The following is a 142,007-nucleotide window of genomic DNA, read 5'->3' as shown; positions in this document are numbered from 1 at the left end:
CATCTGCAGCCTAGAAAGGAAGGCAGACAGCTTGAAACCTTCCAAATAATCACATCAGGACGTTCAAAGCAGTGCTCTCAAGGAAAATGGCAAGGCATGGGCCAAGCAGGAGTAGGACCTACCTGGGCTGCCCATCAGTTAGACTCGATGTCTGGCTCAATGGTGAGGACAGAGGGACACCAGAGAGCCTCCAAGAGAAGTAAGAGTTCTGACCTTGGACACCAGGTATGTGGTGAAGCCATTAACGAAGAGGGGGAAGGCAGGGGCCATGGCACTGTGGTGCAGATTCTGTGAATGTCACTTGGCTCTGCTGAGCTTGTCCCAAGTTCTCCCTAAGATAAACTGACAAGATGCTGGGGAAGGTTTCCATCTCCAGTTGTGCTTAATTGGAGAAAGACTCTCACAGACTTTCCTGCCTGGGCTGGCTTCGAACCACGATCCTCAGATCTCAGCCCACTGAGTAGCTAGCATCCTAGACATGAGCTACCAGCATCCAGCCAGAAAAAATGTTTCGAGTAGAGGAATGTATTGCAGTATCAATCACTGCCCTCCAGGAAACTCATTTGCTGGATTTCACAGGATCCTGGTACGGGCAAAAGAGGGGTGGCAGGTGGCATGAATGTGGGCAGGGTGACGCTTGGCTGCTTGGGACACTATCCAGGTGGATCAGGTAGCTCCCGGTTGAGCCAGGACAACAGAAGAAAAGGGGTACCTCAGATTCAAGCAAAGGCCTGGAAGTAGATCCTCACAGATCTACAGAAATACACGGGAGCCCTGGCCTGGGTTATTTGCGCGTCATTCACACATCTGCTCCTCGTGACGTGAAGGTAAGGTCAAGGGCTGCCCAGGAGAATTAGCATGGCCTGTGAGGTGGAGCCCCGCCTCTCCTCTTGGCCCTCAACAGTTGAGCTCCAGCCCTAACGTGCACACCGCATCCACACGGCAAAGCCAGGGTCAGAGGCTAATTAGGCAGCCCACAGCAATAAGTAGAGCTATCACTCCTTGAACCTGACCCTTTCAGGTCTTACCTGGACCCCAGGCTCATTCCCAGAGTTCCTTGGGGCCACACACCTGCTCTTCCCGAGGGGTGCACCGGCATGCCTCCTCCCTGCGGCTGGTACATTTCTCCACAGGAGAGGTCCAGGGCCCAGGGTAGACGCAGGCTCCAGGCAGAGCCCAGCTGGTTTCCAGGCAGTTCCAGCAAGACATCCTTTTTCTGCAGGTTTGGAGGAAATTGAGGATTATGAATTGGCTCAGAGGCCGACAAGGCTTATCCAGGCTGGGGACAAGGAAGATGGGCAAAAGCCAAAAAAAACATCACAAAGAACAAGAAGCAAGCCTGTCCTGCTGTGGGGGTTTCTGTCCCAGAGTTTGTCTCAGGGGAAAAGGCTGTGGCCCTGTCACCTTGCTTGTTTAAGACCAGATGGGTTCCAAGTATATTTTAGATATGAGGCCCTTGTCCGTTGTATGGCTAGTGAAGATCTCCTCCTACTCCGTGGGCTTTCTACTGATCTTGCTAGCTATGTCCTTTGCCATGCAGAAGCTCTGCAGCTTCATGCAATCCCATTTGTCCAACCTTTCTTTGATTTGTTGTGATTCTGGGTCTCTATTGAGAAAATTTCAGCCTGTGCCTAGGAGACCTAGAGTTTCTCCTATTCCTTCCTGTAATGTTTTCAGGGTGTCTGCTTTGATTTCGGGATCTTTGATCCATCTGGAGTTGATTCTGGTGCAGGGTGATATATAAGGATCTAACTTTAGTTTTCTACAGGTATTTAACCAATTTTGCCAGCACCATTTTCTGGAAGAGGCTGTCTTTCTTCCCTTCTATTTTTTTTTAGCTCCCGTGGCTATAGGTCTGTGGGTTCATTTCTGGGCTTTCAATTCTATTCCATTGGGACACAAGTGGTTTTTTCTTTCTTGCTATTGTTTCTAATGTATTTATAATGCACCATGTAATTTTTTTTGTTTCTTTGAATGTCCCTCCCCCACAGTATAACCCCTGTTTTCACTGTATTTGATGTCGGTGCCCTGCATCTTGTATATACACTTCTCTAGTTTGGGGAAGGGAGGGGAAAAAACAAATGCTTCAATAAGGATACAGGTTGACCCATTGTAGCAATGAGATGTACAAGACACTATGTTGAAAAATGAACTTGACAATTTAGGCGGGGAGAGAGGAGGGAGGGGGAGGGGAGTGTAGTTGTGGAGGTGGGAGGGAAGGAAAGGGTAGGGGGAAAACAAAGGAGGAGGTAACAATGCTTGATTGGAAATGTACTCATGACCTTGCTCATATAACTGTAACCCCTCTGTACAGTATTTTTACAATAAAAAAAAAGTATAAAAAAAAAGACCAGATGGGCCAGGTCCTCCAGACTAGCGACATCAGGAAGAAAGTGTGAATAAATGCATCTGAGGCAAGCCTGGGGGTTTCACTGCGGCAATGTATAGAGAACTCTGCAGGCTTATTCCTATCCGTGCCCAGCCAGGACCATTCAAACACCCCTCCGCATTTCTTAGCATATTTTCATCAAGTCTCACCCCTTGTCTGATTCACCCCCAACACATACACACACACACAAGTCCCCATCCAAGTGGGAGGCAGCAGACGAGAGCGAGCTCAATGCTTCAAATTAAAGAATAAAAATAAACCCAGCTCCCCAGTCAGGGCTTGCAGCAAGAACCTCTCTGTTTTCCAGTTAGGAGCGCAGGGCCACGTGCTGGAATACAGATACACGCTTTTGCCCTGCCCACTCCACGAAGATCCCCAGACCCCTGCAAAGTTAGATTTAGAGGCTGGGGGCAGCGGCCTGGCATCAGGAAGCCAAACACCAGAGCTTGGAAGTGCCAGGCAGATGTCTGAGTGCCCTTCATTTTGGGTGAATAGAAATCTGATGTTAACTAGGCCTGCATTTCCCCTACCAGTGCAGGAGGGAGGAAGTCTATCTAAGACATGTTCTGGGAGAAGAGGCACCCCCCTGCTCCAGAGAAGAGGTACACCCCTGGGCCTGAGGCTCACCCCTCTTTCCACAAGAACACAGGGGGGGTAGTTCCCCTTAGGGCTGGCCGAAGGAAGGAGCTGAGCAGTCACCTCACATCTTAGGGTGACTTCCCAAAATGGCCCCCTTCTCCCAGGACAGGGAGTGGGAGTCAGGGTGCTTTGTCTCTCTCCCGTGGAGGCTACACAGCCTCTAAGATGGAAGGAATCAGCCCATTCCCCCCCCCCAGAAAAAGGAGAAGAGCCTGAGGATGCACCCAGATTTTACAAACAAAGTCACAGAATGCCAGGTTAAATTTGAATTTCAGATAAGCAATGGATAATGGGTTAGGGGAAGTATGTCTCAAATGCTGTGTGGGATACATACTCCTACCGACCTTGTTTGGGTGCTGACCTGGGTTTCAGGTGTCCTGTGGCTGAGCTGAGAGGCCTCTCCTGGACCTGCCGTGAGAGGTGGGCATCGGAGGAGGCAGCTGTCCAGGGAGAACTGACCTCAGCAGCCAGGCCTGGCTTCCGCTCTTCAGGCCTCCACAGGGACTCCAAGAGGTCTATTTAGGGGCTGGGGGCATGGTACAAGTGGAAGAGTGTTTACCTACCAAGCACAAGGCCCTGAGTTCAACCCCCAGTCTTGCTAAAAGTCTGTTTAGGATGTCCCCGGGCTCCTAGAAGACCCTGGGCTGTGGCCTGGCTTTCCACATACCTGATGTGAAACGTCCACGTGATACAACCTCCAGAGCCCTTGTGTCCAGCATCGTGAACAGAGCTGTCCCTCCCCAGGCCTGGACACTCTCCCTCCTACCCTGCCCCCAGCCTGAGCTCCACTCTCGCCAGCTCTCCTCTGCCTGGCCTGAAGTCGAGTCCCCCTCCTCAGCCCAGACCCACAGCCTCTCTGTGAACGGATACTTGCCATCCTGCGGTTTTGATTCCAGGCTGGACTGTGTGCTTACAAAGCCAGAGTGAGGCAGGAACTAACGCCCGCCTTGCCATCCCGCCTACCCCTCCACCGGGTCTCTCCTGAGCCCCTGGCCTTTCCAGAGACCTCGGAGGACTGGGAGGGGATCCCTGCTCCAGACTGCCCAGCTGCAGATCTTGCTACCCAAGCTGCCCTATGGTCCCTCTTGGGCTAATTGAGGCTGGCACACGTGCCCTTGGCCGCTAATGGGCTTCCTCTGAACAGGCTCTCAGCCGGCAGATGGAAGCGCGTGATTGCTTCCTTTCCTGGCCATTAAGCCAGCGGCCAGCTACTGGCTTCAACAGCAAGACATATGGACTGGCAGGGGTCGTGGGCTATGAGTCTACCGCCTCATTCCCGATCAGATGGCAAAGGCCTGGGCTTCTCCTTAAGCTGGCGGGGGCCGTGGGTGGCTGGGAGGCCAAGGGACGAGACCCCAGGGACAATAAGCTGTCAGGATGCCTAGCTGAAGGCTCAGACCCACGCTTGTCTCGGAGCCACCTCTGTTCAGCAAACAGGATGCAAAGTGGCCTCATGGGCCTCTGGGAACGATACCACTGCTCCTGGCTGCCATCAGAAGATGGGAACACAGCCTGCTCTGGGGGACTCTAAAGGGGTCTTCATGGAGAATGAGAAATCCAGAGCACTCACCACCACCCCTCACCCCGCAGAATACTGACCCCTCTTCGCACCCCAGTCACATGACCATCACCTGCACTAGGGCCCCACCGAGCTCTCTGTAGGAACTGAGAACCCGAGTGCAGGTGTCATCGATTATGCGGAGTTGTCACTTCTTCTGGCCCACCTGAGTGTGGGGTGTAAATTCCACCCCGTACCGTGCAGATTAAACCTTTGGAAGGAAGGAAAGGAAACGCCACGTGTGGGAGGACGAGTATTGGCGGAGTGGACCTTATTTTGGAAGATCAGGGAGGGGGATCCTTGGTCTCCGTGAAAAGTCCCCCAGGCTACTTCCTCCTGGGTGTCCAACCCGCGGTCCTCTGGCCCCACTTCGCCTTTGCTGGGATCTGAATGGCACCCCCAAATGAAGTCCCCAACCACAGCCACCACCTCCAGTCACACATCTCCTCATCCTGACCTTAGGACTCTTCTGACCTTCAGGCATTCCCCTTCTGGGATACAAGGAAACTTCTAGAGCCTGCACTGTGCCCTGACACAGGGCACCAGCATGGGATCAGGGCCATGGACTCAAACCTCGCCCCCCACACACACCCCAAGCCCACACCTTCTCCTCCCTCCATGTCCAGAGAGCAGGGCACAAACCCCAGCACTTGCAGCTCCCCGTGCGGGTGACAGGGAGCGGCAAGGGCATGGCCCCCCTTCCCCACTCCCAGGGAGACAGAAGACCTTCTGAGGCCACCACGGCCTGTGCCCTCCATGCCCCGACTCCCCCTTTGCCCTGGTAAGGCACGGCTCTGCTTCACAAATGTGGAAACCTGCTTTGTCTCGACAAATGAGGCTGTCAGGCCCACAGTGCCTCGAAAGTCCTCAAGAAGCCAAGCACTGACCTCTTTGCTCCGCAGTCATATACTTGCTTTTATGCTTTCTCGACTATAAAAGCAAGGTGAAGGTGAATGCTTGCAAACCCAGTTGTTGTATTGTTTTAATAACCTTTGAGCACTCTGCAAGGTGAGTCCCATGCCTCACGCGCGGCCGGGGGACGGGGTGGTCGGTGGGACCCCAGTGTCGGTGGACTTGTCTCCCAGGGTCCTCTGAGTTCTGGTGGGCTGTGCTTCCTGGATCCAGCAACTCAGCTTCGAGCCAGATTGATGCTCCAGTAGCTTCAGCAGAAGACAGTGCCCCCCCACCCCAAAGTGCCACAAGAGAGACACGGGTATCCCCGGCGGGTCACCCGAGGAGGAGGGCTCATCCACTAGAGCAGAGGTGCTCAGCCTTGCCTTTTACCCCTGACTCCAGCACTGCTTTCTCTCCTTCCAATCTATTACTCCACTAGTTGGTTCACTTTGCTCTCAGCAATAGACTTATTGATGATTTTTCAAGCTATATATTTTCCATCCTGCCTCGGCCATCCTCCCCCTCATGTCTGGGAGATTCTAATAAACCCCCAGTGGGAGGAGGTGTCAGACAGTTAAAGCCAACAGGCTTTATGGGCGGCACAGTGGCTGGGACTGAACATGTGTGAGAAGACCCGAGGCTGCAGGTGTGCAGGGCAGAGCAGGTCTGTGGGCTCAAAGCGGCCCAGGGCTGGTCCCACCGGCCGCGGGTGACCAGCCTGGAATGCTGTCTGGAAAACTTGTTCTTGGAGCTAAAACCTGCCTTGGAGCTGAGCAGAGGACAGTGTGAACTCTGCCAGGTGAACTCTGCCCCAGGGGACTGAGTCAAGCTCCTGGGGACAACAGTCCTCCCACCCCACCCCACCCCCAACCTTGCCTACCTAAGGCTGCTGGTACATTCTGTTTTTGTGTCACTGGAAGAGCAGAGGGAGAGGGACTGAATTAAAATGTAATTAGTATATTATGACTATATACAACAGAAAATCCAACTCAAATTCCTTTTTTTTTCCATATTAAGGATTGAACTCGGGGCCTTGTGTTTGCTAGGCAAAGTGCTCTACTACTTGAGCCATACCACACGATTCTTAAATAAAAGGATATTGATTGAAGTAATTGGAATGTCCAGAGGAAATATCATCTCTAGGATGAGTTTGATCCTGAGGTTTGTGATGTTGCATGAGATTCAGCTCCCTTTCTTTGTGATTCTCTCCACTTGGCCCTTCTAATGTCCCTCCTTTACTCCCAGCAGCTGTGACTAACAGTTCTAGTTCTTTTTTCATTACCAGGAAAGTTTAAAAGTCTTTTCTTGTTCCCAACTTTTAATAAATAACCCTCTCTGACTGGAGCAACATCTCTCTGATTGGACCAATTTAAACCACAGGGTAGCATCTGAACCAATCATCACGGCCAGAAGAATCCTATGCATTGATCAGCCTGGTCCTAGAAGAATCCTATGCACTGATCGGCTTGGTCCTAGGTTACATAAATTTTCCAGCCAATCACTGGGACAGGGTGAGAGGCAGACAATACTGTGATTGGCTTAGACCAGTTAGCCATCAACACGCGTTGTTATACTCATACAACATGGCTGCTACACAATGAGCAATGGGAACACGGATCCTGGGGAAGCAGACAATTCACCCACTGCAAAGATCTATTTTGCTCCTTCATAAAAGGCTGAGCAAGAAGAGATTTGAATTAGAACCTTCAAGGTAACTTAAGGGTAACTCATAGCTCTAAGTTACCCATACCTCAAGGTTGCACAGAGTTGAAGATGGGCTGATTTATATACACTCAGCTTTCCATTCTTCTCTCCATTCCCTCCTCCGCCCATGTGCCCTTAGCCCTCCCTATCTGCCTTCCTTTCTCTTCCCTATTCTCTCCCATCCCTCTGCATCCACAGTGCTCTCTCTGTTCTGTCTCCTCCTCCCTCTTGGCCTCCCATTCCCCCTCCCTGCCCACATCTCCACTACCCTTTCCCAATGCCTCTGAGTTCAATTTCATCTCATCCAAATTGCTTTATTGGTTCTACAGAAGAAAAAAAAAACCAACAAGGCTAGCTAGAGCCATTATGGGTACATACGGGGTGCATTAGACTCAAAAAATATTTAAGGAAAATACTCTGGCAAATGGAATCAATAAACTCAAAATCAAACATTCACGCGGGAAGTACATACCTTCAGGTCAGCGCGCCAGGGAACAGCTCACCATTCTGAAGCGGAGGCTGAGGCTGCCTCTCACGGCCCCCTCCACCGCCCTGGGCGGCTTGGGCCCAGCAAGGCCTGCACACCACACTCTCCGCCTCCCTCTCTCTGGAGGATGGCAGACTCTGCCAGCGCTGTCCCCCACCCCACTTCGCCCAGCTGCTGAAGAGCCTAGTGTCTTTCTCACCTGCCCCCTGTGCAGTGATCGGTGGCGCTGATTAAGGAAGGGAGAGAGCATGGGAGACAGAGAAGGGGACCGAGGGAAATTTGCATGGAGGTATTTTTAGACCCAAAGATTAAATCTTTAATAATATACTTTTTTTTTCTCAAAAGAAGATGAGGGTTTGGTGTGTGGTGCTTGCATCACATACCTCCTCTTTGTGCTGGCCCTGAGGCTGAGGGAGAAGAAGGCAAGAGGGAGGAGAAACAGAAGAGAGGGAGGAGAGAAGACCCAGAAGAGAATGAGTCCCATCCAACTGGGGCCAGGCTCCAACTCCTCCCCCCCCCCACCCCCTCACGCTGCTCTGCTGGATTCCAGCTTGAAGACTCTCAGGGGGACAGTGACCCCCAACATGGCAGTTTTATTACCTTCGTGCAGACCGCCTTGTGCCCACAGCCACCTCCACGTGCAGCCTCCACAGGAATGCAGTCCATGCCAGCACACAAAGCCAGCGGGTCCTTCTCTTTGTGCTTGTTGGGTGGGTCCTGGGGCTGAAACTCAGGACCTAAGCTCTGTCCCTTAGGGTTTTTATTTTATTTTTGCTCAACATTGGCATTCTACCACATGAGCCACTTCTGGTTTTGGGGGCGTTAATCGGCCTTTGCACCTTCTGCTCAAGTGTCAGCGCCATGACTCAGCAGTAGTAAGCACTTAACAAATAGACAATCAACTGACAAGTTGATTGTCTGGTCAGTATTCTGGTCAGTATTCCCTATTGCCTGGGAGCTTTACTTTCTGGTCCCCTTAAGGAGGGGTTCCTTCCCACAGAGGGGTCCCCCACCGTGAACCCTAGGCCCCCTGCTTTCCCTCAAACATCTCAGGAACCAATCTTCATGGCCTACCTGTCCCACACCAGCCCCACTGAGAGCTCAGCCTCTCCATAAAACACAGCAGCACCACTCTATACCCTGACAGCTTCCGAGGGAGGAAGGTTGAGTGAGGGTACAAGTCAGGGACAGGGTGCCCGCCCAGCAGACCTGGTTCTACCACCAGCTGGGAGAACACAGGCAAAGTACCACTCACAGAGATGCCACTTCACCCAAATGATGACCACAGGGTGGACCAGCCAAAGGGGTCCATAGAAGCTCTGAGTCTGCACAGAGACTGTGACTAGAACTTTCTGGAAAGGGGCTTTAGCATATTCCTGTTAGGTTTTTTAAAAGAGGTGGCTGAGCAAGAACAGCACCACGCACGTGGTATTCAGGTAAGGGGTAGGTTTATTCAGTAGACCTGCTGGGACCAGGCAAGGTTGGCACTCCACGCAGCTGGCCAAAGAGGGCCTCTGGCCCCGGGTTAGGCCTTATATAGGGTAGGAGCGGGGAAAGGTTTGTCCAGGCAAAGGGAAGTGGGGTCAGGTGGGAGAAAGGTGTGGCCACATCAGACTAAGATGTGACCTCAGCGGATGCAGCTGTGACCTCTTCCGGGTGTCCCAGTTGCCTAGGTAACGCAGGTACTGGGCGAGGTCTGTTTGCCATCCAGGAATGGACCTTACAGCTCCCATATCCATTCTCTTCTCCCTCTCTTCTGTTTCTCCTCCCTTTTGCCTTCTTCTCCCTCAGCCTCTGGCCAGCACAAATAACTAAGCAACCGAAAGAAGACCAACACCCAGGTTTGCACACAGACCAGTGTTCCCAGCGTCCCCAGCGAGAGAACTGTCAGCGTCCAGGCTTTGTCCCTACCTTCGTGCAGACCGCCTTGTGCCCACGGCCACCTCCACGTGCAGCCTCCACAGGAATGCAGTCCATGCCAGCACACAAAGCCAGCCGGTCCTTCTCTTTGTGCTTGTTGGGTGGGTCCTGGGGCTGAAACTCAGGACCTAAGCTCTGTCCCTTAGGGTTTTTATTTTATTTTTGCTCAACATTGGCATTCTACCACATGAGCCACTTCTGGTTTTGGGGGCGTTAATCGGCCTTTGCACCTTCTGCTCAAGTGTCAGCGCCATGACTCAGCAGTAGTAAGCACTTAACAAATAGACAATCAACTGACAAGTAAAGGAATGAATGCATGAGTAAATTCTTGAAGTAAATTGATTATGGAACATTCGCTTTCATCCCTCTGCAGCAGAGCAGGAAGAAAGCAAGGTTGGGGGTACCCAGCCCAGAACTATCCGGAATCCTGGTTTCAGACCTTCTAAACCAGTAGATGATTGACCTCCCCTGTAGGTGGAACAGATAGAACCTTCTAGAATGTAGGCAGATGTCTTTCTTTAAATATTTTTCCTACCATGTTCTCTTTCTTCTTTTTCCTTTCCCTCTGACATTTAAGTTAAATATACTTTTAAGTGGACTTGGAATATGCTTGAGAGCAAGAAGCTTCTAATTTTTCTTCAATTATCAGAGCTTCAGGCCACTCAGGGCCCTCACTGTAGAGGAGGGCTGGCTGAGGCAGGGGGACCCTCCTCCCAGAGCCCAGCCGCTGCAGGAGTGGGCGGGGCGGGCCTTCCTGCCGGCAGATGTGCTTGCACTGACTTGGCCACTTTGCACTCCGCGTAATTACACCTGGCTCGGCATGAATTTAACAGTTCAGCCCGTGACCTAAAGCACAGACAGTGTACGATTCTGAACCCTCAGAGTTCCCAGAGCTGGAAGGGATTGAGAGGGCAGAAAGGCAAGGTGTCTCTCAGAGAGACCCTTCCGGATGCCCGGGGGAGTTGCCACAGAGCCCACCCGGTGCCTGCCCAGGCCCAGTGACGGTCACAAACAGCCCGGCCTTTTCCTCCCAAACGTCCCTGGTCTCAGTGTCTCTAAGCTCCATTTCCTCCCCTGTGAAGTCGGGGCAGCCACCGTCCCCACCTCCTAGACTTCTGTTGTCTTGTTGAGTCCTCTATGGGGCTGGCAAGAAAGCACGCAAGTGCCTCCTAGCTCTCCTCCCTCCGTGCGCCTCTGCTGCCCACAGCCCAGGCCCCGCTCCCCCTACCCCCAGTGCCAAGCAGCAGATTAAACGATTCGACTCCGGAAGAAAGGCTGCTGTGGCGAGATGCAATCATCTCTGACTAAAATCTCTTTTTCAGATATATAATGGTCTAATCAATATTAATAGAGAGGCTTATCTGTTTTCTTCATCTCCCATGTCCTTAAGAGTAGATAAAACGCTTGTAAAATAGGATCCTATTCAGCATATACTGATTGCTTCCAAAACGCATTTTCTGGAGATCTGTCATCAAGTGAGAGTCATTACTGAGCAGCCAGGCCCAGCACCGCCGTTGACAAATTTTGGGAAGATTCTTTGATTATTTTGCCCAACATGTGATTTAAGGGCTGCAGCTTCCCCTTGCTGCCGAATTCGTTCCTGCCCATCCCACAGCGGGGGATCTTGGAACTGGAGGAGTTTTAAACAACATGGAGGCTGAGAACGTGAGAGGCTTAGAGCAAGCTCTGGAGCTGCAATGTGGGCCTTGTCCCCTGGGAAAACCAGGGTTGGGGAAGGGGAGGCTGGCGTCTTTGTCCCAGCAGGGAGGGAAGGTGCGTGGCCTCTGACAGCTTAGGTGGGTGGTAGACGGGAAGGGGACGGAACAATGTCACGAACTCAGTGGCTCAGGAGGCTACCTGAGCCCTGGGCATGACAGAACCCTGGGTTTGGCAGCTCCAGTCTTAGGTTCTGCCAGCTGCTTAGTGGCCTGTTCCAGCTACAACTTCTTAGACCCTGTGTTTGGCGTAAGTCTAACTCAATTTCTCTCCTTCATCACTTTTCAGATGTTCTGGAAAATGGTTCTCTCTGAGAATGCTTAGCTTCTGTGATGGCTCATCCCAAGAAGTGGATCCCACCGTGGGCTCCCAGTGAGGGTAGCAACACACAGAACCAGAGCCGATTTAAAAATTCACGGATGTTGCCAGGTGTTGAGTGGCTCACGCCCTAGCTACTCAGGAGGCTGAGATCTGAAGATCGCAGTTCAAAGCCAGCTTGGGCAGGAAGGTCTGTGAGACTCTTATCTCCAATAAGCCACCTGAAAACCAGAAGTGGAGCTGTGGCTCAAAGTGGTACAGTGCTAGCCTTGAGAAAGCTCAGGGACAGAGCCCAGGCCCAGAGTTCAAGCTCCATGACCATTGCCCTCCTCCCGCCCCCCAAAAAATTCAAGTAGCCTACACCAAACATAACTCTTGACAGTTTCTCACATAGGACCTGAAGTACCTGTAATCCACAGTGACTTTCTCAAGGGTCTAAGATCACGATCTATATGCACCAGCACAGGAAGAGATCTGAGATATACTGCTGACTAAGGCACACCACAAAATGATTGGCTTAGAAGCAACGTCAGAATATGGAATGAGGTCTCTATGTAAGTGTTTAGAACAAGAGGATAGATAATAACCTGGTAGCAATAGCTGCTTCTTGGGCCTGCTTCTGTGCCCCATTATCTGTCATTCCTTTTACTCGTTTAAAGGGGAGAAGTATGCACACATTTTTACGCAAATAAGAATTGTTGGGTCAACTGGATTTCCATATGCAAAACAGCTCATTTCAATTGTTTTTAATCCTTTTTTTTAATTGCCACTATATTAAAATACCACAGACTGGGTAAATGATAGACAATAAGAGTGGATTAAGACTCATGGTTCTGAAGGCTGAGAAGTTAAAAAACATGGCACAAGCATCTGAGGAGGGCCTATGTATCCCATTATAGAAAGAACACACAAGACAGGGCAATCCAACTCATCCTCTTCATCTGAGACCCACTCCTAAGATCCAACCACTTCTAAGATGGAGATTACATTACTCCATTGTGAAGGTGGAGCCCTCTGACCCTTCTGAAGGCTCCACCTCTCGACACCGTGGCCTGCCTTGGGATTCCGTTTCCAACATTGCTTTGGAGAAGACACCCAAACTACTACAACCCTGTGTCTATATCATGAGCAACAGAGGCAATCCAAATGACTCCAAGGCCCACATGGCAAAGGCCTAATGATAAAGCTTTTAGAAGAAATTGGAGGATATTTCCAAGAGCCTGAAGTAGGTAAAACCTTTTTTCAACTAGACACAAAATACATTAACTATAAAGGCAAAATCCACTAAGTTAGATTACATTCTAATTGAAATACTGTCAAAGAGAGGGCGCCTGCTCATGGTGTATGACTGACGGTGGCAAGAGAGAGAAAGAGAGAGAGAGAGAGAGAGAGAGAGAGAGAGAGAGAGAGAGAGAGAGAGAGAGAGAGAGAGAGAGAGAGAGAGAGAGAGGGAAGGAAGGAAGGAAGGAAGGAAGGAAGGAAGGAAGGAAGGAAGGAAGGAAGGAGGAAGGAAGGAAGGAAGGAAGGAAGGAAGGAAGAAGGAAGGAAGGAAGGAGGGAAAATCACCCGTCTGGAAACATTCTCATGAAGATTGGTTCAGGAAGGAGTCACCAAAGGGTGCTAAGCTGGGAGAAAGTTTGATTACAAGCTGAATATTTGCATGGCTTGACCTACAAACCTCAGAATTTGCTGCATCAGAGCAATGTGACCCCACCGTGGACAGTGCGTGGCTGTAGGAGTGAGACCCTGAGAGACATAATGGCACCTACATGTGATTCCAGCCAGCAAAGAAGTATTTCTTCTATTCGTCATCATTCCAGACAAACAAAATGAAGCATGGTCTGTCTACCAGGGGAGGGGAGGAGAGACGGTATTCTTCAAAATGTCAATGTCAGAGTTGACAAAGGAAGGCTACGGAAATGTTCCTGATTAAAGGAGACTAAAGAGACATATCAACAGAGTACACTTCCCGATCCTAGACAAGATCCAGCACTGGAGGGGGAAATGGTATAAGCACGTTATTAGATCAACTGAAAAAATTGGTGCGCAGATAGTACACACAGATAGGAGCATTAAATCAGAGTTAAATTGACCGAAGCTACAATCTGGAGTGTGGTTATGGAAGAGAATATCCTAAAATACAAACACACAGTGACCCACTGGGGAGTGAAGGCTCATCATGTCTGCAACATGTTCTCCCATAGCATAGAAAAGCTGTGTGTGTGTGTGTGTGTGTGTGTGTGTGTGTGTGTGTGTGTGTGTGTGTGTGTGTGTGTGTGTATGGGGGTGGAGGGAACACGCACGTGTACCCATGCACATGTATAGGTATGGTAGCAGGGTTCAAAATGATGCAGCCAATGAGGTAACATGTGAGCAAAAGGTAAAAGTGGGTAAAGGCTACAACAAAACTTTTAATTGTATGTATTATTTTTAAAGTGATATATATATATATATATTTTTAAGTAGATATACAAAGAGGTTTCAACTCAATGTGTCAGTTTATGTGTATAAACTTTTCTGGAAAATGGAAACTATTTCAAAACAACTAAATGAGAGAGAGGCTGAAATAATCAGCCATAAAATAGGAGAGGATATTTGCAATATAGATGTCCAACCCAGAATTCATAATCAGAATATGAAAATAATTCCTACAAACAAATAAGAAAGAGATAAGTGACCCACTAGGAAGCAGAAAATAGGCCCCAGAGTTGAAGTAGCACTTCACAAAAGAAGATATTCAAATGGCTAATCAACAGGAGGTACTCCACTGCATTAGCCATCGGAGAAATGCAAAGGAAAGCTGCAATGTAATATTGCCACATACCCATTACCAAGGCCAAAATAAAAAAGATGGGCAATCTCATGTGTTGGCAAGGACACAGAGCAAATGGAATGCTTGCCATTTTTTTTGGCAGGACTATAAATGAATACAGTCCCTCTAGACACTAGCTTGGCGATATATCAGTTATCTATTGCCATGTAACAAAATTACTCTGAAAGTTAGTGGCTTAACACAAGTACTTACTACCTCATAGTTTCTGTAGGTCAGGAATCCAGCCTAGCCAAGCGTAGCTCACAGCTGTGAGCCAGGACTGCAGTCTCATCCGAAGGCTTGCCTGGGAAAAGGTCAGCTTCTAAGTTCACTCACATGGTTGTTGGATTTGGTCCCTCCTGAGTTTTCTCAAGTCCTCTCGATGGGGCAGCTCACAGCATTTTAGAGGGCTTTCTGCAGAGATCAAGAGACAGGCAATAAGACCTCATCTCAGGAGCGATTCCCATTGCTTCTGCCATCTTCTGTTGGCGAGACCACGAGTCTAGGTCATAGTTAAGGAGAGGGGATTAATCAGGATGCAAAGATTAAGAGTCAGGCTCCCTGGGGACCACTGCAGAGGCTGCTTCACATGAAATATTCCCAAGGCAGACACAGGCAAACCCTCTGACCCAGCAGCCCATATACAGGCAGAGTCCGTACATCTGTGCACCGCAGCACTGCACGTGAAGGTTCAGAGCAGCACTGTTGCTAATGGCCCAACTGGAAGCAATCCAAACACCTATCAACAGAAGAATGGAAAAATAAATTGTGTATAATCATACCAAGGAATACTACACATCAATGAGAATGAAGAAAATACAACCATGCTCATAAATAATGCTCAAAAGGAGGGCTGAGGGAAATTTTGCCAAACACAAACGAGTACATATTGTACAGTTTCATTCATTATATAAAGTCTAAAGGAAAAGAAAAATTTATTTATGCCATTAGAATTCATGATGGTGGTTGCCCTCGGTGGAGGGAGCTGGGAAGCTGAGCAAAGCAGGGGCGGGGAACAAGGGGTAGGCAGGGGGGTGGGGAGGATGGGGGGAGGGGGGAGGAAGGCACTGCTTGAGGGGAGGGACTCCTGTGTCCAGACTGGATGTGACCTGTACGTGTCTTAACTTGGGGCGGATTGAAGTCGCTCATCTCAAGTTCCATGAAAAAGGATCTCTGTAGCCTGGAGTTCGGGGTTAGGAACCCCTCACACCTGCCTGGGAATTCTCCCACTAACGGTCAAGATGGTGTGAGTAGAGCTAAACAGGTCCCTGGCGTCTCTCTTAGGGCCACGTGCTTCCCCTTCCCCCAGGTGCATTCCTTTTATTCTGGGTCACACGTGGACAAATACTACTTGACCACAGCACAGTCCGTGCACATTCAGGGACAACACAGAACCGTAGGAATATTCTAGAATAGCCATGCCTTCAAGTTATCCCCTGCCTCCAAAGATATGCCTTGTGACACCTAAGCCTCCTCCAGAAACTTCTTTTGGGGATCTTTAAAGAGACGATTTAGGAGTCAAATTTCTTCTAGATTTCTCCGTGGCCAAGAAACCTGCCTGTTTTTTTTTAATCCACTAGTGTACCCCCACACCCAACAGGACTGCCTAGTACTCAAGGAAAAGAAACCAGTTGAATAAACAGATGAGTGGAAGGTAGAATAACGTACACGCCCATTCACCGGGGCAGTGGTGGATCGAGGCAGGAGGAGGAAGGGAAGATTGACAAGGAGGAGGGCTCCACCCGTCTGGGAGTTTTTATCCACTTCTTCCCAGGGAGGTCTTCGTGTGCCTGGTGGAGCCCTGCGCTGTCCTCTACTTCCCTGGAGCATGGATTTGGTCTCAGTTCCCAGCACTCACACCGCGTGCAGGCAGAGAGGATTCCCTCTAGCCCTACTAGGAATTGAACTCAAGGCCCCATGCGTACCAGGCAAGCACTCTACCACTTGAGCCGTGCCCAGACCAGAAGTGACTTCTTTGAACAGGTACCTCCCAGGATCCCAGTTCCCACCCCCTCTGTCACATGACACACAAGGAGGATGTCCTGGTAGAACCTCTAGGCTAGGAGTACACTCGGTGGCTGTGACTTCTTCTATCACAGCAGCCATAGAATCTTCTTGAGAATATCTCTATGGAGTGTCTCCCAGAAGACCTTGTGTCCCACATCATCTCACACTGCCTGTCATCTCTTTGGTGCTTTGTTAGGAACAGAATCGAGAGAACCAAAGCTGAGAGCCTGAGCCTTGCGGGGAAAATTCCACTTCCTTGTGGGCCCAGGCCTGTCCTCACCTCTGTTAGCAAAGCCTCCTCCTTTCCTAGTGTATCTCTCCTACCCCACTGGGTCCCCGGCGTTTTGCTGTCATTGAACCTGAGCCCCACACCCTCCCTTTGCTTACTTGCTTGCTTGCTTGTTTCCTTCTTCCTTCCTTCCTTCCTTCCTTCTTTCCTTTCCTTCCTTCCTTCCTTCTTTCATACTTTCTTTTTTTGGTGGGCGGAGTCTTTAGCATGCTTGATTCTCACCTTCATTTGCCTCCTGAGTAACCGGCCCAAACTGAGCTTTTGCCAATGAAGTATCTTCAGTGCTCTTTTTCCAAGCTCACAACCAGCTCATGCACACGAAGATGCTACCTGGCTGGGCCTAATAACACTCAGCCCTGCCATTAACCCACTTTAGAACCACAGGCAGCTAGCTACAAACCTTGGGGGTGGGGGAGGGAGGGAGCAGGCAGGAAGCACTGCCTGGGGCCCGTGATGAAGTCTTGAGAGTGTTGGATGCCTTCAGTGTCTTCGTCCTGCTGACGGCTCACAAGTGGACGCATGCCGGGATTTCTCCCGCTGAACGCATTACACATGTGTGGGTCACCCTGTCAATTATACCTCCACGGCACTGTTTTGCGAGATGAAGAGCTCTAGGAGTCCCAGATGTGGCTTCGCATCAGGATTACTGGAGAGTTTAAGAAGATTTGTCTCCAGAGGAATGGAACCCAAGATGTTGGAGGCAGAAATCTGTCTTCTCAACAAACTCCTCCAGAGCAGCATTTGGAAACAAGTGGTTCTCAAAGTGTGGTCCCTGGTCACCTGGGCCTTCAAAAACATCGCAGGCTCCATCGAATCAAGAACCCTGGGTGAGCTGGCTGATCTGTATTCCAACCAGCTTTCCCAGGGCCTCAGTCCAGCCGTGTACGCAGATGCTTCACCAGATCACCAGGGTGGAGTTCCATGACAAGCGGAGGCTGCTCAATCCATACTGGGGCTGACTTCCCAGAAGAAGGGGTCCTCCAGCTTTGCCTTCCATTTGTACTTCTACTGACCCTGCCTGGCTTTTCCTCTTAACTCACAGGTGCTGGCACAGCTGGGCTCCAGCCCTTCATTTCTTCTTAGCACGAAGACATGTCTGCCATTTATAAGGAATGTTAGAGAATAAACAGAGAAAATACCAGAAGTACAAGTTACCACAGGCCAAAGTTCTGTCCCTGCCATTGCCTGGCAACCTCTATTTCAGTCCACTTCACCATCTCTTCCAGTAGATCAGTACCAGGTAAATGTGCTTCTCCACACACATGGGACTTGAAGCTCTGCCCTCTGACCCGGGCTCTTTTGTGGAAGCATTTCCGGAAAACTTGACACCTAGGCGAGGAGCAAGAAGAGCTCAGAAGAGAGGAGAGCAACTTCTCCTCACACACACTGAATCCTTTAATCCTCACAGTGATCTTGACCTTCTCAAAAGGCTGGGAGCACGTCTAAGGAGAAGAACTAAATGCATGTTGAGTAGGCCCCCTGGGTACTTGTTGGCAGAACAATGCCCTCTCTCCAGGTGTCCACCTCCTAATCCCCTGGAACCTAGGACAAGGTTTCCCTGCCACCAAATGTGATTAAGTTAAGGATCTTGAGGTGGTGAGTTCATTCAGGATTATCGGGGTGGGCTGATGGAATCACAAAGGTCCTCTTTGGTAAAAGAACGAGATTCAGCGTGATGCAATGAGAGAGGTTTCGCTGGCCGCTGGCCCACAGTACACTACGGCAGCCTGCAGAAGCTGAAGGCGGAGAAAGACGGAGGAGGACCCCAGATGATGCCTCTATTTGAGCTCAGGGAGACCCACTTTCTTTCCTTTTTTTTTTTTTGTCAGTTGTGGGGCTTGAACTCAGGGCCTGGGCGCTGTCCCTGAGCATCTTTCTGCTCAAGGCTAGCTTTCTACTCATTTGAACCACAGCACCACTTCTGGGTTTTTCTTGAGTAGTTCATGGGAGATAAGAGTCTCATGGATTTTCCTGCCCAGGCTCCTGAGTAGCTAGGATGACAGGCGTGAGCCACCAGCACCAGGCTGAGACCCAACTTCTACTTGTGTTTGAAATGTCCCCAAAGGCCCTGTGATAAAGACTTGGTTGTTGTTGGAGCCTTCCGAAGATGAAGCCTGTTGAGACGTTAGATCTCCTCTTCCTCTTTGCTTGTTAACTGCCAGGAAGTGAGCAGCTTGCTCCTCCCTCCCAGGCCCTAAGACAATGGGGCCTAGCAGATAATTGAAGCCAAAGTAAGTCGATTGCCTCAGGTATTTTATTACAGTGGTGAGGAAAGCTCATTCACACGATTTCTGGCCTCCAGAACCAGAAGATAAAAATGTGCCTCTTTTTGACCACTGAGTTCATAGCAACTTGTCACATAAGCCAGAGGATATGAATGCAAGTCCCTAACAGGGCAAAGACGCTCACCTCCAGATCCCCTTTGACCACCCTGCAACTCCATCACTCCATGTTGCTTTCCACTTCACAGATGAGGCGACTGGAGGCCAGAGACTTCGTTACCCGAGGCTGGACATCCAGCAGTCCAGTGCTGAGCTTTTGGGTAGCATCATTGTTTTCTTTTCTTTCTTTCTTTTGTATCATTCATGATCTGGAGAAGAGTGAGCTGTATAGTAGATGTACCAGGGAGAGGCTAACTACAAGACCACAATTTTGAGCTGATTCTTTGGAAGAGAGAAAGAGAAGCAGAAGGAAGGGACCTTTGAGTCACCATCAAGCAAGCCCTTGATGGACTGACACCTCCCCTCCCGGGGGAAGGCCTTAAGAAAGCTAGGACCTCACACCCAGGTCACTCTGGGACATCAATCCCCAGGCCTGATAGGAAGCTCACCTCCTTGCACCATAGCTGGGCTCATTGTTGACAGAGGGGGGGCATAACAAGTAGGAGGCAACCTTCTAGACTGAAGGCAGAGCTCCACAGGTGGCCAGGGATGACACATCAGTCCAGGATAGCAGACGTGGCATGTCCCTGAGCACACCTGCACAGGTGTGGACGTGTCCCTGCCTCCTAGAGGAGGAATGAGAGGGTGTGTCTGAGCAAGCGCACAATGTCAGGTGAATGGGCCTCGGTGGCTTGAGCCAGCGATGGGCATCCAGGCAATAAGAGATGCCAGTGTGACCCTCAAGGCCCTGCAGGGCCAGGACTCCCCATCAGGGGTCCCCAGTTATCATTCACTCCTCCATTAACAGAGCTGCTTCTAGGAAGGAAGCTGCAGCATCAGCATCTTCTGACAGCAGCCCCGGCCCAGGCCCCTCCTCCCCTGCCATCTCCTCTTCATCCTCCTCTTCTCCTCCTGTCCCCAGACCCAGAGACCAGAGCCTCAGCCTCAGACATTGCTCCTTCCTCTGATTCTCTGAGGAAATTGGATGATAATGGTGAGCCTGGTTCCTCTTTTTCTTTCTTTCTTTCTCCTTCTCCTCCCCTCGTTCCTCCTGAGCCCATCCCAAGGCTATTAATATCCAACTTGAACTAAACGCCTACTGCATTTCAACTTTCCCATTCTATGAGCCACACGCGGGGCGGTGATGGGACCGGGCTCTTGCTCCATTCCAGCCCCGCGCACTGATGGCGGGGATACGTGGCCATTACCGGGTCACACGAGAAGCCGAGTGTTTCATTTTCTGCCTGTTTTATGTGCCCGTGGGTCTTGCTCCCGTCAGGAACCTCCAAACCTCCACACACATCTTACCCGCTGGCCTAATGGACTACAAATGTGTTTTCTGGTTCAGACGGGTGCCAGATGGCCAGGAGGACCAAGAGGGTCTCAGTCCATTGCCGCTTCTATGGGCTAGATGGTGGCCAGAACCCTTGTCAGGACAAGTCAGAGGCAGAGGCTCCAGTCACCGTGAGTGATAGGCTTCCAGACAAGAGGGTGGGAGCAGGCCCCGAGCAGGAGAATGACATTAGACAGAAGCTTGATGAACTCTCTTCAGGAAGGTCCAGGGCAATGCTGGGGTTCACTCTAGTTCCCAGGGAGGGAACAAAGGCCCCCATTTGTACACTTCAGTATGGTACCATGATGGAGGTCAGGCCCCCATGACCCACCAGGCCCCTCCCCATCCCAGGCTCCAGTCACTCCATTTCAGGGTCAGAATAAGCTGCAGCTTCCAGAAGCTTCCCTTTCCTTCCTCACTAACAGCACTACTAAGCCCCTTGACCCAGGGTATAGTGGCAGGCAAGGGCCTAGGCAGACTTTAAACTCCTCCAATCCAAAAGTCACACAGATTCTCCCCTCCCTCCCCACCCAGCCGCAGCACCCAGTCCCACCAGAACCCCAGACAGTGAACCTGGGGACCACTTTGTCCCCAGAGACAGGCTGACCTCATTCCCAACAAGAAATTAATCCGTGAGTGAGTCTCCTGGGAGACAAAGCACCCCAGATAGCCCGCGGGTGTGGCTGGGGCTGTGGAGAGTGGAAAGATGGTGTCAAGTCCTCCAATGCAATCTGCTGGCCCACCCCTGCAGGATACAGAAGCAAGCCTCTCTATTTCACACACGGAAGAACAGGGCCTGCTCCTTTCCCTCAGCAGCCCCAGGAGGCCAACCTGACTAAGAAGGTGGACCTGCTTTTTGCGAAGAGGAAAGTGAGGCTCGGAGAGGTTAGACGACCCACCCCAGTCCCCAGGTGCTCATGCAGGATGAATCTCCAGACCAGAACAAGCTGAAGGCCTTGACGTGTCCACCATGGCTCCCATGGGGAAACTGAGGCAGGGGAGGCCTCCCGTGTCCAAGACATGGCATTGGCCGGGTGGCTTGAGGTCCTCACACAGTTAGAGACAAGCATGCCGACAAGGACTTGGTCCTGGGAGGAGATCCCACCACCCCAGCCCATGCTGTCCCCAGCACAGCCTGTCCCCCACACTCGACATCTGTGGAGCTCCACAAGGCTCTGCTTCTAGGTCTGGTGAGTGCTGAGGTCGCCAGCCCCATTTCCAAGCAAGGGGAGCTTGCCCAAGCCCAGAGGAGCCTGACTTGGCAGCCAGACAGCAGCTCTGGTGTGTTGCTGGCCCGGTACCCCACCCCACCCCGAATGCCTCTCAGACTCCTCCAAGCAGCAGAGTAGGAGCGGGGGTTCACAACCTGAAGAAGAGGCCCTAAGAGGCTTCCCCATCCAGGAACAGCTCCCCGCTGGCTTCCTCCACCCTTTGAAGCAAATTCTGAGATGAGGCCTGTTAAAGTACAAATGGATACCTGGAACGGAAGCCACGCGTCCATTATTAGCTCTTAGGAGAGAACAGCCATTAGGACTGGCTGGTTACCGGGCTGGATCTGATTGCAAGGAGGGGTACAGAGAGACAGAAATGTCCGGAGGATTGTGGTCAGAACCACTTGGGTGCTGATGAGGACGCGATGCAGGGGACAGTGCCCATGGGAAGGGCTGAGGGGGGCTGGGGGCCAGGCTGAGGAGATGACCGTGGGCAGCCTTGGGTGAGGTGTGAAGTACAAGGCAGAGGTTTTCACAGCTTGGGTTATAAAATTCTGTTTTCCTTACACATTACCCAGAAATTAAATCCACGTCTAAAAGCAGGCAGATGCACTAACTAAGATGGAAGTGGGAAGAAAGCAGTAACGCCTGGTTACCAGTCCTCACTGTCCTCTCCATCCTGGTACCCCTCAGCCAGGCCCTTGGAGCCCCAGAAACCTAGTGTGTAAAACATCCGCTGGATGAAGAGCTCGGTGACCCCCCACCCCCACCCCCGAGGCTGGGTCCTGGTCCGGCTTGCTGTGTGGCATGGAGCTGGTTGCTTTTCCTCTCTGGACTCTGGAGATCTCACCTGTTCTCACCTCCCAGCTATGGTATTCCAAGTAGTTCACAGGGAGGAATGAAGGGCTCGCCAGGAGCCGCTGGGACTGCCGTGTGAAAGGTCACACTGAGGCCACTCTTCCAGCCCGGCTCAGTGGCCACACTGCCACTGGCCGGAACACCAGCCCAGCTTTCCATGAACACCTGGGATTCCTGTGCGAGAGCCAGATGAGAGATGACAGGAGAGGCTGCCGTGGGGTTGGGGGTGTCCCCAAGTCCCCTCAACTTCTGGCAGTCTCTCCACACCCCTCTCTGGCCTTCCATCCCCATCAAACCTCCATACTCAGAAACCACTGAGGCCCCGGGGTCTGCTGTCTGGAGGTCCGGACCCAGCAGCCTGGGCTTGGCCCCAGCCCCGCCACTGGCCTTCTGGAGTCCTCATAGGTTCTGAGGAGCCACCATGGTGTCTTCTACCCTTAGAAGCCCTCTGGGATGGGGGGGGGACGGGTGAGGTAACTCACCCAGGGCCACACTGAGCTCCAGCCTTTTGCCTGGTAGGACTTGTGCAGGCTCGGGCCTTCAAGGTTCTCAGCACCAGGGTGTGGGGTCAGGGGGGAGGTCAGTTCAGGGAGGAGGGACGCGAGGCCCCGGGGTAGCAGTAGAGGCTGCTCCGAAGGGGAGGAGAGGCGGCGTCAGACCAGGTTCCTCCACTCTCCCCCGAAGGAAGAGTGACCTCCAGCAGAGAGACAAAAGCCATCGCTGTAGGTGGCCAGCAGGACTCAGACCCACTCAGGCAGGGACCAGAGCAATGTGCCCGGCTCCCAGGCATAAAGGTGCTGAGCCGGGGCTGGAGGGAAAGCCAGAGTCCCACGCAGAAAAAGACACCCAGGAGCCTCACAAGGCTATGGAGTGCAGTGCAAAATGGGGCCTGCGGAAGTCTGGGAGCACAGATCCAGGGCCGGGGGCAGGAGCTGGGGGGAGACGCAGGTGAGCATACTGAATTGTGAGCAGAGGACCAGACAGCGGGAGGTGGCAGCAGCCTGGGAGCCTGCGTCCTTGACCCTGGTCTCTTTTCCCAGCCATCCAGGCCCGGGAGGACGGCCTGAGCCCCACAGTGTGCAGCTGGAGAGATGTCCCCTTGTCCCACCCGTGTCCCCCGTTCCTGCCACTCCTCTTGCTCCCCCTGATTCAATTATTCAGACTGGAGTTCATCTTCTCCTCTCGGCAACTCCCAACACCCCCTCCCTCGGTTCGGGGTGAGGGAAGCACTAGTGGGGTCTGTGTGGTGTTGATTAGCATATTGATTTCGGCTGCAGCCCTCCCGGGCGCCTGCCTGAGCATCCGTCAGTGCCAGGTGGGAGGCCGGAGGCTGGCCTCAGGCTGGGCCCCCGGGGCTGGGCCAGCCCAGAGCTCACCCTCGCAGGAACAGGGCATCTCCAAGGTCAGCCCTGGGCCATCACAGGTGACCCACTGGTGCCAGCTGGGCAATGAGGTGGTCTGAACTGCGCATCTCCAGTCCCTGGAACGGGCCTGCACCGTCCACCCCTCCCCTCTGCCATCCTGTCCCCTTGCAAATGGAGGTGTGGCTCAAGTGACAAGGCACAAAGAAGCTAAGCGAGAGCATGACGCCCTGAGTTCAAGCCCCAGTACGCACACACACACACGCACACACACTCACACACACACTCACGCACACACACATGCCACACACTCTCGCACACACACACTCACACACACACACGCACACACACATGTACACACACACTCACGCACACACACATGCACACACACTCACACACACTCACGCACACACACACATGCACACACTCACGCACACACACACATGCACACACACATGCACATACACTCACACACACACTCACACATGCACACACACTCACGCACACACGCACATGCACACACACTCACGCACACACGCACATGCACACACACTCACGCACACACACATGCACACACACGCACACACACACTCACACACATGCACACACACTCACGCACACACACACATGCACACACACACTCACGCACACACACACTCACGCACACACACTCACGCACACATGCACACTCACACACACGCACACACACATGCACACACACTCACACACACTCACACACACACACATGCACACACACTCACACACACGCACACACACATCCTTTTTCTTTTTCTGCCTTTAATATCTACTCCAGTACATTTCCCCAGAAATCCTCAAACCCACCTACCCTCCTCACATTTGTCGGCTCATTCCTACCCTCAGAGCCTCAGTTTCCCCATCTGATATACCTGTGCTTCTTATCAGAATCACCATTCATATGCCAGGACCCCACCTATGAGATCCTGATCCAGTAGAGTGGGGACGCCCCCAGGGACCCCCACAGCATGCACCCCACCTCCTCCCACCCCCAGACCTCCCCGCTGAAGGCGGTGGGAAGCAGTCACCTGGGCCCCAGCGCCGAGTTAGTGCCCAGGGTGGTGGTGGTACAGCTCTGATTGCAAATTGATCTGTTGTGCATCCAGCTGGTTACTAAGAAGAGAGAAAGAAGAAAGTCATCGATACTGCATTACCCACCGGAGTCCAGAGCCCTCCCTTGGGCGACCAGAAGGTGGGGGTTGTGGAGACGGGGATGGGGAGGAGATGGAGGAGATGGAGGAGGGGGGTTACCCAAGACATCGCTGCAGGACCTCAGGTGTGTGATGGAAGAACAGCACCCTCATGGCCTCTGCTTCCCTTTGCTCTGGCCTCCCTCAAACTGCCTCCCTGTACAGAACCAACCTAGAGCTCAATGTGGAACCAGGGAGCTAAGCCAGCCACTCCAAAATGGTGGCCACAGGTCTCAGGAGGTTGCTGAGCCACTGGGGACTATAAGCAGTCAAACTCTCCAGGCCTCTAGCGAGAGAGAGGTCTCTCATCCTCTCTCTCTCTCTTTCTCTCTCTCTCTTTTTCTTTCCTGTTCTCTCTCTTCTCTCTTCTCCCCACTCTCTCCTCTCTCCTCCTCCCCTCTCCCTCTCTCTTTCTCTCCCTTAGCTTGCAAGGCTGGCATTCTCCCACTTGAGCCACACCTTCATGCCTGCCTTGTTTTTTTTAGGTGGTTAAGTAGAAATGAGAGTTTCACAGGGCTGACTTTGAACCACAATCCTCAGCTCTCCGTTAGGATTACAGGTGTGTGCCACCAAGGCCCAGCTCAGCCTCGCTTTTGATTGCTTTTCTCCCTTTCTTCCCATGGCCTCCTCCCGCTCCTCAGAAAGGCCTGGTGCTGCCCACGAATGCATGTGCAGCTGAGGGCATGGCGTGGACATGCGCGGGCCTCTGGGGGCCGGGCCAGGGGCCCCTCCCCTCTGGGGTTGTAGAAGTTCCCTTGGGAGATGGTAGGCAGTCCAGCGAAACTTCTAGGGATCTCCTCTCCCTGGCCTGTGTGCAGACCCACCTTCCTCTTCCTTACCACCCTTCTCAGCACAGGGAGGTTCCCCAGAGAGATGGGGAATGAGACAGTGCCAGCACATTTCGGGTTCAGTGAGGAGAAAGGAGGAAGGCAGGGAGAGGCCAGGAGGGATGGAGGGTGAGAAATAGAGGTAGTGGCCTGGGCAGGGGGAGGGGGAGGGGGAATCGGGCAGGTTCAGAGACCAGCCAGGGCCGGGCAAACACAGCACAACACCAGCCAGGCCAGGGCAGGAGCAGAGCAGCAGGGCAGATGGGGAGAGGCAGGGCACCTTCAGGTCTGGGGACTCTGGAGGACTGGGCCCCTGGGGCTGCCAATGAGGAGGCTGCCTCAGCTGGGATTAGGGAGACGGATGCCTCCCAGGCTCCCTGGCACTGTCCCTGCTTCCCCTGGAGGACTGACAGGCAGCACGGAAGCGTAAGTGGACGTGACAGGGCGCTGCCCCTCGGGGCTCCCGGCTGGCAGGCCGCGTGCCCTGCTGGCCTCCTCAGCGCCTTCTTTCCAAGTACTCAGCACTCGGGACTCCAGCCTCAAGCCAGATCCAGATGCCAGGATCGGGGGCAGGTTGGAAGAGGCATCTCAAGTCCGTGCTGCCCAGCCAAGCCCAGGAGTCCCTTAGCATCATGGGAAAGAGGCAATGGGTCTATGAACGCACGTTCCATACCAGCCCAACGTCCCTACGGAGAAGGAAACTGAGCCACACAGAGGTTGGTCCCAGGTCACTGAAGGGCGATGAACTGAGCCTGGATCCCCGACTGCCTGATTCTAAAAATGCTACCTAACCACCCGGCCAGGCACTGACTGTGTGGCACTTCCTTATAAGCTGCGACACAATGACCCCTCTCACACCCCCGGCAAACGCAGCCCTGTGCCTACCATCCAACTTGGCTACTAGTGCTTGGGGCGAGGTCAGACGCCCCTCAACAACTGGCTGGATGCCATATGCCCTGCACATGTTCACCCCACCTGGCTGCCCTGCCCCTCCTGCCACCCCTGCAAACACCGGCCACAGCAGGGCCTGTCCCCAAGCCACCTTTGAGACACAGCTCCTTCACTTGACTTTGATGGAGAACCCCCTGACCCTGGGCCCAGGATGCCATGCTTGGCAAGCCCCTCCCTGGGCAGGGGGATCCGAAGAATCTCCCTGGTAGCTCTGAGCCAGGCAGGGGGCCTGGGTGAGTCCCCGGGGGGACCCCACCTCCTGGGCCAGTCTGGCTCCTTCCTCTTCTTCTACAGGCCAATATCAGTGCACAAGGCTGCCGACCCTTTGCAGAGTCCCCTGGGCTCCAAACTACCCCCGCCCCCTTCTGCTGGGAGTTTCTGGGGCTCTGCGTGCTGTTTGGTAAATAAACCGAGGGCAGCGGGAATAATATACCTGTCAAACAGCAGCCAGCTTCCAATTTCCGCTGTCAGGCCTGCCCAGCGCACCACGCCGAGCTACTGACATGCTGCCACAAGTAATCCACTCCCGCACCCCGCAGGAGGGAGCGTGGTCCACTGCCGGGGGGAGGGGGAGGGGGGTCCTCCCCACTGGCCAGGGTGCTGCAGGCCGGACCTGAGGACAGGTAGGAGAAAGGCTGGGGTGAGGGTGTCTCGAAATGCAGGTTGGGAGCTAGGTGGTCTGGGAGGGGTGAGGGAGGCAGAGACAGGGGTTCAATGACCCTCAGGGCCTCTCTGCACTGCAAGGGGTCAGAAGAGTCATTTGTCTCCATCCTCCCAGGCCCAGGTCTTCATGCAGGGCACAGAACAGGAGGAAGGTGGTCCTTCCAGGGAGTTGTGTCATCAATTTAAGGAGGAAAAGCTTCGTCCAAGCAGCAGGGCCTGGCTCTAAGCACCATTCACCTACAACAGGTTCAGAACGCTGCCTTCTCTAACGCTGTCCACAGCTCACTCCCGGCCCCTGCCAGCCATTTCCTAAACTCCGTCCTGACACACCGCGCGTGGACGGCGGTCATCCCGCGTGGACGGCTCTTCTTCCCGCCTCCCAGCCTCTCGGCAAACCACCCAGGTGGGCAGGGTTTCACCAAGGAGAAGCTGAGGTCGAAGAGGAAACCCATAAGGAATCAGAAGCCACGGCGAGTGACCTCAGGTAAGGTGTCGCTCCTTCCCAAGCCTCAGTTTCTACATCTGTAAGATGGAGCCAGAAAACCATGTGACAGTAGAATGTTTTCCTCTCTCGTTTCTGCTGTGAGCCCAGCACCAAGCACCACTAATCTGTGATCGTGCGTCTGAAGGAATGTAAAGCACTTAGTCGGTCACACTGAGTGGGAGCCCTGGTCTTTAAGATGGTAACTGAGTTGGCAGAAAATCCAAGTCTCCTGGTGCCCGGTGCCAGGACACTGCGGCCATTACTTGTGCCCAGCCTTCAGTCCTGTGCTGCAGCCCCCACCTCTCCTTGGAGAACTGGAAGTCTGCCCTGGAGGAGGGGCCAGACTGAGACAGGCCTGGTACCGAGTTTGTCTGCTAAAGAGCAGACAGAGCCATGGGGGCCAAGTTCATTGTCTCCATGTTGTGTAGAGGAACCAAAATAAACACAAATAAGTCTGGCAGCAGGATCTGGGGGTTGGGGGGGAGGAGCCTCCCTTTGCCCTCCCCACTGAGGATCTAAGGCTGAGTAACTCTGCCACCCACTGAGCTGGGCGCCAGCCCAAGGCAGTGCCCTGGGAGGAGGGCACGGAGACCCACACTCAGCGTCTCCCTTGTTCCAAGCCTCCTGCCTGCCTGCAGCATGTAGGATTTAGGTCAGCTCCAAAGTCTCCTCCTGTAGTCTCAGCTGGCTGCCCAGGCATCCATAGACGCCTATCAGTCAGAGCGCAAGGGAACTGGGGCCATCCAGTGGGTTCCCCCCACCACCACTTGGTGAACAAGGATGCATGAGTTGATTTCTCAGGAGTAGGCTGAACTACATCTCGGGATGTAGCCCAACATTGAATCTGAGCCAGAGAAAGGGATGCGGAGAGAGGAATGATGCTATCAACCTTTTCATCAGCCACTCTGGACATTGTGGATGGTTTCTCCCCATGAGTAACATACACACACACACACACACACACACACACACACACACACACACACACACACACACACACACACACACACACACAGAGCCAAGGAAGAGGAAGATCCCCATTCCACAAACAAGGCCTGAATCAAGCCAGTAGGCTTGTTATAAACACACAAGGATGCTTGTGTGTCTTGGCTTCGGCTGGGGTGTGGCAATCCCCTCAAGTTCCCCCAGGCCCCCCAGGCCCCTCCCCTCCTCCTGCTGCCCGCACATGGTTGTGGGATCAAATCAGGACACATCTCTTTTAACTTCGAGTGAATTTAGTGTGCACAACACATGTGCACACAGCTACGGGTTCATGTGTGTGCTCGCATACTTACACACATATGGAGAGCATCTGCCTCCTGTCCTTACATACTACTTTCAGGCCTCACTTATTCCCTGGTGCTCCAGAGAGCTGTGGAACTCTGTACGGCACAGGTGTAGTCATCAGCCTGGCTGGAGTCTGACTCCCCAGAGATTCCTATCTGTAGGATGGGGGACAGGGTCCTGGCTCCTTGTGCCTGGCTCCTGGTCTGCCTGCAAGACAGGCCGTGGCTCCCACATGGCTGTGAGACTTAATCAAGATCATAGATGAGCGAGTGCTCCCCAGTCATTATTTCCAGCACTGTTCCTTCACAAGAGGGCTGGGGAAGCCAGGAGCTGGTGGCTCACTCCTGTCATTCTAGCTTCTCAGAAGGCCGAGATCCAAAGATCTCTCTGTTCAATGATAATCCGGACAGGTGAGCCCATTGATTGGAGATAATCATCAGAAAGCCAGAAGTGGAGGTGTGGCCAGACTTGAGCAAAAAAAGTTAAGGGAGAGAGCACCCGGGCCCTGAGTTCAAGCCCCAGTTCAGGCACCAGAAAAAGAAAAGTGGGAAGGGCAGGGGTGGGGGGGGTGTTTGTCTAGGGTATGAACAAGATGGCGCCAATTCCGGATCCTCAGACTAGGAGCCTTTTTGTCCAACATCTCCAGTCGTCCCCAGCAACGTGATCCTGGAATCAAGGCAGGATAGGGGAAGCCTGAGCAGGCTTGCAGGGTGGGGACCGCCCTGTGCCGGCTGGCTCTAGCGCCAACCAAGAGACCCTCATCCTGCAGAGCAGGGTCTGCCACGCCCACGGGAGAGTGGACCCCCGCCTCCTTGCTCTGTGATCACCCACCAGATTGTGTGTGTGCACATACCCCTGAACCTTAGGCCAAGAAGAGCATCCATGACTAGAGAAGAACTAAACGCTGCTGTCCTGTCTTCCCTGGGAGTTTATCTTGTAGCTGACCAATGCAGAGGCTCAGAACGGCCCCCTCTCGCCCTGCTTTCTCTAAGGAATGTTCTGGATCATCAGCTAAGGACCACAGGCATCAACTGGGCCCGCGTGGCTGAGCAACTCTCTGCCTCTGTGTCTCTGTCTGCAGAGATACCTCAGGGCCTTGGCACCTGCTCCCCGCCATCCACCGCTCATGCCTGTACCAGACCAACTTGCCTGGCCTTTGAAAAGGTCAGAAGAGATGAGAGAAGAGATCCTAGCGAGGCCGACACCCTGACAGTCACCAGCCATGGGACAGGAAGGATGCCTCCCCTTCCCTTCTACTCCCTCCCCCCCCACACCTGCCAGAGTGATGAGTTTATCAGTACAGGACAGCAAGGTGCGGCTGACGGCAGCCATGGCTCCGGCTGAGCCCCCGCTGTACGCAGGCTCCCCGGGGAACGGAGGGAGAGATGCTATCGCTCCCCTGTCAGTCGTCAGGAAATGAGTCTTCCTGCGCACCTCCCACCCTGCTCCCCCGCTGCGGCCCTGAGCTCTGCCCGTCCACCTTGACAACCGAGAGTGGTAAACATCCCACAGGCCCTGGGCGCTGGAGCCCTGGGAACACAAGGAGCTGAGAAAGACCTGCTTCCACCAAGTCCCAACAGAAAGAAAAACGAACAGCACACAAGAAAGGCTCCCAGCCCTCTGCCTAACGCTGACCTGACACCTGGCAGGGCTCTGAAGCCCAGGAAATGCCAGGGCAGAGGACTCATCTGGGAGATAAGGGGCACATCTGCCACCCTCCTCCCCCCCACACCCTTGGAACCTCACCACAGGGGTCCCTACCCCCTTCCTGAGGCCCCTGCCCCCTTCTGTCCAGGGGACTAGGCTGGGTCACACTCTCTCAGTAGTCTGGGGTCCTGGGCCCATCGCTGGATAGAGGAACTAAGGCCCAGGAGTAAAGGGAGGTGGGGACAAAAGGCAGTGGTAGAGCGGCCCAGCTCCTCTTCCTGACTGTGTATGTATAAGCAAGGGGCTCAGGCAATGGCCCACTCACCAGGGGAGAGGGCAATGGACTGAGAGGTCATCTGGGCCTCTTATATGGTCAAATGGAGACCGGGGAAGGGGAGGGAGGCAGAATCAGGGTCTCCATCATGCTGAGAAGTAGAGAAGGACTCACCAAGTAGCAGTCCTGGTGGCCAGTCCCAGCGGGCTAGGTGGGGATAGAGCACCGCACCCCTGGGGGCCGCCAGAGCCAAGCCCCTACTTCTGGGGCTTGAACTCAGGGCTTGGGTGCTGTCCCTTAGCTCCACAGCTACACTTCCACCTCTTTGGTGATTAACTCTTACCAGAATCTCATGGACTTTCCTGCCTGGGCTGGCTTTGAACCATGATCCTCAGCTCTCAGCCTCCTGAGTAGCTGGGATTATAGGCAGGAGCAACCAGTACCTGGTTTGGGATCCTTTTCAATGAGTCTAGCCCAGCCTGACTTAGACCTCTTGATTCTCCTGCCGAAGCTTGAGTGTGGGGATTTCCGGCATGTCCCAGTTTGCTTGGCTTTGGGGTCTTTGTTAAGGCCACTTTCTTATTCAGAAAATTTCTGCTCTCATGACCTAATTATCCACCAAATGTCCTATCTCCAAACACCCTCCTTCTAGAGGCTAGGATTTCAGTGTGGGGTGGGGCCACAAACATTCAGACTGTAGCAGAGTCTCTGCGACCGGGCACACGTCCCCACCTCCTCAAGGTTTGGGATGGGGCAATTGGCCCAAGAAGATCCACATCAGACTTTGGGGGCCCTCAGGCCATAAGAGGCTCTACCACAGTAACACCCCACCTCTTTGAAAGTAAGAACTCACTCATTCCCCCTTCTTGGAGGGCCATGAGAAAAGCCCCAAACCCACCCCTGGAGGGGCCACTGAGGGCATCAGAAAGGGGGCCTGGCTGTAGCTCACTTGTTAAGCCTGCGGGGGACCTGGAATGAGGCAGGCTCTGGTCCTGCCACCGCCACGGCCACTGCCTGCGTACCGTGACCACGCCACTCCTGAGGTCTCTGTTTGTCCCACAGCGATGATTGTTGAACTGCATTTTAGAATTGAGACCATTTATTTATTTATTTGGAACAAAGTTGATTGTACTTGTTCCTTGGCTGTAACAAATTACCACACACGGGTTGGTTGATAGCAACATGTATTTGTTTTCCACGGCTCTTAAGGCCAGAAATCCCAAACCACAGTGCAGGCAGCCAGCAATCCCAGATAGATAAAGGTGCAGGGCAGGAAGTGGCAGGGGACAGGGGGCAGGTGGGGACAATGACAGGCAGTGGGGGGGGGGTGTGTGTGTAGGGGATAATGTCCCCAGGAAAGCAAGTCCACGGTGTTCTCTCACTGGCTAACCCTGTGACCCACGTGACCAGGACAGCGAACCCTCTCTTCCTCCCTCAGCTCCTGGCCTTGTACCCCGCACTGAGCCTGGCACACAGCTTCAAATACCACCGAGCCAACTCGGCAGAGGCTGGGAAAGCTTTGAGCTGATGCGCTCACCCAGAAGGTGCTAATTGAGCTGATTAATTGAGCCAATTACCACAGCATCCCAGGAGGGCTGGGAGCAGGCCGGGCTCCTGGGGGCCAGGTGCAGGGCTGCAGGATGGGCTGACAGAGCAGGGCCCTGAAGGGGCAGAGCTATGCAGTGTGCCCTAAGCACTGCCTACCTGCAGGGGATGCGGGATGGAGGGTCAGCAGAGATCTACTGGAGTGAGGTGGGTTTGGGCTCCGGGGAGGTCCAGGAGAGCCTGGCCAGGGCGAGATGGGGCTGGCGTAGGCGCAAGGGTTCCAGTGAATGGCTCCAGGGAGAAATGAATTACCCTTTCCTGCCACACCTTCTGCTAATTTTGGAGCGTGAATGAAAGTGAGTGAATGTGAAATGCAACTCATCAGCAAGATGTTTAGGACGTGGGGGGGGGGGAACGTGGCGGGCAAAGCCTTCCTCACATTTTCCCACCAGTGTTCACAGCTGCCTGGGAGGCAGGCCTCCAATCAGGAGACAGCCCTGGGAACGGCAAGCACTCCACGGTACCAAGTCTGTGGAGTGTGTGAGCTGGAGGGGCGGCGGTGAGCATGAACTTGACATTGAGGTTGTGTGGCTGTGGTGGCTGGGGGTAGAGGGGCACCTGAGGGCCTGTGAGCTGGCCTGGCTTACAAGGGTGCAAAGGCAGGCCCCTGCGTCCTGGCTGCCACAGCTGTGCGCCTGAGCCCTCCCTGCATCCTCCTACTCTGGTCTGTCCCTACAGTCTCCCCCAGAGGCCACGCCCAGCTGCGTGCTAAGGAGAGCCTGTCAACCCCAGGAGAAGCTCAGCTAAGGGTGTGAGCTTTCTCAACCTTACCACCCTCACTCCACACCCAGCCTGCCCGGACGTGCCCCCTTCTCCACTTTCACTCTAGCTCCCTGCAATCTGGCTCCATGTAGAGGCCAGTGCATTTGGCTTTAAAAGAAAGAAATAAAAAAGCCCAGCACCTGCTGAGGGGACTGGAAGCCACAGCCAGCAGAGAGACCCAGGCAGCCAGACCCCATGACACAGAGAGGCAGGGGAGCAGGAGAGAAGGCAGGAGAGGACAGAGGGTCACTCCCCTCCAGAGACACGAGACAGGGAGCAGGAAAATGCAATCCAGTCGTTTCTCGACCTTTCGCTTATGTAGGAGAAAAACGCTGAAAACCGCAGTGAGGAGGGGTGGCACTGAGCGTCTCTCAGAGCCACGAAAGCATGGGTTAGGGGCAAGGCAATAACTGGGAAGAATTCCCAGGCTCGGGAAGGAAGCATCCCCCCGCCCCAGCCTCTCCACCACCATTAAGGCCTCTGGGCTCCCCAGATTCCCAGCAGCACCGTGACAGCAATCTGCACAGAGACTATGGCATCTGCCCAAAGGGCAAAGCAAGAACAAAAGAACCTTCCTGCTCCAAAGGAAAAGGACAGAGTGACCCAGGTCAAGGGACAGGGACTCACCGGCCCTGTCCCAAAGCCCCAGGACGAGGCCAGGGGCGGGGCACACAGCCAAGCATGCTGGGGGAATTCTCAGAAGTCTTTTCAAGCATGCAGCGGTAGGGGACATGGGGGGAGCACTACAGTGAAGGTTGGGGAGACCTCTTGGGCAAAGGATCTGCCCATCTGTCAGAGGCCAGGCTGAGGCTGCCCAGCCCCGGCACTTCAGGCTCCGGACAGTTCCTCAAGTGGTCTGATTCTGTGAAGCAACTCCCCATCATTGAACAAGAAACCTGGAGCAGAGGCCAGCCTCTCAGCCTACTGGGAATCCAGGACCCTGACCCGGCAGAAGACAATTCATTGGCTTCTCTTGTCTCTGTGTCTCTGTCTCTGTCTGTCTCTGTCTGTCTGTCTATCTGTCTGTCTGTCTGTCTGTCTGTCTGTCTGTCTGTCTGTCTGTCTGTCTGTCTGTCTCTCTCTCTCTCTCTCTCTCTCTCTCTCTCTCTCTCTCTCTCTCTCTCTCTCTCCCTCCCTCCCTCCCTCCCTCCCTCCCTAACTCCCTTCCTCCCTCCCTCCCTCCCCTCTGAGTTTGAAACTCAGGAGCCCAGAGTCTGGGGCCCCATCTGTGTCTAGGCCTGAAGCTGAGGTCAGGCGTCAGGGCTGGAGCAGGCCAGAGCAGCTATTTTAGGAGCATGTATTGATGAGCCAGCAAAGGAAGCTGCTCTGCAGAGCAAGGCAGAAAAATGGAGCCCAGAGCATCCCTGCGAGGGGCAGAAACAGGCAGGGGGTCCACTGGGGCCATGGAGGCCGCACTGGGGCTGGGTCTCATGGGTGACCCTGCACGGAAACGCCAGCTCCTTCAGCTTGACAGGGGCTGTGTTCTGGGCAGCCAGACCCTCCCTGCCTACGACCTGGAGTTAGTGGCCAACACAGAGGGGCCCCAGATTCCTTCCCTGCTCCCCGCAATGTGCAGCCCTACCCAGGAGGACTGTTGGGTGAGGGCCACCACTGTGGCATGCTCCCTGGGGATTCAGAGAAACACAGCACAGAGCTGACATTACTCTTGCATGGCTGGGTCCTTGCTCCTTCTCACTCTTCCCCAAGACTGAAGCCTGACTTAGGAGAAAGAAAAGTTCAGACCCAGGGAAGATAACCCCCTCCCTGTGCTTCCAAGCAGGGACAGACGATGGGCTGGTGGGAGGGCAGCCACCCCCCCCAGGCTGGACCGTGCACGGGCCCCCATGGTGACACTGGCAGCCGTGGGTGGACAGGAGGAACATGGTGTCCACCCACTGGGTGTCACTACATGGCGAACCCTACCTAGCAACCATGCCCATGGGAGAGATTTCCAATGATTCATTAGCTCGTCCCACAGACACTCTCTTGAGCTCATTCTATATGCCAGTGCAGACTCAAAACCGGCTCAGCCCCCGTCCCCGAGAGCACAGTATGAAGGGATGACGAGAAACGGAGACCTCTACTAAAGGACACATAGGAAGTGGTCCTGAGCATCTCCCAGGAGGGAAGGGCATTCTGGGAGAGCAAGGGGGCAGACTATGTGCTGACGACCTGGAAGGTTCGGGCAGTCTGTGACTCAGAAAATCCCCTTCCCCTCTCTGGGCCTTGGTTTCCCCAATATCCACGAGGCAGGGATGACTTGACCACTGCAGGATTCAAGAGTTGGGGAAGGGCACGTATGAGGCTGGGTGTCACTTTTCCTATCAATTGAAATCATTCCTTGAGTTCTCAAGCAGCCTGGGACAATGGGCAGCTGCCCCCGAGCCACCCTACAATATGGGGGGGGGCATCATCTGGTAAGACTCTGTCTCGCCTCTCTTTCTGTGAGCTCTGTTCTTCCAAGAAGGGGGGATTCTAGGTGCGCATCCCTCAGATGGGGCTCAGGGCTGAAGCCCCAGAGTGTGCAGTGATACCGACCCAAAACTCCTCGGCAAAGTCATGAAGGAAGTTCTCATGCTTATCCTGCCCGAAAGAGCCCCAGACATGGATTTTAAGACCAAAAGACCCCAGTGGGCTGCTTTACTAGGCAACAACCTAGCCACCTGCTTAGCAGATTATGTTTCCCTCTCCTGGTCCACAGCCTCTCTCCTCCAGCAAGGGGGCCATCAGCTTGGTGATCGTGTTAACCTGCAATCCTGTAGAAATGGTTGGCCATCCTCTCCCACAGGCCAGTCACCGGAAGGAAACCCCAGGAAGGTCTTAGGTGTTGGGCCAGAAATTAGGCTTAAGAGTGAAGGAGTGGCTGACAGCAGGTAAGCTTTAGGAAACTATCCTGACAGCCATGAGTGGCAGAGATGGGTGTTGGGGACAAGAGGAAGCTGCTAGCAACCAAATGAACGCTCTGGCTAGACAAGCAGAGGCAGAGGTACTGGGAAAGACCAGGTGGTGGGAGATACCATGGAAGAGGTGGAGCCTACAGGGTTTGCCCACCGACAGGAAGCAGTAAGAAAGGCACCCAGAAGCCTGGGAAGGCCTGCCTTTCGCTCCACAGCAAAGATCCAGAAAACCACTCACCTCTCTTCCCCAAACACCATGACACAGAGCCCACATCCTTTGGAAAAATACCTAGGAATCACAATGTTCAGTGTGTGTGTGTGTGTGTGTGTGTGTGTGTGTGTGTGTGTGTGTGTGTGTGTATGTGTGCACGCGCGTGTGTGTGTGTGTGCGCGTGTGTGTGTGTGCGTGCGCGCGCGGCGCGCCAATACTGGACTTGAACTTAAGGACTTGTGTTCTTGCTTGACTAGTGCTCCATGCCTCCACTTCTGGCTTTTTGCTAGTTAATTGGAAAGAAGAGTCTCGCAGACTTTTCTGCCTGGGCTGGCTTTGAACCACCAATCCTCAGATCTCAGCCTCCTCAGTAGCTAGGAGTACAGGTGTGAGCCATCAGCACCCGGCACAAGCACCGATATTCAGAAAGGCCTCTCAGACCTTCTGCTTTGGGCCTTACAAAAAACCTGGGGGGGGGGGAATGATAGGACTCCCCTCCCCCATCCTCCAGAGCCCTCTCCTACCCCCCAGTCCCCACACCTACACTGAAGGAAGTCAGCACAAGTCAAGGGGCTGGGTGAAAGGGAAGCCGAGCCCCTGCTCCCGGCAGAAGCTCACTGCTGGTATTTTTAGCCCTGCAATCAAGAGCCAGGCCCGCCTCTGGATGGGCTCAGGCAGCCTGGACCAAGCGGGGCTGTTAAAAATGGAATGAACGACATATACTGCAATCAGAGGTGGTGGTGTGAGGCCCCCAGCAGGGCAGCAGCTGTGGCACCGAAGCTCATGTCCCTCAGGGCTAACAGGGAAAAGGGAGGAAGCCTTCCCAAGGGTTGCTGGGCCACGAGGTCCATGGGGCCCTTACTCAGGATGCTAGCACTGTTGGGGATGAAGTACCACCCCCGCCAGTGGCTGCAGTGGGCCTTCAGGGACTGCCCTCCCTGCTGAACTGGGCAGGGGCCTGCTGCCTGGGGCAGCACTAGACCCTTCCCAGGACAGGAAGGATGGGAGGCTGCCCAGGACTGGGCCCAGCCTACTTCAGAGAAGCTCAGGAAGCCTGGGGTTGGATCCATTTCTGCCACTCTGTGACAGCTTCGAAGCCACAGGCAAGTCACTTCCTGCGCGGGTGTCCATGGCTTCATCTATAAACGACAAGGCAGAGACGAGCGCATGACACCTCTGAGCCAGCAGCGGGATGAGCCCAGAGGGATGAATCCTTCAAAGGAAGCTCCAGCCCGGAGCAGAGTGCTGCTCATCAGGGCGGGCGTAGGTCTGTGCGAGGGGCTCTCCTCCATGACCGATTCTGGGGCTGCGGAGGTGGCCTGGCATGGGATGGTGCCAGACCAATGCCTCACCCAGCCTAGCCCCTTGATCTCACAGACTGACTGATTATAGATGTGTGCTGACAGCCTCAGCCCAGGGGCCAGCCGGCGGACACACTGCCTTGACCCTTATTCCAGAGACTTTCTACAGCTGTGGTGGGGCAGCTCCAGGCCTGAGCAGCGGAGTACCGAGTGGGGAGCAGCTAGATACCCTGCGTGGGAAGGCCTCATTCCTCCCACCCCTCATGCCTGGCTCCCCAGCCCCAACCATGCCAAGTCAGCCTCTTCCTAACCACACACCCTGGTCAAATGGGCTCCGTGTCTGTCTGGTCCTGCAGATGCTCAGCAGCTGGAAAGGCCTCAGCCAAAGCCCAGTTTCCTTCCTGCCAGAGGGACCTCTCAGCCCCCACTGGCTGGCTGATGTCCCCGCAGGCGCCTTGTCTTTCCAGCTGGAAGGCCGGGGAGCCACCACCGGCCACTGCAAGGCAGTCATAGGGCAGGGCGCACCTATCACTGGAGGCGGGCAGGAGGGCTGCATCTAGTGTTTCCTTAACACCTCAGAAGGCGGGCAGGAGGTGAACCACCCTCTGACACCCGCAGGCCCCACAGCCTGCCAAAGGCAGAGTCGCTCACATCGCACCCCAGATGGCTGGGCTGAGCAGGCAGGGAGGCCCCAGGCTCGGCCCATGAGATCCAGCCTCGCTCACCTCCTGACAGCCCCAGAGGAGCTGGTCATGGCTTTCTTTGCTGAGGGCTGAAGGCGCCTTCCCCCAACAACCACACACACACACACACACACACACACACACACACACACACACACACACACACACACACACACACACACACACACACACACACACACACACACACCACTTCTGGCTATGGGAGAACCAAGAAAGCGGTGGATGGGGACTGCAGAGGGAGATAAGGAACTGTGAAGAGAGGCGATGGGGCTCTCCTAAAACAGCCGGGGAGACAGGCCATCTGGACATTGGCCACAAAGACTCTGGGGTGGGGGGGAGGGAGATGGGAGGACAGGGATGGGAAGGGGAAACAAAAGAGGAGGCAACAATGCCTGATAAGAAATGTACCCATTACCTTGCCCATGTAATTGTAACCCCTCTGTATGGTATTTTCACAATAAAAAAAACTTATTAATAAAAAAGACCCTCTAAGCAGGCAGAGGGCCAAGACCTGAACACAAGAGCCACAAGGAACAGGAAACCACCCAGCAAAGACTTCTGGCAAGGGCAGAGGAAAGACCAAAGACAAGCCACAGAAGCCTGGTGTGCCTCCCTTACACCTTCCTGGAACCTCTCCATGTCAGAGGCCAAGGAGGGCACAGAGGTCCCTGGCCAGATCCCCAGGTGGTCCTAAGCAGAGACACCAATGTGTGTCAACACGAAGACCCAGACACCCCTACACACCCGGGCAGGTAGGGCAGCGGTTCATCTCCCACACAAGCAGGTAGAGGGGAGGATCAATGCTGCTCAGAGGCAGAGTTTTACCGCACAAATGCAGGATGGTTCCGAACTTGTGTCCCAGCAGCACATGGAAGACAGACTTATGGTGTAGTTGACAAACTATGTGGGGGTGCAGCCACAAGCATCTAGACGTGAGTCTCCAGGGTTGGGCTGCAGGCACAGAGGACTCCTGGCCAGTGGGGAAGGCCAAGGTCTGCTCCTAAAGCTCTGTGAGCAGTCCTGGGTCTCCCAGGTAAACTGAGGCAGCTGCAGGGGAGACTGGTCAGAGCTGAGGATGAGACTCTGGAGCCATAGTATGGATTGACTTTGTGCAGAGCCACATGCTGCAGAGTCTCCAGAATTCTTCCAAGACCCCAGCACAGCTACCATGCTCGTGACGGCAGTGTGAGGCTGGCACTAGCATCAGCCCCCTCGGGGTGCAGAGAGTGAGATTAGAGATGAGCACTGATGCATAGAGAACGTAAGCACCTTGCTCAAGGTCATCCTACCGTAAGTTGTACAGTCAGGACTCCGGCCCCGGAGATCAGGTGCCCCTAACCTCTGTGCTTGGCCTTCACTGTCATATGAACTGGAGGAACAGGGCATCCTGAGCCTGCAGAGAACCGCAGAGTGGACACTCAAGGCTGTACTTGTAGCAGGTGAGATCCCAGACAGAAACCCGGGCAATCAACAAATGTCTGCAGAGATGGAACACAGCTCCAATGAAGGAGCATGGCCTGCTCACTCCTACCCCCACTCTTCCATCTCGAGGACCCACTCCTCCATGTCCTAGGACACTTAGGCTAATGCATATTTTTTTCTAGAAATTTCCTGTGTGTGGTGGTTTTCTATCTTCTGAGGCCAGACGTGACATCTTCAGACCCTCCTGCTGTCTACCTCCCCTCTGGGTACTTGATAGAATCAAGGAATCTGAATCTCAAAGTGAGAAAGCAGCTCCTAAAGTTCTGCTCCACGTCTTACCCATGCACAATGGCCAGCTGCACGAATGCATCTGCCTGTGCACGCGCTGTACCACTCAAGGTATCCACTTCATCTGGGGGGAAGGATTTCCATTAGAATGAACATTCTCAACATTCTAGGCCAGCTGGGAGAGTTCCGGAAGAGGGAAAGGATGATGCAAAGCAGAACACAAGGCCATATAGGCTGAGATCTGTTGTGCAAAAGGAAATATGGCACCTTCTATTTGTGGGAAACCTGAGATCGCAGGTTGCAGCCTGCTATAGAGAGGAATCAGAAGGGAAGTGACCCCCTCCCTTACAGAAACACTGAGGGCCAGTCCCATCAGATGGCTGCCGGGTGAATAGCAGGAGAGATTAGCATGAGTCTGATTATGCCTCAGGGGGCCTCAAAATCTGGTAGCACCCAGCAAAGTGGCCTGGAGTGGCACTTCCTGCCACACTCTGAGCACCAGCACAGACACCGCCCATCCTACCTGGAAATAGAGATGTGCTATAAATGTAAAAAAAAAAAAACTCCAGGGGCTCAGGAGAAGAATGGAAATACCTCACACACCATGTTTTTTTAAAAGGGAAATGCAATATTGAAATGATACATTGGGTTAAATAAAATATATTCTTCGATTTATTTTTTTGAAGAACGGGTGTGTTGGTGGGCCTTATGTTGCTGTGGCAAAATACTTAAGAGAAACCAGTTTAAAAGGAGGTTTCAATCCGTGGCAATCTGGCTCTATTGCTTCTGAGTCCACAGTGAGACAGCATAGTATGGTGATGAACTTGTGGTGGAAGAAGGCAAGGGCAGACCGAAGGGAGAGGAGGGAAGCAGGGACCAGCTATGCAGGACACAGGCCCATAACCTACTTCCTCCAAGTAGACTCCGCCTCCTACAGTTTCCACCACCTCCCTTTTTCTGTCATTTTCTCTTCTGCGGTGAACCCAAGGCTTTGTGCATGCTAGGCAAGTTCTCTGCCACTGAGCTGCATCTCCATCCCTCACCACCACTCCAGTCCACTCCATTATGAAGCTATCTATGAGTTAATTCATCAATGAGATCAGATCCCCCATGACCCAATCACTTCCCCCAAATGCCCGAGTCTGAACGTGGCTGCACTGGGGGCCCAGCCTTCAGCACATGAGTCCCTGAGGACCGTTCAGATCCAAGCCATAGCGTGATGATCTCCCAACACAGAACCGAGACACCCATATGGAAAACCCAAAATCCCAGTGAGCGCTAAGGGGTCCCGGGGGGTTGGCTTCATCTTGTGTGGCCTGCATCCTCGGTACTCAGCCAATAACTCATCACTGGACAGCACCAACCCTGTGCCAGGCACTGTTAGGTGTTGGAGCCCAGCAGGAAATACAAACTCCTATTCCTGTCAGGGAGCTCACAGCAAGGAAGCCGAAAGACAGAAGATGAGAGCACTTGTCCCAACCACTGCTGTCCGGGGCAAGGGCCCGTGGGTCCTCCCCCAAGGACCAACCCCCCTCCAGGACCCTTCCTGTTTCTGACAAATCCTAGGCAGTCAGGTCTGAGTCCCACGCCTGGGTTTCCTGGCAGCTCTGAGCTTGCGATCACGTGGACCTGGTGGGGGCACCAAAGGGCATAAAGACCTCCCTGCCAGAGCCCTGTCCAAGGTGCTGAAGTCACCGCTCAGCCTGCCTTCTGCAGGGGGAAGGACTCAAACGGCTCACTCTAAGCCCGTCAAGCACGCAAGACAACCAAGCCAGGGACTGTCAGGCCTGCCAGACCCATGCGTCTCTTCTGATCTAATTTCTCCCTCTGCCAAACTCACTGAAGGACAGGAAGTGAGAACTGTGCCCAGCCTTCTCTCTTAGCCTCCCAGCCTGCCCCAGAATAGGAGCTATCTGAGATAGATAAAGGGTTCTCTTGCTTGGACTCTGTCATTCATTTATACGATTCCTCATTTTCCCCCAACATATAAGAAGAGGCGAAGACCCACTATCATACTCCACAAATCAGGAGTTGGACTTGAACTCTGCATGCATGTTAGCATCATGACCATGTTGATCCAGCTATCCCTGCCCCACCGTACCCTACCCCACCCCCACACAGACAGACATGAAGGAGCTAAGGACACAGTGCCTTGTCTCAGAGGCTCTGTTACACACCAGGCCCTGTCCATTAATGTCATCCTGACTGCGGAGCTCACCCCCAGACAGGAAGCTGGGTGAAGCAAGCTCAGAGGAAAACACTGGGACTGGCCATCTTCATGGCTAAAAATCTTCCTCAGTAGAGACTTTATTTTTCCTAAAAAAATCAGAACCCCCTAGACAACTCTGCTCCTAAAGGAGAACAAAAATATGGAAAGAGAATTGGAAGGTGGATGTGAGGGCAACTGCTAGAAGGAGAAGCAGGAGAGGCCAGTTCCATGCGACGTTGGTCAAGTCATTGTCCCTGCTCACCCTTTCAGCAAAGCAAACAATTACAGAAGCTAAGGAAACCAGCCTGGCACTGCCCTCTACGGCAATGCAGAAGAACACAGAAGCCCCCCCCGCCATGTCCCTCCCCCCAAGACCTGGAAGCATCTCTCTATGTGCACTGTTACACGAGAACCAATAAAAGAGCCTGGCATGGTGCCTGCTCCATCGCAGCTACGCACAGGACCAAACGCCCTCCTTTCCCCATCTCCTAATGCCATGTCTTTTCCTAGGGGGCAGTGGGGCCAGGAGAAGAGGCGTCAATGAGGAGAAGCAGAACAAGGTCAGTGAGGCTGGGTGAGGGAGACCAGCCACAGCTGCTGCCATTCGTCACCTTCCCTGGCAACCTGCTTCTTGTGAATCAGCATCCCCGACCTGAGAAAGGCTGCTGGAGGGGCGGAGGTGACAGGGTCAGGGGTGGGGGATGTGATTGCACGGGGGAGGAGCAGGCAGGACTGAATCTTAGTCAGACACACTCACATGTGTACACACACAGAACTCACACACACACACACACGTGCACACACATGCACACAAATATTGCCACTGTACAGATTGCAGAGCCCCCTTCTCCTGCTGCCGCCCCATCTGTGCCCAGGCAGTATCCCCTCTGCCTTCTCCCTTGGGCCAAGCGGGACCGGGAAGGCAACTGCTGACTAATATGTTACACATTACGGATTCTGTTGAAGCCAATCCCTTTCGAGGGTCTGAGTAATGAGGCAAACTGATGTCGCAGAGAATACGTGGGAGGGTCAAGGTCACATCTGTGCCCTACAGATCCTCTCTGGAGACCCGCTGGTTCCATGAATGGGCATTGGCTGGTGTCCAGCGAAGCCTAGCTACCAGCTAGCTGTGTGAGCATGGACGGCTCACATCCGGTCTCTGGGCATCAGATGTGCCCTGATGTGTGCAGTGACTGGGTCGCATTGTGGCATCCCCACAAGTCCCGCTGGCTCAGTCTGTGGTCCCCGGGTCCTATAAGCTATTGACGCATCCACGCAGATGGTCAACAGCAATAGTCCTGGGTTGAGCTGAGTCTCACCAATTAATTCGCTGCAAGAAATGAGCACAGACAGCAAATGCTCTTTTTGGTTCCTATCCATGCAACAGTCACTGTTTATAATAAAAATGCAGAATTATCAACTGTTTTCATGACAAGCAGGGTGGGGGAAGAGGAGCTCTTTACAACTCTTTTGTTCTGATAATAAGGATTAAGCACCACCACCCCACTCCCCATTAAATGAGTGCAAACACCTCTCCCTCCCTCCCTAATCCCCTGCATCTCTCAATAGATGAAGTGAAATATTGTGACAGCAAATTCTAAGACAGTCCCCCAATATCCTTGCCCGTCCCCCCAACCCCCGTATCTGCCTGTGCAACACCCACCTTCCCTGCAGGGTGGGTAGGACTCAGGGATAGGGTGGGGCAAAGCAGTGAAGAATTCAGATCTACTGACTTCAGCGCATTAAAAGGAAGGTTATCCTGGGTGCTGAAGCAAACAGGTAATGGGCCCTAAAGCATCTTTTAGGGACGCAGAAGAAACAGGGGCTTCACGAGAGAGCAGGGACCTGTGAGTACCGCTAAAGCTATGAGAGGCCCTGGGATGGAAGCCAGCAGAAGATCTCCATCCCATCACCACAAAGTACTGAATCCTGCCAGTGACTGAGAGCGGTGGGAAGAGGGCCCCGGCTGCTCCAGATAGGACCCAAGGCCAGGCAGTGTCTCCATGGCAGCTTGGTGGGGCCCTGAGCAAGTTCCAGCCATGCTGACCTTGGCCTCCTAAGCTGCAGACACTGTGGGGTGATAAATGCATGTTGTTTTCAGTGACTGCATCTATGTGTGGTTATTTGTGATCCAGTCATAGAAAAAAACCAAACTCAAAGCTCCAACCAAACAGAGCACCACACAAATAACATCTCCTGACAGGATTTCACCCATGTCCGTCTCCGGCACCAAGCACCGGGACCTGTCTCCTCTGCCCTATGGGGGGACTGACCCAGACCCTCCCCCATCCCCATCGCTGAGGCCAGACCGCAGAGACAAGCCGCCACTCAACCCAGGGGGACCGCCCCTCCCCACACAGAGGCAATGACATCTGCCCAGCCCAGTGCCAACACAGGATGGCAGAGACCACCCTAGGGGACAAGTGCCCTTCCATGTGTCCCAGGCAATGTGGGAACAGCAGGCAAATGGCTCTATCCGCTTCCGGGCCAATTGACAGCCATGCTGTGCATTAGGTCACATGCCTGGTGTGGGGGGAGACAGTGAGGAGGGGAAGACCTTCTGCCCCTCCCCTTCCGTGTCCTCCTCCCTGCCCTTCCTGGCTGCCTGCCCCAGGGGGCACCGGCCCTTGCCGCCTCCGCCTGCCACTTCTCCCTTGCTGTAGCAGACACCACATCGCGTGTGACACCAGAGGGCAGGAAGAGGACATCAGCCGGGGCTCCCGGAGTACCAGGACCAAGTCTAGGCAGGAGAAAGAGCTGGAACTCCCTCTCCCTGATCCACCCACCCACCTTCCTGGCCTTCCACGGGTTGAGGGAGAGCAGGGAAAAGCTCCAGAGACGAGAAAACCCATGGCACAATTCCAGGGCCTGGAGTTTCTCTGTCCACCTGCTCCTTCTCATTATAAAGGCCCAATGGGCTGCTGGGCCCAGCCCCTGAGAGAGGCGGGGGCTGCTGCCAAGTAGGCCTTCTCCTAGTGGGGAGCCCAAGACCTCTCTCTGTCCCTCACCTCCTCATCCCACCTGCCAGAGGGCCAGGCAGGGAAGGAGGAATGAAGCTGGACAGGGCAGTAAAGTCTCTCAGACCCTACGCAAGAAAAGCCCGGAAGATTCATGCAGCTTAGGCTCCTACTAAAGAGCAGTGAAAAGGCTGAGGGCAAGGCTCAGGCGGAAGAGTACTTGCCTAGTGTGCTACAGAGAGTTCAAGGCTAGCTATAGGGTGAGAGACAGTCTCAAATATGTGTTGAGTATGTGTTGAATAAAGCAGTGGGGGAAACAAAACAGCTTAGAGAAGGACAACTGGCCTTGGCCTTGGTGTCAGACTTCCTCCTCCTCCCTGTCCCCCCCCCGTCTCGCCCCCACCACTCAGCCTACACCGGCTCTCACTACCAGAAGCCGCAGCCACATGGCCAGCGTGCTGGGCAGCCAGTGCCGGCCGCCCTACCAGCGGGCCCTGACCTAGTTTGGAGCTGGCCGAAGCTGGTGATGTCACAGAAGTGCGGTTCCTCAGACTGGGGCTTGTGAGCCAGGCTGTGAGGAGCCGGGCTGGGAGACTGGCCTCGGCTCTGAATGCCAGCAACTGGGGCAGAGTGATGTCCAGGGGGTGGGCAGCAGGGGCAGCAGGCATTTGGAGACCCACTCTTTTCCTGGGAGCCCAGTATCTGGTCTTCAAGCGTCCTCATGAACATCCTGGATGGTAAGCTCCAAAATCTGTCTCCTCCGTCGCTCAGGGAAGGAGATGTCAATGGGAGCTTGAGGAAAGGAACAGGGGCAGGAGAAAAACTCCTGGAGCACCCCTCGATAAACCTACTCATTAATGAGTTGGTTAGTTTGCGCATGTTCCAAACATCCATTAACTACCCACAATGCAGGCCAAGCACATCGTTATTGTGAGGGTGCCCATCTAGAGTGGAAGAGAAACATCCACAATCCACCGAGACATTGCAGAGAGCCGCTCCACAGAAGACACAGCTGTGCCTGGCTGTGTGTCTGGGTTGGTGGGAGTGAAGCTGGATTGAGAGGTGAAGCCGATCGCTGTGTCAGTCAAGGACTCGGCACACACCAGCGTTGGACGTCGAGGGCTGCACATCCCTGCCTCTGGGAGGGGATGCGAGAACCAGCCACCGAGAGCAGGGATGGCCACGCGTGCCCTGCTCACAAGCTCAGTGGTCATCCTGTGGGCCAGCGAGCACTAGAGGCCTGGGCTGCACTGCAGGGATCCAGCTGGAGACATCAAGGGCGCTTCTCGGGAAGACTGGAGTCTTGTGACGATGGTGGGACAGTCAGGAGGGCTGTGAGGAGGACAGGGTGCAGCCAGTGCTCCAGGCCCAGCCTAGGCCCAGCTCAGACCCTCTCCTCACGCCAAGCCACGCCCCTTCCCGCCCCAGCCTCCTTCTTTCTCAGGTGTCAACATGTGCACACCCATCATCGCCCACCCACCATCCCATCTTAATGCTGCACATAGAAGGAAAAACAGCCAAGTAGGGAGTAGCCACCATGGTGGGAAGGGCTGTGGGACACTGCCTCCACCATCTCACACACACACACACACACACACACACACACACACACACACACACACACACACACACCAGGCCTCTCTTGGGAAGCAAGGCCTGACCCTCTGTCTCAGTGTCAGACTTCTTCCGCTGGGCAGCACCTGGGATCTGAGCCCACCAGTAGATGCAGATGGCTCCTAAAACTCTAGGCTATCCTGCAACCACGAAATAAAAGCCAGGTCACTGGAGGCCACACAGGATCAAGTAAGTCTTCCCTGGGTGGGCCCCACCATGACAGCAGCCCTGCAATCAGTACGGCTGGAGAGTGGCGTTAGGCAGGGGACGGAGAGGACCAGGCAGCTGCACATTCTTGGCCGGAGGCAGCCGGGCCCTGAGTGCCATTTAATTCAGTGTGACACCCAGACCCCCGGCAGCACAAATATTCTGTGTCACGGTAACCCAGTCTGACATCTCCCTGGTGCCCCTGGCTTGTGGCTCCCCCAGCCCTCTCTACCCCAGGATCCTGGAGGTCAAGGCCAGGCAAGGGAGGCCTGAGCCCTGCTCTTGTCACCATTTAAGAAGTAGCAGGAGCTGGAACTCACCCACCGCAGCACAGGTGGCCAGCATTCTCCCTGGCCCAGGAGCTGGAAGGAGAGCCCAGGAGAGGGTCAAAGAGAAGGCAGAGTCATGGGGGAAACTGAGGCAGGTGAAGAAAGCAGTCTGGTGTCCTAACAAAGAGCCCTGGAAGAAAAGAGAGCCGAGCTTTGTCACAGCTGGGCTGATCCCTTTGGGTAAGTCACGAAACCTCCCTGAGCATCAGTATCTCCTTCAACAAAGCAGAATCAGGGAGGGCAACACTCCTCACACGTAGGCTTCTTGCGGAAAGTAGAGTTCATTGAAAAGTAAATGCTAACCAAAGACCAGTCAAAACCAGAACCTGTGGCAGCAGTGCTCACTGGGGCTAGAGGCGGAGGGGGGGGGGGAAGGTGTCAGAGGAAGACACCCGGCTAGGTGGTAAAGCCAAACACTTCCTCCTAGGGAGCAGAGACAGTGGGGGCCTTTCCCACTGCCCCCAGTCTTTCTCAACCCCTACAGCAGAAAGACCAGGCAGGGACTCTGCAGAGAGATTCTAAAAAAGCCACACGCAACCCTGGTGGGCAGTGTTAGTCTCCCCTTTGATGTTCAAGAACCAAGCCATCCTCCTGGGGGAACCATTTCAAGTGCTACATCGCATCAAGCGGAACTAAAGACCGAAGCATAATAGCCCCCGATAAAGGTAACAACAGTTCTTAGCATTTGGACAGTGATGTGGAATTTGCAAGGCCCCTCCCATTTAATTACCTCCTTCAATTCTTCCTGGAAGCCAAGGAAGTCAATGAGAGATTATCACCTCCATTTTTCAGGTGAGTTAACAGGGGCTCAGAAAGTTAAATTACTTGCATGAGCTCAGCTGGCTGTGACCAGAGCCAGGCTCTGAGCCCTCCCTGGCTTTCCACCCTTGAACTCCAGTGTCAGTGGGGAGGGTCTGGACTGGGAAGGGGCGGAGCCTCCAGAGAGGAGCAGGGGTCGGATGCTGTCTGTCCCTGGTGACCCCTGGGGAATCCAGGGAGACTGTACACCCCCCTTATCAGATGGCATCTCCTGAGCACCAATGGATGCTGGGGATGGAGGACAGTGCAATCGGAGCCCTCCAGGGCAAAGACAAGAACTACAGAATCCAGAAGTTGACACCACTGTGGTGTCAGACTTGGGGCTCACATTTCACAGGACATGAAGTGCAGGCAGGCTTCTAGAATCAGGTGAGCAAATTATTTTTTTTTCTGCAAAAGGCCAGAAAGCAACTCGTTTAAGTTCTTCTGGTGAAAGCTTTATCTGTAGCATATTTCTATTCTGATTTTCTAAAGCAAACCAATCTGTTAAACTCATAAAAACTCAAAGTGAATAATAGATAGATAGATAGATAGATAGATAGATAGACAGATAGATAGATAGATAGATAGATAAAAACAATGCATTGTAGCCAGGTGAAATGGCTCATGCCTTTAATCCTAGCTACCCAGAAGGCAAAGACAGGGAAGGATAGAGGTTCCAAGCCAGTCTCAGCAAATGTTCTCAACTAATATAAGCTGGGTATGGTGCTACAGGAAGTATAAATAAGAAGATCACAGTCCAGGTGGATCCAAGCGTAAGCACAAGATCCTATTCCAAAGCTTATGAAAACAATAAGGACTGGGTTTGTGGCTCAAGTGTCAGAATGTCCTGTCTAGCAAGCTCAAAGCCCTGAGTTCAAATCCTAGTACAGCAAAAACTGAAGTCATACTATACTCTGTACTTCACGAGTGTGTGCAATTATTAGGTGCCTGTTAAAAGCTTGTTTTCAGTGTAGAAATCACTCTTAGCTTGAGGCTCATATAACACTGGAATGTGGCTGCAGGCTACTGCTTGTCAACCTCCATTGCAGGGGACCAAGAAGTTGCCTCCTGAACTGCAGTTCATACAACCTACCACCAACCAACCAGTAATTTTACAGCTACTATGCTTCAAGCTCGTGCTGAGACGCAGAGGTGAATGGTGTCTGGGCTGTGCCCTTAGGCCACCTACAGTGGGGAAGGAATAAGATAGATATGGAAATACTATCGCTTCAGTGCATGCTGGGAAGCCAGCCAGGCCAGGACACCTAGAGACAGGGAAGGGATCTCGTGTGGGCTCCCCTGGTGGTAACTCACAGGGTATCTTAACCTCTATGTACTTCTCATGCATATGGCAGGAGAGTGATGATGGCCTGTGTACATTTGTGCCCTGCCCCATCTCCATCAGCTCCAATGCTCCTGAGTGAATGAAGGAATGAAGAGCAGCAGACACAGGATCTCTGCTCTCAGTGCTAGGAAAGGGGGTTCTCGGTCAGGGGGCATGCTCACCCTCTCCCCTCCCATGTGAAAAGTGAGCAAGAAGGACAGCTCCAGGCACCAGAAGCCTTCTTCTACTTCATTCTCTCCCCACCCCCCCCATCACCTCACCATTCCCACCCCGCTTACTCACCCAGCAGTTGCTAATCACACCCCAGTCAAGCATGCTTAATTAAGCCCCAGTTACCCACAGCTTCTTAGCAAGAGGAAAAGATGGGATTCCAGTCATGTGCTGGGCTGCGGGGGGGGGGGGGGGGGGGGCGAGGGGGTTGGAACTGTGCCTGATGAAGAGACACACACACATGGCAAAGGGCATTCGCTGGGAACCTGCCAGGAAAACAAGACTAAAAGTTCTCATTCCCAGAGCATGCCCTGTGGTCCAGGCACTGCTCAAATTCCTCTGTGCATCAACTTAAATCTCCCCGTAGTACACTTACAGCCTAAGTGCTGATGCTACCTCCACTTGACAAGCCGGGGCTTTGCCAGCCTTACCAGGAAGAGCCAACCTTGTTTCCTAAACATCAGCCATCTTGGAAGGCTCTGGCCAAAATGGATGGGAAGAAGGGGAGCGCCGAGGGGCGGGCGGGTTAGGAGATGGAAGGAGGAGGTGGCATTTCAAATGAGCAGGAATATTGAGGACAGGACAGGTCAGCGGGAAGATGCAGAAGCCAGAGAGGGGATGGACAGGACTGAGCGAACATGGCCATTTGTGAGCGAGGAAAGAGGTCACAGAAGCCCTCGGAGCCTCTTTCTCCTGTAAAATGAGGATAGATGATCTGCCCAGCCGTGTCATTGTGAGCTTTCACGAGGGACACTAAAAAGCCTGAGCGTGGCAGGCAGTACATACTTTTCTGCTCTTTGCACCTTGCTGTGCCTTTGTGCCACCTCTTACACTTCAGGGCTTTAAAATTTTTAGTACATACAATATACCACAAAAATACCCATAATATGAAACTTATCATCGTAGCCATTATCAAACTGCAGTGTAGTGGTAGTAAATATATAATGCTATACAACCATCACCACCATCATCTCCAAAACGCTTTTCATGTTGCAAAACTGAAATTCTGCACCCATTAAACAGTAATTCCCCTTCACCCAGCTCCTGGAAACCAACGTCTGCTTTCAGTCTCTATGATTTTGACAACTGAAAACCTTTATATAAATAGAATCCCAGTATTTGTCCTAAGATTCATCCATGAATGAATCCTAAGATTCATTCTGCCTGTGTCAGAATTCCTTTTCTATTTTTTTCTTGTGTGTGTGTGTGTGTGTGTGTGCGCGCGCGCGCACGCGCGTGCATGCATACATGTGTGTGTGTACTGCTACTGGGGCTTGAACTAAGGGCCTCTCTCTTCCTTAACTTTTTAGCTCAAGGCTGATACTCTACCACTTGAGCCATAGCTCTTTTTCTGCTTTTTGCTGGCTAATTGGAGGTAAGAGTCTCATGGACTTTCCTGCCCCGGCTGGCTTTGATCTAGGGTTAAGGTGTAAGCCACCAGTGCCCAGCTAAAATTCCCCTTCTTCTCAAGGAGAAGTATTAATCTTTTGCATGTACACACCATGTTTTGCATGTTCATTTACCTGATGACAGACATGGGTGTTGTATGGACGTGGGTGTACAGTATCTCGCTGTGTCCTGTGTCCCCTTTGAGCCCTTTGGGATATTCTGAAGTGGAATTGTTGAATTGTATAGGAGTTCTGTGTTTAATTCTTTTTGAGGAACTGTCTCACCATTTTCTACAATAGCTGTGTCATTTTACCAATCGTGCCATTTCCAATTACCAATAGTTCCAGTTTCTCCAGGCCCTCATCAGTACTTACTATTTAGCTAGAACACGAACAAGTTCTAGTTAATGGGTGTGAGATGAGCCACACCTTATGTGTAAGAAGCAGGCAACAGATCCAAGCTCAAAGGGAATAAACAATACTGGGGTGGGGGCTGGGAAGTTGGCTCAGTGGTAGAGCGCTTGCCTTGCATGCCTGAGGCCCTGGGTTCGATTCCTCAGCACCACATAAGCAAAAAGAAAAAAGCCGGAAGTGGCGCTATGGCTCGAGTGGTAGAGCGCTAGCCTTGAGCTGAAGAGCTGAGGGACAGTGCCCAGGCCCAGAGTTCAAGCCCCATGACTGGACGCAAAAAAAAAAAAAGAAAAAAAGAAACAATACTGGGGTGGGAAGGCAACATGCCTTGGGCTGGGCGTCTATTACAGGCAAGAGGTGCGTGCCAGTAAGAAGGTATCCGTCCAGGATGGCTGCTACATCTGTAGTACTCCAGGGCCTTGGCAGATCAAGCCCACCCTGGCCGGAATGCTCCTCACACACAGTCCTGTTTCTGAAGAGGTCATACAGTGTGCTCAGTCACTCCCCTGAGTCCACTGACAAGACTGAAGCCACTCAAGGCCTTTCCAGCAGAGGGATTTAAGTGAAGGACTTAGTTGTGCCAGGATAGAAGAGAGGGGCAGCCCAGAGTCAGCAACAGCAGGACGCTGTCCCTTTCCTAGGACTGGAGGGGGAGGAGTTGTTCTCAGAGACCAACTGCCAAGGCCACCAGATGGAAGCTAGGGACATGGTGCCCTCCCTGGGCAGCTAGACCCTAAGGGGAGGGCCGACCAGCAGGAGCCAAAGAGGAGAGGCAGATGCTGCAGAGGTATGGCTGGACCCAATACTGGATTCCCTCCTTTCCCCTTCTTTCAGTGCCTCTGATTGGCTAGACTTAGGGGAGCCTGGGAAGTGTAGTTCCCTGGAATACAACACTGGCCTGGGAGCCCTCAGGACAAGGATTGGCACATCCATTCACCCTTTCGTTGACTTGTTCATTCAGTCAGCTCTTACTGATCTCCTACATGCTGGAGAGATGAAGACATATAAAAATTGGGGGCCTGCCCTCTCTGAGCTAAAGGCCCCACAGTATCTGTGCCCGGCATCACTGCACCCCCACCCCACCCCAGCTGGCACCTGCTTGCTTATCCAGCCTGTGCAGAGCTTCTGGGGGCCCCTGGGAAGCTTCCAGAGTGCAGAGGAGCTGGAGCTGGATTCAGCTTAGACTGGGGATTTAGAGGAACCAGATGCTCAGCCGCGGTGCCTCCTCCCTGGCTGAAAGCTCAGCTCAGAACGAATTGTCTCTAAAAAGGGAAGAAAACCCTTAAATCCCACTGTTTGTCTTTGGAGCCTGGGAAGCAAGGATGTAATGAACATGAAACGCGCAGGCCGCTCAGAAGTTGCCTTTGAAACCTCTGCAGGCCGGCTTTGTCAGGGAGCAGCCCTGCCTTTCAAAGCTGCCTGGCTCCCGAGCCCCTCTCCTCCAGCCTTCGCAGCAGGCAGTAAGCTAATTATCCTGAGATGTTTAAACACTCCCTAATTCTGCGGGAGAAGTCCTCGGGGTTCTGGGGACCTGACAGCAGGGCTGGGGAGCTGAGTACTTGCACTCCTATCATGGCACCCCAACCCTGCCAGCCACATGCCCCACCAAGGCCCCTTGGTTCTCCTCCTTCCTGTCAATCTGTCCCCTGGCGTTTGCTCAAATATGCCTCTGTTTCCCCAAGTACCATCTTCTGAATCTGCCTCTTCCTAGAAGCCTCCCCAGATTTATCACATGGTTTGATGATCAGAGATACCTGGAGTCTTCATCCCTAACTGAGTTCTTGTAGTCAGGCATAGCCTTCCTCCTGTGGCTAGACCGGGGTACCTCCCCTCCACAAACCATCCAGACTTCCTGGAGGAAAATGTCTCCAACTTGAGTCATCTCTAGCATGGGCAAGGAGAAGACAGAAATGTAAAATGATACCCAACCTCATCCCATAGCCACTTATAGACATGCCTGGAGTCATTGCCCAGGGCCAGGTGGTAGGTGTTCTATGACCTGGGGTAAGGTTACAGGATGGGCTTCAAGTCCTCATTTGTAGAGTGTGCAGGGACCCAGCCCAGCGATTCCAAAACAGCATTGTGAATCACGGTTACCTTGGGACCATCCCAGAACTGTGATCCAGCTGGTTGCTTGCTTGCTTTCCTTCCTTCCTTCCTTCCTTCCTTCCTTCCTTCCTCCCTTCCTTCCTTCCTTCCTTCCTTCCTTCCTTCCTTCCTTCCTTCATTTCTTCCTTCCTTCCTTTCATCTTTCTTTCTTTCTTTCATCTTTCTTCCTTCCTTCCTTCCTTCCTTCCTTCCTTCCTTCCTTCCTTTCTCTCTCTCCTTCCTTCCTTCCTTCCTTTTTTCTTCACAAGCACTGGGAATGGAACTGGGAATGGGCTTGCTCTTGCTAAGCAAGCACGCTGTCACTTGAGCTCCACACCTCAGTCCTTTTCATTCTTTTAGCTTGTTTCCCAGAGAGGGTCTCGTGCTTTTTTGCCCAAGGCCAGCCTCAAACTATGATCCTCTGTCTCCCATATCACTGGAATTACAAGGATGAACCACCACATCTGGCCAAGAATCTGCATTTTTTTCATTGAAGTATCTAATGCTACTGCTTTTGGTCCCAGGGACCTCACAGAGAACTGATGCATTGGATAAGTGGGTTCAAGCTGAATTAAGCCAAGTTCTAAGGCTGTATTTGCAGGAAGCTTGCTTGCCCAGGACAGGGAGGTGTGGCCATAGAGGGTCACTGAGCAGGGCTGCCACACACCTTCACATGAGCAGTGTGGCTTTTCATGGGTTTTGTTTGACCTTGTGTCCAGAAGAGAGAGACCTGGCCCATATTTTCCATGCTGGAAGCAAGCAAAGTGTGCAGTAGTCTGTTGGCTAAAGGACAGGTTGAAGATGGCCCTTCCAGCATGGATGTCCCAGAGCTCTCCGATGTCTGCACACCTGACTAGGTTTCCTGGCTTTCCTGTGCCTAGCCAGGGGACAGGGCAGCAAGGACCAGGCTCAGGAGCTGGTCTCTAATCTCAGGAGAGGAGTGGAAATGGCACACTTCAACCAGAGATGCACCACAAAGTGGTATGGACACACAACACACACACACACACACACACACACACACACACACACACACACACACACATAATACTTTCCTTTGTTCAGACCCAGAGATCTGAGATCCAGCTGAAGTGAACATGGAGTAGCTACACCATATGTAGCTATGCATGAGTGTGTGCACATTGTACACATGATATCTGCATGCCCACAAGTGATACAGATCCCCTGACTGCAGTGGCCAGATGCACTCAGATGCTAAGTTAAACAAGCCTCCACTCGTGGTTCCAACCCCCTCCTGTATCTGGAGAGCGGGCTTCCTCCAGAACGAACACCAGGGTTTCCTGACTCTTGGGTCAGGGCTCTGCCCTCCTCTACATGGAGGTCAAAGCCACTCCCAAGGACCAGAATGACATCAGCTGAAATGAATGGAACATCATGGCAAATCGACAAAAATTCTTCAGACTCTCCAAATCCCTTCCAGCCGTGCGGTCCCCACCCACGTAGCCATTCCCCGGCCAGATGTTCCCAGGATGCCCTTCCAGGAGGGGCACATCCCGCTCTCTGGCCTGGCTACAAAGGGGACCCCAGAGGGCATAGGGACTCAGGGGTCAGTGGCAGGCCTAGCAGAGTCCCCCCCAACAGCCAGAGCCCCTGAGAAAGTGGGGCAGAGACAGTGGGAAGAGACATAGCACAGGCCTTTAAAGATGAATGGGGTTCATCAGGACCCAGAGCTATGCGTGGACTGGAAAGAAAGAAAGACCAGCAGACAAGCAGCTGAGAAGCAGAGGGACAGGCTGGGGACTCGTGTGTGTGTGTGTGTGTGTGTGTGTGTGTGTGTAAAAGAGAGAGATTACTGGATTTTACATTTATTTGTATAAATATGAAAGGCACCATCAGTGGAGAATCATGCAGACTGAGGCAGGACACACACACACACACACACACAGGCTGCATGTGCATCAGGAGAGCCACAGTGAGTGCCAGTTGGTGAAGCCCTGTCAGAGTGGGCCAGGTCTGCTCATGTCTGTGGCAGCAGGCAGGGACAGAGGACAGGGCGTGCCTGAGCACGTATGCACATGTAGGTGTCTGTGCCCCAGGCACCTGTGCACCCTTCAGCCGAGTCTACAGAACAGGACCCCTCCCCCCAATGTGCTCTCAGAGTCTGGAGGACAGGCACCCCAGGGTTTTCAATTTAGAAGTCACGTGATCCAGGCTGCTCCTTACTCCCCTGCTGTCAGTGGGGATACTTGGCTCTTAGAGGTGGATCTCATATGAACAATATTGCTGAGACCAGGATGCACAGCCCCTGCCTCACCATGGTCAGTCTTCAGCTTTCTGTAGACTGAGATTGTCTCCCTCCATCCGTTGGGTTCACAGACTCAATCTCCAGAGTTCTGTCTGGAGCACAGAGCCAGCACAGAGAGAAAGGAGCCCACAGCTGGAGGCTGAGAGGGGTCCTGCAGGCTACGCTGGTGTCAGCAGCCCCCAGGGACGGGACCAGGACAGCCAGCAAGTGGGGAGGGGGCTGCGGATCCTGTGGAGGTGATGCCCCCCTTCACATGTTGCACAGCATCTTCACGTAGCATTGTGCTGAGCTGGCATCTTCCTGCCTCCCAGCTGGACCACAAACGGGAGAGCAGCCATAAAGCTTCTGAGATGCCTCTGTGGCAGGGGCTGCTGCTTCCCCCTCTCATTGGTCTTAATTTCCATGATTTGCAGGTCCCAGGCCCACCTAGGCCTATTCCCCATCATGATGGATGGGGAAGTATACTTGGCCTGGTGAGCCAGCCCCACAGGTTCTGAGCTGCCCTAGGCCTCCCGGCTCATGCAGCAGAGCCATTCAGGAACACACACCTAGTTCTCTCCTCTACCTGAGAGGGAGCCCCCACTGGGGGCTCAGATCCTCCCTCCCATTTCACCTGTGCAGGAGGCCCACCCTGTCATACAGGGTCAGGGTGAGAATAAGGCTGCCTCCATGGAATCCTCAACAGAGGACGACTGTCACAGTAACCTTGGGCAGGTGAATCCACTTCTCTGTGCCTCCCTCATCGACGTTTTATGCATCCTTTGAATGAAAAAGTTCAAGTATACAGTGTAGGCAGAATAATGGACTTCAAAGATATCATACACTCATTCCTGAGTCTGGAAATCTGCTTCTTTGCACAGTCAAAGGGACTCTGCAGACATGGCTTATATGGCTGTGTTCATTAGGTGTCTGTTGTGGTGACAAAGTACTCAAGATAGTGAGCTTTAAGGAAACTGAACGATTGCTCAGGCTCCAGAAATTTCCATCCTTGGCCATTCGGCTCCAGTGCCTTTGGGCCTGGGGATGAGGCAGAACATCTGGCTGGGGAGTATGGAGCAGAGATCAGCTGGCCTCATGGCAGCCAGGAAGCAAAAGGTAGAGGGGGCGGGACAAAAGGCTCAATGACTTAACTTCCTTCCCAGACTCCGCCTACTCATGATTTCACCACATCCTAATAGCATCACAATGCCTTTCAATGCATGGCTTTTGGGGAACATTTGAAATCTAAACCATGACAATAGCCCTCAAGATGCAGGGGCCAACTGCATAATCTAAGTGGACAGATCTATTCACACCAGTCTTTAAGGGTCCTTAACCTGTGCAGGCAGGGGTAGAGAGAGAGGGAGAAGCAACCGCAGAAACAGCAGCAGAGAGGCAAAGCACTCACTCACCTTGACGCCGTCAGAGGAGATGCCAGGAAGCAAGAAAGGAAAAACACCCACCCCAGAACCTCCTGAAGGCAGTGCTGCCCTGCTTGCACCTTGATTTTAACCCTGGGGAATCTGAGGTCAGACTTCTAACCCTCATGGGAACTGTAAAAATCAACCTGTGTGAGGCTGAGCCACTAAGTTTGGCATCATTTGTTACAGCAGCAACAGGAAACTAATACCTGTGCATGGGCACTCTGAGGAGTTGTCCGGCATACATGAAGAGCTCAGTAAACATTGGCTGCTGGTTATTATCATTGTGATGGGGCAGGATATAGGACACCCAGGGTGGAATAACCTGATTAGACACTGTATCTCACTGCAAGGAGAAAGGAGACTGACTGTAAGGCCAGAAACAAAATGTCACTGGGCACAGCCACCCTGTGAGTGTAAGACAGATGATCAAACCCCCTTTCTTTTAAAGAACCAGAGCAGTGGGCACCCAGGAGAGAGGGGTGGGGCTGTCTGGCACAGACATGTTGACATTCCTATAGTTGTCCCTGCAGAGTTCCCAGCAGGGAGTTTAATTGCCCCCATCCCACCTCACACAATCAGCCTGCCAAGGAGACAGAGTGGCCAGGAGGGCTTGGCCATGACTGATTTGACATTCCAACTTTGGGCCCGCTGTGCTGTGCAGCAATGAGGAAGCACTTGGGGGAGACCCAGGGGCGCGGGGTGGGGGGCGGGGCACTTTCCTCTTGGGAGCAGATAGTGCAGGAATTACTCAGAGGACTGGTGTGCTGATGGGTCGGGCTGCTTCTCCTCCTTATTTTCTGGGTGCTGGAGGCAAGCACAATAAGGGAATGAAACATTTGCCAGAGCTACAGTCTGACTGATGAACAGTCGGTCAGAACAAGCTCTCCTCAGCGCCCCTCCTTCGGTCATCTTGTTCTGTCACTGCCCCAAGTAAGCAAAATTGAGGCCTTACCAGGCTCCCCAAGACCCCCCACTTCCTTCCTAGGCCTTCAGCCCCATTCTTCCCTCTCAGCGACCCCCCACATTTCCTCTTGCAGATTGAGATGGAGTGTGGAGTGGGGGACACAGACATTGGTCCTCAGCAGATTTCATTCTCAAGAGTAAATGATCCTCAAATCTGTGGTCACTTTCACCTCAGGTCAGGCTGAGTCCAGTGACCACACACATCCCCAGCCACAAAAGCCTGGGGCCCCTTCCCATCACACCCCTGCCCAGGAACCCTGGGAAATGCTGAGCCCCCCTGACGGCAGGACACTGCCTGGTCACTGCACAGCAGGCCTCTGGGACCCCAGATCCAGAGTTGAAGAAAGAAAGGCCTCTGAGGAGCCCTGGAAAAACCCCAAACCTCCAAAGGGAGGGTCAGGGAAGGTACCATGCCATCCAGGCTTGCTGTGGGTGCTGCCTGGAGTGGGAGAGAGCTGGGCCGCTGACAGGGAACCACTATTCCTGGAGAGGCCCAGTCCACGGGTGCCACTGTCAGCGCAGCGCAGCCTGCCTCTCTCCCTTCTCCCTCTCTTCTGAAGTTCAGCCCCAACGTGATGTGTTCCAGCTGCCCCGCTCCATCTCCCAGCTCCGCCCTTCAGCCCTAGCCCATGTCTCCCTTCCCAATAAACTCCTTTAGCACCACCTCAACTCCCATTCTCACCACAGGAAGCCAGCCCACAAGAGGACCTTGCAGGCATCTGCAGACCTCAGGCACCTCTGTGTGAATTACACACAGGGCCTCTTACCCCAGGTGAAGGCAGCCTCACCGGGGCACACCCCCTGGTGAGAAGATCACAGGCTGGATCTCAGCTTCCTCTACCTTTTGGCCAGGTCTCTATCTGCCCAGTGCAAAACCTGTCCACCTGCACACAGCAGTCTCTGACAGACTTCAGGGGATTCACCTGTGGAAGGGTCCTGTGCAGATTTGTCTTATCTTGTTTTACAAATGAGGAAGTGAAGGCCCAGAAGAGCAGGGTAATTTATTCAAGGCCATGTGGCAAGCTGGAGTTAGAACCAAGGTCAAAGATATTCAGACTCCTAATCTAGTGCTCAGTCTTTGGGCTCACTCTACCCCAAGTCTTACTCTTGGGGACAGATGGCAAAGCCAAGACAGCAAGCAAGTCCCCTAGAGCAGGGCCTGCCAAAGCTTTCTTGAGCTAATTAGATGAGAAGTGATAACCTCATCCCAAACTCTGTAGAGACATAAAATTGAACATAAAATTCTCTGAACCGTGTACCGCCTAACCCTGGGCTCGTGTGGAACATAAATACAGAACTTCCCTGTTTATTTCCCATTGAGTAACCACTTCTAGTCTACACAGCCTGCCTGTGTGAGTCCCTGAACGCCTGCCTTAGCCTGGCTGCTCGCTGCTTCCGGAGAACTCCAAAGAGCATCCACATGGAGAAGGGGACATTCCATTTAGATGAAGGTAAGGACAGTGTGATGGGGAATGAAGAAGGGGCAGGAAGAAGAAAGACCAGGCTGGTGCAGTGATTGAATCCTTACCTAGCATGCACAAGGCCTTAGGTTCAATTCTCAGCAATGTAGAAAAGGAGGATGCAGAGGAGGAAGAGGAAGAAGAAGAAGAAGGAGGAGGAGGAGGAGGAGGAAGTGGAGGAAGAGGAAGTGGAGGAGGAGGAGGAGGAAGAGAGCTCTTCCTGGTTGCCTATAACACCACTGAGCTCTGCTTCCTAGAACTGGCAATAAAGGTATATATACAAATGAATGTATCCAAATGAATTGCCCTCACCCCCATTGGATAATGTATTGATTAAATTCAGAGCGATACTTCCTGATTCGGTGGCATCTGTTTTGTTTTGTTTCTGCAATACTGCACTTGGTCTGCAGGTGATCTACCACTGAGCCACACACCTCAGTCCTTCTGCACTGGTTCTTTTTGAGATAGGGTCTTCCCATCTTCATGGGGCAGGTGACTTGACCACGATCCACCTTTTTAGGCTTGTAGGTCGAATGGCAGGTGTGCAGTGCCACACGCTCAGCTTCTCTCTGCTGAGGGAGTCTTATGGACCTTTTTTAAATGGAGTCCTGGGCTGGCCTGGAACTATGATCATCCCATTCTCAGCCTCCCAAAGAGCTTGAATTATAGGCATGAGCCAACAGCTTGTTTTGTTCTGAACCAGCACTCTGACACTGCCTGGCTGTGTGACTTTAGACAAGTTCCTTAACTTCTCTATGTTTCCCTTTCCTCTGAAAGAGTTTGACAAGACCTATGAGAGTCAATGTGTATGTGGGACACTCACACAGCACCTAGCTGGTACTAGGTCCTCAGTAAATGCTAGCTGTGAGGGCAGTGCGTGTAACACTTGGTCTTGGCTCTCTTTTCCTGCAGAAGAGGAGGGTAGCTGGCACAAGTTTCAGTTCAACATGCCAACTTGCAGCCAGAGCGGGCTATCCGGGAAGGACATGAGCTTCCAGTCACCATGAGTTATCAAGCAAAATCCAGAGGAGCATTTAGCCAAGTCCTTCCAACCCTGAGAACCTGTGGCTCTAAGCCTAAGCCCAGCCGCCCATGTGGGTACAGCCTTGCTCACAAATGGGGACACACTCTCCATACAGGCTTTGTGGAGCAGGAAGAGGCCTTAGCAACCCAGCATGCCAGCATCCCCACCCCATCTCCCCACAGCCTCTAGCCTTGCCTGTGTACACACTGGAAGCCAGGTGGCCAGCAGGAGCAGAACGAGAGACAAGAACAATGTCCACGAGCCTGTTCCTGGACACTCCCAGCTCTTTCTCCCTAGTACCAACTGCCAGCTACCCCTCGGGGCTGCCCAGATACAGCTCTGAGGAAGGGTGGGGGCAAGGAGCAGGAATGGGGTCTGTAACCCAGCTTCTGCTCTTAGCTCTGACACAGGTAGACTGGAAGGAATTGGGCACTGCTAACCCCTAAAGGTCAGTGTACCCAGAATGCAGAGGCTGTTAGAAATTGGGGCTCCCCTGTCACAGAGGAACTGAGCACGGGTCTACAGAAGGACCAGAAGCCTACATCCAGCTGGGGTTCATATCCAGGGCCATTTTTAGGTCAGGGCAGCCTCCTAACTTTAGAAGCAGGAGAAGAGGCTCCTTGCTGCCTGGGGTCTCTTCACCCAGCCCCATCTCACTCACACGCGCGCGCGCGCGCGCGCGCGCACACACACACACACACACACACACACACACACAGCCTTCCTGGAGCGTCCCTGGAGAGGCCCGAGGCTGGTGAGCCAGAGCAGCTGGGATGCATTGCTGTCTCTTATTTGCCTTTGCAGCAGCTGCCTGTGGTATCAGCTTTGCCTGGTATTACAAAGGGGTCCTAAGTGCCAGAGAATACCTTTGCTGGGAGAGGGGACCACATATGGGAGGGGATGGGGACTGGGGTCATTGCTGTGGATTCATCCAAAGACACTTGGAACAGGGAGGCCTGGGGGTGTGACAGGTGAGGTCCTAATAAAGAGGTGGAGCCTGAGCCTGGGAGGAGGCTGCATGCTCTTCCTCCCCACCCCCACCTTGAGAGCAGAGGGCGCTGACGGAGGTGTGTGTGTGTGTGTGTGTGTGTGTGTGTGTGTGTGTGTGTGTGTGTGTGTGTTCCCTTGGCTTCTCTACCACAGCCAGTCTGCTCATCCCAATCAATGGCCCCTTTGTGGCAGGCCGGCACATGCCATGCGGGGGATGGGAAGGTGCCTCCTGCGCACTGCCCAGGGCCTGCAGGTTGCGCGTGCCCTCCCCCCGAGCCCAAGGGGGATGTGGCCCCTCAAGATCTCTGCAAGTCCTGCACGGGAGAACAGGAGCCTGCCAGGGCAGACGGGGCTCTGGGGCACCGTCCAGAATAAATAGACCCCGGCTTGCATCTCCCGGGCCCGTGCCCACTAGGTGGCGCTGTCCCAGCAGCCGGGGAGGTGCCAGGTGCACCTGAACGCCGGCCCGGGTGGCAGGTGCCCACTCAAGGCCCCACGGAGTGGGTTCATTTACCCAGTTCCACTGCACCAGACAGCTGGACAGAAGGACAGACAGTTGGACTTGCTCCTCTTGAAGGTCTAAATGCCACAACCTCAGAGAGAGTAGAGATGCATTCCCCAAGGTCATGACTAAAGCTTAGCTGATGTTCTCAACTCAGAAACAAGACAATGCAGGCTGCAGACATGAGGTACCCTGACCTTCCTCTCCGGACCAACAGATAGGCCAGTGCCAGGTGCTAGACACTGCGTGATGGCAAGACAGACACAGTCTCTGTCCCCCTGGGAGGAGCCGGACAAAACATCGCACCAGGCAGATTATCGCACAAAGCCCACAGATGAATGCTACAACTCACCGGGGGCCACCTGCTCTTCCCCTGGCTGTGGCTGGAAGTAGGGAAAGCTACCCATCTCTCAGTTCCAAGTAAAAAATGAGACACAGCAGCCACGGCACAGCTGGGGGGGGGGCATCTTCCTGCAATTAATCTGGGCACCAAGAGAAAAAGAGCTACCATCTACTGAGTGCTGAATTCCATGCCCAGCAGGGTGAAGTCTTTGCGTTTTTTACTCCACTCTGTGGAGTGGAAATTGGGCCCACTTTACAGAAGGGGAGACTGAGGCTCAGGGAAGTTAAGGGACTGGACCAGAGTGCCAAAAGTCCATCTGTGGCAGAGCTAGCATTGGAACCTATGATTGTCTGGGATCCAAATCACACACCTCTTCTGCTATACAAGCCATCTCCATGTGTAACTCTGCTGGGGTCCAAGCAGCCGGGGAGGAGAGAGGTCAGAGCGAGGAAGGGGCCAGGCAGGCCTTAGGTTCTTATAGACTCCAGGGGCTCATCCCAGCCAGCCCTTTCTCAGCATCTCCTGACCAAACCACCTCCCGCTTAACATTCTGCTCAGTTTCCTCTGTGCTCCGACTCCAAATGTTTATCAACACATGCTGTAATGTAATCAGCTCCTGGGAAAATACACACCAGGTAACGGATGCTGACAAGAGTGTCAAACAGATGTCCCCTCCCTGCCCCTCCCTCTTCGCTCCCTCCTTCCCAGCCAGAGCCGGCACACCCAGGTAGCTGGGCATGCACCTTTTGCTAACAGGAATTCCAGCCCTGGCAGCGTGGAGGCCCGGCGGTGTGCCAGGCACCAACCTAGGCTCTGCAAAACCCATCTTGTTGTCCGCTCGTGCCATCCCCATTCTGCAGGTACAGAAACAAAGGCCTGTAGTGCTGGTGGGCCAGGAGCAGCCCGAGGGATGTCATTCTCCCTAACCTGTCCCCAGCAGGCCACCTCTCTGCTAGAGACCCGCCTGGGAGGGGAGCTGGCCTCATCACCTTGGAAGGTTGTAAATCCAGCCTCTGAAGAAATGGCAGGCAGGTACTGGGGGGAGTGGGGGGCGGGTTATTGCTTACTTCCACCCAGTCAGGAATGAAGCAAGGTGTTCTCCCTGTGCTACAGGCTCAGCCCTGGGCAGAAAAGGGAAGTTCATCCAGAAGGGAGGGGTTCTGAGGGAGGGGGAAATCCTTCTTCTTCTCGGCCCTTTTCTCCTCTCATCCCTTGGAACCAGAGCCTTAAGACAGGAAGGCTACCCTGGAGAGAGGAACTGGAAGCACACAGAGGTGAAGCCCAGATGGGCAGACGCCTCCCCTAGGCCCTCCCACCCCCACCCCCCTGCCCCCCCCCCATCCCGTCGGCTGTCTGAGGCCAGAGTCCTAAGGGAAATGGGTATTTGCCTTTCCCTCCAACACATCCAATCGCTCCTTTCATCTGACAGGGAGTTGTAAATGAGACTTTATGGGATTTCAAATGATGGCAGATTCTCCTTATCAGCCTCCAAATCCCACTTCTCAGTCAGGGTTGACTCCCGGTAATGTTTTGACTAGGAATCAAGACTCTGTCCGGGGTCCGGCCCTGGCTGGCTTTCCACAGAAGAGCTGGAGGTCATTAGATCCACACCCAGCGACAGGGGAGCTCACCACCATGATGGCTCTGGGCTTCCATCCACCTCTGGGGGAGGGGGGGTGGCCAGCAACCTTCACTAAGCTTGGGGGAGAAATCCCTGCTCTGTTCACCTAGCCCAGGGGCTGCCTGTCACAGGGACCACTCGAGATCACAGCCTTGAAAAGCCTTGAACATGCAGAAAGAAATCAGTCAACTGGGTTTTGCCGTGGTGGTTATTGTGGTTGTGATTGTGTAGGCACACTTGGGAGAGGAAATTATAGCAAGCCCACGAGACTGAACATGTTTGTTTGTGTACATTAGGATGTGTGTGCCAGTGCTGTGGAATTGTGGGTTCCTGTGTGTGCACCTGCTTCCAAAAGTACGCGGGGTGGGGGAGCAGAGTACATGTGTCTATTAGGAGTGCTGCAGTGCCCACATTAGTGTCTTCATGTGATCCTACGTAATGATATTATATTAAAATGCAACACTCCTATGTGCCAGGCCTCGAGCTAAACACTGTGTAGAGATGCTCCTGTGCTCCCCGAGAAGCATAGCCTCCCTCCTGCCCCGCCCCCAACACGTCAGCAGGGACCTGCGGGGAGTGTGGGCTGGCAGTGGCGTGTAAGCCATGTGCACCCTGGACTCATCTCTCACAGGTAGCAGGGCATGTCCCCGTGTGATGGCCTGAGCTTCAATGGAGGTGTGGGCAAAAAAGCCAGTGAGTCTAAATGTTCACACATGTGTGCAAGCATGCACACACACACACACACACACACACACACACACCTCCCTATACCTGGGCCCATTAGTGACGCTGTTCATTATTTTTCGGCTGCCTGGGCTGCTGTGAGCCCCGCTGGCAGGCAGCCATCAGGCCAACACAGGCACTGTGGTGACAGCAGCGTGCTTGGGAGAGATGCCGCTCAACTCTCTGGAGCCACAGCCCATGCCAGGCAGCAGAGCCTCTGCCAGGGGACTGTACAGATTGGTGTACCAGGTCAGTAGCTGCAGGGGAGCTCAGTAGATGGGTCAGGCCCAGGGCCCTCCGGACTCTGGTCACCCCTGCAGAAAACACTTCCCAACCCAACTTGCAACCGCGCACCTAGCCTTCCAATGGGTTCCTAGATTCCCCACTTCCTTATCAGTCCCTGCCTACGCTGCGGTTCCAGAAAAGGAGGACGGGCAGTTATTTATGACTTTATTCCATGCCCAGTACAGAACCTGGTCATAGATGGTCTGTAGTTACTGGGCTAGTTCCCCAGCCCTCATAATTATTTCTTGAATTTAAAGTCTGATGTGACAGAGGGGTTGCCCTAAGTTCCCATAAATCATTCATGCTGTTAATCTGGACTGGCAGTCTTAGGGTTTGAACTCAGGGCCTGGGTACTGTCCCCCTTAGTTTTTCACTCAAGACTGACACTCTACCACTTTAGTTATAGCTCTCTATTTCCAGCTTTTTTGGGTCCAAGCTGGCTTTGGATTGCAATTCTCAGATCTCAGCCTCCTAAGCAGCTAGGAAAATAGTTGTGAACCACCATCACAGGTCTTATTCTCTCATCTCTCAAGGCTGGAGAGAACCATCCTTCCTGCATCTCACCCCACCAATCATCACCATCCCCAAGAGTGGAGTTCAAAGACCTTGTACAAAGGTCCTGAGGTTCCATCAAACACCATCTACAAGGGAAGAGACTAAGGCTCAGAGAAGTCAAGTACCTCATTAAGAAAGTGCCTACCTTGTGTCCTGGGTTGTTCAAGGACCCTCTCAGATCCCTCCCTGGTAAACCAGAATGGGAGATCACCCTCTTTATCCCAGATCTTACAGTTGGAAAATGGCAGGCCCAGGACTCCACCCTGTACTCCCCACTCCTCCCCTTGCTCAGCCAGCAAGTGATTCGTGGTCTCTTCAAAATCCAATTACCTGTGCTGGCCTTGTCTACCCTTCGGCTGTCACCCCGTGGCTGCCTGCAGCCCTCCTGGAGCACCTCTTCTCCGAAGCATGTGCTTCAAGGAGTACAAGGCATTAATATTAACCTAAATCAAACATAATTCAGAAGCTCATTTCTGCAGAAAAAGCACTTTACATAATATAGGGAAAAAATTAAATCTATTATTAAAGTAACTTTATAATTATATTAAAGTAAATTTTTAAATAAAATTAAATTTTAAAAAAAAGAATCTTCACTCACAAATTATTTTCATTTCTCCATGTGGCCTTCTTCTTTTTCTCTTTCGGGGTGCCTACTTGGGCAGAATTGTCATTGTGTATGTGTGTGTGTGTGTGTGTGTGTGTGTGTGTGTGAGAGAGAGAGAGAGAGAAGAGAGAGAGAGAGAGAGAGAGAGAGAGAGAGAGAGAGAGAGAGAGAGAGAGAGAGCCTTCTTCCTTGCTCTTCATGTGATAGAAACTGTCTGGGCCCTCTTCACTGGAGATGGGTCACTGCCATCCCTCATTAGCCCTGTCTCAGGGAGCATGGTCTCCAGACTAAGCCTACAAGGGTCCCCTTCTTCAGTCAAGTGAGGATTCCCAATGCAGCGCCCGGCTGGTTTCAGCAGCCTGTCATGCAAACAAGGCCCGGGCAGATGTGTGGATTCCAGAACACAGGGCCCCAGCGTTCCTGAGGTCCTTCCCAGAGAGATCCACAGCCCTCAGGCCTCAGCCCCATCTCCACCCTCCCAGGCCCGGTGGCCACAGTTGCTCTCTTGGCTGGACTTGCCTTCTCCCCTTTTGACAGATTCCACTTCTTGATATCGTGTGGCTGGCAATAAGCGGGACTGGAGGGGGGGGGAGTGGCGGATGAGAATGATCACAACCCCCACCCCAACTCCTAAGGGCTCCCTCTAGGAGGTGGAGGGAGGCGTGTCTTCCTTTCTCAAAAGTCTGCTTTCCTTCCATCCTCCTCCACTGAGCATGCTCTAGGCGGGAGCCCTGCCAAGCTCATGAGCCAATCTCCCCGGTCCATTTGGACCCTCAAGCACTCTTCTCAGCACTGGAGAGTTTTAAGTACTGCCATGCAAGGCGGGAATGCTTGCACAATTCTCTAAGGTTTGGGTGTGGCCATTCCTTCAGATCAAAGACACAAACTTACCTCCCAGACTCCCCTCTTGAATGGGGGTCACAATGGGATGCCAGCCCCCCCAGCAGCCCTGGTATGCCCCCCCCAAGATACCACAGCCCTCAGGGAGAGGCTGGCTGCCTGCTAAGCTGTTTTGGCACATGAGATGGTTGGACGTGGGGGTGGGATGCAGCAGTGCTCAGCTAATCTATCCCCAAAAGCAATGGCAGCCATGGCAATAGGGAGTTTCTGCAGTGATCTCTGTAGGAATAACAGCAATTAAATGTTGCTAAGCACTGTGGGATACCAAGGCACCATCATAATCACCACAGCTACCACAGTGATGATTACAGTAATCACCCACCCCCAGGAGCACTGGCTGGGGTGAGGTGGGCCTGTCAGGTTAGGGGTGTCTCTGAGGTTGGCTAGAGTGTTGGCTACCCTTGCTCCATGAGATTCCTCCTCTTCCTCCTCCTCTGCTTTTGCCCTCAAGCCTCCAATGACCTCCTATCGAGGGCTGGGGACCCAGGAGGTGACACTCTTGGTGAGCACACTACGCCAGCATCTTTTCCTGCTAACAGATTTCAGGGGGTTGGAGAATCTTGGAGACTTCCTCATAGCGTTCCCTCCACATCAAAGTGAGCTTCATTAGCCAGTGACTGGATGATACCAAGGGGCCCGGGAGATGGCGGGGAGGGGAAGTCATTATTCTGTTGACTTTGGGTCTTTTCCAAGTCCAACAGCTGCCTGTCTGAAAGAGCCTGAGGAGCTGAGGGAAAGCTTTGGGGAGACTCTCCTAGGGATGGCCCTTCCCTCAGGGCCGGTCTCGATTGGGTTGACCCCTCCCTGCCCTCCTTGCTGCCCCCACATCAAGGGGGGTGAGGTGAACCCACTGCCTGTCCTGTGAGTGGACTGTCACATCTACAGTCATCAAGCATCAGAGACGGGAGGGGGCAAGGGACTCGTCCAGTGTCCACAAAAGGACAAGAGTCCTGGGGACAGCACTGCTGACAAAGGGGCCTGTGGCCCAGTCAGAAAGCCACTGGGAATCCATTCCACAGTCAGCTGGGATCCCTAACTGGTCTTCTCCAGACTAAGTTGATGTCTACGGCCCCAAGGAGATGTCTACAGTGCTGATTCTCCAGTGAAGGTGTGCCAGCCCCTGTGCAGGCCCGCATCACCTGCAGGTGCCGGCAGATCCCGAATCACACCTCCCCTCCAATCTTCTTGCCTGCCCACTTGTGAAATCTGAAGTCACCTTCCAACCTCTCTCTGCAGGTAACTTCATCTCCCATTCCACAGCAGCGCCCTTATTATTAATTTCCCAGCTTTCCACCCCCAAACTTCCACCTCTGTGCTCTCTTCACCTTCCCTGCAGGTTCAGAGATGGATTCCTCTTCTTCTCCCCACGCTGCCCCCTCCCACCCTCAGTCCCACCTCCCACCCGTCTCCTGGGCTCCCTCTAACATCACACCCTCTGTCACTTCCTGCACTTCTCCAGCCCTACAATGTCCACTGCGCATCTATAAGATGCTGTCTGTCTATGCGCCTACAAGATGCATTTGATCTCCCATCAAAAAGGAAAAAACAAGCTCCTTGCCTGTCTCACTAAGCCTCTCCAAGCTTCTGATCATCTCCCTCCTCAATCACCATCAAACTTCCAGGAAGCAGGACCCCACCCCCTCCCATTTGCTCCCCCTCCCCCTCTCCCCCCTCCCCCTCCCCCCCTTTGATCTGAGCTCTGCCTCTGCATGGCAGTCAACATCTTCCTCTCACGGGCCACTGGTGTCTTTGCTACTGTTTCCAAAGCCCCCTTCTGATTTACAACTGCATCCCACAACATCACACACAGTTGGCAACATCTTCCTCCACTTCCACCCCTTTTCCTTTACCCCCTCATCTTCTTCCTCCCCTGTTAAATCCTCTCCCTTGGCTTCCATGACAACCTACTCTCTCTGCTCCCCTCCTCCTTCACTGACCAATCATCATCTGTCCATCCTACCCACATTGTTGCCAGATTCATCTCCTGTAAACACAGCTCCAACAGTTCCCAATAAGCACCCCGTGTTGAGAAACCTTCAATGGCTCACCATCGCCTGCGAAAGAAAACAGAAACCATGCAACTAGATACAATACATAATATAATATGCAATAATCTATCCAGAACCTTTAATACATAAGATAACATGTAATAATCTATCCAGAACCTTTAATACATAAGATAATATGCAATAATCTATCCAGAACCTTTAATAAATACATAAGATAACATGCAATAATCTATCCAGAACCTTTAATACATAAGATAATATGCAATAATCTATCCAGAACCTTTAATACATAAGATAATATGCAATAATCTATCCAGAACCTTTAATAAATACATAAGATAATATGCAATAATCTATCCAGAACCTTTAGATCAGAATCTTCAAAAGCCATTACGAAGAATCCTCAGAAATCTAATGTTTACAGGGCTTATAAACAACATACTCTTTAAATGCAAACTCCTAGAGAAGCAAGGAGTAAGGAACCCTGGAAATTTTAGATCTCTCAAAACATAATTTGCAAACCAGTGACCACACGAAGTTTACAATACAGATAAGAAAACTGAGGCCCAGGGGCTGGGAAGGTGGCTCAGTGGTACAGTACTAGCCTTAAGCTGAAGAGCTGAGGGACAGCATCCAGGCCCAGAGTTCAGGCCCCATGACTGGCAAAAAAGAAAAAGAAAAAGAAAAAAGAAAAGACAAGAAAAAGACAACTGAGGCCCAGAAACAGAATGTGATTGGTAGCAAGTAGCACAGGATGTAAGAGAATCAACCAACATGTATTCCATTCGGTGTCAACCAGGTACCAGGCATGTCCTAGATGTAGCGTATATGAGAGAGAGCAAACCCCACCCCCAACACACCGCCCCTGTCCTTCAAGAGATAAAAGCATCAAGTAGATCAAGCATCACAGGCTTACCAAAATGGTGACAAGAATATGAAGGAAGTCACCAGAGGATACAGAGACAGGCCTGTTCCACTGGGAGGAAGTGACTCATGTTAACTGAACCCTAAAGGAAAAGTAGTTGAACAAAAAGAAGGGGATGAGTGTTGAATCCCGATGGAACAGCTTGGGCGTATAGTAGGCAGGTCTGATGGCTGGAACTTCAGGAAAGTCAAGTGGCTCTTCCTCAAAGCCCTGGAGCAGGGTGACATGAGGCTACAGAAAAATACATATTAATCAGAACTCCCCCAAAATTATGTGTGTGATGGAATTTCTTAGTTTTGATAAATGTACTACATTTATTTACATAAGATATTCTCATTTGGGGAAGCCCAGATGAAGGGTATACAACTCTTTTGGAAATCCATAATTACTTCACAATGAAAAGTGAGGCACCCGTGGCGCACACCTGTAATCTAGCTACTCAGGTGGCTGAGATTTGAGGATCGTGGCCCAAAGCTAGCCTGGGCAGGAAAGTCCATGAAACTCTTATTTCTAATTAACCAGCAGAAAATCAGAAGTGGCGCCATGGCTCAAGATAGGGAGACCCTAATTTACACACACATGTCCTATTGGAAGGAGAGAAGTCAGACTGGATGTGGAGAGACAGAGTCCAGTCAGAACGATGACTAACACTGAAACCATTTTCCCTATACGCCAGGCATTATCCCAAGTGTTTAAAATGCTTAAATCACTTAAATCCTCACAACAACTCCATGAAGTAGGCATTATTATACCACTCCATTTTACAGATGAGAAACCTACCTATGCAAAATTAAGTCATTTGTCCAAGGACAACATAATACTGTGGGCCAGAGCTGGTGTTTAAGAACTCAGTCTCAGGCCCCCTAGCTCCCAGATCCCAGGTATTCAATCAATATATATGGCTTGCCTCTCTCCTCAATGTGCTCTGGCTACCCTGGCCAGAAGGTATTGTAAAGAAGAAGGTGTCAATAGCATAAGCAGGCAATGTCATCAGATGTAAGATATAGATGGGAGGTGGAGCCCGCAGAGCTTGCTTTAGAGTCAGAAGATTGTAGTTAAAGAAGTTACAGAAGAAGTTAAAAAAAAAAAAGTTAAAGTAGTTAAAGAAGAAAGAAGACACAGAACTGCATTTGGGCTCCTAGCTTAAGAATAAGGATCAGAGTCTATCCTCTTCAAGCTTGGTCCGGTTTTTCTTCCCACCACAGAAGGAAACCTTTCCAGGTGGCTCACAAGCTGGTTGCACCTACCTGACTCTCTCCCACACATTTCCAAAAGGTGAAACAAACCAGACCCCCTGCTCATCCCAGGAAGGTAGAACCTCACCCACCTCCACACCCCTTCCTTGCACAAGTTGGCCTTTCCATCTGGAATTCTCTCTCCTGTCTCCCTTGCTCCAAATCTGATCTATCCTTCAGGGAGAGCATCAACAGTCACCACTGCCAGCTGCATTCCCACTGGCTTAAAGAAAATAACTGCACGGCCATATCATCTTATATGTTTGTTTTCACCTGCTCCATCCGACCCACCCCAGGCTGCCATGCCCCTCCCTCTCCACACATGCCTTCTTTGAAAATCCACTTCAGGGTAGCTGAGCTAAGATCCTCCTCACCTAGGGGTGGGGAGAATGGGAGACTATGAGCAGAGAACTGGCAGGCATTATCACAGCCACAATCACCCCCGCTCAGCTCGGATAAGGTGGCAGGCATAGTCTGAGGCTGAGGCCGTCCAGCCCGGGCCCTGAAGGTACCTGAGAATAATGGCTGCCAAAACTGCATTTGACAAGACAATCCCTAGTTCAGCCACCCCTACCCCAGCAGCTGCCTGGAATGATTCATGGACTTGCAGTAGGCTTGCCTGCTTCTCCAGCTTCCACTCAGGACTAACCATTTGTGAGTCCCCAAGCCACCCCCTCCTCCATTGCTCACCCTCAATGCAGTCTCCTGGGGTTACCCCTCCCACATTTAAACGTCTCATAGATGACGCACTCAGCCCATATTCTGTTCCCACAAGCCTTTCTTGATGTCCAGCTCAGCCCAGGCTAAACTGGGTACTTCCCTGCTACCCACCTAACCCACATCCCCTCCAGTCCACGCTTCCACGTCACACCTGTTTCTATGTCTGTCTCCCTGCGCCAAGGAGGGCTCCCACTGGGCAAGGGTGATGTGGTGGTGGTGTCTGTGTACCCACAGGCTGGGCATGGTGTTTTGGTACAAAGTCCGCCCTGGTTACAAGTGTGAAATGGAAAACGATGCAAGTGGGTGAGTGTTCATGTGAGGCTGAATGTGAGTACTTCCTAAGATGCAAAGCCCACAGCAGTAGTGGACAAGTGCTGCCCTCCCAGGCCCCTCCCCCTGCCCCTCTGCCCTCCCAGGCCCCTCCCCCTGCCCCTCTGCCCTCCCAGGCCCCTCCCCCTCCCCCTCTGCCTCCCAGTCCTCTCCCCCTGCCCCTCTGCCCTCCCAGGCCCCCTCCCCCTGCCCCTCTGCCCTCCCAGCCCTCTCCCCCTGCCCCTCTGCCCTCCCAGCCCTCTCCCCCTACCCCTCTGCCCTCCCAGGCCCCCTCCCCCTGCCTCTCTGCCCTCCCAGGCCCCTCCCCCTGCCCCTCTGCCCTCCCAGGCCTCTCCCCCTACCCCTCTGCCCTCCCAGGCCCCCTCCCCCTGCCCCTCTGCCCTCCTAGCCCTCTCCCCCTGCCCCTCTGCCCTCCCAGGCCTCTCCCCCTGCCCCTCTGCCCTCCCAGCCCCCTCTCCCTGCCCCTCTGCCCTCCCAGGCCTCTCCCCCTGCCCCTCTGCCCTCCCAGTCCTCTCCCCCTGCCTCTCTGCCCTCCCAGGCCCTTCTCCCTGCCCCTCTGCCCTCCCAGCCCCCTCTCCCTGCCCCTCTGCCCTCCCAGCCCTCTCCCCCTGCCCCTCTGCCCTCCCAGGCCCTTCTCCCTGCCCCTCTGCCCTCCCAGCCCTCTCCCCCTGCCCCTCTGCCCTCCCAGCCATCTCCCCCTGCTCCTCTGCCCTCCCAGGCCCCCTCCGCCTGCCCCTCTGCCCCCCCAGGCCCCATCCCAGGCCCCCTGCCCCTGCCCCTCTGCCCTCCCAGCGTCTCCCCCTGCCCCCCCAGGCCCCATCCCAGGCCCCCTGCCCCGCCCCTCTGCCTCCCGGGCCCCCTACTCCCGTGCCCTGCTCCCCCGGCCATTCTCAGGGTGGATAATTTCCACGTTATAGAGAGCTGTCCCGCCGCGTGCAGGGCTGGGCACAAAGGGCAGAGGCAGCCGCGCCTGCTCGGGTCTGGCGGGAGCCCACGTCCCTCTGCCCGCCCGGGGCGGGGATGCGGACGGGAGGTCGGGGGGAGCGGGCCGGGCGGGCCGGGCGGGCGCACTCGCCCTGGCAGGCCGCCACCCGGATGTGGGGTGGTGGCGAGCGGGACGGGCAGCGAGCCGCCGCCCGCGGGGGACCCGTCCCGGACGGCCGCCGGCGCGGGAATCCCGCACACCGCCGGGGCAGAGGCGCCGGGAAAGGGCGCCCGCGGGTTTCGCGGTCTTTGGGGAAGGTCGGGCGCTTTGGCGGCTGGGGAAGGACCCCCGGGAAGCGGCGGGGACCGCCCGGGAATCCGCGCCCGAAACCCGCGCACCCCGCTCTCCCGGCTAGCGCGCTCCACCGGCTCCTCGGCGGCTTCCGGTTGGCGGGGCGCCGAGCGGCCTCGGCCCGGTGCCGGGGCGAGGGGGCTGCGGCCGCGGGGGTTCTAGTCCCGGCGCCGCTTCGGCCCGGCCCGGCCCGGCCGCCCGCCGCTCCCCCCGGGCCTCCGCGGCCCCGTCCGCGCAATGGGCCCAGGGCTGCCGGCGAGGGCTGCGGGGAGCCCGCGCGGCGCGGACCCGGCCGGCCCCGGCGCTCCCCGCCCGGCCCCGGCGCGGCCGCCCCGCGCCCCATCTTAACTCCACCCCCGCCGCGCCGCGGCTCCCCGCCGCCGGCCGCTAGGGGTCACTGCCTCCCTTTGTCAGCCGCCGAGCAGGGCCGCCCGCCCCGCGGCCCGCGCCCGGGCCGAAAGGGGACCCCCGAGGGGGCATCTCGGGAGCGGGGGCCGGCGCGGGACCCCGCGGCCTCGCCCGCGTCCGCCTCCGCCGGGAGGGGGGAGGGGGGCGGCGCGGGCGCGCGGGCGGAGGCCGGGCGGCGCGGGGCCGGGCCGGGCGCGCCGGCGCCTGGAGGGGTTAACGCTAACCCCTCCCCCGAGCTGACATCACGGAGCGCGGCTGAGGGGCCGGAGCGCGGCGAGTGAGAGAAAGAGACGGCAGAGCGCGGCGGCGAGTGCGGCTCGCCTCGGAGCCCGGGCAGCTCCACAGCGGCGCGGATCGCCGGCCCCGGGCCGAGCGGCGAAGGCGAAGCCGGCGGCGGGGACGCGCGGCGCACCCGGCTCGCTTTCCTCGTGCTCGGCCGCGCGGTCCAGGCAGCGCGGGCGCCCGGCCGCCGAGCCGCGCGGCGCCGCCTGGGCCCCGAGCCCCTCCGCGCCGCCCGGGCTCGTCCGGCCCGCCACCCTCGGAGCGCGGCCGGCCATGGACGCCGGCGAGTTGGAGCGGAGCGGGCGGGTGTGACCGCGGCGCGGGCTCCGGGCAGCCGGAGGAGGGGGGCGGCGGTGGGTGCCTGTCCGCAGCCCCGCTCTGCGTGGAAGGAGAGGGCGGGGACCGGCGCCGGGAGGAGCCGAGGGGCTGGACTCGAGCAACTCGCGGCGGGCATCTCTGAGGACCCGAGCCCGAGGCGGCCGGGAACCCGACCGCGGCCGCGCCGAGCGCACACCCCGCCCCACCCACCGCACCGCACCGCACCCCGGCCGACGGCCACGGCGGACCCGGGTCCTCCCAGCGCCCGCCGGCCGCCGGCGCTCTCCGTCCTCGTCTCCCCGGCCGGACTCCGGAGCGCGGGGAGCGCCCTCCCGGCCGCCGCTCGCGCCGGACCCCCGGCCCCCGATGGCTCGGATGGGGCTCGCGGGCGCCGCTGGACGCTGGTGGGGACTCGCCCTGGCCGTGACCGCCTTCTTCCTCCCAGGTAAGCCGGCTCGCCTCGGTCTCCCCACCCGGGGCAGGGAGCGGAGGGAGAGCCCGGAAAGTTGGGTCACGGCGTGGATGCAGGGGGTCGGCGGCGCGGGCGAGGCCCCGGGGGCTCGCGGGCACTTTCTCCATCCACGCCGCCCCGCACGATCCTCGTCGTAGGTAATCGCGTTCTGTTTGTTTAATAACCGGTCCTCAGCCCGAGCAGCAGTTTGGAAACACTGCGCGTTACATAAACGCACGGATAATCACCGTAATCGGCGTCTGGGGTGTGAGACGGCGGCCCCCGGGGGAGGGCGTCAGCCGGGGGGCCGCGGGGCTGTGGGTTCGGGGCTGGGGCGGGCCGCGGCGGAGGGGGCCGCGCGTTCCCTCGTCGACCCCGGGCCCGACGGGGCCCCCTCCCCGCCGCACCGCCCCGCGACCGACGGCGCGCGCGCGCGGAGCTCGCTCCTGCGGCACCCGCGGCTTCTCGCTCGCTCGGCACCTGCGGGTGCTTTCCGGAGCGGGGAAACCGAGGCAGCCGCGGGGGTCGCAGCCTCCTGGCCCTGGGCGGCTCCGCCGTGGAACCCCGCTTCGAACGCGGGGGCTCTCCCCGGAGGAGGCGCTGCAGGCTTCCTGCCAGCCAGGTGGCTGCGTGACCCACTTTCCCGAGGGTGCCCCGCGTGTCTTTTTCCTCGAGGTACCGGCTGCCGGCAGTCGACGGGTTAAGCCGGGGGCCCGACCCCGGGGTGGCGCACGGTGGCCCATTCTGACGGGGAGGGGTGGGGGCGGAGGGGCCCGGCCCGGCCCGGGCATATTGTACTGGGGAATGAACTGGAAAATGCGTTTAGGAGGCAAATCCGACCGAGTCCCCTCGCCTGCGTTTAACCCTTTGTGTCCCTGGGGAAGCAACTGGGCTCCCAGCGGGACACCCGATTGGGGCCCGAGGGGGGCGGGGGAGGAGCCTACAGAGCCCTTTTGGGAAGAAATCGGAGACGACCTCCTGCCCCCAGCAGGGGGGCTTTTAGCCCTTGGCTGGAGCACATGGCCCCCGACTTGGGGTGTCAGAAGGCGGGGGTGGGGGGCTGGAATACAGAGGCTGGTTGCTCCTGGGAAAAGAGTATTAGATAGAGGCTCTGATGCCAAAAATCCATCTGGAAGTTTGTCAGCCAGGGGCCAGCCTGGCTGTCCAGTGTGGCTCTGGTGCCCTCTTGTAAAGCAGGAGCCCGGCCTCCTTCACTCCAGTGCCCCTCCTCCTGCCCACCGGGCACCTTGAAGTCTCCCACAGGGGTAGATGCCAGGAAAGCAGGTATGCACCCACCCCACTGCCTGGGGTGCTGCCTTACTCGGTGTCCCAAGGGAGACTCTAAGGCGCCCAGGTGCCACTGCCCAGCAGGTAGGGGCCTGGGCTTGCTGGGCGTGAGAGGCCTTGGTCTCACACCAGACAGCCTGAGGTTAAACTCCGATTCCAGGACTTGCCTGACCCTGGGGTTTGGGCTGCTCAGCACCTATTAAATGTGTGTGTCCACCTCCAGAACCCAGAGAAAGGAGAGCTTGCCCCAGAGTCCTGGCGGTCTCCAGCACACTAGGGGTTAACCTAATCCTGGGATGGATAAAGGATTGGAGGGCTTGCACTGAGGAGCTCTCCTCATTCTCTCCATTTGTCACTCTCTTTCCCCAGCTTTCTGTGGAAAGGTGATGAATTCTTTGGGGGCTGGAGGCCTGCTAAGCTCCACCCACTCAGGAGGTGGGGGCAGGGAGGGGAGGTTCACCTGGCCCTAGGTGGTTGCTCCTTCCACCAAAAATCCAAATGAGCAGCAGGATGCCCAGAACAGAACTATAGCTGAGACAGTTCTTAATAAGTGCTCTTCCGTTGATTGTGATTGATGAACGGCAGCCACGGAAGCAGCCCAAGTTCCTGGGCTCTCTGGAGCTCCTGGACCCAGTCAATGTCTTCTGTATGCCTCTGCTTGCTTTCTCTGGGGTCCTCGGTGAAGGGAGCAGGCAGAAATGGCTGCATCCAATCTGATGAAGAAGGCAGAGAGGTCTGGAAGTTGCCAGCCTACCTCCACTCTCCACCCCACCCCCATCTCCTGCTGGGTCTTGCTTCCCTCTAGGGAATCACCAGTCTGGTGCTCTTTTCTGGGTTCTCTCAAGCCGTGGCAGGGAGAGTCAGGGGGTTGGGGAGGGAGGAGACCCCCACCGTGTGTATCATGGCCCCTGACTTTAGAACACTCTGATCCGGCTACTGAAGTGACCTCAGAAGTATATTCCGATGCCACAGGCCTCATACAGGCAGGGTGGGAAGGCCGGAGCCTCTCTTTGTTTCCTGAGATTACAGATGTGGCTCCTTCCTGGGCTTTTACTTGAGGGTCAAGGAGCCCATAGAGGTGGAGACAGAGAACCTGCCTAAGGAGGAAGAGTCCCACCCACACCACACCCTTCCTAATTAGCTTCCCCACACCTTTTGTCTGGTAAGAGAACACACACCCTAGGTGTCATGTATGCCAGGCGAAGACCTGTCAGCCTAGAGCCTCATAGCCTACCCTCTCCACAGCCTGTGCTCAGCTTGCTCTCGTGGTGGTCTGGTGGCTGGTGGGTTCTTTTCATCTCTCTCTCTGTTTTCACAAGGAAACCAAGGTGTGCTAGGGATTATGGGTCAGAGCATTGTGGCTGGGCTGGAGGCTGTGATCTGTGTACACCGGGTTGTCTCCTTGCCTGCAGCACTGTGGTGAGTGTCTCTCAGCATCACAGTGAAGACTGAAGGAGAAAGAGACACTACAGAGCCTGCACCCAGCTGCCCTGACTGCCTGGCCTAGGAAGTCGGGAGTGTGTAAGACAGGTAGTCCCTGGCTGCTGATGTTCCCCGAGACCAGGAGTGTTACCAGCTCCTTCCTCCAGCATTGGCTTTGTACGGTGAATCTACCTGGGCCGCTGCCTGGGCTGCCTGACCTGTGGCAAGGCCAGAAGTGTGCTACCAGCACGGTCGTGCTGGCCAGAATCCTGACAGATGAACCAGTGGGCCAGGCTGGAGGGGCAGAGGGTGGGCTCCACTTGCTGTAATCTATGATGCCGCCATTGTTTAGAAGCTGACTAATGCTCATTGTTCAGCACAAATAGAAAATACCCCAGGGAGGTGTGAATGTGTCTTCGCTTTTCCTGATGGTATCTTTCCTGGTTAACCTGGCAAACTGAGCGCCTCCTACCTGAGACCAGGGCACATGGAAAGGTGCCTGTGCCTTCACCTGGTGGGATATTTTTTGTTTTTGACTTTGAACATTAGCCAGCTCGCCAGCTGGGAATGGATGCTCGCCAGTTGCGGAACCTCGCCGCTCACGCATCTGACAGCCTCACCTCTGATCTAGTGTGAGCAAATGCACACACGGGAGCAGGGCTTTGTGTGTTTTTGCTGGTGATCTACAGCACACTGCTGCAAGTGATGATCAGTAGGGCAGGATTAGGAGGTGTGCATGTTCTTCTGTGGGTTGCCACCGTCTGGGGCCAATATATAACATCAAATGACTGTTCACACATGACTGATTGCTGCTGGTTCTGAGCCTTGATAATGCCTGGTCTGTGTCAGAGTGCCAGTGAGGATGACTTTGAGAGGAGACCCAGAATCTGCCCTTGGCTTGCTCCTTCCAAGACAGGCTGCCAGGTCTAGGCCCTGGAGGTGGGGGTAGGGCTGGGGGGGAGGGGGGAGGGAGGGGGCAGGGTAGTAAGGCTGGCTGCAGCTTCTGTTTCTGCTCTGCCCTTGGTTTTCAGCCTGGCCTCTGCATCCTTGCAGGGAGGTTTCTGAGTCCTTGACAACACCTGGAGAGACTTGCTTCTTCTGTCACCCTTCCTGGGGCCCGCCAAGCAATGCTGGAACTTGGAGCTAACTGCTGCCTGGCCTGCCCCACGGGCTGTCAGGAACCCTACGTGCCTGGGAAGGGCTGAGGGAGATTGGTCTGCAGCTCCTAATTTGGCATCTTTGCTTCCTGCACGGCTACTTGGAAAAAAGCAATCACAGGGGGCATACTCTGGACTTGCTGGAGCTGGGAGCTTTGGCCTTCCACATGGAGCCCTGCAGGGCCATATGGGTGCCCAGGTTGACCAACATGCACTTGTCTAGAAGCATCCTGGGCTTGCATAGAAGGTGGCAGCCCACTTGCTAGGAAAGGAAGTAGAAATGAGGAACCAAGAGGAGAGAGACAGAAGTCCTAGGTGCCCAGCACTCTGTGCCCAAAGCCAACTGGGAACTGTCCCTCGCCCCCCTCCCCCCCCCCCCAGGCTGCCCTCACCCCTCTGTAGAGGCCAGTTCGCAGAGCCTGCAGCAGATGCTCTGGCTGGGCAGGAGGTAACATAAGATCTGAGCTGGGATCACCTTGCAGAGGGAATGCCCTGAGGGGAGATAACACCCTTCTTCCAGTTAACCCTTTCTCTGCACTCCCTGTGTTGTTTGGAGCTGGGAGAGAAGGAAAGAGAAGAGACTGGACGAAAGCCTTGTGGCATAGAAAGGCTTTCTGGATGGTGGATTGTAGTATCTTCAGGACCATGGGTAACCCCAGGTTTATCCTGAGCAGGGGCTGGTGGAAGAAATAAGTGTATATTCTTGGAGGTGCCTGGACGCTGTGCCATTCATGGTCTCCTGGTGGGGTGCGGGGGGGGGGGGATGAGAAGCAGATAGCTCAATCTTCTCTGTGCAGTCTGGCAGCCCAGAATCACTGCAGAGTAAGGCCTGCTGGACTGTGTTGGAATCCCAGTTGGACTGATGGCTTAGATGAATGCTTTAAGGGTCTCTGTTTTCCCATCTGTACAATAGGTTTCTATTAATACGGATTTCCAAGGAAGCCCAAATGGGATTGAGAAGGATAAATGAGTGGTGCTTAGCACATAGCCAGGCATGTTTTAAATGTTTGGTAAAGCAACTTCCAGCCCTATGCCTTCCATTCTGCTTCTCGGCCAGCGCCACCTTCATGTTCTTGAGAAAGATCCACTTAGCTGCCTGCTCACTGCCAGCTCACTTCTCTTGCCTCCAGCCCAGCACTGCTCAGGGAGTGTGTCCCTGCTTCCACTTGGAAAGGATGGCAAAGCCACTGGGGACCAGCAGGGGCCAGTGCAGGGACTCAGGTGGCCTGGCTGGCCCCAGCACCTGGCAGGCCCGCCCTTTGGTGGTCGAATACAACACAGGCAGCAGGTGCTGGGCGGCCTTTGTTCTGCAGTGTGTGGCCCAGGGCTCTCCTACGCCTGCCTCGCTCCCTGGCTGCAGCCCAGCTGGGGCACCATTGCCCATCTGGAGTATTCACTGGCAGCAGCCCGGGGCTGGCAAGGAGGACCTGGGTCTTCTCCCAGCCTTCCTTCAGACTTCCACATTTGAGGGAAGTGTGGGCTGCAAGACCCTCTCTCCAGGAGTCTGCTGCCCAGGTAAGATGGTATCCTCCAGGTAGATAGAGAACCAGTGCTGGCCACCTCTTTCTTTTCTTGTCTGCTGTTACTGTGACAGCTTGAGACTTTTCTGCAACATTGTAATAAGCAACAATGTCTGCAGTGCTCCAAAGTCCAGACGTTTCAACTCCTCATCTCACTTCCCTTCCCCTGGAATGGCTTGCTATTGTTTCTATTTCACAGATGAAGGAAATGTTTGGGAAGTAGCTGTCTGTCTCATGCCACTGACCAGTTTTTGCAGGTCCAGTAGATCAGGAAGAGGAGGTTAGCTAGGACCAGCCAGAGACTGAGCCAGACTAGCCAAAAGCGCATCTATGGGGTGACTTAGCTCCCCTCTTCCCTGCCCAGGGAACCAGGGCTTCCTGGGGAAGTGGGGGGGAGGGGTGAGTTGAGAGTGTATGTCACCTGAAGCTGACCTCAGATCTCAGATTGGCACAGAAAATGCCAGGACTGGATGACTGAGGAGCAGGGGAGAGGTGTTGTGCAGGCCCTGGCATATCCCCTCCTGGGGATGTAGGCTGAGACCTGGGTAGGGCCCCAAGGTATTTGCATGGAGCCCTAGGACACAGGCTGGCACAGGGTGTGGGCCTGGCTTGGGACAGAGAGTGGGGGCTCGGAAAGTGTCACGGACTAGATCAGCAGCCCAGGCAGGGGAAGGGAGGCGTACAAAGGGATGGGGTTTGGCCAACAGCATCAGATTCCTCTCCCTGGCCACAGCACCCCCTTTGTCTGTGTAGGTCCCAGTGTCATTTCCAGTTTATGAGGAGTCTCATTACCATGCCACAGACAATAAAACCCTCCCGACCACTCTGTCCCGAATCTCATTAGCGGACATTAGTTTCGCTGGCTTGTGGCTCCTTTGGGACACAGCTGCAGAAGTGGCCCCAGCAGCACAACTGGCCCTGGGCCCTGGGCCCAGCCAAGAGACTGAGTTCCGCCCTGTGGGTTTAAATGGAGTCCTCTCCTCCAAAGCCCACATGCGTCTCCCTCCACCTACGCAACTGTCACTTCTTCCCTTGCTTCTGGTGTAGGGGACACAACTCCCCTGGGGGCTGCTCCAAGACTGTGCCTTCTCTGAGATGCTAGCTATGAAACTCCCAACATCATTATTCCGTGCAAGAGGGCTTCTGGGGACAGGGACAGCACCCATCCCACGTGCAGCTGCAGCAAAGATGGAGTCTGGAGTCCTTTTGGTGGCCTTAGCTTGAATCTTGGCCTGTCTTTCCATCCAAGAGGTGTGAGTGGGGACTTGGAGCCTCGGGGGCAAAGCATTCTACCCACCTGTAACTAAAGAGGTTTCCTAGTAGCCTTGGCCAGGGCTTCCTAGCCTGGTGTCCTCCCTCAAATGGAGTATCTAGTCCAGAATCACTGGGGTGGGGCCTTAGATTCTATCTTGGGCCGCTTCCCACCAGAGGTTCCAGTGCCTGCTAATTGGCCACCTGCCTGTATCCCTTCCCTTTCTACCTCATCCTTCTTCCCTACAGTGGAACATACCAGAATACCAAGACTCTTAACAAACACGCCCCCTCCCAGTTCCTTAGGTAGGCAGGGGACAAAATGGGCCAGGCCTAGAGGCCTGGTCTGGCACACCCAGCTCCGGTCTGTTCCTGCAAAGGAGAGGGGTCATGCCAGTCCAGCCCACGTGTTGGCAGGTTGAGCTGATGTCCCCGCCAGATGAGTCAGTGGAGATGGCAGTGAGGATCTCTTTGAGCAGATTGCATGGAGAAAAGGGGGCTGGAGGCCTTTGTTGCCCTGGGCATCCAGGTCGGGCCCTCTGTGGTCCCATCCCCATAGGATTTGCTAGGTGGCTGTTACTCCTGACCCTGAGGCATACCCCAGGTGTCTCCCTCATCCTGGTGTCTACAGGCAAATGCGGTCAGTTGCTGAGACAAGAATGTTGAGAAGGTGCCCCAGGGACAGGCCATCCCTTGGTCATTCCATTTGATTGCCACTGGAGGGGACACTGGTGATAACATTACTGTTGGCAGGGCTTATATTTTGCCCCAACTCTTGGCTCCAGTGTGCCAGGTAAATATACCTGAGGCTATCACAGGCCCAGACCATGTGACAGGAGGGAATGTGTCCCTCCCTGGCTCTGGCATCCTTCCCATCCCTGCGTTCATGCCTAGTGCTTTCCCACCACCCTGCCTTTGCTTCCCATAAATACTAAATCTAAATGCTGAGGTCAAGAGCCATTCTATCAGGAAGACTTCATGAACCGCCCCACCCCAGCTGAGGATAACCCCTTTCATCTCAAAACCCTTGCGCATCTCGCCCCATGCCACCCCATATGACACTAATTACTGTCCACCTTGCTGAATAGTTATTTGAGCCTGGGTTGTATCTTCTCCACAAGACATAAATCCTTGGCTGATGGTGCTTGGTTCCCAGCAGTGAGTGCTGCCTAGATAGATGGTGGTTTCTGTGGACCATGGGTGATGGCGGTAGTGGTGATGAAAGCATTTTTATTGAGAGTTCATAGGTGCCAGACACTCCTGGAAGCAGCTTAGCCAGCACCAGTGGCCCACATCTGTAATCCTGCATAGTAAGGAGGCTGAAATCTGAGGACTGAGGTTCAAAGACAGCCTGGGCAGAAAATCTCTGTGACTCTGTGAACCAGCAAAAAGCAGGAAGTGGACATGTGGTTCAAGTGGTAGAACATCAGCCTTGATTGAAAAAGCTAAGCAAGAACGCAAGGCCCTAAGCCGGGCGCCTGTGGCTCATGCCTGTCATCCTAGCTGAGAAAGATCTCAGGAAATCTCAGATCTGAGGAGGCTGAGAGATCTGAGGATCACAGTTCAAAGCCAGCCCGGGCAGGAAAGTCCATGAGACTTTTATCTCCAATAAACCACTAGAAAACCGGAAGTGGTGCTGTGGCTCAGGTGGTAGAGCACTCACCTTGAGCTGAAGAGCGCAGGGACAGCACTCAAGCCCAGAGTTCAAGCCCCACAACCAACAAAAGAAAAAAAAAAAAAGAACACAAGGCCCTGAGTTCAAGTCCCAGTAGCAGCGTGTGTGCTACAGTTCACGTGGAAGGTACTTCTATCTTCCACACTTTTGCATGTTGGACAATAAGGCCCACACAGACGTTAGGTCATTTGCCTGTGGTCACTCCAATATTCAGTGGCAGAGCCAGGATGCAGGACTAGAAAATCAGCCTTAATCCATGCTAAGCCTCCTCTCTTCAGAGGCAGGTAGGTGCTGGAGGAGGCAACCTGCTAGTCTGGACTGCTCACAGACCTTGCCTGCGGAACTGTGCTTCCCGTGGCACCTCATTACTTTTACACATGGGTCTGTGATGGTCCCGGAGCAGCTGTGCAGCAGTGACACCGTTGGAGCATTTGGGCAAGTTACAAAGGCTACATTTTCCCAGGGTCTTGGTGGCATTACCATTAGATTGTTTCTGGCTTTCTTGGAAGTGTTAGAAGTCCAGCTGCTGTGTTCCTGGTACATCCTGTTGCCATCCCTGTTGGGCCTGGTGTGGCTGTGCCAGGGTGGGACGTCTGGGTGTGATTGCTCCCTCATCCTTGTCTGTGTCTCACTGATGCATTGCAGGGCTCCCACGCTGTATGAAGCAAGTATGATGACCCTTGCCAGAGAGACTGCCTGCTCTGTCCCCAGGCCATAGCAGATTCCCATTCTGACCCCAGATCCCCGGTGGTGCATCCAGTGTTTAGCAATCTGGTCCTATACCATAGCTCATCTCAATCTTCTGGAAGGTTTTTTTGTCTCTCTTGCATTCTCCCAAAAGATGGCAAGAGAAGGGGCCCCTCCCTGGGGGGGAGGGGAGGGGAGGATTTAGGGTGTTCACCTGCATGGGTAGCTTTGATCTCCTGGGATGAAAGGTCTGGTGCTTCCTCTGCCCCAGGCAACCTAGGGACAGGAGCTGGGGTTGAAACAGTGAATCCTGGGCCAGGCCCTCACAGCCTCATGGTGAGGTGAAGAAAATTCCCAGCAGAGACCAAAGGAGCAGAAAAACCAGAGCCCTTTCCTGGCATGGTGACTAAAGACTAAGCATTGACATCAGTCACCTCAGGCCAAAGCTCCTCCTGGCACCCCTGGCCCAGCCCGTCACCCCAGGGGCTCAAGCCTCATAGACTCCCTCCTTAATTAGGAAGGTAACAGGGCTGCAGAAGAGTCATCTGATCGGTTTCAATGCCAAGGAGAAATTCCTCCTGGACCTTCTGCTGTTCCTGATTATCCATGCTCCGTTAGCTTGAATTACCACGCAGCCCCATGGCCCAGACACCAGCCAAGCCATGCCTAGGTTCCTGGGGCTGGGATCTGCCCTGGACCCACAAAGTATTTGGAAGCCCTATGAGGAAAGTGGGCTTAGGGCCTGCCTGAGTCTATGCAAACCCACGGATCACTCATCCAACACAAAGGAAGCCCCTGCCTGGGGGCTTCAGAGTGTGGCTCTGCTCTGAGGCCCAGTGGCTTTTATGACCCCTTTCCCTCCCTGGCTGGGTCTCCTTGGGGGCTAGAGTGCATGCCACACACATTCTGCAGCAGCCCCCAGGTCTCAGTTAGAGCAAAGGCAGAGACATGCATCTCCCCGAGTGTAAATAAATAAGATAGGAGCAGAGCCACCACATTGCACAGGATGATTTTATTACTGTGGCCCACCTCCCCGCCCCCAAACTATCTCCATCTCATTGGCCTAGATTGCTGCATCTCTCAGAATGATGGATGGGGGCCCCTTACCCTTCCCAGGCAGGGTGGCCAGCCCCGCTACTACTACGAGGCACTTCCTCCCAGCCCCTTCCCAGATTTATTCTGTGTTTATGGTACCCAGAGTGTCAGCAGGGTCCCAGGCCAGCTGAGCACTCTGATTATCTCTGCTGACTTGATGGATGGGCCTCTGGGGGAACTTAGGTGACAGCACCCTTCCCAGCCCTCCCCCCTCCCCTGAGGCAGATAATGGGTCTGGGTGAGTACTGAAAGGGAGGCAGCCACAGCCCATGGAGTCCACCTCCCCCTGGCTTGGGGCTGCTGCAGCAAGGATAGCTGGGAAGGGTCTCTATGACCTCTCCCCCCCTGCACCTCCCCCCCCCCAACCTCTGCTTGTATGCACCCTTCTCAGGCAAGAATTGTCTCCTGATTACTCTCCCCGCCCCCTGTCATCCCATCACCCATCCCTGCTGCCCTGTGTGCATGTTCACACTACAATGATCATCTGTGTGCTTTATGTGATTCTTTGTAAGTGTTTTTATGTCCTCTGTGTGTATGAGGGAGCTGTATAGCCGTGCGGGGTATGTGCGCACATGGGGTCACATGCTGTGTGTGTGCGTGTGTGCGTGCATGCATGTACCTCGCTCCTGTGAGACCGGTTGCCATCTTCACGGGGCTGAAGGTCTCACCCAGCCCCTGGTGCAGGGCAGGGCCTGGGTACAGGGGTGAAGTGGGCAAGTGATCAAAGATGCTGATTTCCAAGGCTGTTCCTGTGCTGCCCCCAGCTGCCAGTTAGAGGCTGGGTGCAGGTCAGTTTGATAATTGCTTTGTATATAAGATCATAAACAACTGATCTATTTTTCTTCTTGAAATTCACTGAAGCCACTGGCTATGCGGGGGCCAAATGGTCTCCGTGTTTTGTGAGTGCGTCGGTGTGTGGCTCGTGTCTTGTCTCCTCAGGCTTCCACTCTCTTAACTGGAACTGGGTGGGAGACCTTAGGGGCTTACCCGGGGTAACTGCCTGATGGGTAATGGAGGGTCACCCTTAGCCACAGCTGGCCCAGGGCCCGAGTTTAGGAAAGGAGGGTTCAGTCTCCAGGAGGAGAAGTCCTCCCAGCAGCCTGTGACCCTGAATGCTGTGTGGGGATCCCTCACCAGGGTGGTCAGCACAGGAGGGTACATTCTGTCAGCACCATGTGCCAGGCTCGGAGGTGGGCGCTGAGGATACCAAGCAGCAAACATAATGTGCCAGCTCGCATTGGGTGACATCTGACCTCTGACGTCATGCACAGCGGATGGCCTGAGGGACCAGCTCCTTCGGGCAGGAGTGCTCTGAGCACAGAGGCTGGCCAGCCACTGTAGACAAAGCTGTGAGGCCTGGTGGTCATGGCAGACGCGGTGTGTGTGGACCTGAAAGGCAGCTGGGTTAGGCTGTCACTGTGTTGTTTTTCACCCTCCAAGCCCCCCAGTTCCCAGCAGGGCCCACACCTGAAGGTACCTCCCAGCCCTACAGGTGAGAGCAAAGTGCTGGGTCCACTTGGGGAAGGAAATCAAATCATGGAATGTGCTCTTCATGCCCTGAAACCTCTTGACCACATCCCTGCCAGACGGCCAGTGCTCCAGCTTCATCATGACTCTTGGTCACGGCGAGCTTGCCGCCCCCTGGAAGCCCTCCGCACGGACAGCCCCAACTGGCCCCTGGCACGGAGTCCACCAGACCTATGTCGCTGCGCTCTGCCTGCCAGTGCCCTCTCTGCCCCTTAGAATGACATGGAGCACATCCAACTCCACTGGCCACGGCCTCCAGGACCAGGCCACTCCCTGGGCCACAGCTTCCCCTCTCCCACCGGCTCTGTCACCCAGGGTCACGTGCCTTGCCATCTGGTTGCTATCCTGGGGACTAAGTTGTCGAGTTCCCCAGCAACAAGAATGGTCCCCAAAATTGAACCCTGTGCTCCAGAAGAGGCCTGAGCCGCTGGAGATTGGGGACTGCGTCCCCCACACCAGCCACAGTTGTCTGGGGTCCAAGAGGAGGCAGAGTATACAGCTGGCCAGTACCCTCCTTCCTCACCCATCTTTCCCACCCCTCACCCCTTCCCACCTCTGTTTTCTTTTGGATTAACAGTAAATTGTGGTGAAAGATCTGCTTATCGCCAGTGGGAATTAAGGAATTAAGTTGGTGATGGGGAGAGAAGGGACAGGAGCCAGCATATGCAGAGGATCAGCATACAGTGGAGTGGGGGCAGGGAAGAGCAGGAGATGGCGGAGCTGTGGGACCCTCTGTCTGCATCAGTGACCTGGGCCGGAACTCCCAGCCGTCTGTCCCCTCAAGGGGACTAATTGCAGACCACTTGGGAATGGATTTGGTGATGGTACGGGGAGGCGTGTCACAAAGGTGCTGGAAGCATGATCTCCCAGCAGCCTCTCGTGTCACCTGCGGTGCTTCATGACCCGGTGAGGCAGCTTGGTGCCTTGTCCCTGAGGGGCCAGCCCCAACATGTGTGGGTGGGGCGCTCTGCTCTTCGGATGCAGAGGCAGATGCTGCACACTCAGAAATACGGGGCCCTCACCCCACAGATAGTTCCAGGAAGACCGCCAGGCAGGCCCTGCTGCCCCTCTGAAGGGTTCCTCACCAGAGGGGCCTCCTAGCCACCAGCCTCCTGGCTTCCCATGGAGGTCAGAGCTTTTCTGAGTTTGCCTTCCTGAGCGCCGGGTGAGGGGGCTGCTCAGGATCGGCCCCCGTCCAGCGTCTCATTTCCCCCAAAGCCTGGACGCTCCGTTTGGAGCTTGCCTTGCCACCTCTCTGGTGTCTGACCCCTACGTCGGGGGATTGAGGGCTGTCCCCCAAGACCTGGCCTAACTGCCTCCCTCCCCACATCCCTTCACATGGTGCAGGCCAAGGCTGGGCAGAGAGGTTAAAAAATGAAGAGACCTCCCATGCTAGGTCACGGCCCCTCCCGGGTCACCCCAACCAGCTCAGTCCTGGGAGTAGGGGTGGTTTAGTAAGTAGCAGCCAGCACCAGGGCACAGGAGATAAGAGCAGGTCCAGAGGTGGCCTGAGGAAGGCCTGTCAGCACGGAGGATGCAGGAAGCCAAAATCAGGCCCAGAAGTCCTGGAGTCTAGCTAGTTAATCATTAGTAATTCTGGTTAATTAATCATCAGCTGGTTTGTTCTCCCAATTTCAGTCCCCTGCCCTCAGCCCAGGAAGTCTTTGTAGACTAGTTCAGGAGGGGGGAGGGGGAGCACAGCTCTGCTCTGGGCTGACCAGGCAAGAGCAGGATCCTCTGACCCTCCCCCCCCCTCCACCCCCCAGCTGGTTTCTGGTCTCCACTGCTGGTTTATAATCTCCCAGAGAGATTAGTGGCCTGCCCTCCCCCATGGGCTGTTTGGATGCCCCTAATAGTTCCTGCTGGAAAGACAGTCCCCCCACTCCCACCAGGGCCACCCAGAGAGGGGCTCCAGGTACCCTGTGAGCGGCGGCCCCTGCCCCCATTGACTCCTGGCTGAGGGTCCTGTCTGTGGGTCATGCAGTATCATGGAGTCACCCGGGAGTCATGCTTTCCTAACCCTTCAGGGGATGTCAGTGAGTCAGTAGGTGGTGTTTGTTTGGACCTGTACTGGAGATGAGGTTCTAGGCCTTGCTTCCCTGTGATCCTGCAGAGTGGCGGAGGGGGGGTGGTCTTCATGGGCCGTCCCTGTCTGGCCTCTGGCTTGGGACCCTGGGAGCCATCTCATCCTGCAGCCTCCTGCTTAGTTACCTTGAGCTGCTTTTGTGGTCAGGAGAGCAGGGAAGGAGGAGAAAGGGGCCAGGACAGAAGCAAGGGAGCAGGCACCCCCCCCAGCTGCCCTAATCCTGGGCCTCCACTGGGCCAGGTATTTTCATGGTGGTGGTCTGTCTGCTGGACAGGTGTGCTCCAGGCCTTGGCTCCTGCTGATGACCAAATCCAACACACCCCCGTGCGAGTCTCCAGGTCCCAGAGTACCTCCCCTTCCTTCTTGTACTTCACACTTCTTGTCATCCTCAACCTGAGACCCTCAGCTCCTTGAAAGATGACCTGAAAACCTCTGCTGACCCCTGCTCAGTACTGGTACACAGTAGGTGCCTCATAAGTGTATATTAGGGTCCAGGCATCATCGGCTGGCTTCTCAGCTCCAGTAATCCAGGTTTTCCTCACCCGAGCCCCTCTTTCTGTGTGGTTCTTGGCACCCTGCCTCTCCCCGAAGCCAGGATGGAGTGGCTCTGTTTTCCCTCACACCTCCTTGCCCACCTCGTTTAGTTCACAGCAAACAAAATCATCTTTGCTCCGTTTGCCGAACATTTGCTACATTTGAGGATGCTCTGTGGTTGTGTGTGTGAAGTCGTGTGCGGCTGTGCGGCTTCGCAGGCCGAGGTGAGTGATGGCGTGTTGCTATATGTGGAGTGTTTGCGTCAGAAATTATGCAGCCATGCCAGAATGCGTCTTGAGCTCTTCTCTTCCATAATTGCTCTGCAATCCAGACTCCACTCAAGTGAGCTGATCCCTTCCGCAAGACATGACCTTTCATCCCACCACAACCATCTTCCTTCTGTCCTCTGTGTTTGGAGGGCCCTACGTCACTGTCTGGCAAACTCTTACTCATCCTTCAAAGCCCAGAGAGATCTTACCTCCTCTGAGACATGCCCTTCCTTCTCGAATCCCTCTCCCCAAATTCATGATTTCTTCCCTCTGTTGTCACAGATCTTCAAACATCATCCCACCATCCCATCTCTGGTCATGTGCTTACCTTATTTATCCTGTGTTCTTGAGCTCAGGGACTATATTCAGTGCAAAGGTGTGTTTATAATTCCTACTTGCAGACACTTGATGGAGTCTTACTACATGTTAATTAAATAAATGAGGATAAATTGCTCATTTTAGTTTCCAAAGCATTTTCTTTGTACTGTGTTAAAAGTGCATTTGTGCGTAATGACTTTGCTTAACCTTTCTGCTCTGGTCCGTGCTTCTGTGCATGTAGATGTGTACACACAAACAGCAGGGCTCTTACATGTGATGGGACATCTGTATGCGCATGTGTGTATGTCTATTTCTGCACTCTGCAAATCTAAGGATGCATACCCCCCGATGCTGCACCCCCAAGCCAACATTTCCTCAACCTCCACATCCCCCATCTTTGAGAATTGAAGGGGCAAGGGTAGGAATGCCCAGTGGTGAGCCCCTCTTCCTGGGCTACCTTCCATTCTGGGGTAACCAAGGGTGTGCAGGCTGGGTTGGGGGGCAGGGTGGGGCACAGAGCCCTCCATGGCCTAGTCAGATCACTCCCTCCTTTCCTATCCATCTCTGCCCTGTTTAATTGGAATTTGGCTAGTGGAGACCATCTGTTCTATTCCGTCCTGTTTCCATGGCAACCAAGTGGCTTGAGACTGAGGTTTGTGGTGAGAGAAGTAGCCTGAGGGATGCTGGGAAAAAAAAAACCTGCTAGGTCCTCCTCTTCAGCCCCATCCACCTCCACCTCTCCCCTCCTCTCTGCCCTGCCCTCACCCCACATCCTGAATGAAGGAACCTGCTCCCCGACCCGAGGAGTTCCCCTGTGCCACCCACCCCAGCCCCCTCTGCCACCTGCCCTGCTCTTTCCCAGGCTCTTTCTTGCCTTCCCACACACGTGGCTCCCCCTCCCTTCCTCTCTCTACTTCCATTCATAAGTACTTTCTACTCTGGAGGCTGGGGCTCCAGCTGATGCTGCTTGCCCCACCCCTGGGAGGGATGGGAGATGGGGGTGGCCTGGGGCAGGATGAAACCTGCAGTGTTCCTGTACTGCTGCACCTGGGTTGCTCCTACCTCTACCAATTGCTGCCTACCCAGGTTTCTCCCTGCCCCCCTCCCCCCCTTGGAAAGTTTCTCTTGCAAGTCAGTATATCCACATGGCCTCCTCCAGGGCCCGCAGGGAACAAGGACTTAGGAACAAGACTCCCAGGGGCCTTCCTGGGAAAGCGAGTGGTCCCTCACAGCCCTCCTTCAGCCACCCAGGACCCCACAGGAATGGCCCTCTTTAGCAGTCCTAGTTTCCTCCAAGCCTTTCCTTCCCCTTTCAAGGCACCAGCAAGGGCCCAGGAACACTGTGTGGCAGCTTGAAGCCCAGAGACCCTGGACTCCAGGAGCTCAGGCAGACTACAGTACTGCTGGGACGAGAGGGAACACTTTCCTCTTCTCTTTGCATGATGTCATTTTGCTGCCCTAATTTCCCCATCTATGACAGAGCTTCCCCATGCCTGCTAGATTATCAGGGGACTTGCCTGTCTTCAAAAGGAAGCTGTGTGGCTTATCAGGTGACCTGCCTGTCACTCTGGTTGGAGTTGTCATGGGCTTCAGGGATGCTTCTTGTAGGTGGGGTCCCAAGACCTCTCCAGTGCCCACCCCTTGCAGAATCAGTGCTAGGCGGGGAAGTGAGGGAGAAGATTGAGGACTTATGGCTGATCTAAGGACCCCTCATTTGTAGCTTTGCAGAGATCTGGTAGCCCCTACTACCCATTCTTCTCACCCACTTTTTTTTTTTTCTAACTGAGATACAATTCATGTGCATGGAATTCACCCCTTCGAAGCTTTCAATCAGTGGCCTTTAATAATGTTCATGGAGTTCTGTGCCTGCACCACACCATGTCACTGGCACTACCTTCCCTGATAACCATCAGTCCATATTCTGTCTATTCTGGACGTACTGATTAGTGGAAGCAGGCACCTTTGATGTCATCATCCTGCTCAGAGAGCCTCAGTGGTGCTCCATTACCAACAGGACCCTTGTCTATGTAGGTCAGGCTCCTACCTTCCTTCTAATCATCTTTCTGATCTCCTCCTCTGTCCCCCTCTCAGCCCTCTCTCCCAAGGACTCCTTCATCCTGCAAGACTCAGCTAAAAAAATCTCACCTCTGCTATAATACTTCCCTTACCCACAAAGAAAACCACCCCTCCTTCCCAATTCCCTTCACTTTTGGTTCATACTTTCAGAAAAACAAACAAAACCCAGCACTTAGCATGCAGTAATTATTTGTTTTCATGTCTGGGGCCCTTGTTAGATTGAGCTTCCAATGAAATAGAAAATACCACAGACCAGTTGTCACTTCTGTGAGCAGCGTCGGAGCAGGTGAGAGCCGGTGCTTAAAATATCCCAAAGTAGGGCTGTGAGGGTGAACAGGGCCCAGCGGGATGAGCAGGGGCCTAGCAGCTCAGGGACAAAGCAGTGACCTTTCTACCTGCAACCAATGGAACTCCCCCCCCACCCCCACATCCATCATGGTCCACCCAAGTAATGGATCTTAATCCTGCTCCTTCCTTCCTCACCCAGCCCTCAGAGGCTCTCGAGTGAGGTGGAGGTGCAGATGCGCGGCAGGGCTGTGCCATGTTTGCCCACAGGTGGACTGTAGGCTTGAGTTTACCCAGTGGAAAAAGCGGGGGCTGGGATCTGTGGATGGAGGAACCTCCAAGATCTGCCCCATCTTTTATGCCTTGGACAACAGTTCATGTTGTTGATTTCAAATAAACTAGAGAGCAAACAGTACTGTGAGCTTTGGACATGGTGGGAAACACATATCCTACCATGGATGCAGGTGTACAGACACAAGAACCACCACGGGGGCCTGCTTGGGCCTCCCTCCTAGCTCCTAGGAGTTCTGCCAGCCAAGGGCAGTCTGTCCTGCCTGCAGCTGGAGGTAGGATGTGGTAGGGATAGGCCCGAGGCCCAGGCCACAGGGGGTCCAGATCCTAAGGAAAGTGACCTACAGACCTCTGCCCCTACAGAAACAAAGCCAATTGATTACCTCTAAGTCTGCCCCCCCTGACCCCCCCCCCTTGCAGGTGCTGGGATTGTGTTGTAAGGAGAGATGAAGTGAAAGTTATTTGATCTCTGCATCTGGAAAGCAAAGCAGAAGGGAAAGTGGCTGGGAGGAGTGAGGGCCTGGCTCCAGGCCCTGGGGAGGGGGCTGCTCAGGGCTCTGTTTCTCTCAATTGTAATCTTAAAAAAGGGGAACTGGAAGCTTTCCGCCTTTGCATAGCCTGCCTCAAGGCCATTGTTTTATGCAGGGCTTCCTCCTCACTCCTGGCCACTTCTGCTTCCCACTAGCCCTGGATGGTCTGGGATGACTAGCTTCTGGTCCCTGGAATGAGAATCGGCTCACTCTATCTACTCTCTAGGGAAACTGGCCTCAGTTTCCCTATCTGTACAGCAAGAAGATTGAACTTGTAGCTTGAATGAAGTCTCTTTTGGTCCTTGCTCTGCGCAGTGTAGATGTCGTGGGTATGGTGACCACCCCCACTACCACAAAGTCCCAGGCCTCAGAGACAACTCTGGAACAAGCAAGTGTGAGGCTGTAACTTCTGAGGGCCGAGCACTAATGCTGGAGATGCCATCCTGCCTCTTCCTAAGATTTATTTCTCCATCCCTTTGGTACCCGCATGTAGACTCTTCCTGACTCCTGGGTCTCCAGCACATGGAGGGGAGTCGTAGCCAGATCCTCTGTCCCTTTCCACTGGGGCTGGGGAAGCATGGAGGCCACCATGGCCTCCTGGCTTTGTTGCTGATTTCCCGTGTGCTGGCCCTGCCAGTTGCCAGGTACCTGGCCGTAGCACAAGGGCTCATGGTCCATGGGCTTTATCCAACAAGACCAATGAGAAAATGAGTAATCTCCCTCCCTGCATGTATGTTGTGTGCACATGTATGTGCATGCATACATGTGTGAGGTATGTGAAAGAGTCTCACTGTGTAGCTCAGGCTAGCCTTGAACTCACTAGCTAGCCCAGACTGCTTCAGCCTCCCAAGCACTGGAATTGTATACATACATCACCATGCCTGGCTCTCCCTCCTTTACTTTATTTTGGTGCTGGTATTGGAGCTTGAACTCAGGAACTGGACAGAGTGCCATTAGCTGTTTTGCTCAACACTGGCACTTTACCACTTAAGCCATAGCTCCACTTCTGGCTTTTGGGTGGCTGAGAGTAAGAGTCTCACAATCTTTCCTGTCCAGGGTGGCTTCAAACCACAATCCTCAGAGCTCAGCTTCCTCCATTGCTAGGACCACAGGCAGGAGCCACAGGTCCCTGGCTTCCATCTATTTTTTTTAATATATATATTTTTTATTGTAAAGATGCTGTACAGAGGGGTTACAGTTACATGAGTAAGGTAAAGAGTCCATTTCCTATCGGGCATAGTTACCCCACTTCCCTCTATTTTTGTAAATGAGGAAACAGATACAGAGTATGAAGTCATTCTCCCAAGGTTAGCAAGTGGGAGAGCTGGGATTTGAACCCAGAAGCCTGAACCCGGAGGGCGTTGTCAGAATGGGGATCTCCAGCAAGTGCTTCTAAAGAGGAAGGATGGCAGGGTGGGGACCAGGCCCAGGGCCAGGGCAGCCGGAGCAAAAGCAAAGGGGAAGACTCACTGTGCTCCAGCCTTGGACTGGCTTGGGTGGCATCTGGCGGTGTCCGACCCACACCCGGGATCAGTATCAAAAAGCATGTCCTCTGCAGTAGAAAGGATGGAGATGAAGCAGCAGGAAGGGCTTCCCCACCGTCATGACCATACGCTAGTAAAACAGGCAGCCGGGGGAGGCGGAAGCCCTCACGGAGAAGGTTAATGCCACTGCTGCTCAGAGTACTGGGGAGGTGAATGGAAGAAAAGGGGTTCCAGGGTGAGCCGTCTAGGGTTGAGATGTGAGGTTATGTGACGCAGATTGGAGACACTGTCCCAGGAGAAGAGCAGACTTAGAGCCACCCCAGGCTGGCACCACCCTCTTCCTAAGACCCCTGTGTGCTCCAGCCCTGCCATTGGACTTTATTAAATCACATTTTCCCGGAGCAGGGCAGGCGGGTGACAGAATGAGTCAACTCCAGCTTGCTACAACTGTCGCCCCTAGAGCCCGCAGGCATAGAGGGAGATAATTGGGAGCGGCTTGACAGCTTAATGTCTGGGGTTGGCTGGGTGGGGGTAGCTATTGGGAGTGGGGGGAAGGGAGGGCCAGGGGCCCACCAGGAGAGGCGTGTGGATTGGGGCTGAGACTGATTCCCCCCCCCCCCATACACACACTTTTCCCCTCCATGTTCCCAACAGCAGCTTGTTGGGCAGGGAAATAAAACACAGGGAAGGAAATTAGATACGGAGACTAAATTAAGCTTTCTTTATTAATTTGTCAGAATTCATTAACATCTCCCCAAGATCTGTCTCTTCTCCAGATGCCCCCAGAGCAGGAGAGGAAAGAGGTCACGAGAGGCCAGGCTTGGGCCAGGAGGCCTCATCCCTGACCTGTCCCCATCGCACCTGCCCCAGGGATGGGTCAGAGGACAGGCTCCATTCGAAGGGAGATGGTAGAATCCTCTTCTGGGGCTTTTGTCCACCTTGCTTGGATGCTGAGTCCTAGAAAACCCCAGTGACCAAAGCTCCACTACTTCGCCCGCCAGCCTGAGTCACCTCATCAGTGAAGCAGTGGCTTCATTCGGAACTATGGGGACCATGTGGGACAGGTCTAGGTCTCAGGGCAGTCGGCTCCTGGTGTTACTCTGAGAGACAGGACTATGTAAGATCCTGGAAAGTCCTCGGAATTGTGCCATCCTCACAAGGTCACTGGGTTTGGCCCTGGCCGCAGGCTCCTGAGGTGTCAGGAGCAGATGGCAAAACTGAGCGCTGTGGTTAAGGGCTTTAGTGTGGCCACAGCTAGAAAGGCTGACAGGGCAGGACCAGAGCCGCTGCAAAGCCATCCCGGGGCCTGACTCAGCGCCGGGAGTCTCCCCTACTAACAGCCGCCTCACTTCCTGGGTGTGAGAGCGAGGTCTCAGCCTGGGAACCATCCCAGCGGCAGGAGCTCAGCTTCCTCTTGGTTGGTTTCCCGGAGCCGATCCGCTCCTCCACTCACCACATCCCAGAATGGGGCCTGGCCTGCAGTGTCATTCGGGGAGACACGGCTAGTGCTGATCACACCAGCCACACCTGGCAGTCACCACACTGAAGGGTTACAGAACCCAGTCTGCTGTCTGGCCCAGCTGGAAACACATAGAGGGGTCTCCCAGGCTCAGAGCAGGTTGCCTTGCTGGGGCTGGTGCAGAACAGACTCGCAGACTGACCACGCCTAGGGAGCTGGGGGAAGGACCAACGGGCCAGTCTCCAGTAGCTCAGATGACGACACAGGCCCGGAAAGAGCAAGCCACACAGCCCACTGGCCCTTGGCAGCACCAGGATTACGATCCGGGTCCCCTGCCTCCCAGGCCAGGGCTGTCATGAACTGCCAGTGGTTGATAAATGACACTGAAAGAAAATGAATCTGTCACAGCAGGGACCTGCAGAGCCAAGAACAGGTACCTCTGCGGGAGGTGAGGCTCTGCCCAAGGAGCCAGACTTCAAGGTCAGAGCACAGGGATGAGATCACAGCCCACCTCCCCCATCCTCCAGTGACTGCAGGAGTCCATTTCCCCACTCGCTTGGGACATGTGTTCCTGATCCGTGTCCTCAAGTCGCGGGAACAGGGCTTGGCCTGTTGGGAGCCCAGCAGAGCCCACCTTGCGTCCTCGATGTGCTGCTCTGTGACTTTGGCAATTCCTGAGTGACATGCTCAGCATCCCTGGTTGTCTTGTAACACCTGCTTTGAAACATGGCGATAAGGACGTCATGAGCCAGCGTGTGACACCTCCAGGCTGGTGCCGGTGCCCAGTGAATCCATTGTGTGTCTTTCACAAGGCCCTGCCCTGGGCTCCTGCCACTTTCCCTCTCCACGTTTATGGGTGATGAGGGAGCAGGCGGAGATGTTGGAATGGGGCCCTCCCGGCCATGCTGTGGCTCCAGCCAGGCCTGGATGCCCAGCCAGCCACGCCCGTGGGATGGAGGCCTCAGGTCCCCAGGACCCAGGGCTGGGCACAGCAGCCAGGTGTGGCCAACCTGCAGAGTGAGAAGAGGGATACAGGAGAGGGAGGAGCTGGCGTGGCTGGCGTCCCAGGCAGGTCTGGGAGCGTCCCAGAGTTCCCTTGAGGACAGTGGAATTTTCTTGGACTCTGGAGTCCTGCAGAGGAGATTGAGGAAGCCCTCGCACCCCCCCAATTCTTCTTGCCACACCCCTGGGGCCTGTCCCAGGGCACAGGGTGAGCATGAGAGGCAGGAGGGTCACTCACCCAGGTGCCTGGCCGGCAGGGACACTGGGGGGCGAGGCTGCCCAGGGCCTGTGGGACTCGCCTGGGTCCCTGGCACACTGACTTCCACCTTGGGACTAGGATAGCACACTAGGCCAGAGCAAGGGGGCCGCTTTGGAGGAAAACCAGTGAAATGGCTGAGACCTCTTGTAGAGCTCAGCTTCAGGCCAGCACAGGGCATCTTAGAAAACCTGAACAAATGGGAGAACCTTAGAGTCCAGTTGAGGTGTGAGAAAGGTCCCTGCTGGCCCTGAAGGGTAGTCTCAGCCATGGCCTAGCTCCTGATCCTAGAATGGCGGTATGCCCGCCTACGCGTCCTGAGCAACTAGTCCACCAGGCACCTAGCTAACTGTGGCCATACCTCATTTGAGTCCTCAGAGCTGATTTTGAAATGAAAGATCAAGTCCATTTTACAGATGGACTGCATTAAGGCAGTTTACCAGTGAGTGGAAGAGCCACGCTCTGGTCTGCCAGGCAGCCCACTAACCCTCCCTCCCTTCCCCTGCCCCCCTCCCGCTCACTTAACAAGGGGGAACAGCCTGGTCCCCATCTCTGATGCCTGAACCAACAGGTCCCAAGCAGACCACAGGACAGTGTGCTTCTATTGCAGCAAGAGGACTTAAGGACAGACATCCTCAACCACTTCCTCCCTAGTGTAGGGTGTATGGAAATTTCAGTCCTTTTCCAGGGGAAATGGTAGAATCCCTGCTGTGAGATACTGAAGGAAGGAGAAGAAACTCCTGGATCTCCCAGGATAGAGATGTGTGGAGTCAGACTCTGACAGAGACAGAGGAAGGTCATGACCAGGCCACACCTGGCTAGACATCACCTGCCACCTGGCCAAGAGGGTCTCACCATTCCATAGGCTTCTTTGCCCCAGTCCTCTTAGGAGCCCTTGGCCACTGTACCTGGGCCACTGTGCTAGACAGGGCAGGACAGGGCTCGGGCAGGTGTGGACACCCACTGCCTGTCTGGACACCAGACTGGAGAACTGCACTGCTCCAAGGCCCATCTGATTGGAAATTTCCCCTCTCTCTGTCCCTGGAAAGGGGCAGGGGAGACCCTGCCTCTGGAGAATCATCCACTCCCGGAGCAAGGCCTCCCGTGTGAGGCAGGGAGGCAAACACTGGCCTGCAGTCCTGGGAAAGTCAGAAACGCAGGGGCAGGGCCAGTCTGAGTTCAAGTTCTGCCACTCTTTTTTTTTTTCAATGTGTGTGTATTTGAGTACTGGGGTTTCACAGGGCCTGGGTGCTGCCCCTTAGCTTTCATTCAAGACTGATGCTCTACCACTTGAACCACAGCTGCAGTCTCACAGATTTTTCCTAACCAGACTGGCTTCAAACCATGATCCTCAGACCTCAGCCTCCCGAACCAAAGTAGCTAGGATCTACCACGCTTTAGCTATGCAACTTGACAAGTTTTCTCAGCCACTGGACCTCTGTTTCCTCCCATGTAAAATGGAAATATCAATCTCTAGAAGATGACAGCGAAGATTCCCCAAAGGCAAGCATTGAAGGTGTTCAGACGTACTGGTGGACATAGCGCAGCCTTCTGCTGCCTGTGTTCATCTGTATTTACTTTCTGTACTGATGGAGCCCCTAAGGTGGGAGGGGGCTGAGCCTTGTAGATAGGAACATGCTCCATCTAGCTTATGCTCTCCAAGGATGAAAACTTACTAGGAACCACCAGCCATTCCGATGGGACCAGGGTTGGACCCAGCAAGGAAGATGGTGTCAAGCAAAATGCATATTTTTAATTGCTTGGGTTCACATGTCATAAAAGACAAAAATAATAATAATAAAGCGCAAGCCCATTGCCATTCCCCACCCCCTGTTCTCTGCCATGAGTCAAGAACCAGTTCCCACCAGTCTTTCTGGGGTTCAAAGCGTCTCCCCGCCCTAAACCTCACCCCAACCTCCCCACCCCACCCCCACCACCATTGTGGGTGAGAGGCCTCCCCTGAGGGGTATGGACACTGCCACACCCAGGGCCAGCTCTGCCTGCCGCGGTGGGCAACACCGGGGCTGGCAGGCCTCACAGGTTGCTGCGCCCTGAGGACACTGCCCCCTGCCTGGTGCCCACCCTCCTCCCCAGGTCTCCTACGGATTGTGATGTTTGGAGTTATACCGTGTGCAGCTATCTCACTATTATCTGGCGGGTGCTTCCCACTGCAGGAGGCAGTGAACTCCTGGCTCACCCCACCTATCATCAGCAGCCCTGCTCCCCAGTCAGAGCCTGTGCCAGGCAGGCAGGGACCAAAGACCCACAGACCCACGTGGGGAATTCATCCTGCCCTACCTCCTGCTGGCCCTGACCTCCCCTGGAGAGGACAGACCTCGTGTTCCTCTACCTGTCTCCCCTGCACCCCTCCTCCAGTCCTGACTCACTGCCTCACTTCCCACTCAAGCTGTGTCTCCAGGACGTGTCAGGACAGGGCGCCTGGTTCTGGTCCTACAGGCTCGCCTCTGCCGCTCGCTCTCACTGGGGGTGGGGCAGGAGGAGGACTGGCTTTGACCTGCTTCTCCAGGCCTCCCACCCCCACCCTAAGGGGACAGGCGGGGCTGAACTCCCGAGCACCTCCTGGTTGCACTGACTAGATGCCCTGCCTAGCTAGGGCTGCTGTGGCCCAGGGGTGATAGGGAACCAGGGGAGCCCATGTCCACCCCCATCAGGGCCAGCTTAGGTCTTTAAGCAGCATTGCATCAGATGCTAGCTAGCACCCCCGTCCCCACCCAAGACCTTTACCCAGAAGCCTTCTCTCATGGAAGGCTGTTTCTGTTTGCTCCTACTTCCTCATTGCTTTGGAACCTGGAATGTAGAAAAGCCCAGAGATGTCCCCACACCCCCTTGGCTTTTCGATTTATTGTATAAATGCAAATAGGGCAAGACATCACCTGGGTCTCAATGTTATCATCCTCAAAATGAGCAGCACCTTCTTCCTTGATTGTCCCTGAATCCTGGGATGTCAGATGGGTCTGGAGGAAGAGAGTGGAGGGCCCAGCCCTAGAGAGCCAGCTTGGATTGCAGAGGGTGGGAGGGGTGCTAACTCTTACATTAGGATGAGGAGGACAGGGCTTGAATTGTCCTCTCCCTGCACCCCTGCAGCCTCTCAGCCTTCCTCTTGAAATCTTTCCTTTTTGCCAATGCTCATGGCCTTCACCAGGGAGCCTCGTCTTCCTTTGATCAGTCAGCTTCTAAGAAGTCTTGAGTGAAAGCTCTCGGTGACCTGAGAAGTCAGCAGGGACACAGATCCCTGAGTCTGCTCCCTAGGGTTTGACTGGCACACAGTTCATCAAGCGGACCAGGTCTAGCACCTTCCCAGTGCAGACTACAGGCTGGGGCTTCCGAGATGACTGGTCACGGTTCCAGGTTTGGCCAAGCACAGAGCATCAGATCTGGGGGGTGGAGGTGAGGGGCAAAGCTGGAGGATGGAGCAGGTGGCCCTGTGGGTCCTGAGTGTTGAAGTAGGAGTTTTCCACAAGGCTGGAATGGAGGGTGGGGATGTAGGAGGAAAGGGAGAGGAAGCTGGCAATTCGGGCAGGGACAGATGGAAGGCCTGAGGAGTCGTTTTGCTTTGTCCCAAGGCAATGGAGAGGACTGAAAACTTAGGTCCTATTAGCAAGATGGCTTGAACAGAATCACTTTCACCAGCCCGGGCCTCAGTTTCCCAGCATGACTGTGGCATCCATCTTCTTACGAAGTTTGTGTGAGGATAAAATGAGATTCCATTGGGTAACGTCACAGCCGTTAGACTTTGATGCCATTAGTAAGTGATCTGCTTGCTCCCTCTCCCAAGTGTTACCCATGATTATCTCAGGTAAGAAATGGTGAGAGGCAGACTCCCAGGTGAACTGCTGTGAGCTGCAGGAAGCTCAATTCTGAGCTAAAGTTCACAGCCATGCTGTGCCAGATGTGTTCGGCCCTGGAGGTAGGGCGAGGGCAGCTGGAGAGAAGAGTTGAGTAGAGGCACGTGGCGAGCAAGATGTCCAGCTGGCCACTGGACACATGGATTCAGGCCCTCACCCAGGACCCACCCACCCGGGTGGAACACACACACACACACACACACACACACACACACACACACACACACACACACACACACACACACACACACACACACACACACACACACACACACACACACACACACACACACACACACACACACACACACACACACAGAGGAAGGTGACCAGCCCTGCCCCACACCCTTATCCGCTATTCCATTTCCATCTTCCTCTTCCCAGAACTGTAGAGGCCTGTAAGTCACCATAGAGGTTTAGGAGGTCTTGCCTATACCACCCTCTCTAGCCTCCATCTTGCTGCTGCAGGTCTGTAAGTTAGCATGAATCAAGCAGGGAAGGTCCAGCAGGTCAAGGGCCCTAAGAGACATCTGGGCCAGGAGAAAGAGGCCAAGAGGGGACACGTGCGCAGCTAACAGGGGTGGCCTTCCAGCTTCACACCCACTCCTCTTTCTTTCTTCTTGCACCTGGCAGCCTCCTGTTTCCATGAGCTGTGTGCTTATCTCGTGACCCAGAGGCAGGGCCTTTGTAACCACAACAAGAGAAACAACCCTCGTACATTTCTACGGCTTGTGTCTGGCTGATAAGTCTTCCCCAGGTGCTCCCTCGGCCGTCCACATGGGATGGAGCCACTGGCAGGGCAAGTCACACCTTTTCACCTCTCTTCTTCCAGGGTGACTCTGCCAGCTCCTGCTTCCCATTCTCCACCAACTGCGTTGCCACCTTGACAGAATTGCTTTCCTCTGTACCTTTCTCTTGATCTATAAAGGAGGAGCCAGCACCCGCTGGTCTCCAGCTCAGTTTTGGTCTGCCAGCTGAAGGGTCCCCAGCCTGTTCCTCTCGTTCACCCCCAGACCTTCCTCGGGTCAGTCTGAGTTCTCTGTCCCTTGGACATCCCTATTTATTTATACACAAAATTCACCCACAGCATTTTAGTTTGCCAGTCAAATCATTAATTACCCCAGCAATTAAATCCAATTAGCAGTGGTAGGGGCCTTTCTGAGTGAAGAGCCATTAGCCAGGGTGAAAATGCATAGGAGAAGGAGATGGAGAGAAAAATAAAGCCTACCCTTTCCCTGCATTAAAAAGGAAAGCAGGAGTTAGCACTGCAGAAGGCCCCAATTAAAGCTGGGGCCCTCACTCATTAAGCTAACTTGGCATGCTATCCCGGCTGCCTCTGGTGGGAGGGCCCAGAGGTAGAACTGACCAGCCTTCGGTGTTTGGTGATGGTAGTAGTGGTGGGAGAGTTGATGGGCCCCTGTTCACCTCGGGGGTTCAGCTGAGCCTCCAAGTCTACTCTTGGGGAATGGGTGATATTTGATGAGTACCTCCTGTTGGCTCCCATGGCTTTGGAGTTCACTGACAAGTCAGAGTAGGAAAGACTGGTGGGGGTATGTAGCATAGCAAGTGGGAAGAACAGGTGGAAAGGAAGTAAACAGATACCAGCACTTGCTGGACACTCATGGCTCACAGCTGTAATCCTAACTACTCAGGAGGCTGAGATCTAAGACTCGAGATTCAAAGCCAGCCCAGGAAGGAAAGTCCATAAGACTCTTCCCTCCAGTTAACTACCAAATATGCAGGACTTGGTGCTGTGGCTCAAGTGTTAAGAGTGCTTGAGCAGAAAAGCTCAGGGCCAGAGCCCAGACCCTGAGTGTGAGTTCAAGCCCCTAGGCCAGCACCAAAGGGGGGGGGGGGAAATACCTGCACTTCCCCAGTCTTAGCAGTCCCTCTCCACTCTGAGCCTGAGGTGGAGGGACCCTCAGGGATGTTTATGAAGATTAAATGAGATTATACATGTAATTTCCCCATACCAGTGGAGGCTCAAGTGCTCCCCTCGTCATTAGCCCTGTGTGGTTCCCAGCAGAACCCAACCAACATCTTGGTTCCCAGGCTGAGTTGCTTAGACAAAGACCACAGCCAGAATGGCAGAGCAGAAGTCAGGGAGCAGGGGGAGAGCCCAAGTACATAGGTTTAGTGGCCCTTTGTGGGTGGGCTGGCCCTTAACCATGACCTAGGAGGGAGAGGGTGGCAGAGGCCCAGCCTCTCCCTAAATCAAGGCTAAGGCAGAGGGCTTGGCGTCTTTCCAGCCTGCAAAGAATTCTCATCAAACTCAGCCAGGGTGGCGATGGACGAGGGTTCCAAGTGGACACCTTCCCTACCACCCTGGGCTTAGAGCGCCAGCCACTGCTGCTCCAGGAAGGGAAGCTCAAGCCATAGGGTGGCAGGTATGGTAGGAAAGGCGTGGCCTCTGGAGACACCTCCCAGATCAGAACGGGCCCCACACAGCTAACCCTGGGTGGGTTACTTGCCTTGCGCCCTCTGAATTCCAGTACTGGGGATGGAACCCAGGAGCTCATGCATGCTAGCAAAGTGTCCTGTCTCCAAGCTGCATCCCAGCATCTTGTCTCCAAGATAAGGCCAGTCATAATTTCTGGGTCCTGGAGTTGTAAGGATTAAGTGAATGGCTCTGTTGGGGGTGGGGGGTTAGGGGTGGCAGCAGGAAGGGCTTGGACTAACAAGAAAGGCAAATGACGAATGAGGATGAATGCAGTCCAAGTAGATAATTCACATGTATGTAGATAGAACGAGGAAGCCTGTTAAATGGTTTCAGGATGGAGGGAGTGGGTAAGAGAGAGTAGAGGGGGTGAGATGGAGATTAGGTGAATTGTATACACGCATAGAAATGTCACTGTGAAATCTGCCCTTAGGTAAATAAAGTATACTAAGTTTGAAAGAAAGAATGCTAAAACTAAAAAAGAATGAAGTAAATTAGCACATGTAAGCATTAGGACCTAGGCCAGCACTAACCATTCTGTGTTTCTGGGAGGGGCCGGGCAGGGAGCCGGGCAGGAAGAGCAACACTCTTGTATTTGCTCACCCAGCAGCACCTGGGTGCCTAGGCGGCGGCTGCTAAGGAAATGGGCCATCCTGGACTCTCAGGAGGCCTTGCTGAGAAGGGCCAGGAGGGCACAGGAAGATGGGAAGGAGAAGGGAGGGAAAAGAAGCAGGTGGCTCAGCGGCCAGGATCCATCCCCGCAGCTGGGCACCCTGCCCTGTGCCTACGTGCTGACTTCCTCTGCAAGGCAGGATGAGGAGCAGGCCCTGGCATGCCAGCCCCTACCAGTGACTCCAGAAACCTCGACAAGTCTGAGCTGGAAGCAGGACCGGGCGAGGCTTCTGATAGATTGGTGTTGGGCCGAGGGAGGGTGGGCGTGGGGAGGAGGGTGGGAGAGACCCCCACTCTTGAAACCTTGACAGCACAGGAAACAGGGAGCTGAGGATGAGTAGAGCTGGGGGAGGGGCTCAAGTGCTCTCACACACATCTCCTGGTCCCCTCACCTCTGGGCACCCCTGCCTGGCGGGGCAGGAAGGAGGCGGGCTGTGGCGGGGCGGGCGGCAGGGATGTGCTCCCCTCAGCATGTTACCAAGTGGAGGGTGATGATTTGGAGAGGAGGAGGGGACGATGATGACAGCGTGGTGCTGGGAATGGAGGAGGCTGAGCTAGTCTCCCACAAGACTGCCCCAGACTGGGGAGGTCATCTTATGTGGGTGACCTCACCCCAGCTGAGCGAGCTGGACGTATGAGGGCCCTCTTCTTCTTTCTTCTTTTTCTTTTTCTTTCTTTCTTTCTTTTTTTTGGTGCCAATCTAAGGCTTGAACTCAGGGACTGGGTGCTGTCCCTTAGCTTTGTTGCTAACAGCTAGTGCTCTACCACTTGGGTCATATCTCTGCCCGGCCTTTTTGCTGGTTACCTGTAGAGATTTGACTTTGAACCTAAGTCTTCAGATCTCAGTCTCCTAAGTAGTTAGGATTACAGGCATGAGCCACCAGTGCCTCACTTCTAAGGACTCCTTTAAACGCTGTGAAGACAGCTTCAGGTGACCAAGACAAAGAGGGAACTTGGGAGGAAAGGGCAGCCCAGGAGAGTTGTCAGGACCTGCTATGCTACAGGCCTGCTGAGCACAGGATACCCCAATCCAATAGCACCCACAGAGTGGGAGGGCCTCCAGTACAGCCTCCCTCTCCCCCAAAACGCCCTATCAGGATCCTTCAAAGATCGCATCTTCTCTCTGCCCCCTCAAGGGGATGGAAACGGAGTCGGGAGTGTCCTGGGAGCCAACCAGGGTTGAGATTGGGCCAGTGCAGTGGTGTGGACCCGTGTTCCTCGCTGGCTGGAGTCCTGACAGAGCAACTCATGTCTAAAATCAAGAGGGGTTAGGCCATCACTGAAGTGTGACTGTGTTTGGGGTTGGCTGCACTCCGTGGTTAAAGTCAGGAAGAGGTTGGCGTCTGGCTTTGGGGTCATGCCCTTGGTTTTGTGGTGGTCTCAGCTGGCACTGGCATCGAGCTAGGCTGGGACTACTGTGGAGGTTCACATGGGTGGCTGGGGAGGACGCTTAGGGGGTTGACATTGGGGTGGGTGCCAGAAGTTGGCTATGACCCCTAACACTAGTAGTCTCAGAGTTCAGGGGACCCAGCGCCAGTTCTTGCCTGGCATCTTCATGCTCCCTAAGCCTTAGCTGAACCAGGGCTGGGGGGCAGGTGCTAAAAGTTAATCAGGCTTGGCACTGGTGGCTCATGCCTGTAATCCTGGCTACTCGGGAGGCTGAGATCTGAGGATAGAGGTCGAAACCAGCCCACTCATGAAAGTCTGAGACTCTTAACTCCAATAAACTGCTCAGAAAAAGCAGAAGTAGTGCTGTGGCTCAGGTGGTAGAGCGCGAACCTTGAGCACAAAGAAGCTCAGGGACAGAGCCCAGGCCCCCGGGGCCTGGGTCCAGATGGCTCCCACTGAGACAAGGCCAGGGGCCTCCCTGAGCAGGGGCCCTTCCAAAGTGGCTTTGACCACAGACACGGAGGCTCTGCTCCAGCTAAGAGTTTGGGGTCCTCATGATGCTGGGATTCAAAACACCGCCCAGAGGTCACAGAGCTCCAGGCCTAGGGACTGCTGAGACCGAGTCCTTCCTGAGGGGCTGGGACAAAGCCAGGCCCATCCACCTCCGCTCAGCCCAGCATCCCTCAGTCCAGATCCAGTATTGCACGTTCAGCTTTCCATCCTGCTGCCTTCTGGAACTGTGTGAACTTGGCCTTCTGTGGGGTCACACCTCTGTAGGAGGGCCTAACATATACCTCACAGCGGGGACCATCCCTGCCCCTAAAGCCTCGCCTACAAGGGAGGCCCAAAGGAGCCAGGAAGAGCAGGAGGAGGCTGCCACTGCGAGCCGGTGCCAGGTGTGGATGGAAGGGCCGAGGTCAGTTCTGGGTGGGAGGCACACAGGCTGGTGCTGCGAAGTCCCAGTGCCCCAGGGAATAGATGTGCACAGTGTGTGTGTGTGTGTGTGTGTGTGTGTGTGTGCACGTGCATGTGCGTGTGAGAGAGAAACAGACAGACAGACAGGCTGGAACAACCTGTGCATCTGTAGTCAGTCCTGCCCACATTAAAAGGAGAGCCAGGCCCAGGGTAAGGAGAGCAAACGGCAAAACTTAATGACTTTAATATGAAAGAATTTGCCACTAATTAAGCACAAACACTCCAGTAATGCAGAGAACACATGTTGTGGATTTCACTTAAGCAGGAACCAAATGAGGTGAAAATCCTTCCAAAATGATAGCAGTTTACTCGCCGAAGGAAGACGCTACCTGGCCTCATCTCTGCTCTGAGGAGCAGAGGCGTAGCTGCTTCTCAGCTGCCCTCCCTGACTCAGGGTCCCCCAGCCCTCCTTCACATGTCTCCCCACCTGCATCCCGGCCCCTGCTTGTGCTCTTGCTTCCTCTAGGGTCATGCTGGTCACCCCCCCCACCCCGTCTCCTCCAGAAGCAGCCCTGCACCCCATTCTCACCCAGCTCTAGCTCTGCCACCCCTGCCTGAGCTCAGCCCCTCTCCATCTAGGCCAGCAGTCTGAATCCTTGGTTATTTTGCTCCCTGGGGGGTTGTGTGACAGTGTCTGGAGATGTTTTTTTTGGTTGTCACAAGTGGAGGCGGTGCTCCTGACATCTAGCGGGGAGAGACCAGGGGTGTCACTAGACATCTTGCCATGCACGACAGAATTGCCTGGCCTAGCGCATCAGTGGTCCTCGGTGGTCCCCAGCGCTCTGGGGCGGAGGCCTTAGCCCAGGAGGGCCTTACCCAGGTCATGTGGGGTTGTTGCAGGGATAGCAGCCGGCTCACCTGAATCCTACGCAGGTCTTTCCCCACCCTGTCACGCACAACCATCTGTGTCGCACCCTGTGTACCAGGCTCTGTGCTGAGAACATAGGTGCACTACTCTATTTCATCTGCAGTGCTATCATTCACATTTTGTTTTATTTTACGTAATTTTTGTGCCAGTGCTGGGGCTTGAACTCAGAACCTTTCGCTCTTCCTTAGGTTTTCTTTTTGCTCCAGGTGGTGCTTAAGCCACACCTCCACTTGCTACCTCATCTTATACAAGAGAAAACTGACTCACCCCCCCCCCAAGAGATGAATGCCATTTAGTCAGCACTGCCCAGCTAATGCAGAGTGGATACAAACCCAGGTCTGTCTGAATTTAAAGTCACTATTCATAGACTATATACCCCACCATCCTACACCCCTCCACACCGAACCTTTCAACCCCTTCCTTGTAGCACACTTTCCACCCACCTCTGCTCTAGAATGCTCCTTCCCTGAAGACCAGTCCTGTACCCACCTGACCTCCTCCCCTTCCTCACTGCCAAGATGCAAGCAGCAGCTGGACAGGGCATCCACAGAGCTGAGCTGTGATTTGGTCCAATGGGGCCTGTGTGGTAGAAGGCAGATCTGAGAGCCCTGTGTTCAACATGCATTGGCTCCCGAAGGGCTGAGACAATGCAGGCATCAACCTTGAGCTTTTCAAAGGCTCCCTGGGGAAGCCTGGGGAATTCTCCCTCTGCCTTTTCAGCACCCCCCCCATCTTTTCCCACCTGCTCAGTAGCCTTCCACAAAGGCTGCTGCCTATACACCCTGAGACCTGTCAGTGTCAGTGCACGTCTGCAGAGGAAGACCAGAGCTGTGCGTCTGCTGGGACACAGTGGCATTTGCCACCGCTGGGGCAGAGGGGGCTGGCATCATCTCAAGTGCCTGGCCCTTCACAATCTTGGCCTTCGAGGCAAAGGCTTCCAGCTTTGGGAGGCTGTGGAAGGGTGGGGCAGGGGAGCAGCCGGGCTGCATGGGTTGGGGGGACATGCAGACACAAACAGGACTGCAATCTTGGGAGCAATGCCTCAGGGCTGCAACTGGCTTTGGTGAGAAAACAGTTTTTCACCTTATGGTCTGGCGTGAGGAAAGGAGGGATGCTGTGAACTGAGGCAGGGGGAGACAGGAAAGGAATCAAGAAATAAAGTCTGGAAAGTAAGCAGAGGAGGTATGGGCTTGGAACACGCTGGGATGTCACTTCCTGCTTTTAGTCAAAGAAAGAGAAGATTCCAGGCTTGACCTGTGTCTCTCTTGTGCAGGTGTGAGGCCTCACTTTGCAGTTCCCTTGGTGAACACAGTTTCCAGGAAGTCAGCCTCCTGGCCCAGGACCCCCAACTAGCGTACAGCCTTTATCAACCACTGGGGGCACCCTTGTAGTTCCTATTTGTCAGGCACTGAGCAGAAATCCTGACAGGTCCCTGCCTGAACACCGGATCTCCATGATGGGCAAGAGGGAGGCTCCCAGATGCCATCTCCTCAAGATCCAGGTCTAAGATGATCCCAGAAGGCTGAAAACCACAAGTGGACATTTTTAGCAGAAGGAAGAAAGAACATGACAAGGAACTGAGAATTGTTCAGTGTAGCAGGAGAGAGAGAAAGTAGGGAGAAGAGGTGGCTGGGGACTACAGAGATCCAAAATAAAGTCCAGACCCAGAAGGACCTTGGACTTGATGTTGGAGACTGCCACGGGAGGATTTGAAATACAAGAAGTTTACACTGGCTGCTGAGCCTCTAAGGGTTGGGGTACTATATCAGAGGGATTGGAGACTTAGCATTGTCCTGCCATAGACTGGTATGAGCTGGCCTGGGCTACACTGGTGCAAAGCGTGGGGAGGGGGGAGGGGTGGGATGTAGGTGTAAGGTTCCCAGGAGTGCCAAGAAAATGAGGGAGTCAGAGATGCAGTAGTTGGAAGGGGCGCAAAGCAGTGGATTGGACTGATAGAGGTGGAGGGGGAGGTCAACAAAACTTATTAAGCAACTCCTATCAGCTGGCTGGGCTGAGCGCTTGACTATAGAAGATCCTGTGAACCCCAGCTCCAGTAAACAAAGGCCAAGAGCCACTGGATCCACACACTCCACTGATGTTGATCCAGGGCAGGGAGCAAAGCTGGGAGGGGGAAGGGGCCTGGCCAGTCAAAGTCCAGAGCACAGCACTCATTTCCAGACAGAAGTAGTGATCGATCGGGCAGTGGGAACCACAACAGCCTCTCCCACTTTTCAGCTGGAGCCCTCCCTTCTCCCACCTGCCCAGAGGAAGAGTGGGTGTGACACAGGATGGGAGGTGTAGAATAGGCAGAGAGGTGCCACCTTGAAGGTTAGAGATGGAGTTGGACAGGGCCAGAAGGGAACCACCATGTAGGCCCCTGGGTGCTGATGGGAAAGCGAAGGGCTGGGTCAGAATCTGCCTGCCAGGGCCCCTGGGAAAGAGCCAAGAGCAGGACATAGGCCTGCAGGATTCGGGCGTCCTCAGCCACTTGCTCTTTGGTGGGAAAAAGCAAGACCCAGCTCCCCCTTCCTCCCCCTTCCCCGCTGATTCATCCCTGTCCCCCAACCTGTCCTTCCAGGTTTCAGGGAGAGATGGGGCCTGTCAGAGCACCCCCATGGCTGCCGCCACCCCAGGGCCCCTGAGCTGCTGGCAGAGCAGGGCCGGCCTGGCCTGTCTGAAAGATCCTGGGATCCAGCTCCTTCTCGGGGCTTTTCCCAGGCTGCCGCACCCCCTCTTCTCCCACGCGCTGTGCTCCCCCGCCCAAGGCGGCGGGCGCCAACTCCACAGCCCATCATTAACCAGCTCTGTGTGGGGACTTGGGGGAGCCTCAGCCAAGAGGAAAACATGGGCAGTTTCTGTGACCCCGGAGGGGGATGGAGGCGCCTGGGCTTGGACAGTAGCAATTAGTCCCCCGACTCTGGGATCATGGGATGTTATCACCACTGCTGCTGAAGGGGGTGTGGAAGGGGGCTCCAGGTGTCCTGGAGCCTCCTCAGAAGGACTGTCCCCAAGAAAAGAATCCTCCAGGGCCCTCCTCCCACCAGCCCCCAGCAGGGCACCAAGATGCTGGGCTAACTCCAGCACAGAGCCAAAGCTCCCACTGGACTCCAGTTGCTGGCCCTGGGGGGCAGACTGGTTACTGGGACAAGAACTGGGTCAGCTGCTTCTCTCTGCCCACTGGCCCCTCTGAGCCCTGTTCCTCTGTCCATTGGGCCCCAGATGTGGAGGAGAGTCTAGAGGCAGATCATATGGCCCAGGACTCCCCTAAACTAATGGGGAACTGTGCCTGGGGCATAGATACAAGACAGGACAAGTTCCAAGGGCTTCAAGAGCCCTGCCCTTGTGGGTTCTTGCAGGCAAAACCTGATCAGGTGCAAGTGACACTGATTGGCAAAGCCTTCTAAGAGGAGACCTCAGAGAGGCGGTTCGCTCCCGGTGTCCCCTCTGCCTTGCCAGTCTCTCCCAGGTGGATCCAGCTTGGGCTTTGGAGGGTGAGAAGCCAGCCAGCCTGGGGAGTGGGCATTTGGGGTAGAGGCTGCACCAGAGGAGGATCCTAAGATGGGGGGGGGAGGCAGGGAGGGGACCCTTTCCCTCTCCATGGATGAGCCATCCCCATTCACACTTAGCTGTTTCTCACCAGAATTCACGTCCTTCCTGCCAATTCCTAGATATGGGGGAGGGGACAGGGAGCGTCCCTGGAAAGCCCTAGAAATGGATCCCTTGGGGGATCCTTGGGGGCCCAGCACCCCACATGGACACACACGCAGAGACTTGCTCTCTCTACAGTGTGCTGCCACTTTTGCTCACTCAGTTGTCAGGAAAAGGGGGGCAAGGTGGTCCACAGAACCCTCAACTCTCCTTCATGTCACCCAGTCCCCCTGCTCAGCTACCCACTCACTTGGGCCCAGCCCCAGCCTGTGTGGTTTACATGAAGGGGTCTGAGGTCTAACAGGGCAAGAAGAGAAACTGCTCCAAGCCCATGTGGGGAAGCGGAGAGTGCCACACCCTCTGTGGGAACCTGCGCCTCCCACCTGCAGATTAGCTCTGAGGAGGCAGGGCTGGGCCTGGGGAGCAGGTTTGTCCACCACAACTGAGGAGCCTTTGTGTTTTGTTGCTGAGCTCGGGCTTTTGCAGCTCTGTGACGTTCCGGGGGGGCAGGCCCGAACGCCTGCCCTGCTGGTTCAGCACTTCTGGAAAGCCAGGTCACCCAAACTGCCCAGCCCAACGTATCTGTGGGAGAAACTGAGGCACCTAAGCACAGGCCACAGGAACCTGTGTCCCGTACCCTGAGCATGTTAGGGATTGTCAGGGAAAATATAGGCGGAACTTCTGTATCCCCAGGATACAAGAGCCCCTCTGTGTGGGCACAGGTGTTGTGGGCATCTCTCTCTTCATCCTGTTCTATTCAGGGCAACCTTTTGCAGGTACTGTCACCTGGGCTCCCCAAAATTCAGTGCAGGTGGGGTGCCTGCAGATACTGCGGCTGCGTACCGTCACAGGAGTTTGTATTTTTCTGTAGGGGATGTCTGAGGCTCATAAAGTGCATTCTGGGAAGACTTCAGCCAGAGTCAGGTCTGAGTCAGGGTGGGAGAGCACCAGGCCAGAGGCTGCTAGACTTGGAAAGTGACAGGCTGCCTGGTCTATTGAGCTCCCATGTGCTGCCATGTGAGTGGTCCAATTTCCCACCGCCTTGGGGAGGATGGGGAGGAGGTGGTGCTTTCTGTGAGCAGCACCCCTGCCTGGGAACAGAGGGTGGCAGGTGTCCCTCAAGCCCCAGATCTACAAGGGTGAGGTATAGTGCCCTCAATGCAATCCAAGGCCCAGCCTGCTCCTGCCTCCCTCACAGGGGTCTGCCAACTCCTGTGACACAGGACATAGACGCTACACCGTCTGGAAATGGACAATAACGAGGTAGAGGTGCAGGTTCTATACTGTTAAGGTGTATGTGTCAGCCAAGAAGGAAAGGATGAGACTTACAAGGGTGTTCCAATAGAGGAATGGTCTCATAGCACCCAGTACAACGGCCAGGGCGGGATTGATGCTCAGTAGATGATGATCACGATCATGATCATGATGGTCATGATGATGATGATGATGGTGGTGGTGGTAGTAGGCATGGTAGCAACATTCATGAAGCATTTGTGTACTGAATGCTGCTTATACTCCTTCGTTTAATTCTCACAACAGTTTTCTGGGGCATATAGTTTTATAGTGTTGATGATAAGAATCCCTGTTTTGGAGACATACGGTTTAGTGCAAACTGAGCCATAGAGAGGTTAAGTCACTGGCCTGGGGCCAGTCTTCTGCAGAGGCAGAAAACAAAACACATGGTGGCTCTTCCTGAGGGGCTGGAGCTCTTCAGAGGGTTGGATCCGTCACCTCCATCCCCAGCTTGAGATGTCATGGCATTGGGACCGCCTGAGGCTGGGCAGTCTCGGTGGACATTACTCCCCCCCATCCAGAGCATCCTTTAATCTTGGACCCTTCGCCGAAGCTTTCCCAGGAAGGCTCAGGATTCCAGCCCCTCCTGTCCCTTCTCAGGGCAACCCCCTGCCCCCCCCCTCAGGAGGCCTCCCCGTGTGCCCTTTCAAAGCTAGGAATGCTGTCTCTATTCTGCAACCCTTGACCAGGCCAGGCACCCCTTGGCAGAAGCTTGGGTCTGGGTGAAATAGGGAAGAGCAGGACTTTGAAGAGCCGCCAGCCCTCCCGGGCTGGAAGCTGTCCTCACCTTCGCTGCTCCAAGAGTCCGTCAGGCCCTTCCAGGGCCACCTCCCCGACGCTGCTGATAGTCACCCATGACAGACAAGAGTGAAAGTGAGGGAGCCACCTCCTCAGAGGTCCTCCGGCCCCACCCAGGCCATCACTACCACATTAGGACTGGGGACACACCCATGTACAGTGAGGAGACTGTCCAGCCACAGGGCTGCGGCTGGTAGAGCTCACTGCCTAGGCACCCAGGCCCTTTAGCGCCCTCCCCGGCCCACACAGGGACCTCCCCTCCTGCCCTGGCCTGGCCTGAAGCGTGAGGTCACCTGGGAAGCGGTGGGTGGCTGTCAGTCCGTGGGCCTGGGCCCGTGCCCTGCTGGGCCCCGTGCATGGCAGGGGGAAAGGGAGGAGGCTGTGTCCTTCTGTAGACCCACCACACTTGGTACCAGTCTCAAGATGGCTCTGAGAGCCCTGCCCCCTCCCCCACTCTCACCTAGGGCCCAAGCCCTCCAACTGGCTTTTCCAGTTCCTGGCTTTGTGTGGCGCAAGTTCTCCAATTATGCCCATATTATCTCAGCTACTGGGCAGCCTCCAGCAGGCCTGGGGAGTGGAAGCTGGGGGGGGGGGGGGCAGACAGGGAGCACCCACTTCTCCTGCCCGAGGATGGGGAGGATCCTCCGGGGCTTAGCTGCTTTCCAGCCAACCAGTCAGCAAGAGTGCTGGACTGTCTGACCCACTGACCTCTCTGTGGGACTTTCTCTGGGGTGAGGCCCGGGCTGGGCTGCTGTCAGACAGTTAGAGCCAGGAGAAACTGGGAGCCCAGCTGGCTCCTTTGCAAAAGAAGGAGAAAGGATTCAAAAGGGGAAGTGACTGGCCAAGGTCTCACAGTGACCAGTCAAAGGCACAAGCAGGCAGAGCCCAGCCTCTGACTGTCAGTGGCACTTGTCCCAGTGCCTCTGCTTGAAAGCTATTAGGTACTAGGCACCCACAGAACAGCCCAGGGAGCAGCGGAAGCGATGGGGACACACTGATGGCATAAAACCCTATACAGAACCAGACACCAGTAGTTAACATCTATAATCCTAGCTACCCAGGAGGCTGAGCTCTTAGCAGCCCAGTTCAAAGTCAGCCCAGTCAGGAAAGTCCTTGAGACTCTTTATTTCCAACTTACCACCAAAAAGTCCCATGGCTTAAGTGGTAGAGTGCCAGCCTTGAGCAAACCGAGCTTAGGAACAGCACTTAGACCCTGAGTTTAAACCCTAGTGCTAGCGTTCGTGCACACACACACGCACACACACACACAGACTTGTACAGTTTTTCTTCTTTCTCTATTATTTAGTTAGTATTAATGTACGTTGTTGGGGGACGGTCCTTAGGACCTTTCCGCGCACGAGCACCCCCGTCCACCTCACCTTCTCTGTCACGCTCCCCATCCACTTGCCCCTTCTTAGAACCTTTCAACATGTTTCATTATTGTATTTTGTGTAGGCACATAAACTACACTGACCTTCTTGGTTCTTTTTCTGCAAGCTCAGCCTGGCAAGATCCTGCCTCGGCCTTCAGAGTGCTGGGGTTACGGCGTGCACCGCCATACCTGGCTGAGCAAGCACTTGTGGAGTTCCTGCTGTGTACTGAGCGCTGGGGTTCCATAGTCACCTGTGCTCTGGAGGAGAGGGTGGGGAGCCATGAAAACCTTGACCGTGGGCTTTGGAGCCCACACTGCTCCTGAGTCTCCATCATGCACACGCCCCCACGTCTCACCCTTAGATCTTAGACTCCCCTGGATCCCGTCCCCCTATCTCTGAGTCTGCATTATTGATAGTACTGATGGCCCTCTAATAAACTGACTCTGTGAAGTAAAGCTGCAAGGACATGAGTACACAAATATGTGTCAAGGATGCAGACTTGACAGGCTAAGAGGTGAGCACAGGCTGGGGGGCGAAGGGCAGAGCCTAGGGCCGGCGGCGGCCAGGCCAGGATAGAGGAGACAGCCAATTTCAAGGGAAAGGATGCTCAACCAAAACAGTCTGGATGTGATCATGTCATCAGTGGGGAGTCAGGAGGGGACTTGTTCATTCCACAACACCCATTGCTCCCTCCTTGCAAATCATTATTATCAGGCCTTCACTTGCAGTTCATCCAAGGAGAACTGTTTGCTAGTAGTAGAGAAAAGTAAACCTGGAAACCTGTCCTGTGGGCCAGGGGCTGGGCTGGACACTGGATACATAAGATACCTAAGCAGATACGTGAGCAGACATAGAAGGTACATAAACATCACTCCAAGGCAGAAAGAGCCGTGCTCGGGTAGCTGGCTGCTTCTGGCTGGGAGGGGGCTACCACAAGCTCCCCACAGGTGGAGAGGGAGAGCGACCCACACAGTTGAAGGAACTCTATGAACAGAAGTTGAGAAGGGTTGTGTGGATGGGTTCTGCACGCAGCTGGCTGTATCTGCCAGGGGCTGGCTGAATTAATTACTCACTGATAGGACCCAAGTACCAATAATAGATCCTGGCATATAGCCACTCAGCAAACAGTTCTGGGGTAATTGGGAGGGAGAGAAGGGAACAGAAAAGAACCATGTTGAGGACAGGTCTGATGTGGTTGAAGAGCCCAGCTTCTGGAAAGGTGTGGACAAAAGGCAACCGCTGTAGATGCCAAAAGCCAAGTTCAGGCATTTAGACCTGATTATAAAGGCATCAGAACCCCAGAGACCCAGCCTTGGGTAGCATTTATGTCCTTCTGCCTGGCCACCAGAAAATGGGCTGACCCAGCACACGAGGGAGCCATGAGGGAGAAGACAGTGCAGCGGCCGTAATGTGGGTCACCGTGAGCCCTCATGCTCCCCCGTGGCTTCCGTCGCATGACGCACTTTCTCCCCTGTGCCTTTGCTTCTCCTAGCAACCCCTTGAGGTAGGGAAGACTGGATTATCCGCCCCATTTATCTGATGAGGGAACTGAGGCCAGGAAAGTAAAGAAGCTCAGAGCTCATGGGCCGGGACTCTTCATTGCAAGCTGAGCATCTGACACTTCCCAAAATGAGGATGTACCGGCTGTGGTGATGGATGTCTGTCATCCCAACACTCAAGAGACTGAGGCAGGAGGTTTAAGGCCAGGCTGAGCTACATAGATAGCAAGATCCTATCTCACAGGGGTGGAGAAGATAGACAGATAGATAGATAGATAGATAGATAGATACATACATACATACATACATACATACATACATACATACATACACAGGTAGATACAGAGGTACATAGGTAGATAAATAGATAGATACATAGTAGGTAGGTAGGTAGATAGATGGATAGATAGATAGATAGATAGATAGATAGATAGATAGATAGCATGCAGAGATAGCAATATGTTACTAAATGGGAAAGGAGTGATAGAGTAATCTGTATGGTGTAATTGTGATTTTGCTCATTTATGTGGAGAGAGAAGATGGATTCTACGGATGTGATGGTGTAATTTTCTTCTCAATAGTTTTCAGTACTGCCCAGAGTGTTTTTATAACAAGTAATTATTTTTATAAGAAGAATTTAAAAATTAATGACTGCTATAAAAGTCACAGGGAGCAAGGGGGACAGGGAGCTGGGACTGGCCCTGACCGTGCCCTGCCTTTCCCCCTGCCAGGCACCCACTCTCAGGTGGTTCAGGTGAACGATTCCATGTATGGCTTCATCGGCACAGACGTGGTACTGCACTGTAGCTTTGCCAACCCACTGCCCGCTGTGAAGATCACCCAGGTCACGTGGCAGAAGGCCACCAACGGCTCCAAGCAGAATGTGGCCATCTATAATCCAGCCATGGGTGTGTCCGTGCTGCCTCCCTACCGTGAGCGAGTGAAGTTCCTGCGGCCATCCTTCATCGACGGCACCATCCGCCTCTCCCGCCTGGAGCTGGAGGACGAGGGCGTCTACATCTGCGAGTTTGCTACCTTCCCAACCGGCAACCGGGAGAGCCAGCTCAATCTCACTGTGATGGGTAAGCTGGCCGCCCTCCGCGTCTCTCCAGATGCCTGTGCTCTTGGGGGCTTGGCCGTCTCTAATGCTGCCTCCGTGGCCCTGATACCCTCCTTGGGCAAACCTCTAGGCTTCTAGCCAGACTGTCCACAATTTACTAGGGATTAGGCTAGACAAAGCTATGGACAGAATAGAGGATCAGTGGTAGAGCACTGGGTTCCATCCCCACCACCATTTTAAAAAAAAGAAAGAAGGGAGGAGGGTGGGGAAGAAAACCAAATAGAGTCAATATTTAAGTAGGAAGCCTTGCCTCGGGACACTGTGAGTGGCCAGGCTACCTGGCCAGATACCACGACACAAGCCAGGCGCTGGTGGCTCACGCCTGTCATCCTAGCCACTCAGGAGGCTGAGATCTGAGGATCGAGACTCAAAGCCAGTTGTAGCAAGAAAGCCAGTGAGACTGACTGTGATTTTTAAAAAAGACCTGGAAGCAGAGCTGTGGCTCCAGTGGTAGAGCACCGACCGTGAGTGAGAAAGCTCAGGTAGACGCCAGGAAGGCTGACATTGGCCAGTGCAGCAGGGAACACAGGCGTGAGCTGTGCGCAGAGAGGCGGGCGGCCACGGGGAGCTGAGGCAGGGTGGGGGGGACCTCGCTTCCCAGAACTGACCTGCTGCTGCTTTCTGACTCCCCACAGCCAAACCCACCAACTGGATAGAAGGCACCCAGACGGTGCTTCGAGTCCGGAAGGGGCAGGATGACAAGGTCCTGGTGGCCACCTGCACTTCCGCCAATGGGAAGCCTCCTAGCGTGGTGTCCTGGGAAACCCGGCTAAAGGGCGAAGCCGAGTACCAGGAGATCCGAAACCCCAATGGCACCGTGACAGTCATTAGCCGTTACCGCCTCATACCCAGCCGGGAGGCCCACCGGCAGTCCCTGGCCTGCATTGTCAACTACCATCTGGACCGCTTCAAGGAGAGCCTCACTCTCAATGTGCAGTGTGAGCTGGGACTGGGAGCAGGGCGGCTTCTTCCAGCCCCACCCTCCAGGCTCCCTCCTCTTCTGGGGTTCTGGGTTCAAGCCGCAGGACTGGCACCTGCCTCCTCCTTTCCTCCCTCCCATTCCCCTTTGCCATTTCTGCTCTGAGGTCCCACAATGCCACCTCCCTCTCTCTTTCCCAACTGTCCCCATGTCTCTGTTCCTTCCATTCCTTCCCTCTCTGGGGGCCACTCACCCCAGGTCCTGTTCTGCTGACCTCACTTCCTTCCAAAATCATCCTCTGCCCCACAGATGAGCCCGAGGTGACCATCGAGGGGTTTGATGGCAACTGGTACCTGCAGCGGACAGATGTGCGGCTCACGTGCAAAGCTGACGCCAACCCCCCGGCCACGGAGTACCACTGGACCACGTAAGTGCGTGAGGTACTCGCTGCCAGCTCACAGTGAGGTCAGGAGCCTTAGCAGGGAGGCGGGAGACGGTGTTGAGGTTTTTCAGTAAGACGGGAACCTTAAAAGACCTCATATCAGCGCGTGCACGCGCGCACACACACACACACACACACACGCACGCACGCACCTCTATTTGAGTGCCAGGGTCAGTAGGACAAACTATCCTGCCAGTAGGGGCTCCCCTCTCAAGTTGCTTCCCTCCCTGTCACTAAGAAAGAACTTTTGTCATTTTTCCTTTGGTGATTCAGCCTGAGTCACTCCCACCCTGGTATTTATTTTTATCGAGGTGTCCCCGGGGAAGCTGGCATTCTGGAGCATCCCAGATCTTTCCTGCTCCTTCTCTGCAGACTCTTGGAGTGGGCAGTCATGAGCCTTGAATGCCTGTGCCCTAGAGTACCCACCCCTCACCCTTCTGCCCATTCCTGCCTTCCTGGTCGGGGGCCGGGAACGCAGTGATCCGGATCCCCACCAGCCAGCTCCAAGCATGGCTCCTCCCACCAAGATCTAGAAGAAACAGAGACAGGGGTGGGGGGAGCCAAGAAAGGTCACCCGGGTGGCCAGAGGACAGCAGCACAGAGCAAGTCTACGCCGTCTCAAGAAGCAGGGGACCCTGGTGGGCCCTGTCTGTTCGCCTCCGCTTCTGGGAACAAAACATGCTTCTGAAGGTACAAGTGAGTAGAGGCTACCGGCCAGCAGACCCTGTATGCTGAGAGGCTGCTCTGTTAACTGAGCAATCGCTTTATGATCCTGGGAATCAAGAGGAAGGAAGGAAGCTGTCTGTGCTCTGCAAACTCCAGGATTCTTCCACCTGAAAAAGTGCTGTGGCGTGCCCAGCAAGAGCACCAGGCCCCGAGTGGCATGGAGCACAACAGCTCCATCTCGTTGTCCCTAATAACTTCTTAAAATGCAGAGGCCCAGGCTTCCCGTCCTGCTTCAGGAGACCCGGGGTCAGGATCAAGGCGTCTCCCGTTGTTACCCAGTACCCAGAAGACTGAGGACCAACAACCAGTAGAAAGAGTACTCTACCGGGAGTCCAGAGACTTGATTAGAGGTCTCATTCTGCTGCTTGCTCGCTAGCTGGGTTCCTTGGCCTGAACTTCAGGTTTTATCTGTTAAGCTTGCTTTGTATACATTTCAGTGACATGATGATCTAGTATGCTGAATAATATAAAACTGCCAAATGCAAGCAGTCCTTATTGATTTCTTTCCTCCTCCTTCTAAGACTGACTACTACCATAGGCACTCAGCAAAAGAGCTAAGAAGTCTTGGAACCAAGCCCCTGGCCCAGAGGTCTAGAAGATTCCTAACCTTACACCTTGTCTCTCCATGCCTACAGGCTGAACGGCTCTCTCCCGAAGGGCGTGGAGGCCCAGAACAGAACCCTCTTCTTCAGGGGACCCATCAGTTACAGTCTGGCAGGGACTTACATCTGTGAGGCCACCAACCCCATCGGTACCCGCTCGGGCCAGGTGGAGGTCAATATCACAGGTAGGAAGCTGCACCTGCTCGGGCTGTCCCGCCCTGGGGTTTCTCTGCTACACACACACACACACACACACACACACACACACACACACACACCACACACACACACACACACACACACACACCACACACCACACACACACACACACCTTTCTGCTACACACACACACACCCCTTTAAGCTCTATCATTCTGGAAAGTTTGTGTCTTCTTTGTGTCTTCTGCTTTGCTGGCTTTCCCTGGAGCTCTAGCCATGGGTCTAATTTTGCTTTATTTTTTGCTTTATTTAAGGCTGTATGGAGCAGTTAGGGTGCCCGCTTTCCTGGTCCTAATCAGAGAGGGCCAAGAAGGAGGAGGATGTAGTGTTTGCAGGGATGCTGTTTGCAGGGCGAGCGGAGGGTAGACTTGCCTGGGGATCTTCTGCTGTGGCGTGCGAGCTTAGCAGGGCAGTCTGTACACAGAGCTCATCTTCAACATCTGCAGCTGAAGAAACCCTTTGGGCTGCAAGAGTGAGGCTTGCCTCAGGCAGGGAGACCGGAGCAAGGACACAGCCCAAAGCCAGCAGCAACTGAATTGCTGTTTCCCCCCTGATCTTTGTCAGCATGTGTGATGCTCTCAGGGCAAAGGAACAGCACGACCAACATGTCCCGTGGAGAAGCCCCACGGCAGGCCTTATCTGTAAAGTGGGGATAATGTGGCCTGCTGGCAGGACAGGCTATGTCAGAATGATACGCAATGTAGGTCAGGTAACCCAGCGAGCACAGATCAGTCTATTCATAAATGGCCAGGGCTCTGTGATTATCGTGATGACCTCTGTCATTATCATGATTAAGGGAAGCATCAAAACAAGGCAACAGAGGAGTCATTGCCATCAGACTTCACAAGGAATGTCACTCCTGGAGCTAATGGCAGGGTGAGAAAGTGACAGAAAGAACCTTCTAGAACAGAAAGTGATACCCTACTGCTGCCAGGTGGACAAGAAGTAACGTAATATGTGCAAAGGGCTTCGGACTTCCAGGAACCTAGGTAGTGATGCCTGGGTTCCCGGGGTCGGGGCTGGAGCCTGGGAGAGGCTCCACACACACACACACACACACAGGCCGGAGATCGGGGACTCCCACAGCCTGGCAAACAGAAAGGAGGAGCAGTCACACGGCTTCCTTCTGGAGCAGGTTTGAGCCAAGCTGTGATCCAGGGGCCCCCTGGGGCAGACGGGGAAATGCAGGGTCCCCTTCCATAGGGCGCAGTCAGATGGGGAATGGACAATTCTCAGAGGCAGTGTGGTGTGGGCCAGCATAACCTGGCCTACGTGTTCTCAAGATCAGCTCTGGACTGTGTAGCCCTGAGCAAGTTCTTCACTTCTCTGAGCCTGAGCTTCCGCTTCTGTAATGTGGATGTCATTGTTTTTCATGAATAGAATCTCAAGCTTCTTGTGGCTGGTGATGCCTTCCCTTCAGGGTGGCATGCCCGTGTCATGATGTATGTATCACCTTCTATCCTGGGCTCTCTGGAGAAACTGCTGATTGGAAAATCAGGATAAGCCAAGAAACACAACAGCAGGGTCTTCCCCTGTGTAAGAGCACCAGCCAGAGGCCCTGCTAAGCTATAACGTGTGCCTGTCCCCCAGAAGCTGCGACCAAGAGGATCACAGCTTTTTATCTCCAAAGACTAAGGGGCAGGGTGACAGCCAAGAGTGCAAGGCTCAGATCTGGAGCTGGGCGGAGAGAAAGCCCTGTGGGGATGGGAGACTACTCTCCCATACCTGCTGTGGCATCCGGGGTCAGCTTGGTGCTCCATCTAGGTGGTGGTGTGCTGTCCTGCCTGTGCCGGTCATTACGCTAGTGCTGCATCTGGAGGGCAGATGGACAAGGCCCCCCTGAGAACTGTGGCTAGAAGAGGGACATATCGGGACTCTGCTGTTGACAGCCCCATTAGGCATGCCACTCACCAAATCACTGCCATGCTCCGGAACTCCCAGCCCCCTCTAGAGAACTGCTCCAGGTAACCTGGGCCTTTTCAGGACTGCTTATTGTCATGCTCCCGGTCAATTTCTGAGTAGCAGCCGACCTTAGCACCCTTTATCCCACATGGGAATTCTCGGGGGGGGGGGGGGTGCCGCGGGGGAGCCACGAGGCTGAGCTGGGCCCTGTGCTCTAAGCCCCACCGGTCCTGAGGCAATGCTTGAGTGAGGCGGATAAGTGGAAATTTAATTTTTCATTCTGGCCATCCGTTCAGGTAATAGCTTTGCCCTGCACACATCTGGAGAGGGGAATGAAGAGCAGCAAGGGCAAGGGCAGGCGCTGTAAGCTGCGGGGCATGCGCAAAGTCACTCGTGTGTGTAGATGCACATGGATAGGGCGACACAGAGGCATAAGTGGAGCCGTGGAGGTCAGGGTGCCAGGCAGGGGGTAGGGAGGGCGTGTGGGAGGCGAGAGGCTGCAGCTCTGGTAGGCACGAAGGAGCAGGACTGCAGAGGGGCTCTGGGTGGCTCTCGGGAAAGCAGCAGGTCTAGCGCACGGGTTAGATTGAGTGCTGGGCACTCAGGAGGCTCTGTGGTGGCACTGGATGCCAGTTAGGGGCTGCTGCAACAAGTCACATCTAGTATAAAACAGTAAGTCCAGGCTGTGTCTGTGGGAGTGGTGAGAACTGAGTGTGTGTGGGAACTTCCATGGCACCAAAAAACCCACCCTTCCCAAGCCCTTGTGCTGAGGAAAGTGGACACACACACACACACACACACACACACACACACACACACACACACACACACACACACACACACACACACACACACACACACACGTAGAGTTTCTCCACATTGTTCCTCAGGGGCTAATGCCAAGGCTGGAGAAAGGGTTCAGAATGTCACCGTGACCAGCTCAGGACACCAAATGGTGTAGCATCTACTCCCAGGATATTAGGAGGGGCGTAGCCAGACATCTCTGGCAGGGGCCCAGCCTCTTGCCCCTCTTCTAAGAGCAGGTGAGGGAGGCTGCGAGGGGCAAGGCACCAGACCTAACTCCGTTTCTAGTGCAGTCTGGACTCCCTTGGGTATGTGGTCATGGGCTCTACCTAGCAAACCAGGAATTCCATGAATGGTTGGTTTTCAAGGCCTGATGTGCAGGTGTGCACACTCAGGCATGAGTGTGGATATGTGTTTCTGTGAGCGTGTAACTGTGAGCAGGCTTGCCACTGTCTTCAGGTTGAGTGTGCAAATATTGAAGCTGTTGACAAATAAGCAGTGCGTCCAGGAGTCTTAGGAGGCAGCCGAGCCCATGCTTCTGGGAGGACGGAGGCCTCCAGCAAGGCCCCTGGTGGTCAGACCCAATACACAGCTGCAGGATGGCCGGACTTCCCAGAGTGTGACCCCAGGCCTTCCCACTCTCCCTGCAGCCATCTGCACTGCATGCTGGGAGATGTAGTTCTCACCATTTCCCAGCCTGATCTGATGCTGGACAGATGCTAGAGCATTTCCTGTCTGAGGGAGCATCGGGCATTGACTGTGGAAACAATCCAAAACATTTCTGCTTGACCCCCAAACCTCCAGATTCTAGATCCAGACTGTGAACTCTGTCTCTCACTCTACCACAGATGCATCCCCACACAACCCATCCACCTAGGTCAGGGAGCCAGAGCCCCAGAGGAATGCAAAGCCCCACTTGCATGGTTTTGCGGTCCCAGCCTAGCCAGTCTGAGATCTCAGGGGGGAGACAGCAACCCTTCAGAAACAGAGCAAAACTGCCCCTTCTGTAAGAGTGGGAGGGAAGCTGGCTGGGCCCCTGCCAGCCCGCACAAACGACTCCACTGCCGCTCTTCTCTCTCCTCCCAGCTGCGGCCCTTGGGGCTCTGCTCCTGGCACCAAGACAGGAGCTACTGGCTGAATGTGACAGCTGGAGGGACAGAGGGGGAGGGGGAGGATGCTCCACGGCACACAGCCCCTTCCGCCTGCACCCAGATTAGGTCCCCACACCTACCCTTTTCTTCTGTCCTCTCCCGGTGCTGGAAGGTCATCCTAGCCTTCCCTCTGCCTCTTACTCAGGCCTGACCCTAAAGTAGCCAAAAATAAAGTCTCCTTTTGATCCCAGAAGATCCCTAGGGAAGAGTAAACCTCCATAGGCCCTAGGAACAAACAAGTGAAGCAGAAAGCCCAGATCAGGGAGGAAACCGTGTGTGATCTGCTCATGAGCCACCGCTCCACTCCTGTGCCCCACACCAGTGAAATGAGGTCCCCAGGGTGCCCCATGCCTGGTTCAGTTGAGTGTCCCCTGAGCCCGTGTTCGCCCTACACCGGGGCTCACCTCTGAGACAATTTAGTCCTTCATTCGAAAAGAGATTTTTGAACTCCAGCCACATGGGAGCCTTCTAGGTGCTCAGGAATCGATCTGTGGGCAAAAAAGGACCACACCCCTGTCCCATGAAGTTTTTGTAAAACTTTTTAAGGTAAAATGGAAAAAAAGAACAGAGGAGTGGGGGGGTCTGGGGGGAACAGCAGTGCTGGGAGCAGAGGGCTCACACACGGCAATGTGGGTGGGTGGGCATGGCCTCCACCAGAAGCTGGTGCTTGAGCCCATGGTAGTGTGAACTCAGGATCCAAGATACAGCAAAGGCTCAGAGACAGCTTCTCAAACGTCCGACCTTAAATGTGGGATCTCTGCGATGTCCTGTGAGCAGGAGGGTTGGGCCTCACACTCCCGAAGCTAGAGAACATCCCACCCTACACCTCTTGTAGCCTCCAGTGTGTGCGTGAGAACCTGAGGCTGTATCTAAGCCAACGTTTTCCCGGGTGTTTGGCCTGAAGATTTTGCTGACCGTTGAGCCAATTTTTTCAAGTTTCCTCTGTACAGTTTGGAAACTGTCTGCAAGGCCTTTGTAAGTAAAGTTCTGGAGTCAGGTGAGCGTTGTATACCTGAAATGTCTGGAAAGCCAAGAAGATAAAGATAACTCATGAAACCGAGAGTAGTCTATCATTAAGAAAGACAGCAGACGGCCCAAGGGCAGAGACTCCAAGGAGAGAGCTGGGGCAGAGAGACGGCCCAGCTCTGTGCCGGAGACAGAGCACTCAGGAACGCCAAGGATCCCGGAATCCTCATCTGGTAGGCAAGGGACGTGTGTGAGGAACAGCAGGCAGGTCCCTCCATCCGGGTGCCCTTTGCTTACTGTCTGTGCCAGCGTATTTCCATTTCCCCGCACTCCTGACCACTTCACTGTCAGTTCCGTGGTATCTGCCTACCGCTCTGACTCTAAGCATACCCTTTGGATCCCTCGCGAGGCTGAGTTTCTTAGATACTGTGACCAGCAAAGATAGGCTCAGGATGTGTTTGCTGAGTGTAAAGATGGAAGCAGGTATAGAATTCAGATCTGGAGAGATCTAAAGAGGGAGCAGCAGGTTGGAAGTACAGACTGGAGCAGCCTCTTCCTAGCTGGCCTGCACACCTGAGGCAGAGGCGGCTCACGTCTCAGGGGGTAGCAGGTGCTTGAGGTTCTAGATATGGGTAGTCAATGCGGAGCAGCCCCTCAGTGGCCTGACTGAGGACACAGGGCGACAAATGGGGCTTGTGCTTCTTTCTCCAGCCCCAAGCACAGGAACATCTGGGTGACCTCAGCTCAGCCATGTGATCATGGACAAATGGCCGCCCCTTCTTGGGGCCCCTGTGTTTTCGTTAGCCCTTCAAGAGGCCTTTCCTCTTTCCAAAATCTCCACCCCATAGCCTACAGGCTCACTCAGGGCCGGGCTCCATCGGAAGCAGGGGATGGGCTCCGGGGAGGGACGTGATTCTGATGGGGTGAATCAGGGAGTGAGCTGGCAGCAATGGACTCCCAGGGGTAACAGCATGGGCCAAGACAGACAGACCCTGTACCCTGGCTCTCAGCTTGGCCTTGACCAGGAGTGGGGAGGGAGCGCAGCTAGGGATGGCCCTGCAGGTTTGCTCTAGGCCCACAGTCACGGTCTCTGATGCCACCCTGTGGTAGTGCCAGGAACCACCTCCCTGAGCCTCGACCTGGGACCTCTTGGCCTCTGCCTAGTGTGGCTTGGTTTGACCTCCCCACCCCCGAGGCTCTAGAAGCAAAAGGAAGGAGCAGCATGCATGGCCCAGAGCTCCACAATACTATGGCTTGCTGATGCAAAAGCCACCAGCCCAGCCTCTCCCATCCACGCTCTTCCTTTCCTCTTCCTTTTCTTTTCCTTTCCTTTTTTTTTTTTTTTTTTAATGCTGTTACTGGGGCTTTAACTCAGGACCTTGTGCTCTTGCTTAACTTTTTCACTCAAGGCTGGCGCTTGACCACACCTTAGAGACCACACCTTCTGGCTTTTTGCTGGAGATTAGTCTCACAGATTTTCCTGCCAAGTCTGCCTTTGAACCTCCTTCCTACCGTCTCAGACTTCTTGAGTAGCTAGGATTACAGGCCTGAGCCACTGGTGCCCAGCTTCTTCGTTTCCATTCATTCCATCGCCTGCTTTTTTGTTTCTGCTCTGTCCTCAGCGTACACATAGCCAAACCAGCGCATTCCTCACACCAGGGCAGGCTGCAGCCCATGCGCATGTGCAGCCTCGGAGACGCAAGTCTTCAGTGCATGCTCGTGCCTGCACTTCCCCTTTGTGCTCAGCCCCGCTGTGAGCCTGCCACCTGCCATGCTGCGTGTCTCATGCCTGCAGCCCAGGCGGGCAGCACCACCACGCCCCCACCGTGCCCTGCAGGCCCAGACCATAGCCAAGAGCCCCAGCCCTGGTTTCTGGCACCTTAAGCAGCTGATTGGCACTCACAGTCAGCCAAAATTTGGCATCTACTGAGCCAAAACTGGGGAACTCATTTTCCTGTGTCCTGGGGAGCAGATTAGATTAGTCATGGATCTCCTAGTCTCGTCTGAGCTTTGAGTCTCAAGGCCATAGTGTTGGGGTACAGTGACCTTTAGGTGTCCAGCAAAGGGACATTGGTGACATTGCACAGGCTTTATTGCAATCACGGTTGCATCATCCATTGGGTGGCCTTGAGCAAGTTATCTAACCTCCGTACGCCTCATCTGCTGCGTGAATCAACTAGAAATGAGTAACAGTCTGCCTGGCATGGCTGCGACAGCGAGTGGTGCCTGGTGTTACGGTCCGGGGACCGTGTGCCTGTCTGCCCCAGCGCATGGGTCGAGTGCACGGCCGCCCTCCAAGAACAGACATGGTGGCAGAGCCTGTGGGTGCCTCTCCCTTCGCCTACCTCGGTTGAGCTTCAGGAGGGCGGGTGCCCAGGGTTTTCTGGAAGCAGAGCTGCTTGAGCCTGGGGTGCAGACATCCTACCCCTAGCCCTGGACCACACCCTGGCCTTTCCTTCCCCTTCCCCCCCCCCCCCCCGCTGATTCCCGAAGAGCTGATGCTGACACTCTCCCCCGCAATCTCTTTTCCTCACCCAGAATTCCCCTATACCCAATCTCCTCCTGAGCATGGGCTGCGTGCGGGGCCGGTGCCCACGGCCATCATTGGGGGCGTGGCGGGGAGCGTCCTGCTGGTGCTGATTGTGGTCGGCGGGATCGTGGTGTCCCTGCGTCGGCGCCGACACACCTTCAAGGGTGACTACAGCACCAAGAAGCACGTGTACGGCAACGGCTACAGCAAGGCAGGCATCCCTCAGCACCACCCGCCCATGGCGCAGAACCTGCAGTACCCCGACGACTCGGACGACGAGAAGAAGGCCGGCCCGCTGGGCGGGAGCAGCTACGAGGAGGAAGACGAGGAGGAGGGCGGCGGAGGGGGCGAGCGCAAGGTGGGCGCCCCCCACCCTAAGTACGACGAGGATGCTAAGCGGCCCTACTTCACTGTGGACGAAGCCGAGGCCCGACAGGACAGCTATGGGGACCGGACTCTGGGCTACCAGTACGACCCCGAGCAGCTGGACTTGGCTGAGAACATGGTTTCTCAGAACGACGGGTCTTTCATTTCTAAGAAGGAGTGGTACGTGTAGCCCCTACCCCCCCATTTGTGGAGCCTCTGTCTGTGCCCACTTCTCCCCGCCCCTACCCGCACGCCCCCTGTCCACCCCCTACTGCCCGCTCCCCCAGGAGCTCCACAGAGACTCCCCCGCCCCTCTGTCCAAAGCCAGCCTCCACCCTGGGGAGCCAGGGGAGCCCAGGGCAGACCCGCCTTGGCTTTGTTTTTTCTTTCCTCCCTCTCCCAGCCCTTCCCCGTGGTGTTGTGTTCACTGTGGCTTTGGTGTTGCTGTATCTTTCCTTTAACAACCCCACCCGCTACCCACTGTGTAGGGAGCCCCGTTCTTGTCTTGTGTACCTGGGCCTCCCTCCAGGATTTGGGGAGCCCGCCCTGCCCCCACCCCCTAACACTGGAAATTTGTTCGTATTCTCTTCATTGGGGGTGCAGGGCTAACGGGGCTCCAAGAGGAAGAGCCCCCCCACACACACACACCCCTCACTCCTGGATGCTGCTCCTCTTTCCAGACAGAAGAAACCCAACACCCCACCGTAAGCTGACACAGCCAGGGGGTTGGGACCTGGTCTAGACACCCAGCACACCGAAGAGACAGGGGTAGGGAGGCGTCCCACAGCCCCGCAGAGGAGTCTTGTCAAGTGTTCCTACCCAGGGCCTTGGGTGGTATGTTTTCTCGGTGAGGGCGGTCTTACCTTTTTTATTTCCTCCTTGGCCTACGGAGTCAAGCTGACCCAGCTCTGGTGCGCCCCTCCCTGTGCCCCCAGGGTGTGCTCCTCACACCGGGAGACACACTCCGGGGGGACTCACCCCTCCTTCCTGAACACCTCTGCCCACACATGCACAGGGGGGACATGTCCACGCCACTTGGCCTGCCCCAATCTCCCAGGGCTCCTGCACCCTGCCCAGGCTGGACGCTGCCCAGGGCCCACCCCTCCTGCTTTGCCTCTCCCCCTCTCCAGATGAATCCTCATCTGCAAGTTTCTAGGGACAGCTAGGATGAGCCTTCCAGCTGCCGCCACTCTAGGATTGCAGGATGGCCCCAACCTCTCCCTATAGTATAGAAGTTTCTCAGATTCCTCTCTTACCTATCAACTGCCAGCAACACTTAATTCTCTTGGCAATTCAGGGCTGGGGTCTCCGAAGGGAATTCCGTCCAAGAGGTGGAGGCCAAGGATTTCTGTGGAGAAGGAAGCCTTGTGGGAGAAGCTTCGAGGACGGCTGGGTAGACTGGGGAGGACAGGAAGGCCTCGCCGCAGGCCCAGGGCCAGTGCAGAGCCAGGAGCGGCCAGGAGACTGCTGCTGGTCCACTCTCCCTTCCCTGCTCAGCAGCCCCTGGCGCCCGGGCTGGGCGGGAGAGACCTGCGCTGAGTTCAGATTCTCTCCTCAGTGGGACTTCAGGTTCCTCTCGGCCGTCCAGGGCTAGGCTTCCCTTGCTTGCACGGGTGCTGGCCTCTCCCAGCCCTCTCTGTCCCCCAGCTCAAAGTGCCTCAGTTTCTTCACCTGCCTCCCCTCCCAGGTTCCCCGCACTCGACATGGGCATGCCCATCCCCTGGGATGGACGGGCAGGCTCGGAGGGCCCTCGGCCTGCCCATCACAATCTCGGCTAACAGCCCAGGGTGCTGTGTACTGTGGAACGGAAGATGTTGGGGGAAGAGGAGGCAGACCACTCTGTGCCCCAGGGGCACTCACCACCCTGCCATAGGCTTCCCAAGGGAACCTCCAGCCCCCAGCCTCTTCCCCGCCCAGGTGCTGCTATTGAATCCCCACCCCCACCCCCAGCCAGAAGCTCCATCTCTGCCCTGGCCACCCCGCTGGGCCTCGCTGCCGGAGCCCCAGCCCAGGCCGCCCAGTAGCCATGTAGCAGAAGTCTGAAGCCATGCCAGCCCGGGCGCGGCTCTCCCCTCTTGGCATTGGAGGCACTGGATGGGGCAGGATTGGGAGGGAAAATTCAAGGATTTTTAGCCACAAGGCGGAGGGAAGTGGAAGAGCTGGGCTGTTTTCCTCAGCAGTGTTAGCGTCCCCTAGGGCCAAGGTCCCTTCCCACGCCACCTTACTGCCCTCCTTCCTCCTCATGCCACACGGGTCCCACTGCTCTGTCTCCTCCTCCCCAGGAGGCAAGCCCGGGGGTCTGCCTGGTAGAGGCCGTCCCTATCCCTGTGGGACCAGTCACCCCCCCCCCGCCCCGCCCCTCTGTGGTAGACTGAAGAGGCCCTGGGCCCAGCCAAAGCACTGAGTCCCCCATAAAACATCTCCATACCCCCCACAAGCAAAGCACAAATGATGGGGTCCTTGCAGCAGGGGCTGAGAGCCCAGCCCCTGCCTGCTCACCGGGCAGCTGCTGCCTTGGGGTGAGAATGGGCCCAGAGGCACGGGTTAGCGCTCGGGCCGAGGGAGCTGGGGGTTCCTGTGCCCTGTGTCCCTGGGACAGTGGTGGACACAGCCAGCTGCCGGAGGGAGGGCCAGCCCAGCAGAAAGATGAGGACATTTTGCTTCTTCATGCCCCCAGCATGAGCTGAGCTTCCGCTTCGCTGGAAATAAAATAAACCTGGTGTTTACCGTGCCAAGGCCTCCCCAGCTGTCATCCTGCCTCTCGTGGCCCTCCCTGCCCCGGCCGCCCCCCACGGCCCCCGGCCCCCGGTTCCCTACGGATTTTGATATTGTTCTAGTGTGCGACAACCCTCTGTGTCCCCTTTTGCCAGAAGGAGCTGAAAGGCAGCAGCACGGAATCAGTGAACACAAGCTCAGCACACGCGCACATGGGCACACTCACCTCCTGCAGGCACAGACACGTGTGCATGTGCACGCACACTCACACACACACACACACACACACACGGCCAGACGGACAGTCAGTGCAGACGCAGCAGAAGAATGGGTGCATCCTGCGGAGCGCCGTTCAGGGGAAGCAATGGTTTCCTAGTGCTTGGTTCCGGGGCAGATTGGCCAGCTGTCCCCCCACGGGCCCCAGTCACTGGTGCAATAACTTACTGCCACCAAGGCAGGAGAATCAGGACTCATGTCAGGTGGATGTGGCGGCTCACCTGAGCCCAGCAGACATCGGTGTTTCCTCTCCTGGAGGAGGGGGGGTGCTTCCAGGCCTTGAGGGGTTGAGCTGGAGACCTCCAAGCCTGACTGCCAACAAAAACCCGCTCCTAGTGAGGGCAGGTGGCTAAAGTCACCCTGGGACCAGAGTTGCCCACAAGGGGAGGGCTGCAGGCCTGGCTGCTGCTGTGAGGATCAGGCTTGTTGGCCAGAAAAGTTGGATCTCTCTCTCTCTCTCTCTCTCTCTCTCTCTCTCTCTCTCTCTCTCTCTCTCTCTCTCTCTCTCTCTTTTGTATAAATGGAAACAAAATCCAGGAGAAGCTGCCACCCTCATCACCAAGTGTGATTTGCTTCAATTTCTATGTCACCATTTTTGTCTGTGGTCCTGGGGACGGCCCCGCACATTCTCCTGGTTCTGATCCCGGGGTGTTTGCCACACCCCCCTTTTACTTGTATAAAAGAAAAAAAAATGATGGGTTGAAAAATGTACTGAGGAAAAAAAATGTACTTTTTTATAAATAAAATGTTTAAAACAAACCCAACTGCCTCTTATTACCGAGGTAGGGGTGGGGGAATAAAGCTGGAGACGGCTGTGGACAAATGTCCCAATGAATGGAAAGACTGTGGGCTGTGGATGGACCGGGGCTGATGTAGGACCCCTCGGGGAAAGGCGGTCTGACCCTGACACCAGTGACTCACTCCTGCAATCCTAAATACTCGAGAGGCTGAGATCCGAGAAGGAATTGTGGTCCAAAACCAACCTGGGCAGAAAAATCCAGGAGACTCTTATCTCCAATTAACCAGCCAAAAGCCCAAGTGGAGGTGTAGCTCAAGTAGTAGAAAGCCACCCTTGAGTAGAAAAGGCCAAGCAAGAGTGTGAGGACCTTCGTTCAAGCCCTAATACCAGCACAAAACCAAAAACAAGAAAGGAGGCTGAGCATAGCCAGAGAGAGGCCTCCACTGCACACACATCTTTTTCTAAATTGGGGTGATGTGTGGAGGGGCTCCTATTTTATACGTCAGGTAAAGAGTATATTTCTTTTGGGCAGTGTCACCCCTTTACTCTTTGCCAGTTTTTCCCTCTCCCCTGCCACAGTTGTGCAGTGCATTTTCAACATAGTGTCTACTGAGTGTCACAGCTGCATTTGGTCACCCTTTGTCCCTCCATTTCTATGCCCCTCTGTGCCCTTCCTCTTAAATACAGGTAAACAAACAAGACAAAACAAAAACAATAAAAACCACCAAAAAGCAAAAACAGACAACGCTATCTTCACCAACAGCAGCGGGGGCGGGGGGGGGGGAGCATCCTGTTTCCTTTCCTGGAATTTATTTCAATAAATATTACTGTTCAGCGGCATTGTCCTTTGTCCCCAGATCTTGCTTCCTGCCCCTCCCCTGCTCTCCTGTAGTCTCTCTCAAGGTGTCCCGAAGCTCTGCTCGGTTTCCTCCCATGGTTCCTTGGCACAGAAAACCACCCTGCTGGTCACGCCCGCCAGCCCGCCCGCCCGGGTGGAGTCCCAAGGCCAGAGAAAGGCGCCTTATCCTCACATCCATCCTGCCCGGACCATCTCCTGCCAGTCCAAGCCAAACAGCCCCATCTCTCCCCAAGGGCCCGGTTAAGGGTGGGGAGGGGAAGATCCCCGCGTTCCCTGCTTCCCTCCCCCTCCCCATGCCAGCACCATCTGCTTCCCATCTCCTGGACTGGAATGCAGGACAAATTGGACCTGGGTGGGAGGGGTGGGGGGTGAGGGGACTGCCCCACCCCGGGCCCCCTGGCCAGTAGCATCTCTTTTCACTGAAACCCACACCAAGGACCCCTGGGAGAGGGGGAGGGACAGATGCCACGGTAGCTGTTGAGCACAAAGTCCTGCCCGTGTGTAGGCCAGGCACATCCTCCACACCTAGGATTAGGGCAGGACGGTCCCACAGAGGAGAAGCCGGCAGCTGTAGGCAGCTGGCTGGGCCCCTCTCCGTGGACGGGGGGGACCACCATGGACAGGGCAGCCTTCAGATGCCGATCTTCGAATGTGATGCAAATAGGTTGCTTGAGTGGTCACTTCCTTGGTTTTTCAGGCTGTCTGTTTAAGTTAATTTTTAATTTGCACAGGCAATAAATGCTTAATTACGTTATTAATATATTGGAAGAGAGCAGTGGACAGAACGTCCTAATTGGCATTTAACTAGAGCGTTCCGGCAAATTAGCCAAGACTTTCTCTGGCTGTGCTGAAGGAGGGCAAGCCAGTGAAGGCCAAGCACCACCTCTCTGGGAGGAGCTCTGTGCCAGAGAAGCCAGCCCAGCCCCTTCCAGGCCTTGGCCACAGGATACCAGAGTCCAGTGATGGTTTTCTTTCTTTTTTTTTTTTTCTTTTGCCAGTCCTGGGGCTTAAAGTCAGGGCCTGAGTGCTGTCCCTGAGCTTCTTTGTGCTCAAGGGTATTGCTTGAGCCACACACCACTTCCAGCTTTTTCTGAGTAATTTGTTGGAGATAAAGACTTTTCAGCCCAGGCTGGCTTCGAACCGCAGTCTTCAGATCTCAGCGTCCTGAGGATAACAGGCATGAGCCACCGGCGCCCGGCTACCACTCTTAACTTCTATTGTGTCTGGCTTAGAAAGAACTTTCTACTCGTTAGGTGATAGCTCCTTCTTCTACCCAAATCCCAGCCCTTGCCCTGCCCCGCCCCGCCCTCAGTAGAGCTGAGGAGCCAAAGCCGGACTGCCTGACTGGAGGTGGCCTGCCCGAGTGGCCGAGTGGCCACGTCCATCCTCCGTGCGGCCTGCCTTTGCCCCTTCCCGACTGCTAGGCCTCATTCTCAGATACCTGGAGATCTGGAACTCTCCCTGGAGACCCCCTGACTCTGCTCCCTCCATCCCCTTAACCCCACCTGCTCCTGACTGCAAGATGGTAAAGAGGGTGAACTCAGTGAGTAGAAGGACTCATTCATTCACGTGCATTCATTCACCTAGGTCACACTTTGAGTAACCCAAGGACCCCAGGGACCCCAGCTTCACGTACAGGTAGTGTCATCCTGTCCACAGGCTATGCAGAGCCGCATGTGGAAATACAAGACAGGAGTGGCTAATTTTGTTCAGGAGGGTTTGAGGTCATCTTCCACCTGGGCCTTGAAGGATGTATAGGAGATCTCCAGGTTCCATGGACTCCAGGTAGAGACTTTAGCCCCTTACATTAGTCTAGCACATGGAGAACTAACATCTTCAGAAAAAGCTTGCCATTTGCCCCCAACCCACCTTAGAAAGTGTGTGCCAACCATGTTCAAGGGCAAGACAGGGCAGGAGGAGGAAGGAGGGGATCTGGAGAGGGTCGGGAACCTCCTAGGGTGGAGGAACACTGCACCCGGCCCTCGGCTCCTGGGTGCTGGCTCCTGTGGCCCCAGGCCCTATTTCCCTTTAAAGACAGCCAGGCTAGGTCCTCCTCTCAGCTGCTACTGGCTCTCCCCATCGCTACCACCAGCTCCTAGGTAGCCACGGACAACCACCGCTCCCTTGCAGCCACGTGCACACGCACGCACACCATACCGGTGTCATGTCTGGCTCCATGGCCAAGTACTGGGAAAGGCACCGGGATGGCTGTGCTGGCCTCGAGAGCTAGCGTCAGGGCATCGACACCCCCTGAGCTCAGAGAACTTGGCCCAGAATAACACCCGGATCCCCGAGGATTGAAAACAACAGGCCCCAGACCCAGGCAAGTAGGGCAGAGCCTCCGGGGCTGGGACTTGTTAATAAGATTCTAAAAGATGAGCAGCCAAGTCGGGGGTGGAGTCAGGGCTGATCCAGGTGTCAATCATGAGGAAGAGGCGGGCCCTGACACAAACTCCGCCTCTTGTGGGTATCGGTGATTCCGTGAATGAGTCCACGTGAGGCTTAAATGCCAGCTCTGCTCTTTCTTGTTGCCATCATCGGTCATTAATCATCTTCATCTCCACCTCCAAGACATGAGAGCCTGCGTGACGCAGGCCTCCCCCCGTGGGCCAGACCTCCCCGAGACACTCATCGTGAAGCCTCACCTGTGAGCTTCAGGAAGCAAGTTTCCACCGTGGTTTCCACCATTCCTGGGAATCTGCCTAAAGGGAGAATTAGACGCTGAGCTAAAAGCCCAGGCAGGGGAACTCCTGTGCGAGGCCAAAAAGAATAACTCAGCCTAGCCTGGTGCAACATCGTCAGCTATTGGAGGATGGTCACTGGTCAACAAACCACTTTGCCAAGATGCTGCTCTTTGGAGCCAGGTGAAGATGAGTTCAAGTCTTGGCCCCTTGGTCAATAGCTGTAGGGAAACACGATCTCAAGAGCGAATGAGCTCTCAGCCAGCATCGCACAGTCCCAGTCACCTCTGAGCTACAGGAGGTAATGATGCCTCTGGGTGAGTTCGTGCAGTATAACAAATGCACCCTCTGGTAGAGATGACGGTGCGGGAGGGCACGCTGTGCCTTCCAGGGGCCCACACTGTGAAATAGAAAATCAAATCTATTTTTTGAAAGTTCCAGTTGTTCCAGGTGTTCGTGGGGGGAATTACCATTTCCCTCTCATTCCAAAGGAGTTGAGATAAAATACTGTTTTCGAAAACTAGTCTGACCTGCAGAGGATGAGCGTTCAGGAGTGAACACTTTAACCTTGGCCTAGCTACACTTTAACCTTGGCACAACCAACTCTTAGACTTCGTGGGGTTGGCAGTGGGACTCAGTCCTAGTGGTTACAGCCCTGGATAAAGAGGGAGGGGTAGGTGAGTGGGTGGGTGAGTGGTGGACAGGTGGGTGGGTGGGTGGATGGACAGATGGATGGATAGACTGATGGATGTTTCGATAGGCAAGTAAACCTCTGAATCTTTTCTTGTGTGCTTGGCCTAAATTGATCAACATCCTTCGTACTTGGACTGCCTATCTTCCCCCCAGTGTGGGGATCGTTGTGTGTCTTTGCTATGTGTTATCTCAATGACTGGGGTCACCATTTGAGCTGTTGCAGTTCCTCAGAAGCTCTTCCATGATCAGCTCACCACCAATATGTCCTGGAAGCAGTGTGAAAGGAAAGACACAGGGCTGGAGGGTCAGACTGACCATGATTCGATCCCACGTCCGACGTTCACCAGCCGCGTGGACCTCGGGGGAAGTGCTTGCCTTCCCAGAGCTTCATTTCTCAATCTATGTGAACAGTTTGCTGGGATGGCCACAGATGCCTCAGAGATCGCACTCGCTGTTAGAAAGGCAGATAAGAATGGCACCTACCACAGGCAGTTGCTATACGGATTACAAGAAAATAATCTTCTTGTCAAATAGTCAACACAGTGCCTGGAACAGACCCAGTGCTCAGACAAGTTTGGTGAGAATAGCATTTTTTCTTTACTGCAATGTTCACTACTGCATAATCTGCCCTAGGCAGGGAATCAGAACCTGCCAGGGAAATGCTATCAGGTATTAGGACACTTGCCAAATCCTAGGTAAGACTCTAGCTCTGTGCTTCCAAGTTATGTGGAGACCACCACCCTCTTTGGGTTTTTTCTTTCCTGATCTGCACACTGGACGTCCCCCCAGCTGGGTGGAGGGAGACAGGAGGGGCTGGGGTGTGTCTCTCAGAGCAGGGTCCTGGCTGGGAACCCATGCAGGACCACCCTCGTGCATGGGGCCTAGGGCCAGCTGAAGGATATGAGGCCCTGTTTGCTCCACAGCAAAGATGTCTAGTGCAGCCTCCAAAGTGGCATGGGCAGAAATCTCCCAGGTCCCATGGTAGAACATTTGCCCAGCATGGATGGGGCTCTGAGTTTGATCCCACAGCACAGGAAAAATAATAAGATAGAGAAAGAAAGAAAGAAAGAAAGAAAGAAAGAAAGAAAGAAAGAAAGAAAGAAAGAAAGAAAGAAAGAAAGAAGAAAGAAAGAAGGAAGGAAGGAAGGGAAGAAGGGAAGAAGGAAAGAAAAGAAGGAAGGAAGGAAGGAGGAAGGGAGGAAGGAAGGAAGGAAGGAAGGAGGAAGGGAGGGAGGGAAGGAAGGAAAGAGAGAAAGGTCCCAGAACTCCTTAAAGCAGAAAGCAAGAGGACAGGCCTGAACGTGGGTCTGTTCAACTAATCAAGATTCCATGTAAGGTTTTAGTAGTTTGTTAAGCTCTTTTTTTTTTTTTTAACATTTTTAATTAAGTGATGCCTTACCAATGGTGAAGTATGCAGAGCTCCAGGGCCCAGTGCTGTGTGTATACAGATGTCCCGCCCCCCCTCAGATTAAGGCGGGCTCCCTCACCCTCCCCAACTCCACCAGCCACACCCTCATGCTAGAATCCAAAGAAATAGAAGCATATCACATGTACCTGAGTGTCTAGTGCCTTTACCTTAACAGGACACCTGTATTGTACAACCACGCTCCCCTGAGTGTGATCCGGTGTGGGAACGGGCCACAATACATTCATGCTGTCAGCAAGGAATATATGACTTGTATCCAATTTGGACAATTATAAATCAAGTTGCTACAAGCACTGGTGCAGGGGCCCACCCCACTCACTCCTGTTGCGTACCTACCCCAGGGTAGAATTAGGGCTGTAGATGCGGTTTGCTGAAGGGGTAGGGCTGACATAGACTCCACCAGCGGCACCGGAGAGTTCCCATGGCTCCGCCCTGTTACCTATTCTTGGTATCAGCCATCCGTTTTGTTTTAGCCATACTGGCCAGGAAGACATGCCTTGGATATAGAAGACCCCACTAAGCTAGAACCACTCAAAGCCACCAGATTAGCTGAGAGGTGCTGGAGACTCACACCTGTAATCCTAGCTACTCAGGAGGTAACAGCTCAGGAGGATTATATTTCAAGGTCCACAGGGGCCAAAACTTAGTAAGACTTCATCTCAACAAGGAATGTGGGTATGGTGGGATGCATCTGAAATCCCAGCTACACAGGAGGATCATAGTTCAGCACTCTGCCCGCCCCCCTCCAAAATGGCAAGACTCTATTTGAAAAAAAAAAAAAACCAAGCTGAAGCAAACGAGGCTGGGGACATGGCTCAAGTGGTAGAGCGCCAGCCTAGCCAGTTTCGAGACCTGGAGTTCAAACCTTAGTATCCTATCACCCGCTCCCCCAAAGCAGCCCCTGGGGAGCCCGCTGTCAGCCTTCCCTCTGCGCGGAGCCCTTTCCAGCCTGGGTTTCCCAGGGTCGCCTGCCTGGCACTTCCATCACTCAAGGTGGCGGCTTGTGAGAGAGATTGGGTGTCTGGCAGGGTGAGGGATGGAAGTGTGACAGAACAAGGGCTTCCCCGGGCCCTGGGCCCTCCCCCAACCGGCCCTGGCTGCCCCGCCTCTGTCTAAGAGGGCTGGGGGGTCAAGTCCCTGCTGGACAGGGTCCCCACGGGAGATGGAATGTGCGTGAAATCCCACTAACGCCCTCCAGCTGGGCCTGACCCAGGAGACCGCTCAGAGCCCCCTCCTCCTACCTAATGACAACTCAAGGTGGGAAGGGGTGGGGGGGGAGGGGAGGAGAACATTCCAGATGGACAGTATATCATGAGCAAAGTGGAAAGGGAGATGCTCCTCAACCCTCCCCAAAGAGGGCACCTCTGAATCTCTCTCTCTCCTCTCTCTCTCTCTCTCTCTCTCTCTCTCTCTCTCTCTCTCTCTCTCTCTCTCTCTCTCTCTCTCTCACACACACACACACACACACACACACACTGGGGCATCCTGACCCCCCCCCACTAAACCCACACAGGAATACCACCAACACTGATGGCAGGCAGGGCTTTGGGCTTTGTGCCAGGGACTCTAACACCCCTCACCTCCACCTCGATGTCATGTGACAGGTACAAGTGATTCCCATTTCCGGGGGGCTGGGAAGGTAGGCCTCTGGGCAGTCGTGTGACTGGGAGAGCCAGGATCCTAGCTGGCCCTGGTTAGCAGCCCCCTCACCCGCACACCCAGGCCTGTGGTGCTACCTAACGGGGGATTTCACTTAATCTGAGGTGGGCACACCCAGGGGTGTTGTCATGATCGCCAGGGGAGAGAAGCAGTCAGGAGGAGATCAGGCCCACTGATGTGTGAGGGAAAAAAAAAAGACTCGATCGGCCAACTTGAGCCAAGGGGCATGCCTGTAATGCAGGCTGCCGCAAGAGGATCACGTGATCCGTGACTTCACGATCAGCCTCAGCAACATAGCAAGACCTCATACTAAGTCAGCCCGGCACAGTGGCGCAGGCCTGTAATCTTAGCTACTCAGGATGCTGAGATCTAAAGATCAAGGTTTGAAATCAGCCCGGGCAAGAAAAATCTGTGAGCCTCTTTATTTTTTTTTTTTTTTTTTTTTTATGAAGGAACTACAAATCTTTTTTTTTTTATTGTAAAGATACTATACAGAGGGTTACAGTTACATGAGTGAGGTAATGAGTACACTTCCTCTTGAACATTGTTACCCCCTCCATTGTTTTCCCCCTACCATCCCTTCCCTCCCTACCTTCCCTGAGGTTCTTTTTTTTTTTTTTTGATTGTGATTAAGTGATTACATAATTTCTGGAATTTCACAGTATTGTGGAATAATGATGCTCATTTAAAGTCACAAGTTCATTCTAACTTTCCTGGAGCAAATTGTCTATCACAGTCTATAACATATAACGGTGTTCACATGTTATACACCATACATGGGAACTACAAATCTTGACAAAACCTTACTGGGAAACAGTTCAGGAGGTGAAAGGGGAAGTATGATTAGTACATTAAATCCTCATCTCTCATAACAGGAAGTCTGTTAATAAGGTGAGAAACAATCAGGGCTGGAGATCTGGGTTCAATCCTCAGCACAGAAGAAAGAAAGGTGTTAAGTTTTATGTTTGCTTGGTTTTTTTTTTTTTTTTAATTTTTTTTATTGTAGAGATACTATACAGAGGGTTACAGCTACATGAGTGAGGTAATGAGTACACTTCCACTTCCTCTTGAACATTGTTACCCCCTCCATTGTTTTCCCCCTACCATCCCCTCCCTCCCTCCCTTCCCCAAGGTTCTTTTTTTTTTTTTTTTTTTTTGATCGTGATTAAGTGATTACTTAATTTCCGGAAATTCACAGTATTGTGGAATAATGATGCTCATTTAAAGTCACAAGTTCATTCTAACTTTCCTGGAGCAAATTGTCTATCACAGTCTGTAATATATAACGGTGCTCATATGTTATATACCATATATGTGATCAGCAGCATGGGGATATTTAGTAGTGGTTCAACCAGATGAGTGGGAGTTCTTTGTTTCTTAAGTCCTGTTAGTTTTGTCATATCTCCTAACATTTTGGATTCATCATCCACTTATCAGGGAGACCATGTACTGTTTGTCTCTTCGTTCTTGGCTTACCTCGCTCAACATGATTCCTTCTAGCTCCATCCATTTCCCTGCAAATGCCATTATTTTGTCATTTCTAATGGCTGCATAATATTCCATTGTGTATAGATACCACAATTTTTGGATCCATTCATCTGTGGTGGGGCATCTAGGTTGTTTCCATATCCTAGCTATTGCGAACAGTGCTGCAATAAACATGGAGGTGCACGTGTCCTTGTATATTGGTTCCTGTTGTTCAGGGTAGATGCCTAGAAGTGGTATGACTGGGTCGTAAGGGAGGTCAATCTTTAGCTTTCTAAGGACCCTCCAGACTGCTTTCCAAAGTGGTTGTATGAGTGTACATTCCCACCAGCAGTGTAATAGCGTTCCTCGTTCTCCACATCCCCTCCAGCATTTGTCGTTGGCTGATTTGTGGATGTGGGACATTCTGACTGGGGTAAGGTGGTATCTCAGGGTTGTTGTGAGCCTCTTTAATTAGCCACCATAAAAGCCCAAAGTGGAGCTGTTGTTCGAGTGGCAGAACACCAGCCTTGAGTGAATAAGCTAAGGCACAGACAGCAGCCAGGCCCTGCCTGAGTTCAAGCCCTGGTACAAATAAAGTCACCGAAACCCAAGTCTAGCAGTGGCAGTCTCTAGACAGCTGAGCCTTCTCAGAATTAGGCACACAGAGACACACACAGGCGTGATGCCCATGCACAGACGGGGTGTAGCCCCAGCTCTCTCGGGCACCAGGCTCCAGCCCCGGCCCAGCCAAGCCCAGCTGCCTGCAGGTGACAAGGCCTTCGCTAAAGCTGTGGACTAGGCCCGGGGAAACAGATTGGTCACGGTGTAAGCAGAGAGCGTCTGGGGGCTCCATGCCAGAGCTCCAGCTGGGGCCCTGGCCAGGCCCCCCCCTCACAGCTGTCAAGGGGGGGGGCTCAGAGACAAAGCAACCAGGGGCCCCGCTTGGGGCAGGGAGACTCGGTAGCCCTGTAGTGTCTGCAGAGGGACCATTTGAGGATGGCAGTACCCAGTGAGAATCCACGAAGCCTCCCAACTCAAGCCAGGCAATGCCACACATGCCTGAGTCCCAGCATCCCCTGGGCCACTGGTCAGCTGAGGGACCTTGGGCAAATTACTTCACCTTCCTGAGCCTGAGTTTG

At 54.4% G+C, this 142,007-nt stretch overlaps 1 protein-coding gene across 1 annotated transcript; it reads left to right on the top strand.

The window, feature by feature from the left end:
* Window positions 1–74,810: 74,810 nt before the first annotated feature.
* On the top strand, window positions 74,811–132,074 carry LOC138839017 (nectin-1). The gene is made up of 6 exons (XM_070038674.1): window positions 74,811–75,572; window positions 117,339–117,689; window positions 118,363–118,665; window positions 118,956–119,073; window positions 120,450–120,601; window positions 127,996–132,074. Exons 1-6 carry the CDS (start codon window positions 75,494–75,496, stop codon window positions 128,541–128,543), a joined length of 1,551 nt encoding a protein of 516 aa, XP_069894775.1. The 5' UTR covers window positions 74,811–75,493; the 3' UTR covers window positions 128,544–132,074.
* Window positions 132,075–142,007: the final 9,933 nt, after the last annotated feature.

Source organism: Dipodomys merriami, unplaced genomic scaffold, assembly GCF_024711535.1.
Source record: "Dipodomys merriami isolate MVZ:Mamm:240054 unplaced genomic scaffold, mDipMer1.0.p SCAF_29, whole genome shotgun sequence".
Classification (NCBI taxonomy): Eukaryota; Metazoa; Chordata; class Mammalia; order Rodentia; family Heteromyidae; genus Dipodomys; species Dipodomys merriami.
Note: the sequence above shows the minus strand (reverse complement) of the source record. Positions and strands in the feature narration are given on the sequence as shown.

What these genes read in the sequence shown, in the direction of transcription:
- LOC138839017 (XM_070038674.1), top strand. Translation starts at nt 75,494, where the DNA reads ATGGCTCGGATGGGGCTCGCGGGCGCCGCTGGACGCTGGTGGGGACTC. An exon ending in GCTCAATCTCACTGTGATGG is followed by an intron (nt 117,690 to 118,362) that starts GTAAGCTGGCCG and finishes GACTCCCCACAG; the next exon opens with CCAAACCCACCAACTGGATA. An exon ending in ACGGAGTACCACTGGACCAC is followed by an intron (nt 119,074 to 120,449) that starts GTAAGTGCGTGA and finishes CCATGCCTACAG; the next exon opens with GCTGAACGGCTCTCTCCCGA.